This window comes from Meles meles, chromosome 2 (genome assembly GCF_922984935.1).
Source record: "Meles meles chromosome 2, mMelMel3.1 paternal haplotype, whole genome shotgun sequence".
In the NCBI taxonomy this organism is placed as follows: Eukaryota; Metazoa; Chordata; class Mammalia; order Carnivora; family Mustelidae; genus Meles; species Meles meles.
In genome coordinates, this window is record NC_060067.1 from 36445211 (window position 1) to 36553533 (window position 108323).

Below are 108323 nucleotides of genomic sequence, written 5' to 3' on the forward strand. Positions count from 1 at the left end.
TAACATTTATGGGATGCTTTTGGGTAGTAGGCATTGGAAAAGAGCTTCCAACCAAAATTTCCTCTGTCATTGTTTCTCACTCTTAGACTAGAATTACATTCTAAAGAGATATTCTGTCAGACTTTTAAAAATCTGTTTACTTGCAGATTACATTTAGAAAATAATCTCTTTGGGATGAATATAAATGCAGAGTTTTAATCCTAGCAATATAGAGAGAATGTCTATTGTTATGACATTTAAATGACAATTTGTAATGTACCTACTTTTTATTGTTGTAAAATATACATAAAATTTGTCATAAGTGACATTTAGTACCTTCACCCTGTTGTGTAACCTCCACTAATTAGTTCCAGAACATTTTTATCACCCTGAAAGGAAACTCCTTACTCATTAAGCAGTCATTCCCCACTCCCTCTTCCTCTCAGACTCTGGTTGCCTCCACGAAATTGCCTATCTTGTATATTTCATATAAATGGAATCATATAATACGTGGTCTTTGTGTCTGGCTTATGAAAACATAATGTTTTCAAGGTTCATCCATGTTGCAGTATGTATCTGTACTTCATTTCCTTTTAAGACTGAAAAGTATTCTATTGTATTATGTACCAAAATGTATCGGTTCATTGGCTGATGGACATTTGGGTTGTTTTTACCTTTTGGCTACTATGAATGTTGCTATGAATATTTATGTGCAAATTTTTGTTTAAACACCTGTTCTCAGGGTTTCTTATTTTGGTTGGGGGTGGATATATACCCAGGAGCAGAACTGCTTGGTCACATGGTAATTCTACGTTTAAGTTATTGAGGAACCACCAAACTCTTTTCCACTATATCTATACCATTTAACCATCCCACCAGCAATGTAAGAAGGTTCCAATTTCCCCACATCCTCTCCATGTCGCGGCCGGCGCGACAAATCGACCAGGAAACGTGAGGGTAAGAGGATGGTGAAAAGAAGTTAAAGAGACAAAGAGATGGGGGCAGGAGGAGCACTGAGGAGGATGTCCAACAGTGCCGACTTTATTCAGGGCAGTGAGGCATTCTATAGCCAACAGTAACTATCTTCAGCTGGTTACAAAAGACTTTGCTACGTGCACAAAAACCCTCCAGACCAGGCCTGTTTTGCCCACTTCAGATCAACACCTGTTGACAGGCAATGGCTGATGTTAGTACAATTGTCTCATAAGAAGTAAAACCTGAGAGTGATTTAGGAGCTGTGCTGGAAGAGCAAGGACCAGTTAAGAGCTTATGACCCCAACCAATTGGCTCTCATCTAACTAGCAAACATGTGGGGGGTGCCTGGGTGGCTCAGTGGGTTAAAGCCTCTGCCTTCAGCTCAGGTCATGATCCCAGGGCCCTGGGATCAAGCCCCGAATCGGGCTCTCTGCTCAGCAGGGATCCTGCTTCCCTTCCTCTCTCTTGCCGGCCTCTCTGCCTACTCGTGATCTCTGTCTGCCAAAAAAATAAGTAAAATTAAAAAAAAAAAAAAACTATTAAACATGTGGGAAGTCACGTTGGCGAGTGCACAACACATAGCACAGACCCTTTCTCAGTGCTACTCAAATTTTCCATCCTAAATCTTTGGTTAGGCTATTCGGACTTTAAAGGAGACACAAGTCAGGGTCTGCTTTGGTCCTCATCTCAAGCCTTATCGCAGCCTCCCACATCTCCAATACTTATTTTCTGTTTTTAAAATTATAGTCAACCTAGTGGATTTGAAATGGTATCTAATTATGGTTTTTATTACCCTTCCCCAATGACTAATGATGTTGAGCATCTCTTCATGTGATTCAGACCTACATTGGAGAAATGTCTATTCAAGTCCTTTGCCCATTTTTAAATAGGTTGTCTATCTTTTTGTTGTTGAGTGTAGGAGTTCCTTATGTATCCCGGATAGAACCTTATATGATTTGCTAACATTTTCTCACATTCTGTGGGCTGTCTTTTCACTTTCTTCCTAGTGTCCTGTGATGCACAGAAGCTTTTAATTCTGAAGAAATCCAATTTATCTTTTGTTGCCTTGTGCTTTTGATGTCATATATATATGAAACCATTGCCAAATCCAAGGTCATGAAGATTTGTGCCTATGTTTTCTTCTTAGAGTTTTATGGTTTTAGCCTTCTATTTAAGGTCTTCGACTTATGTTAATATTTATTGTGTCCCATTTCATTCTTTTCCACATGAATATTGTTTCAGCACCATTTGTGAAGAGACTAGTCTTTCTCTATTGAATGAGAAGTGGCACCCTTGTTGAAAATCAGTTGACCATAGTTTATTTCTGGACTTTCTATTTCATGATAGATTTTGAAATTGGGAAATGTGAGTCCTTTAGCTTTGTTCTTTTTAAAGATTGTTTTGACTTACAATCCCATATGAATTTTAGGATCAGCTTTTCCATTTCTGCAATAAAGGGCCATTGGGGGTTTGATAGGGATTACATTGAATCTGCAGACTAATTTGGAGACTATTGCCATTTTAACAGTACCTCTTTTAATCCATGAATGTGGGATGTCTTTCCATTTATTTAGAGCTTTATTTCATCAGTGTTTTGTATTTTTCAGTGTGCAAGCCATGCACTTCCTTGGTTAAGTTTATTGCCAAGTATTTAATTCTCTGTGATACTACTATAAATAGAACTGTTTTTAAAATTTCCTTCTTGGATTTTTTTTTTTTGCCAATGTATAGAAATCACCTGACATTTGTGTATTGATCTTGTATCCTGCAACACTTCTGAATTTATTTGCTCTCAAGTTTTAGGGTGTGTGTGTGTGTGTGTGTGTGTGTATTTGTTAGAATTTTTAAGATACAGGAACATGTCAGCTGCAAATATTGTCATCTTACTTCTTCCTTTGTAATTGGGATTCCTTTTTTATCTTTTTCGTGCCTAATTGTTCTTGCTAGAACTTCTGGTGCCATGTTAAGAAGAATTGCTGTTAATGTCTCTTTAAATGTTTGGTAGAATTCACTGGTGAACCCATTTGCTGCAGTACTTTCTTTGTTGGGGGTTCTTCACCATTGATTCAATCTCTTTACTTGATATAGGTCTGTTCAGATTTTTTTGTCTTCTTGAGTCCATTTTGGTAATTTGTATGTTTCTAGGAATCTTTCCATTTCATCTATACCATCTAATATTTTTTGGCAATAAAGCCTTTTTGACCAATAAATCTGTTTATGGTTCAGTCATCCAAAATACCATGTAATTTATCTATTGTTTATAAAATGTGAAGTATACATTGTGTTTTCTTGCATGTACTTTTCTAAATAAAGCACATTTATATGTAAAATTCTGTAAGAGATTTAAACAAAATTTCCCTAATGAGACTAAAGAACAAAAATTTTCTGAGAGGGGTATGACTGGTATAAATTGTGATTCTAAAAATCATAAACCTTCTTCATTTTCTTCTTATTAAAATAAATGATTCCTCATTTATTAAAATGAAACCTCTCTTTTTCTACCTAGAGAAAGAAATAAGAGTATGGACTCTCAAGTGCAAAGTATGTGCATTCAAATTTCTTGTCCTACCACTTACTTGCTATAGATGATCTTGGGCTTAACTTCTCTGTGCCCCCATCTCCTCACTGTAAAAATGAGAATAACGGAACCTACCTCATGAAGTTGTTGTGAGGATTAAATGTGTTAATGCATGCAAAAAACCTGATTCTTAATTCATAATAAGCATTCAATAATTACTAACAAATATTTTTGCAAGGCATCACTAATTGAGGTTAAAATAAAGAGCATGTAGACATCATCATCAATGAACCAGCAAATAAAAGTCAAGGCAGCTACTGTTGGATGATGGATACTAAGAGTCATATTTTCCTCCAGAGTCAGAATACCCCAGAGGAGCAGAGGAATGAGTGTTTCGGTGAGCATTCTGTCACTAGAAAGAATTGGTTCTCTTTATTCCTATTCAGGAAAGCTGGTCCTCTGGACCACAGCTGACCTTTGAACAACACGGGTTTGAACAGTACAAGTCCGCTTATATGAGGATTTTTTTTGGTATCGTACAATACTGTACAGATATTTTCTTTCTTGTGATTTTTAAAATAACAGATATTTTCTTTCTTGTGATTTTTTAAATAACATTTTCTTTCCTGTAGCTTACTTTTTTGTAGGAATACAGTACTTAATACATACAATATACAAAATATGCGTTAATCAACTGTTTACATTACTGGTGAGGCTTCTGGTCAACAGGAGGCTATCAGGGGTTGAGTTCTGAGGGGGTTAAAAGTTATACGCAGGTTTTTTGCTGTGCAGAGGGTTGGCATCCCGAACCCCTGTGTTGTTCAAACACCAACTGTACTCAACTGCATAAAAAAGGGCCTCTCTCAGGGTAGGAAAATCAAAGGCACGGTTCATGAATCCCATGAAGAAAAGGAAGGTCCTCAGAGAGGAGAATCAGGTCTTTTACGCTGACACGAGTCTGGCCTCCACTGTGGGCCACAGGAAGTCAGAGAGTGGGTGGTGAGTGTTCAAAGGAATAATCGCAAGTATAAATCCTTGTGCTTGTACAAGCATAGATGCCTTTCAAATCGCAGCCTAAGCCTCCCCGAGAAGGTGATGATGTGCTCACACGTTTCTGCTTTTGATTTTTGTTTTGTTTTTTAAAACTTTCCTCTTCTTTTCCGCTCTCTTCCCCTAAATACATAAATATACTCTAAGGCTGATCCCTCCTTGTCATGAAAAGAATTGAATTTATATCCATAATATAATGAATATAGAAAACTTTAATGTATTTTTCATAATTACCAGTATTTTCTTTGTGGCCGCACTGATACGATGACCACAAGACTTGCTTTGGGAATGGAAGCATTCAGTTTCTTGGTTTCCAAAGAAACCTTTCAAGAGCATTCAAAATTGGCTCCCTCCCACCCCACCCTGCCCCCACTCCCAGTAAAAAAAAAAAAAAGAGCGTGGTTTAATTTTTTAAAGAAAGCAATTAGAATGAAGTCTACCTTGATATAAAATGTAAAAGCACATTAACCACGGCATTGTATTTTAAAAGATGGGAATTTCATTTATACTCATTTTTATATTAAGACATAAGTTAATGACTTTTATATCTTAAAGGATTTATCATAAAATGTTGCTGCCCAGTGCATTTTTGCAGACAATAAACAATTCGCTGAGAGTATTAACATTCACATGTGTAATTGGAGTTTACAAATGTACAAAACTTCGGGTAATAAACACTTTAAACTTATTTTTCAGACATTCAATAAGCCCATTCCCCTCAAACTGTTTGATTACAAAGAAACACAAAGGGTTACTAACTGCAGCAAAATGTGAGAAACAAAGCAAAGGAGGCAAATCCAGACTTGAGGACGTAAGAATATCCGAACAGTTTTGTCAATATCAAAAGACAAAAATCAAAACAGCTTTCATAATATAAAAGAAAACAAATCCATATAATTAAGTCTTACTTAGGTGAAAGAACATGTTAGGGTATGTGACATTTCTTTCCTCGACATAAATGTGCCTCTCTTCAATTTACTGCAAAACACCATCTTTCAGTTCCAATTTGAGGATATCATACCCCGTATTGTTAGTGAATCTAACAATAGGAAGACTATTTTAAAAGAACCCAAAGATCATTTCGTTTGCATTTGGTCATTATTGTTTTGACTCTCGTTTTTCTTTATTCATGAGACTAAGCCAATTGAGAAGTAAAAGTCCACAAGTCAAAGCCTATATAATGCAGCTATTTCTGAAAAAACCTGAAGATTAGCATAGTGTGTAATATGTCATGAAAGCAGCAGTTGTGGTTAAACAAACGGATAAAAATTACTGCAACCAACGTATGATAAAGTTACAAAGCAAACGTTCAAAGTGTTCTCTGGTATATGTGCACTGTAGTAAAAGGAATCTGGGTAATGTTAGTAAAATGTGATTGATTATTAATAAATGACATCCCCAGCCAGCATTGGCTTCTGTTTGAGAGCGGTGAATTTGTCCTCACACGTGGTGTCAGTCCCTCGGCTGTAGTTTTGATTGACTGAGAAATGACTTATGGAGAAATGCAGGATTTAATCCCGTGTCTTCCCCTCGTGGCTACCTTATTTGACTGTCTTCACTTTGAGACTGGGCACTCTGTGCCCAGGAATGCGGCATTGCAAATTGGCTAAAAATGTATCCCTTGGTTGGAGAATAATTTTAGTAAATTTGTGAGGAAGACGATATCTTCATTTAGAAAACACAGCACTGTGTTATAGTTTGACAGTTACGACGCAAGCCCCAGCTCTTCCTAGGCATAGTGGAGCAACCTAAAAACAAAAACAAAAACAATGACAAACACAAACACAAACACAAAAAGACATATTTGTTGGGTGTGTAGGTACAACTGTTGATAAAACCACATAGTTGGTAAAATACTGAAACCGAATGTACTCATCAAAGAGCGGCTCCCAAACTCTGCCGCCCCAGCCTTTCTGCAGGGCCAGCCCGTCCTCCAAGCCCCTTGTGGAAGTCCAAGTGTCACAGACTCAACTGCTTAGGTCACGTCACAGTACTAAGCAGTATGTCCTTCTTTTTAAAGGTACCTCCAAAAAAAGAAAAGATCATTTGGGACTCAGCAGGGAGCCTGCTTCCCCCTCTCTGCCTGACTTTCTGCCTACTTGTGATCTCTCTCTCTGTCAAATAAATAAATAAAATCTTTAAAAAAATAAAAATTAAAATAAAAAAAAAGAAACAAGATCAAGGTCACATACTAAGTCCCTTTTTATAGTCTATCCTCTTCATTTAAAAATTCCCTGCCCCTTTCATATTCTCATCTTCTTTCCCAGCCTTGGAAGAGATCTTTCCTCCAGTCTGCAGAAGACCAGTCTTTGCTTTCAATTCTGTATCTTGCCCTTCTTTCTTGCCCTTCAATGTTGCTCTTTCTAGCATCTGGAATCTCTACTCTTTTACTTTTACCTTTATTGTGAAAAAGACCATTGGCTCAAATTCTAACTCTACCACTGATTTACTGTGTGGCTTGGGTCAACTATTTAAACTCTGTGTCTCAGATTCCTCATCCAATAGAGCCTGGTACATAAAATGTGTTCAATAAATGTTAACTTTCTATTATCATCGTTTGAAAACTGTATGCTCCTCTAGCTCCTGCATTTACTTATTTTTCTCTTTACTTTTTACACTGTGAGTGTCTTTTGCTTCTATCACATTCTCAAAGGTTCTTACAACTTCACAAATAATAAATTATCTTCATTCATCCTTATCTTGTTGAAAGCCTGTCTCCTCTCTCTAATGCTCTACCTTATTGTCTTATCTAAGACACCCTCTGGTCATTCATTTGCTATTTTCTTCAGAACTTGAATCTTTAATTCAACCCTGCAAGTGTAGAAAGAAAGAACAGATAGGACTTGGTAATATCTCTTGAATCCATTTCTAGAGTTGACACCTCAAGCCTTAAAGTGAAGCAACCTTCTACATGTTTTATTTTTATCCAGCCTTTGCTTCTCTTGCCCCTAGCCCCTGTCCCCAACCACCACATGAAATTTCTGTTACTGTATCACTCTCCTGGTTAAGTCTCCACCGGCTTCCCACTACCAAACTCTTGAAGCATGGCCTTTGCCAACTTCTATCCTGACCCCAACCTTGCTCTCCAATCAGAATGTCCACAACAGCCAAACTACAGAAAGAGCCTAGATGTCCATCAACAGATGAATGGATAGAGGAGATGTATATGTATACAATGGAATATTATAGAGCCGTCAAAAACGAAATCTTGCCATTTGCAACAACGTGGATGGAACTAGAGGGTATTAAGCTAAGTGAAATAAGTCAATCAGAGAAAGGCAATGATCACATCTCCATATCACTCATATCACCACAGATATGTGGAATTTAAGAAACAAGGCAGAGGATCATAGGGGACAAGAGGAAAAAAATGAAACAAGATGAAACCAGAGAGGGAGACAAACCATGAGAGACTCTTAATCACAGGAAACAAACTGAGGGTTGCTGGAGTGGAGAGGGGTGGAGGGATGGGGTAACTGGGTGATGGACACTGGGGAGGGTATGTGTTGTAATGAGCACTGGGTATTATATAAGAGTGATGAGTAACAGACTTGTGCCTCCAAAACAAATAATACATTATATGTTAATTAATTGAAATTAAATTAAAAAGGTGGAGGGAAAGACATCCTACTCTTACTAAACACGGATCCTTAGAACCAGCCATGCTTTCTCAGTATATCTTGCGTATTTCTTCTTCATTGACATTTCTTTCATGTTTTCTCATATAATTTCCCATTTCTTTCTACTTTTTTGCATTGGATCAATTGAAAGCTTAGCTTAAGTCCAACTTCTTCTCACTAAAGCATTCTCAAAAACCAATTTATTTTTTCTCTTTGATTTCCTACACCACTCAATGCCTACACAATGAGACACTTGCTACCAACTGTTCTACACTGCGGGTTCTCCCCTCACACCCCCAGATTATACCTACTTAAGTCGTTCAGTTCTATGGCAGTGGGGATTCTTTTAAGTTTTGTTTTCTTGACAGTACTTACCATTGCTCCTTGTATGTAAAAAAAAACCTTGGGTCAATTAAATATCTGAGGGTCTTTCAGGTACCAGATTCTGAACTGGGACACAAAATTCCTAATTCTGTTCTCGGTAATGATGGAAACAAAGATCTCAAAAGATCATTCTTAGATGTACTAGCCCCTCCAGAAATAGACATGGCTGGAATTCCTTTTGTTAATAAACTTGCCAGGTCAAGTTTCTTACTTGTTAATGTAATTTAAGGTTGCCATCTTTATTAGGTGATGACCAGACATTTCATCTGCTCTCAGATATCAGTGGCTTAAGTATTTAAAAATTATTTCTTATGTCTGCCTAAGTGGTTCACATTTTTCTGATTTCTCTTTGTTTCTTATTTTCCACCATCTCCCCTCCCTCTGCTGCAGCTCTCTTGTGGTCCTACCTGGCCTATCAAGACTAGAACATCTCATCAGTTCCCAGTAAGCAAATGGTGGCAGATCAAAACTATTAATAATTTCTCTGAGTATTAATTTATTCTTTAAAAATAATTTTGGATTTTAATTATATCATAAAATTAAACATTCCTTCTTGTCTTCATATATTTAATCAAAGAGAAGACTTTATCATGCTTATGCTATATATTTTGGTAATGGACAAATGGAGATCATTTTTATTTAATGAATTATTTTAATAAAAAGAGAGAAGTGTAATAATGAAAAATGAAATGCCATACCTGGGTCCATTCATTTGTCTGGGGATCATAAGCCTCCACTGTATTAAGATAAGTCTGTCCGTCATACCCTCCAACAGCATATAATTTATCACCAAGTAAACAGACCCCCACTGCGTCTCTGCTGATGCTCATAGATGCCACTGCAGTCCACATATCCGTCTTGGGATCATATCTGAAAGAAAAGTGTAGATCTGGAGCTGACATTGTTCTCACAATATTTTTTTAAAAGGTTTTATTTATTTGATAGAGACACAGCGAGAGGGGGAAAACAAGCAGAGGGAGTGGGAGAGGGAGAAGCTCAGCAGGGCACCCGATGCCGGGCTCGATCCCAGAACCCTAGGATCATGACCTGAGCGGAAGGCAGACGCCCAATGACTAAGCGACCCAGGCGCCCCGTTCTCACAATATTTTTATGTAAAAACAGTTTATGGATGAAAGACTAGGATGTTGGACCTGATACCATAGACGTTCTAGAAGAAAACATAGGGGGTAAGCTCCTTGACATAGGTCTTGGCAATGATTTTTTTGGATCTGACACCAAAAAGCAAAGGCAACCAAGGTAAAAATAAACAAATGGGACCACACCAAACTAAAAACCTCCGCATAGTAAAGGAAACCATCAACAAAATGAAAAGGCAACCTATGGAATGGGAAAAATATTTCCAAATCATATATCTGATAAGGGGTTAATATCTAGGAGATATAAAGAATTATAGAATTCAATGTAAAAAAACAAAAACAAAAACAAAACAACAACCCAACAAATAAACCACTTAAATGGGCAGAGGGTCTCAGTTGACATTTTCTAAAGAAGACATATAGATGGCTAATAGGTACACAAAAAGGTGCTTAACATCACTAATCATCAGGGAAATGTAAATCAAAACCACAATGCCTGTTGGAAAGATAATAACAAGTGTTGGTGAGGATATGGAGAAAAGGGAACCCTTGTGTACTGTGGGTGGGAATGTGAATTAGAGCCACTGCTACAGAAAACTCTATGGAGATTCCCCCCAAAATTAATAAGGGAACTACCATATGATCTAGTAATTCTACTTCTGGGTATTTATCCAAAGGAAATGAGAACGCTAATTTGAAAAGACACATGTACCCCCCATGTCCACTGCAGCATCATGTACAGTAGCCAAGGCACGGAAACAACCTAAGTGTTCATCAATGGCTGAATGGATAAAGAAAATGTGGTACACGCAGACTACACACATATGCATGCACACACGGAACATTATTTGGCCAGAAAAAAGAATGAAATCTTGCCATTTTGACAACATGGATGGACCTTGCGGGCATGATCCCAAGTGAAATAAGCCAGAGAAAACAAATACCTATGGTCTCACTTATAAGTGGATTCTAAAACAGAACAAAAACTAAGTTCATAGATTGGTGGTTGCCAGAGGTGGGGCATGGAGGGGGTGGGTAAAATGGAGGAAGAGGGTCAAAAGGGACAAATTTCTAGTTATAAAATACATGAGTTTTGAGGATGTCACGTACAGCATGGCGATGTAGTTAATGATACTGTACTGTATATGTGGAAGTTGCTAAGAGAGTAGATCTTCAAGGTTCTCATCTCATCACAAGAAAAGAATTGTAACTATATATGGTGATAGATGTTAACTAGACTTACTGTGATCATTTCTCAATATATACAAATGTCAAATCATTACGTTATATACCTGAGACTAGTAAAATGTTGTATGTCAATTACACCTTAATAAATGAATATCTACACATCCAGAAACACCTGGGAGAGTTGTATAGCAAAGTGGTTAGAGAATGGGCTTTGGATTTGGGCTGAAGAATCTCGAGTCCTTATCCTTCCAATCACTGGTTCTGTGGTATCGTAAAGTTACTTAAAATCTTTACATCTTGGTCTGTTTATTGGTGAAAATACTGCTCACCAGGTAGCATTGAGGGTTAAATGAAAATGCACAGTAAGCATTTGATAAATGTCATCTTAAAGATGAGTTGGTTCATTTGTTACAATTTTTTCCTATTAGCAAAGAATACATTCTTATAACAAAAATTCAAAGATTACAAAAATATATAAAGAACACAATAATTAGCTTCATTTCCTTCCAATTTTAATTACAGTGTCAAGTGGTAACCCCTATTAACAGTTTGGTTTGTATTTGATCTTCTAAATATTTCACTTTTTATTCTTAGGGCTTGAGATGCCAATTTCAGAACATGCTTTTTATTCAATTTACTTTTTCTTTCCATGTAAAACGCTAACATTTTTTTTCTTTCAAGAAAATAGAAATGGTTTAGTTCTTTATGCCTACCTTTATCTTATCACTGCTATTTAAAGTACATTTGAACATATTTTAGAAAAAAATCAATATTTTCCTGAAAACTTTTAATTTACAACATTACAGATTCATTTGGTAAATCCATAACACTTACCGATCCAAAAGTGCTAAAGTAAATACTGAAAACTGCTGTAAGATTTGCGATCGTCTACTGAAAATCTGAGGAAATCAATACATGAAGGGCTAGGTGAGACGGCTTACAGATGCAATCATGAAAGCTGTCCGCTTTTGGAAACTTCTTGTTCTATTCATGAAATATATTAATTAGAACAGCCCAGAGTTGTCTAAGAGCAGATACATCATGCTAAAATGCTAATACCTCTTGCACAATGAACAATTTTTCACTGGGTGCAGTACTGCGGTGAGCTTATAACTTATGGGGTAAAGTATACAAAGACTTCCATATTCCTTTTCTCTAGTGTTACACACAGGAAGCATAGTCTGAATCACTTTCTCCCTAACACAGGGCAAATGCAAGTATAACTCTCCTGCTTTCTCAAAAGACAACAAACCAATCCTCCTCATTATTTCACAGAAAGCACTCATTGTCATCAAACCCGCATTTCACTTTTTAACTTTCTTCCAATCATGTATGATTAAGTAACACACACACACACACACACACACACTTATCAACTTCCCATTGCTCTTTAAAATCCAGAATCCTGAAGATTCTATGTGATCTGCCCCCGTCTCCACCCTAGTCTGCCTCCTTTCCTGCCACTGTCTCCCTCCCTCTCTTTTCCCCCAGACACAGAGTAGCCTCCTTTCAGTTTTCTGAATGAACCATATCCCCTTCTGCTTTGGAGTGTTCATACATGCTCCATGGACTCTCCGTCCTAAATCCACTCAATCCTCTCCATTCCTTGAACCAGACTAAAAATAACAGATGGAAGCCTGAACTGTTGTCCAAATTGTCCACTGATGTGATTAGGTTCTTTACCTGGCCCCATACGTGAGTTTCATGAGGCCAATTTGGATGACCTGTGTAACTTTTAAGCCGTATTAGTTTTTTTTTAATTTTACTATTTCATAGTATTTCCTTATATCAAAATGTGTTAGAAATGCTCCTCTCCTTTTCACTTCTTCCTTAGCCTCCAGTCCCTACTACTTCTCTCTGAAATTCATCAAGCTCTTTTCCTTTTCTTGTCAGGCATAGTATCCAATATGAAGTACGTACACAATAAATGTCATATGACTGAATTAATAAATTACATAATCAACTCTAAGGTAAATCTTCAGTAGGCAGTAATATAGTGAGAGAAAAATCTGAGAAAAGCTGTTACGAAAGAGACCAGGAGACAGCCAGAGCAGACGACCCAGTGTTCACAAAGCTGGGAAGAAACCGCCTTGCATGTGCTAGATGTTCAATAAGGAGTCAATGATTTGTCTGGAAGCGTCAGACAAAGTTTTCCTTCACAAGAAATTACCTCTCCACACAGTCTGAGAGTCTGGAAGTCAAGTTGGACGCAGGGGCATCATGTCCTCCAATCGCATACAGCAATCCATTCCAGGTAGTTACTCCCACTCCCCCTCTCCTTTTTGACATTTGGGCACAGAGTGTCCATTTATTAGTGTGAGGATCGAAACATTCTACTGATTTGAGGCAGGAACTTCCATCACGACCACCAACTGCATAAAGTCTATAAGAACAAATAGAGTAATAAATAAAAAAGAGTGCCATCATTATGATGAAGGCAAAGAGATTATTCTTATGGTATTTCATTGAAATTAAGATGCCATAGATGATAAGACACACTCTCAGTTTATGTGCCATCAAGAAAGAAGATATGCTACCAATTATGACATATGTATACATCATATGTAACTACGTATATGTATATATCGTACGTATATGTGTGTATGTATATATACCAGCTATTACTCTCTCTATATATATAAAAAGAACAAACTCAACTGAAAGCAATGACAACTATTTCTGATAAGTCACCATGGATTATAAGACATATCACAATTTTAGAGGCATAAAATGTGTCTTACAATAGATAAAATGCGGTGTATAAATATACCATGACTTCTTTCTTAAATAGCTAAGACAGGACTAGGTTATAAAGGAAAGAAATGAACCTTCTCTGCACCCACCACAGGCTAGATATTTTACCTGTATTAACTTAATCATCTCAGTAATGCTACGGGAAACCATTTATATTCCTGTTTCATGGGTGAAGAAACAGGCTCATGGAGATTAAGAGGCTTATACACGGTCAGAAGCAGAACCAGGACACAGTTAGAGTAATGAGCAGCTGTACTGCGAGCAGTCACCTGGGATGTTCTTGCAGTAGTGAAATAGGAGAATAAAAGGATTGCCTGAAACAGTGGTATATAAATTAATATTTATTACATATGAACTGTGATCTTCCATTAATTTAAATTACTGCAGAGAAGGATACTGTAAGTTATCTAAAATGAATACGGTATGCTAATGTCCTAAATGTTGCATAGTAGATAAATTTTAATTCATTACCCATCAATATACTGCATTAATTTAAAAGTCTTTTACTCTGACCTTAAATATATATAAAATATATTTTTATAATAGTTTTTTCAAGAGTAATAAATTCAGATCATTGCTTATATAAAAATTCTCACATTTTGAATTTACAGATGCTTTAGTTAATATTTAACTAATTTTTTAGCTCAGGAAATAATATTTGAGCTATGCCAAATATCTGCCAATTAAAACTCTAAGTATTTATATTTGGGTAAATATATATATTTTAAAGACATTTATTCATTTTAATTCATAATATCAAGTTCACTAAACCACTAAAACTGGTTCTTTAGTGAGATGACCATACCTTAGACAGTAATATATGGGTGTAGCAATATGTTTTAAACTTAAAATTTAAACTGAAATTCATTTGAAACTTTGTTAGAAGTTTTTATCTGTCAAAAACTACTTTGTGTTATTGTTCTTAAACTGTTCTCATTTTTAACTAATACTTGGTAGAATGATTGTGTGAATATGGATCACAGACTACCAGAAGACATCAAGAATTAGAAAACATGGGGCACCTGGGTGGCTCAGTGGGTTAAAGCCTCTGCCTTCGGCCCAGGTCATGGTCCCAGGGTCCTGGGATCGAGCCCCGCGTCGGGCTCTCTGCTCAGCAGGGAGCCTGCTTCCCCTCCTCTCTCCCTCTGGCTGCCTCTCTGCCTACCTATGATCTCTGTCTGTCAAATAAATAAATAAAATCTTAAAAAAAAAAAAAGGAATTAGAAAACATCCATAATTTAAAAAACGTGGACACACATGCGTGCATTATGTATGTATGCATGCGTGCGCACACACAAATTCAAGGCACCGTCCCCTCTTCATGGGGTGAACTCATGGGTCTTGACTGTGAAAAGTGGTGCAGTACAGGGATTAAGAGGTGAACTCTGGAGCTGGGCTCTGGATTTGAACTGTGGTTCTCACACTTACGAGCTCAGACTGTGGACAAGTTACTTCACCTCCACCTGCCTGAATATCATCATCCAAAACATCTCTAAGCCCTGCCTCGTAGGATTATTGATGACCAAATTTAAAATACTTTGAACAGTGCCTTACACAGGGCAAATATGGTCTAAGTGTTTCGGGGGAAAATGAATTCTGTCTCTATTTATATTCTTCTAGAAAATGGCATTTTTAGGTCTTACGTGTACAAGCAACATTTACACTGAGCTAATGTTAAGGGCTAAAGTGTACAATAACACTTTCTAAAGAAACATTATCTCAAGCAATGGTTTTCAAATTGTTTTCTAAGAATAGGATTCTGTGGAGTACTTGCGGAGGTCCCCAAAGTGGTGCATTTGAAATTCAAGTTTTGTTTTGTTTTTAGAGAGAGAGAGTATGCACGTGCGTGTGCTCTCCTGTGCAAATGGGGTGGTGGAGTTGGGGGGCAGGCAGAGGGGGAGAGAGAGAATCTCAAGTAGGCTCTACGCTCAGTGTGAGTCCCACGCAGGGCCCCAACCCACCATCCTGAGTCCACAACTCAAACAGAAATCAAGAGTCCAAAACCCAACTGACTGAGCCACTCAAGGTGACCCTGAAATCCAAGTTTTAATAATTTTCAAAATATCATCTGGCTCGATTAAATGCCATACAAGATTCAGAACTCATCTCTTTCCCACAAAACAGTATCTATTACAAGTAAAAAGAGAAGCATGTCAAATTGTGAAATTGTGTCAAATTGCATTGTACTACAGACTTTAAAATAAGACTTCATCATGCCTGACATTTAAAATTATGATTAAGAATGCAAGGGGTTGGTGGATATTGAGATTTAACTTAGGAAAAAAAATTTCTACTACTCTCAAACTACATCAACAATTTAACTGAAAAGTTTCCTAAGAGTCCAGTTAAATTGCTCTAGTAGTTAAAATAACTATTATCATTCTCAACTACTTATCTGTGAATCAGATTTTTCTTTATATTGAACAACAAAAAACAAAACATAGAAATAATCCGGGTGTTCTCCAAAATAGACTTGTTCTTCTATATTGATTTTTTATAGTAAATACATGCTATAAACTTGAACTTAAAATAAATTTAAGGTAAGTTTATAATAATCTTGAGTTTCCATTTGTCTTAAGTATTGGGGTTTTTATAAGGTTGCATTTGATAGAGAGAGTCTACTGCCAAAAATATTTGCCAGCCAGGGGCTTAAAAGTAGCCCAAGCAACTGGAATTCTAAATAAAGTTTCTATCAAACATGGTAGAAAGAAAAATTTTAACACTTTGAAATTTTCAAGATACAAGATGTAACTCATAAAACATTCAAACAGTTCTTCTCTAAAGAAACAATTACATTTTGCATTAGGAAGCATTATAAAATAATATAACAAAAACTGTAGTTAATCTAGGCCTTTCATTTTATAGGTTAAAAAACTGAGGCACAGGGAAATGATTTATTCTAAGTCATAAGGAGTAGTAGAGAAAAGATGCAAAGTTATTTTTTTTTTCAATCAACTGTATACTTAAAAAAAAAACCAGTAACATGATTTCTATTTTTTCAGATTCTGGATATGCACACCTCAAAATGGAAACAAACAAAATATTTTAAAATACTGCTACTTTGTTTTAAAGCACGCTTAGAGGGGCGCCTGGGTGGCTCAGTTAAGCATCTGCCTTTGACTCAGGTCATGATCCTGGTGTCCTGGGATCAAGTCCTGTGTTTAGGCTCCTTGCTCCACAGGGAGCCTACTTCTGCCTCTGCCTGCTGCTCCCCCTGCTTGTGCTCCCTCCTTCTCTCTCTCACTGACAAATAAATAAATCTTAAAAAAAACCAAAAACAAAGCAAGCTTAGAAAAGTGCTAGTTGATAGGTTAACACATCCTCTTCTTGGGGTTGATTACAAGCACCACTGCATCTAATGGTACTGGAACATTCTTCAATAAGATTGTACACGTCAGGTTATGTTACTTGTAAGAAGGAAAAGATCAGTTCGTTCAAGACCATGATCTACATGGACCAGTAAATAGCAACAACAATAGAGTGGTTCCTGTTTTAACACGATCATATACAAATTATGCACAGTGAAAATGTTGAGGGTGGAAGAGACAGTTCGTATAGGAGGTGATGATGAGATGGGAGTGGAAATGGGAAAGTGTTCCAGAGACGACTTCTGAGTAAATTTCAAGGATGCTGAATTTTCCAGGCACAAAAGTGGGGAAACAACACTCAAAGACAGAGGTAATGAGTTAAAAGATAATGGGAGTGTGAAACAAAATGTATTTTCCACGAATAGGCTAGGTTTTTTAAATAAAAGATTTTATTCGTTTATTTGAGAGAGAGAGCACATGAGCAGGGGGAGAGGGAGAAGGAAAAGCAGACTCCCCACTGAGCAGGGAGTCCAATGTGGGGCTCAATCCCAGGGCCCCGGGATCATGACCTGTGGTGAAAGCAGATGCTTAACCGACTGAGCCACCCAGGTGCCCCGCAAATAGGTTAGTTCTGCTGGACTGTAATATGCACAGGGGAGTGGAGGGAAGGTGAGAAGGAGTGGAGAGATGTGGACAGAGGTGAGACCATAAAGGAGGCTTAGTCCTGTAAGCTCCTGAAATTTCAAAATCAATGTCTTAATAGTTAGTAGATGAGAGATCTTCAGCTTCTGCTCTGATTCTTTGATGGTCTCAGTGTCAATATCGAATAAATTGTACCTTAGATGAACTAAAGACTGAAATATTTATTTCTCGTAAGAGAGCAAGAGAAGGTGAGAAAGTAAGATTATTTCCACTCCTCGAAGTTAAAGCTGCTGTAGTTCTAGCAATTAGATTTTACAGAAGGCAGCTATCCTTTTTGTGCTCTTCGAAACATTTATTTCTAGGCTAGGAAATATGCCGGTGAACAAGAATTAGATCAATGAACTACTCCCAGAAATTTTAACTGAAGGGTTAAAACGGAAAAGATACTGTTTGTTTTCTCTCTTTTTTCTCATTTACTAGATTCTTTGGTGGCTGACTCTGCTACCAAAGAATGAAGAAGGATAGGTAGTGATAAATTTGAAGTTCTTTCTTCATTTAAAACACATGAAGGGGGGCACCTGGGTGGCTCAGTGGGTTAAAGCCTCTGCCTTCCGCTCAGGTCATGATCCCAGGGTCCTGGGATAGAGCTCCACATCGAGCTCTCTGCTCCGTGGGGAGCCTGCTTCCTCCTCTCTCTCTGCCTGCCTCTCTGCCTAGTTGTGATTTCTCTCTGTCAGATAAATAAAATATTAAAAAAAAAAAAAAAACACATGAAGGGAGGGGTGTGGAGATCAGGTACATTTAAAAAGTAGGTTTCTATTTCTCTATCTTATCACTTGTAATACTGCTAAAAACTAAGAAAATGTAGGACATAACTAATAGGTCCTGAGGAACCAAGACCTTAGGTCATAAAGTAAAAAAATTTTACTAATATTTTCTCATTTTTCTTTCAGTAATCAATCAATACAATTCTACAAATAATTTTTAGTCTCTTTTAACTTTGGTTCCTTCCCCTTTCTGTAAATGATGATAAAGCCTTTTAAGTGAGTAAACATTTAAGTGAGTAAACAACATTTATTTAATAACCACATAAGGCTTCATTTTATGGAAGAAAGGCCTTTGATATGTATTTAAACTCTGAGTGACCAAGAATTACTGGTGATGGTTTTGTCCAAATCCGTTAACTCCAGTTAGAGAAGACAAAAGCCAAGAGAGCACCTTTCTAAGTGCATTTTAGTTTTCAGCAGTTTACCAAGATAAGAAAGAAGTAAAAGTAAAGATAAGTCAGTAGACGAGATGGAAGGAATTATTTAGGGAAACACTTAGAGGGCATATATTACATTTAAAATACTATATACTTTTAAAGCTTTATAAACCGCCAGACTTGTACTCTATTGCATATTTATATAAAACTTCTCCATACAAAATAACTTGAAATTTATAATATATTATTATTATAACATATAGAATTATATATATATACACACATATATAATCAGTATATTATATATATATAAAATCAGTATATTAGAATGAAAACCTAACATGGTGAGTTCTTTATATTTACAACTACAATAAAAAGAGACTATGTGTATTTTTTAATGTATATTTTTAACTTAGATGATATACCTCAATAAATTTAGCTTATTGTGTTTTAAATGGAATTTTAAATACTTCCTTACTTTCCACTTAGTACTGCCACACCTACTGTGCTCCTGGGGGTGGACATAGTGGCCACAAAGTTCCACTGGCGAGCCTGAGGGTCCCATCTTTCCACTGTGTTCAGATAACTCCAGCCATCATGTCCACCTACGGCATACATGGGACCTTCCAAAACAGCCACACCTGTAAGGAGACAGGAAAGAAACAATGACTTCAGGGGCACTTGGGTGGCTCAGTTGTTAGGCGTCTGCCTTTGGCTCAGGTCATGATCGCAGGGTCCTGGGATCAGCCCTACATCGGGCTTCCTGCTAGCAGGAAGCCTGCTTCTCCCTCTCCCACTCCCTCTGCTTGTGTTCCCTCTCTCGCTGTCAAATAAATAAATAAAATCTTTAAAAAAAAAAAAGAAGCAACAACTTCAGATTTGCTGCTACGTCTTAAAGATCACATTTTAATTGAAATCTCAATACACAGTTTACCACCTATGTTTTTATCTATGGTTTTATGGTTCCAGGTCTTATGTTCAATACTTTAACCCATTTTGAGTTTATTTTTGTGTCTGCTGTAGGATAAAAGTCTACTTTCATTCTTTTGCCTGTGACTGTGCAGTTTTCCCAGCACCGTTTATTGAAGACAGTCCTTTCCCCATTGTATGTTCCTGGCTCCTCTGTGAATTAGTTGACCACATATGCATGGGTTTATTTCTGGACTCTCTATTTTGTTCCATCTATCTATGTGTCTGTTTTTAAGCCAAATACCATAATGTGTTGCGTAGTATAGTTTGAAATCAAGAAGTATGATGCCTCCAGCCTTTCTCAAGTTTGCTTTGCTATTTTTGTTTTGTTTTTATTAATTCATTTTTTTGTGGCCTTATTCAAATTTTAGGATTATTTGTTCTTTTTCTTTGAAAAATGTCACTGGAATTTTGACTGGGAATGTACTGAATCGGTAGATTGCTTTGGGTAGTACAATGAATCTTTTTTTTTTTTTTTAAATGAGAGGATCAGCAATTTTTTTTTTTTTTAATTTGTTTATTTGACAGACAGAGATCACAGATAGGCAGAGAGGCAGCCAGAGAGAGAGGAAGGGAAGCAGGGTCCCTGCTGAGCAGAGAGCCTGATGCGGGGCTTGATCCCAGGACCTTGGGATCATGACCTGAGCCGAAGGCAGAGGCTTTAACCCACTGAGCCACCCAGGCGCCCCAATGAATCTTAAACATCCAAATTTAATTAAGGAAACATTTATGGTAAAGATACCTGGTTTCTCTCTAGCTCTTCTTGCTGGTAGGTGGGGGGATAAGGGGGCTAAGTAGCTCTACAGCTCTGGTCTAATAAGTTTTAAAGGCCGATTCTTGAGGTCCAACAGTGGTAAGTTATTTAAAACCATACAATATGTACACATTGCCATAATAAAAGTTTTTCAGTAATTCAGATTTAAGATATATTTGAGAAATCATTTTTATTCCTTTCACTGTAGTTAGACCACAATCTATTGGTATGATTCATCACCAGGGAACCAAGCCAGATTCATTTATTTCCTTATTCAACAAACATCTATTTAGTGTTTATTAAGTGCCAAATGTTTAATACAAGGTAACAAATAAGGGCTCTACCATCATGGGCCTAATATTTTAGTCAGCAAACAGGCAAAATATATTTCAGGTATTGATAAATGCTGATAAGAAAAATGGAACTGAGTAGAAGGGTAGGGAGGGTCACAGGAGACCTCTTGGACAAAGTGACATTTGGACAAAGTGACATTTGAACAAAAATGTGGATGAAATCAGACATGGAGATATCTAAGAGAAGAGAAGGTAAGGTAAAGGGAATAATATGTACAAACCACACGTATACACCCATGTATATAGTTCCAAATACATAAAAATATATCCAATTATCTGTGTATATGTGCATGTAATTAATTAAAGAGCTGGAAGAAAAATTAATGGGTGCATCTAGTTCAACTCCTTAAACAATATCTTCAAAAATAAATTTTAGCAGTAGAACCACTTCTTCAAAATGAAATCTCTTTTTAATTATGAAATCTTTAATGATTTAGAATTTATTTAATTCTCACATTTTTAAAAGAGATAAAAGGAGTGTTTCCTATGTAAGAGTTTCTTTTTTAACTTCAGTTGGGTTTTTATGTTCAAATTTATAACATTGACTTATTATCCGGTAAATAAGTACGAACAAGAATGACAGAACAATCTGGAAAAAAGAATTACGTGATTATTCTCCTTTGAACTTGCTTCAATAAAGCATTTTGTATGGTAACTAGAAGTAATGACAGTATTCTATGAACAATCTGATCTGCACAAAACATAGCTGGAGTATGGGCATTCTTATTCTACATACCATAAGAATTTACCTTAAGTTAAAATTAAATTTCTTTTCTCCACGATGGGAGAAAGTATGCAGGTGAATCACACTGCTGACCCTGGATTTTATGATCAACCTGTTTTTAAATCTCATTCATGCTGCTTTTAAGATATATTCCCATTCTGTGCCTAAGTAATAAATTTATTTTACGGACTCAAGATTATTATCTTGTAGTTTTGTTAGCTCTCACATAGTTAATTTTAAGCTCTCTTTCTCAGTACTTTACCCCTAACCTTCTGGTTTTACTTCCTTACCAAGTTTGAAACTTAAGATCACCTTGAACTGAAACCTAATTGCAAATAGTAGAATCACTTGTTTCTCTGATTTTTTTACCATACCCACTATCAGCCCAATCTTCATGCCTAGATAATTTTCATTACTGGCTATTGACTTTTTCTTGGCAGCCTCTACTCTGGTGCTCAGCATTAATAAATCGAATGTAGTACAAAGAAATGCTATCAAAACTGAACTATGACTTCATTGCTACTCATCCATCTTTTAATTCATCTTTTAAGATGACCTATCAAATTCTTTATTGCTACTAATTTAAACCTTTTCCAAATGGTGATACATTGACAATATGGCCACAAATTATTCTCGCTGAATGCTTGCCTACTTTCAATGTGAATCTGTAGCTCCTTCCACCAAGAAGAGTTGTCCATCAATAGATGAATGGATAAGAAAGAAGTGGTATCTTTCTTTCTCTCTCTCTCACACACACACACACACAGAGGAATATTGCATGATAAAAATGATGAGATCATGCCATTTGAGACAACATGAATGGACCTAGAGGGTATCATGCTAAGTAAAATAAGGCAAACCGAGAAAGCCAAATGCCATATGATTCCGTTCATAGATGGCGTCTAAAAAATGAATAAACACGGGTGCCTTGGTGGCTCAGTCGGTTAAGCATCTGCCTTTAGCTCAGGTCATGACCCCAGGGTGCTGGGATCAAGCTCTGTGTTGGGCTCCCTGCTTGGTGGGGAGCCTGCTTCTTCCCCTGCCCCCTGCTTGTGCTCTCTCGCTCTCTATCTCAAATAAATAGAAAGGAAATCTTTTAAAATATAAAATAAAAAAATGAAAAAACAAATAAAGGACAGAATCAGAACTACAGATACAGAGAATAAACAGATGGTTGCCAGAGGATGGGAGGGAGATGGAAGGCTGGGCAAAATGAGTGGAGAGGGAGATACAGGCTTCCAGCTAATGAGTAGGCCACGGGAAGAAGAGGCAGAGCCTTGAATATAGTCAAGATGATGAAATAGGGATGTACAATGGGACAGATGGTAACTATACTTGTGGTAAATATAGCATACTGTATAAACTTGTCAAATCACTAGGACGTACACCTGAAACCAATGTAACATTGTGCATCAACTAGACTCAAATATACACATGAATATAAACATAAATAAATATATAGAGAGAGATAAGAAGAATACTCTTTTTCTCTCCTCTTTGAACCTGGGCTTGCCCATGGGACTTATTGTGACCAGTGCAACATGAGCAAACATGATGCAAGCAGAAGCTTGAAAAGTCTGTGCCCTGTGGCTTGCCCTGTGGCTTGCCTTCTCTTGCTGCTTTTGAAACCCTGTGACGGCCCCCATGTGAAGAAGCCCGCCTAGCCGGCTGAATGGTTAGAGGCATGTAGCCCAACTGTCCCTGTTGCCCAGGACAACAACCTGCACACCACTACACATGTGAATGAGGCCATACGCGATCACCTAGCTGACCTGCCGGCCCACTGGAGATCCATGAGAAAACCCAGCAGAAATCACTCAAGGCAGCCTGGACCAGAAGAATGTTTCAGCTGACCCCACAGATCCTTGAGCCAAATAAATGGTGGTTCTTGTAAATGTCTGACTTTCTGACTTGTTATGCAGCAAAAGCTAGGGTGAAACAGATACATGTCAAGCCGCATCTCATTCTATTTCCAGCTGCTTCCTTCTCATCGAAGAATTCTTTCTACTTCACCTATTCTTTCTCCTATCAAAAAAGATGGGTCCTGTGACACAAGACCCTAAATTATCTTCTGTCCTCTCAGAGTGAGACATCAGTTCCTTCAGAGTAAAGACGGTGTCTTCCTCGTCTTGGAGACCCACGGAGCAAAGAGCACGGCACACAGTATACGTTAATCAATGTCAGTTCAGTGAATTATTGAATGAAAGAATGAAAAAACTCTATCATTATATTCTCTGTGCCACCTCAGGATTTCTCTGGGTTTTTACCCTCTGCTTAAAAACCAGGGGCTATCGATGAAAAACAATAAAGCTAAAGATTTTTAAATAAGCATTTCATTTAGGTTAGATTAACACTGATTGCCAACCCAGAACACATATTTAAAAAGGTGGCTTATCACTCCCTCATGCTACGCTAAAATCCTGAAATATCCACGTTTTTACTTGTGCTGGTTGCTGTTACATTTATGTATACGCTTGTTTGTCCTGATGCTGCTTCCGGGTTAAGGAGCGTGCGAAGGAATGCTTGGTGACTGATTGCTGCTGACTCAGCCGCTGTCACAGTGGTCTTCTGCCTGGTACAGAATGTAAAAATGCTGTGGAAACTTAATGTACGGTATCATGAACAAACCTGCATAGTTATACTCACCAAGGCCATGCCTGTGGGTGGACATAGGGGGCATCACACTCCAAGTTTTTGTTTTGGGATTGTAGCATTCTACAGTGTTCAAAGTCTTCAGTCCATCTCTTCCTCCAACCACATACAGTTTGTCATCTAACACAGCGACACCAAACTGTAGCCTTCTCCCATTCATATTTGCTACAGGAGTCCACATATTTGTACGAAGATCATACTTCTCAATGCTTGTTGCTCCTTAACAGTAATACATAGAAGTTACGTAAATAAAAACTTTACTGTGTTTGAGTATTTTATGAATTTATACATATAAAAGTATAATTTTATTAGCATTGACAATAATCCTTTCATTATATTTCAATGAGCTCCTGCATGGCCAGGCCCCTGCTTCTATCCCTGACATCATCTCCTAGTATTCTCTAGGGCATACATAAGGCTCTATATTAAAAGGTCAAGTGAGAAAGGATTTTTTATAACAGCCAGAAATGGGAGGAAAAGCAAGGTAGATTAGTGTCTTGGAAGCCAAAGTAAAAAAAAAAAATTAGCAGGTAGCTTTAAAGGAAGATGGTGGCAGAGTCCCACGAATACAGCTAGATAACAATCAAATCCTACATCCCCCAGGAATGAATCTGAAGACTGGGAGAACAAACTCCACAACTAAAGGTAAGGAAGAGGCCACACTGAAGATGTAGGAAGTCTGGAGACACCGCTTGGGAGAGAAACAGATCATGGCCAATGTGGTGAGGAGGGAGCCATGGTCTCAGAGAAGGGCAAGAGACAAATTAGCACACAGGAGAATGCATGGGGAAAATGAATCTCCTTAGCAATTGGCTTAGCAAGTGAGAGGGCCTGCATTTCATGAGTTCTTGCAACCAGTGGGACTTAAAGCCTGGGGTGTTAAAAGTCAGCATGCAGTCAGCATGTTTTGCTCTTAGAGAGCTTGGAGGACACTGCAGCTGCTCCTGAAGATGACTGTGGACACACAGTATGGAAGCAGTAACCTGAAGAGCATCTGGGCACACAGTGAGGAAGTTAGTTGCTATCAGAGTGTATCCCAGGGAGGCAGCATTCATAGAAACCCCTCCGGGAACTCAGGGTTTCCTCCTGCTCCTCAGCATAAGCACAGGACCAGCTGTAGGAACCAGTGCAGTGCTAACACTCACCACCTACCTTGCTTACACCAAGCCCTGTTCCCCCAAACTCCAGTGGAACTGTCCTTTCCAGTCACACTTGCCTTAGTCCCAGGACAGCAGGCCCCTTCTCAGAAGACCAGCCCAAACCCCTGCCAAATGAGTTTTGTGAGGTCTCACTTCCAGTGGTGGTGGTGGCAGGTCTCATTTCACAAGGAGACCAGAGTATACCTAGTTAAAAATGCACCACATTCAGGCCAGGAACCAAACACTGACCACAACAAGCAAAGAGAGCCCCTGCAGGCAACTGTTCTGAAGGATAAAGTGGTCAGGTCACAATAGCAGAGCACACACAGCATACACTGGAGACACTCCTGGAAGCACCAGGCCTGAGGGAATAGGGGACACTACACTGCAGGGCACCATAAGACTTCTTCTCCATAGAGTCATTACCCTCAAGTCGTGACAGGAGACATAGCTGGTTTTCCTAACATAGAAAAACAGGGAGACTTAGACAAAACATGGAGACTTAAACAAAATGAGAAGACAGAGGAATATGACCCAAAAGAAAGAACAGGACAAGGCCACAGCTGGAGAATCTAAGCAAAGCAGATATAAGTAACATGCCTAATGGAGAATTTAAAGCAATGATCATAAGGATACTCACTGGAAAGGATACTCTTGAGAAAGGTGTGGAGGACATCAGTGAGACTGAGAATAAACTTAAGGGAACACAGTAATTCCATCAAACATAATTAACATTTGTATTATAGAAGGCCCAGAAGAAGGGACAGAAAGCTGGCAGATAACTTATTTGAAGAAACAATAGCTGAAAACCTCCCTAATCTGGCAAAGAAACAGATATCCAGATCCAGAAACACAGAGACCCCCCCCCACCAACAAAAGCAATAAAAGCAGATCCACACTAAAACATACTGTAATTAAAATGGCAGAATAGGGGCACCTGGGTGGCTTAGTAGGTTGGGGATCTGCTTTCAGCTCAGGTCATGACCCCAGGGTCCTGGGATTGAGCCCCACATTGGACTCCCTGCTCTCCAGGGAGCTTGTTTCTCCCTCTTCTTCTGCCTTCTGCTCCCCCTGTTTGTGCTCTCTGTCAAATACATAAATGCAATCTTAAGAAAATGGCAAAACATAGTGATAAAGAAAAGATATTAAAAGCAGAAAGACAAAAGATGGTTACATACAAAGAAACACCATAAGGATAGCAGCAGATTTTTCAGTAGAAACTTACACCACCAGAAAGGAGTGCCGAATGGGAAAAATCTGCAACCAACAATACTCTATACAGCAAGGCTATCATACAGAATAGAAGGAGAGATAAAGAGTTTCCTAGACAAACAAAAACTAAAGGAGTTCATGACCACTAAACCCAGCCCTGTGAGAAGTCTTTAAAGGGGAGTATTTGGTAGAAAAGAATGACCAAAAGACAATATGAAGGTAGGAAACACAAAAGCAGGAAAAAGAATATTTCCGTAAAAAGTCAGTCAAGGAACTCACAAAATAAAAGGATGTAAAATAGGACACCATATACCTAAAATGTGGGGAGGAGAGAAGAAAAGAATGGGTTCAAACTTAAATGACCATCAGCTTAATACAGATTGCTGTATCCAGAAGAGGTTATATACAAACCTAATGGTAACCAAAACAAAACAAAACAAAACAAAAAACACGAATAAATATGCAAAAAATAAAGAGAAAGAAATCCAAATATATCACTAAAGAAAACCAGTAAATCATGAAAGAAAGACAAGAAGGGTTCATAGAAAATCTTTAGAAATGATCACAAAACAAGTATTAAAATGGCAGTAAATACATATCTATCAATTATTACTTTGAATGTAAATGGACTAAATCAAAAGACAATCAAAAGACATAGTGTGACAGAATGGATTAACAAAAACCACTTGTGATCTCTCTCTGTCAAATAAATAAATAAAATCTTTAAAAAAAAATTAAAAAAAAAAACAAAAACAAAAACCAAGACCTTTTTGGTAGGGTCTTTGCCTGGTTTGGGGATCAGGGTAATGCTGGCTTCATAAAAAGAGTCTGGAAGTTTTCCTTCTGCTTCAATTTTTTGGAACAGCTTCAGGAGAATTGGTGTTATTTCTTCTTTGAAAGTTTGGTAGAATTCCCCAGGGAATCCGTCAGGTCCCGGGCTTTTGTTTTTTGGGAGGTTTTTGATCACTGCTTCAATCTCGTTACTAGATATCCGTCTATTCAGGTTGTCAATTTCTTCCTGGTTCAATTTTGGGAGTTTGTAGCTTTCCAGGAATGCATTCATTTCATCTAGGTTGCTTAGCTTATTGGCATATAACTGTTGGTAATAATTTCTGATGATTGTTTCTATTTCCTTGGTGTTAGTTGTGATCTCTCCCTTTTCATTCATAATTTTATTAATTTGGGCTTTCTCTCTTTTCTTTTGGATTAGTGTGGCCAATGGTTTATCGATCTTATTGATTCTTTCAAAAAACCAGCTTCTAGTTTCATTGATATGTTCTACTGTATCTCTCGTTTCTACCTCATTGATCTCTGCTCTAATCTTGATTATTTCCCTTCTTGCGTGTGGAGTTGGTTTGATTTGTTGTTGATTCTCCAGTTCTTTAAGGTGTAGAGACAGCTGGTGTATTCTGGATTTTTCAATGTTTTTGAGGGAGGCTTGGATGGCTATGTATTTCCCCCTTAGAACCGCCTTTGCTGTATCCCATAGGTTTTGGACCGAAGTGTCTTCATTCTCATTGGTTTCCATGAATTGTTTAAGTTCATCTTTGATCTCCTGGTTGATCCAAGCATTCTTAAGCAAGGTGGTCTTTAGCTTCCAGGTGTTTGAGTTCCTTCTGAACTTTTCCTTGTGATTGAGTTCCAGTTTCAAAGCATTGTGATCGGAGAATATGCAGGGAATAATGTCAGTCTTTTGGTATCGGTTGAGTCCTGCTTTGTGACCCAGTATGTGGTCTATTCTGGAGAAGGTTCCATGTGCACTTGAGAAGAATGAATATTCTGTTGTTTTAGGGTGGAATGTTCTGTATATGTCTATGAGGTCCATCTGGTCCAATGTTTCATTCAATGCTCTTATTTCTTTATTAATTTTCTGCTTCAATGATCTATTTCTGAGAGAGGCGTATTAAGATCTCCTACTATTATTGTATTCATATCAATATGAGTCTTTATCTTGATTAATAGTTTTCTTATGTAATTGGGTGCTCCCATATTGGGGGCATAGATATTCACAATTGTTAGATCGTCTTGGCGGATAGTCCCTTTAAGAATTATGTAGTGTCCTTCTGTATCTCTGACTACAGTCTTTAGTTTAAAATCTAATTTATCTGATATGAGAATTGCTACCCCGGTCTTCTTTTGAGGCCCATTGGCATGAAAGATGTTTCTCCATCCCTTCACTTTCAGTCTGGGTGTATCCTTAGGTTCAAAATGGGTCTCTTGTAGACAACATATGGATGGGTCCTGTCGTTTTATCCAATCTGCAACCCTGTGTCGTTTTATGGGCGCATTTAGGCCATTCACATTGAGAGTGATTATTGAGAGATAGGTTTTTATTGACATCGTGTTGCCTTTGAAGTCTTTCTGTCTGTAGATTGTTTCTATATTTCTGTTCAATGATATTCTTAGGATTTTTTCTCTTTTATAGGATCCCCCTTAATATTTCCTGCAGTGTCGGCTTGGTGGTTGCATAGTCTTTTAAGCCTTGCCGGTCTTGGAAACTCTTTATCTCCCCATCCATTTTAAATGTCAGTCTTGCTGGATAGAGTATTCTTGGTTGCATGTTCTTCTCATTTAGTACTCTGAATATATTTTGCCAGCCCTTCCTGGCTTGCCAGGTCTCTGTGGATAGGTCTGACGTTATTCTAATGGGTTTTCCTCTGTATGTAAGGAGCCTCTTTGTCCTAGCTGCTTTTAAGAGGGTCTCTCTTGAAACATAATTCCTCATTCTAACTATAAGGTGTCGTGAGGACTTTGAGAATCTAAAATCTTGGGAGGAGATCTTTCTGCCTCTAGTACATGAACGTTGTTTCCATTCGTGAGACTGGGAAAATTTTCATAGACAACTTCTTCCACTATATCTTCTAGACTTCTTTCTTTTTCCTCCCCTTCAGGGATTCCAATAATTCTGACGTTGGAACGTTTCATGGCATCGTTTATTTCCCTGATTCTGTTTTCGTGGCTTCTGAGCTGTTTGTTCCAGGCTTCCTTCTGATACTTTCTATCTGTTTGTCCTCCAGATCACTAATTCTATCTTCTGTCTCAGTTACCCTAGCTTTTAGAGAATTTAGATTAGATTGGAACTCATTGAGAGCATTTTGAACATCATCCCTGGTGGCTTTCAGTTCTGCCCTAACATTGTGAACACCATCCCTGGTGGCTTTCAGTTCTGCCCTAATCAATTCTGTTTGGTCTTCCATGGCTTTCTCCAACCTAGCTATTCAGGGATAGAGGGAACATTCCTGAACTTCATAAAATCTATCTATGAAAGACCCACAGCAAATATCATCCTCAATGGGAAAAAGCTTGCAGCCTTCCCGTTGAGATCAGGAACACGACAAGGATGCCCACTCTCACCACTCTTGTTCAACATAGTATTAGAAGTTCTAGCAACGGCAATCAGACAACAAAGAGGAATAAAAGGTATCCAAATTGGCAAGGAAGAAGTCAAACTCTCTCTCTTCGCAGATGACATGATTCTTTATATGGAAAACCCCAAAGACTCCACCCCCAAACTACTAGAACTCATACAGCAATTCAGTAACGTGGCAGGATACAAAGTCAATGTACAGAAATCAGTGGCTTTCTTATACACTAACAATGAAAATACAGAAAGGGAAATTAGAGAATCGATTCTATTTACTATAGCACCAAGAACCATAAGATACCTGGGAATAAACCTAACCAAAGAGGTAAAGGACCTGTACTCGAGGAACTACAGAACACTCATGAAAGAAATTGAAGAAGACACAAAAAGATGGAAGACTGTTCCATGCTCTTGGATTGGAAGAATAAACATTGTTAAAATGTCTATATTGCCTAGAGCAATCTATACTTTTAATGCCATTCCGATCAAAATTCCAATGATATTTTTCAAAGAGCTGGAGCAAATAATCCTAAAATTTGTATGGAATCAGAAGAGACCCCGAATTGCTAAGGAAATGTTGAAAAACAAAAACAAAACTCGTGGCATCACGTTACCCGATTTCAAGCTTTACTACAAAGCTGTGATCACCAAGACAGCGTGGTACTGGCATAAAAACAGACACATAGACCAGTGGAACAGAGTGGAGAGCCCAGATATGGACCCTCAACTCTAGGGTGAAATAATCTTCGACAAAACAGGAAAAAATATTCAATGGAAAAAAGACAGTCTCTTCAATAAATGGTGCTGGGAAAACTGGACAGCGATATGTAGAAGAATGAAACTCGACCATTCTCTTACACCGTACACAAAGATAAACTCGAAATGGATAACAGACTTCAACGTGAGACAGGAATCTATCAGAATCCTAGAGAACATAGGCAGTAACCTCTTCGATATCAGCCACAGCAACTTCTTTCAAGATATGTCTCCAAAGGCCAAGGAAACAAAAGCAAAAATGAACTTTTGGGACTTCATCAAGATCAAAAGCTTCTGCACAGCAAAGGAAACAGTCAACAAAACAAAGAGGCAACCCACGGAATGGGAGAAGATATTTGCAAATGACAGTACAGACAAAAGGTTGATATCCAGGATCTATAAAGAACTTCTCAAACTCAACACACACAAAACAGATAATCATATCAAAAAATGGGCAGAAGATATGAACGGACACTTCTCCAATGAAGACATACAAATGGCTATCAGACACATGAAAAAATGCTCATCATCACTAGCCATCAGGGAGATTCAAATTAAAACCACATTGAGATACCACCTGATACCAGTTAGAATGGCCAAAATTAGCAAGACAGGAAACAACGTGTGTTGGAGAGGATGTGGAGAAAGGGGAACCCTCTTACACTGTTGGTGGGAATGCAAGTTAGTGCAGCCACTTTGGAGAACAGTGTGGAGATTCCTGAAGAAATTAAGAATAGAGCTTCCCTATGACCCTGCAATTGCACTGCTGGGTATTTACCCCAAAGATACAGATGTAGTGAAAAGAAGGGCCATCTGTACCCCAATGTTTATTGCAGCAATGGCTACGGTCGCCAAACTGTGGAAAGAACCAAGATGCCCTTCAACGGATGAATGGATAAGGAAGATGTGGTCCATATACACTATGGAGTATTATGCCTCCATCAGAAAGGACGAATACCCAACTTTTGTAGCAACATGGACGGGACTGGAAGAGATTATGCTGAGCGAAATAAGTCAAGCAGAGAGAGTCAAGTATCATATGGTCTCACTTATTTGTGGAGCATAACAAATAACATGGAGGACATGGGGAGATGGAGAGGAGAGGGAGTTGAGGGAAACTGGAAGGGGAGATGAACCTGAGAGACTATGGACTCTGAAAAACAACCAGAGGGTTTTGAAGGGGCGGGGGGGTGGGAGGTTGAGGAACTAGGTGGTGGGTAATAGGGAGGGCACGTACTGCATGGAGCACTGGGTGTGATGCCAAAACAATGAACACTGTTATGCTGTAAATAAACAAATAAAAAAACAAAAAAAACCCCAAAAACCAAGACCCATCTGTATGCTGCCTACAAGAGACTCACTTTTGACCTAAAGACACCTGCAGATTAAAAGTGAGGGGATGGGGAAACATTTATCATGCAAATGGGTGTCAAATCAAGCTGGAGCAGCAATACTTATATCAGAAAAAACAGACTTTAAAACAAAGATTATAAGAAGAGATAAAGAACGACATTATATAATAACAAAGGGGACAATCCAACAAAAAATGTAACAATTGTAAATATTTATGCACACAACTTGGGAGTACCTAAATACATCAAACAATTAATAACAAACATAAAAGACCTAATTGATAATAATACAATAATAGAGGGTACTTTAATACCCAACTTACATCAATGGACAGATCATCTGAACAGAAAATGAACAAGGAAACAATGGCTTTGGATGACATACTGGACTAGATGGATTTAACAGTGATACTCGGAACATTTCATCCTAAAACAATAGAATATATATTCTTTTCAAGTGCACATGGAACATTCTCCAGAACAGATCACATGTTAGGCCATAAAACAAGTCTCAAAAATTTAAAAAGACTGAAGTCATGCCATGAATCTTTTCTGACCACAATGCTTTGAAACTAGAAGTCAATCACAAGAGAAAAAAATCTGGAAAGACCACAAATACATGGAAGTTAAATAACATGCTAACTAAACAATGAATGGGTCAACCAGGAAATAAAGGAAGAAACTTAAAAATACATGGAAACAAATGAAAATGAAAACAGAATGTTTTAAAATTCTGGGACACAGCAAAAGTGATTCTAAGAGGGTAGTGCAGAGCAATGTAAGCCTATAAGGAAAATCTCAAATAAACACCTAACCTTACACTGAAAGAAGCTAGAAAAAGAACAACAAAGAAAACCTAAAATCAGCAGAAGGAAGGAAATAATAAAGATTAGCGCAGAAATAAATGATATAGAAGCTAAAAAAAAAAAAAGAATAGATCAATAAAACCAGGAGCTTGTTCTTCGGAGAAAAAAAACAATAAAATTGACAACTCTCTAGCTAGACTTACCAAATAGAAAAGAGAGAGGACCCAAATAAGTAAAATCACAAATAAGAATGTAGAAATAGCAACCAACACCACAGAAACACAAGCAATTATAAGAGAATATTATGAAAAACTATATAGGAAAAAAATTGGACAACCTAGAAGAAATGGATAAATTCCTAGAAACATATAAACCACCAAAACTGTAACAGGAAGGAATAGAAAATTTGAATAGACTGATAACCAGCAAAGAAACTGAATCAGCAAAGAACTAACAAACGAAAGTCCTGGACCAGATGGCTTCATGGGAGAATTCTACCAAACATTTTCTCAAACTATTCAAAGAAATAGAAAAAACAAGGAAAACCTCCAAATTTATTCTATGAGGCTAGCATTCTCCTGATACCAAAACCAGATAAAGCCACCACCACCACACATACACAAAAAAATATCCCAATATCCCCGATGAAGATAGATGCAAAAATTCTCAACAAAATACTAGCAAATTGGGGGCACCTGGGTGGCTCAGTGGTTTAAGCCTCTGCCTTCGGCGCGGGTCATGATCTCGGGATCCTGGGATAGAGGATAGAGGATCTCTGCTCAGTGGGGAGCCTGCTTCCCCCTCTCTCTCTGCCTGCCTCTCTACTTGTGATCTCCGTCTGTCAAATAAATAAATAAATAAGTAAAATCTTAAAAAAAAATACTAGCAAATTGAATCCAACAATACATTAAAAAAAAATCATTCACCATGATCAAGTGGGATCTATTCCTGGGTTGTAAGAGCAGTTCAATAGTCTCAGATCAACCAACATGATACACTGCACCAGTAAGAGAAAGGATAAGAACCATATGCTCTTTTCTTTTCTTTCTTTCTCTCTCTCTCTCTCTCTTTCTTTCTCTTTTTTAAGAGAGAGAGACATATCATGTGCATGAGTGAGTAGGGGACGAGGGAGAGAATCTCATGTAGGCTCCATGTACAGAGTGCAGCCTGATGTACAGCTCAATGAGACCATGACCTGAGCCAAAGTCAAGAGTCAGACACTTAATTGACAGACACTTAACTGACTGAGCCACCCAGATGGCCCATGATCATTTCAATTGACATAGAGAATCGATTCCATTTAATATAGCATCAAGAACCATAAGATACCTGGGAATAAACCTAAGCAAAGAAGTAAAGGATCTGTACACAAAGAACTACAGAACTCATAAAAGAAACTGAAGAAGACTCAACTGACAGAGAAAAAGCATTTGACAAAGTACAACATTCATTCATGATAAAAACACTCAACAGAGTAGATTTAGAGGGAACATACTTCAACATAATAAAGGCCAAGGCTATCATCATCCTTCATGGAGAAAAACTGAGAGCCTTTGTCCAAAGGTCAGGGAAAATACAAGGATGTCCACTCTCACCACTTTTTTTTTTTTTTAAAGATTTATTTATTTATTTGACATAGAGAGATCACAAGTAGATAGAGAGGCAGGCAGAGATAGAGAGAGGGATGCAGGCTCTCTGCTGAGCAGAGAGCCGATGCGGGACTCGATCCCAGGACCCTGAGATCATGACCTGAGCCGAAGGCAGTGGCTTAACCCACTGAGCCACCCAGGCGCCCCACTCTTACCACTTTTATTCAACATAAAGCTGCAAGTCCTAGCCGCAGCTATCAGACAACAAAAAGAAATAAAAGGGATACAAATTGGTAAAGGAGAAGCAAATGTTCCACTATTTGCAAATGACATGGTACTATATATAGAAAACCCAAAAGATTGAACCAAAAAAAAACTGTTAGAAGTGATAAACATATTTAGTAACAGGATATAAAATCAATGTACAGAAATCTATTGCATTTCTAGACACAATAATGAAGTACAGAAAAAGAAATTAAGAAAACAATCCTATTACAATTACACCAAAAATATTGAGATACCTAGGAATAATCCTAACCAAAGAGGTGAAAGACCTGTACTCTGAAAACTGAAACACTGCTCAGAGAAACTGAAGATGACACAAAGAAATGGAGACATTCCATGCTTATAGATTGGAAGACCAAATATTGTAAAATCTCCACACTACCTGAAGCAAGCTACACATCTATCTATCTATCTATCTATCTAATCCATCTGTTTTTTATTTTTTAAGTAGGCTTCACACCCAGTGTGGAGCCCAACGTGGGGCTTGAATTCATGACCCTGAAATCAAGACTTTGAGCTCAGAGCAAGAGTTGGACACTTCACTGACTGAGCTATGGCGGTGCCCCTCTAGCTAGCTATTTTAAAGTAAGTTCTATGTCCAATGTAGGGCTTGAACTTACAACCCCAAGATCAAGAGTAATATGCTCTACTTTCTGAGCCAGCCAGGCACCCCAGCAATGTATACACTTACTGCAATTCCTCTCAAAATACCAACAGCATTTTTCACAGAAGTGGAACAAACAATCCTAAAATTTGTATGGAACCACCGGAGACTCCAAAGAGCCAAAGCAACCTTGAAAAAGAAAAGCAAAGCTGGAGGCATCACAATTGCAGACTTCAAGTTGTATTACAAAACAAGTTATAGGAATCAAAACAATATGGTACTGGCAGGAAAACAGACACATAGATCCATGGAACAGAATAGAAAACCCAGAAAGAACCTCACAGTTACATGGCAAATTAATCTTGACAAAGCAGACAAGAATATCCAATGGGAAATAAGCAGTGTCTTCAACAAACGGTGTGGGGAAAGCTGGACAGCAAAATTGAAGAGAGTAAAACTGGGCCACTTTCTTATACCATACACAAAAATAAATTCAAAATGGATGAAAGGCCTCAATGTGAGACCTGAAACCATAAAAATCCTAGAAGAGAACACAGGTGGTAATTTCTCTGGCATTGGCCATAGCAACTTTTTTTCTAGATAGGTTCCCTGAAGCAAGGGAAACAAAAACAGAAATAAACTACTGGGGCTACATCAAAATAAAAAGCTTCTGCCCAGCAAAGGAAACAATAACAAAACTAAAAGGCAGCCTATGGAGTGGAAATAGATATTTGTAAAGATATATCCGACAAAGAGTGAGTATCCAAAATATAAATAATTTATGTAACTCAACACCACAAAACCAAATAGTCCAATTAAAAAACGGACAGAAAACATGAACAGACATTTCTCCAAAGAAGACATAGAGATGGACAATTGACATATGAAAAGATGCTCATCATCACTTATCATCAGGGAAATGCAAATCCAAACTACGAGGTATCACCTCACACCTGTCAGAATGGCTGAAATCAACAAAAGAAGAAATTAACATGCGTTGGCGAGGATGTGGAGAAAGGAGAACCCTGTGGCACTCTTGGTGGGAATGCAAACAGGTGCGGCCACTCTGGAAAACAGTATGAAGGTTCCTCAGAAGGTTAAAAATAGAACTACCTTATGATCCAACAATCGCAGTATTGGGTATTTACCCAAAGAACACAAAAGCACTAATTCAGGGGTGCCTGAGTGGCTCAGTTAGTTAAGCGACTGACTCCTGATCTTAGCTCAGGGTTTGATCTCGAGGTCACGAGTTCAAGCCCCATATTGGGCTCCATGCTGAGCATGAAGCTTACCTTTTTTTTTTTTTTTTAAATTATTTATTTATTTATTTATTTATTAATAAACATATAATGTATTTTTATCCTCAGGGGTACAGGTCTGTGAATTGCCAGGTTTACACACTTCACAGCACTCACCATAGCTCATACCCTCCTCAATGTACATAACCCCACCCCCCAACCCCCCCATGAAGCCTACTTTAAAAAAAAAGGAACTAAGTCAAAGGGATACATGCACACCTATGTTTTTAGCAGCATTATTTATGATAGCCAAGATATGGAAGCAACTCAAATGCCCATGGATTGATGAATGGATAAAGAAGCTGTGGTGTATATATACACAATGAAATACTGTTCAGCCATGAAAAAGAATGAAATCTTGCCATTGCAATGACATGGACAGAGCTAGAGAGTATAATGCTAAGTGAAATAAGTCAGAGAAAGACAAATACCATATGATTTCACTCATATGCGGAATTTAATAAAAACAAAACAAATGAACATAATGAGGGAAAAGAGGAGAGGAGAACCAAGAATCAGACTCTTAACTAGAGAGAACAAATGGATGGGTACCAGAGGGGAGGTGGGTGGGGGATGGGTGAAATAGGTGATGGGGATTAAGGAGTGCACTTGCCATGATGAGCACTGGGCGATTAAAATAAAAACTTAACTCAGGTCATGATCCTGGGGTCCTGGGAAAAGCCCACATCAGCAGGGAGCCTGCTCCTCTCTGCTCCCTGTTCCCTCCACCTTGCTTGTGCTCTCTCTCGCTCTCTCTTTCTGTCTTCCAAATAAATAAATTAGATCTTTAAGAAAATTAACTGAATAGAGGGGAAAAATTTTTTTAAATAAAAACTTGAAGAAAATTTTGTAGCAAGTAAAACTACTAACACTATCAAATGCTACCAAGAGGACCAAGTAAGATGAAGACCACAAAATATTACTAGATTCATCATCACGGAGGTCATTAATAACTTTGTGGAGAGTCCCTTGTCTGAGTGGTTAAGACATGAGGAAGAGGTGAGGAGATAAGAGACAATGAGCAAAGATGATTCTATGAAAGTCGGCTCTAAGGGAGGAGAGAGATAGCAGATACTAAGTGGCTGAGAGAGGTTTTGCTCTTTTTGCTTTAAAACTGGATAAAGGGGCGCCTGGGTGGCTCAGTTGTTAAGTGTCTGCCTTCAACTCAGGTCATGATCCCAGGGTCCTGGGATAGAGCCCCGCATCGGGCTCTCTGCTCAGTGGGGAGTCTGCTTCCCCCCCACCCCCCCCCCGCCCGCCATTCTGCCTACTTGTGATCTCTGTCAAATAAATAAATAAAATCTTAAAAAAAAAAACAAAAAACTGGATAAACTTGAGTTTGCTCACATGCTAATGGGGAGGATCTAGTTGTGAGGAAAGAAGCTGAAGGGGTTCTACTTAACAGCGAGGTTCCTGAGAAGGGAGGAGACAGCTGTGTCAGAACACAGGTGTGGGGCTAGCTTTCCTAGGAGGAGGGAGGGGATACACATTCTATTGCAACCTGGAAGGACAAGAGTGTAAGTGCAGATCATGAACTTTGGAAATTATGAGTGTGGAAAGTTTGGGAGTAATAGTCTGGTCCATGTCTACATTTTTAAAAAAATTTTTTATGAACATATAATGTATTTTTAACCCCAGGGGTACAGGTCTGTGAATAGCCAGGTTTACACACTTCACAGCACTCACCATAGCACACTCCCCCCACAAAGTCCATAACCCCCCCACCCTCTTCCTACCCCCCTCCCTTGTCTACATTTTTTTAAGAATTAGGAGATTCCAGGGGCAGGCGGGTGGCTCAGTCAGTCAAACGCCCAACTCTTGGTTTCAGGTCAGGTCATGATCTCACAGTCGGATCCAGCTCCACATTGCGCTCTGCACTCAGTATGGAGTCTACTTCAGATTCTCTCTCCTTCTCCCTCCCACTCTCTCTTTCAAATAAATAAAGAAAATTAAAAAAAAAAAAAGAATTAAAGGATTCCAGGAACTCTGTTTTATGAAATGAAAAAGAAGTGTAAAACTCCCACCCCTCTAAAAGAACCCAACCTCCATTTATGAAGTGTTCAATTAGAATCTATTTTATGTCTCTCATTCTATGTTTCTAATACAACGTGTAATCAGAGCTATCTTCATAGAATTAAAATCAGGACAAATATTTATTCTAAAGTATTTGTTATAATTAGTTCATCAGAGCACTAATACTATTAATAATCTCCTAAAATTCAGAAAGTTTTGTGATATATATATGTATGTACATATATATATATTTTTTTTCTCATATGTTACAGTTTTTATTTTTTTAATTTACCCTACAAAATTCTTAGGTTATTTGGGATAGATTGCAAGTCTTTTTCCATCTCTGTGTTCTTTTTTTTTAAGATTTTATTTTTAAGTCATCTCTACACCCATCATGGGGCTTGAACTCGCAGCCCTGACATCAATAGCCAGACTCTCCAAGGACCAAGTCAGCCAGGCACCCCACCATCTCTGTATTCTTCACAGCCACAAATAGAGTTCCTTGTATGAAGTAGCTGTTCAAAAGTATTTTTTGAGCTTGAATAATCTTTTTTCATAATTTTTAGGTATAATGAAATTTTATTCATAAACTCAGATTATTTTATGTAATAGTATACTTTACTCATCAATCTAAATTTGATCTTTAAAAATTTCTTCATTCTGTTAAATAAAAAGCCAATGGTAATCAACTTTCCTCACTAATGAGTTTAAGGAATATATTTTTTTCATTCAAAGTTATTTTATTTCCAGTTCACTGAGCAGTATCATAGTTCTATGAATTGGTGAGTAAAATTTCCTTTGCTAACACCAAATATAATTTTACTTTTTAACAATCACTTTTCACATTTTATTCATAACCATTGAATATCTGCATGAGAATGCAAATACATTACTAGAAAGATGATTTAGACAATAGACATGGTATAAATAACTATAACACAATGATATTACTGAACAAATGTCAAAGCATAATCTCTTGTGACATTTTTGCAAAAAACCTGATATTTTTATGGAGTACTTTATATAGTGTTTAATTTAATTTTAATTTGTAAAAAGATTTATTTATTTATTTTGAGGGAGGCAGAGGGAGAGGGAGAGAGAGAATAATACCAAGCAGACTCCCAGTTGAGCCCCACTCAGGGCTTGATCTCACAACCCTGAGATCATGACCTGAGCCAAAATCAAAAGTCAGACACTTAACCGAATGAGCTACCCAGGCATCCCTATAATATTTAACTTTAAAGGAGGTAATATTGTTATCAAGGCTATTGAATAATGCCTCCCACAAATCCATGTTTACTCAGAACCTCAGAATATAAACTATTTTGAAAATGGGGTTTTGTAGATGTAATTAGTTTGGGAGTTAGTTAAGATGGAAACAAGTTATAGAAAAGTATGTTGGTGTGACCAAACATAATTCTTTTTTTTTTTTAAGGATGTTATGTATTTATTTGTCAGAAAGAGTTGGGGGAGAGTGTACAAGCAGGGGGAATGGCAGGCAGAGGGAGAAGGAGGGTGTCCGCTGAGCAAGGAGCCCAATGCAGGACTTGATCCCAGGACCCTGGCATCATGACCTGAGTGGAAGAGAGATGCTTAACTGCCTGAGCCACTCAGGCATCCCATCAAACATAATTCTTAAAAAATATATATATCTCCGGAGAGGGGCGCCTGGCTCAGAGGGTTAAAGCCTCTGCCTTTGGCTCAGGTCAAGATCCCAGGGTCCTAGAATTGAACACTGTGTCTGGCTCTCTGCTCAGCGGGGAGCCTGCTTCCTCCTCTCTCTGCCTGCCTCTCTGCCTACTTGTGATCTCTCTCTCTCTCTGTAAAAGTAGGCAGAAATATATTCTTTTCCTTCATGGCTATTAAGAAACATCTGCAGCTTATTTTTGCGCCCTCTACTAAGACATATGCAGGGACCAAGAACCCAATGATCAGACTGCCATCCGATGAATGCAAATTGCTCTTCATGACAAAGACTTTGGGTACAAAGTAAGTTAAGGCCAGGCAAGATAGCTTGAATCGGACAGGCGAGAGAAACCGACATCTAGGAAAGGCTCAGAAATAAAAGTTGGTCAAGTGACAATGGCCAGATCACAGAAAGTCTTGGGAACTAGGAAAAGGAACTGGCATCTTAGGTGGTAAGAAATGAAGAACGCTATCCTTTTTGAGCAGAGTAGTGCATGTTAAAGAAGAGGTAATGAAGCAGAGGGTGTAGTCTCCTGAGTGAATGCCTGCTTTGAATCCTGATTCCATCACTAATTAGCTGTGTACTCCTGGGGAAGACAGTGAACTTTTCTAAGCACAGGTATCCTAGGGCAATAACAACATTCAGCTCTTAGAGATATTATGAACATGAGATTAAAAATGATAGGGGAAGCACTTAACATCATGCCTGGACCAGAGTAGCAACACAAGGAATGCTATTTGTACTCAATGGACGTGATTGAAAGATGTAGGCTGATAGGAGGCTACAAGGAACTGGAAAGTAGCAATGGAAATTTAGAAGAATAAGACCCATTTGAGGGGCGCCTGGGTGGCTCAGTGGGTTAAGCCTCTGCTTTTGGCTCAGACCATGATCCCAGGGTCCTGGGATAGAGCCCCACATACAGCTCTCTGCTCAGCAGGAAGCCTGCACCCCCTCCCCATCTCTCTGCCTGCCTCTCTGCCTACTTGTGATCTCTCTCTGTCAAATAAATAAATAAAATCTTTAAAAAACAAAACCAAAGAGACCCATTTGAAAGAAGACTGGGTGATTGTCAGAAGATAAAATTTGAAAGAAAATGTATTATTTACTTCAGGTACCCCTTCTCATGCATGGGGAATTTCCCATGGAACCAAAGAGCTTTGTTGAGAGTCAGGAACCCCATCTCCCATAAAGCTGAAGACAGATACTCATCCTCACTCTCCTTGGAAGTTTAGGGCCTAGGATCGGCCTGCAACTAGTAAAATAGATACTTGAATCTAGAATTTAAAATCCAAGGCAGGCTTTCAAAGAAGGTGCAGTGGACATAGTTCCTGCCCATTTCTCCATGGCCTTCCTTCTCGGCCTAAATGAGCTGGGGTTGGTGTCCACTGATGCCACTGAAAAATGATGAATTTCAGTTCCAAGCCCCCAAGTCTGGGAGACACGGTCAGAGAAGACCTGAACACACAGAGTTTGAGATGAAAGCTGAACAACGACTAGATCTTTCATGCAAGCTGAAAATGTGAGAATAAAAGCAACACGAGAGTACAAGCAATACAAAAATAACAATTACAGCCTTAAAAAAGAAAGGGAAAGATGGAGAGGAAGAAATGCTGGTAAGGACTACCAAGCTGAACTCCAGTTCGAGGCAAATAGGAAGTACTTAGTATTTGCAGATTGATTACCTGGACTGTGGGGCTCTCCAGACATTTGAAATATTTATACTATAACTCTCACCAGCTATTTAACTTTACATATTTCTCTACCATTCAGTGATCAAGCCTATATTTAGAACTTAAGTTACTAAAAATATATAGTACCATATTATGTTATACGGGATAATAGTTACAACTATACCTTTGTTACCATGAGGCTAAAAGTTAAATTACAATAACTCTATTGATGAGAGCACCTATTTTTGTGTTCTTTAAGGATAACACACGGAAAAGAAATCTTCAGATGTGAATAATGCATCGAGGGTTTCAGTCCTACAAACAATTCAAGAGATGGCAAAGGACAGCCTCCATTCATATGGCAAATATTTATTGATGCCGTCTATGTCCATGGCAGTGTTCTAGGCTCTGTGGTGTACTGTTGAAAAAAACAAGTTTCTTGCTTTCCAGAGCTTACCTGGGAGGGAGGGAAGAAGTAGACAGATCAGGTGCTATGAAGAAACATAAGCAGAGGAATGAGATACAAAGAGGTATGCACAAGATTAGAAAGTGATGGACAGCTCATGATTGGCCAACGGAAGCCTTTTTTGTCAGACTGATGTTTGGAGATCCGAGTGAATAAGTTCTGCTAGGCATTCCAACATTAGGGCACAGAGCATTCCAGCGAGAAGGGACAGCTAATGTAATTTCCCCAATGGGAGATAATGTTTGGCTTGTTACATGAACAAGGAGGCCAGTGGGGCTAGAACAGAAAGGGTGAGGGGAGAAGTAGAATGAGTTGAGCTCAGAGATGTAGTCCCAACTCAGAGAGGTGCTGTCAGGGGCTGGAAGGCTGTTAGTACTAGGAATTCAGAGGGAAGGGAGATCAATGTACACTAGGAGATAACGCACAGAAAGCTTCTAGCACCCTATCTGGCACTGAGTAGGAACTATATACGGTGTTTATTACTCTTATTGTTGCCATTAGTAACAGCTGTTCCAAGAACAGTACAAAGAATTTCCAGGGACCCATGGCCAAGATTTTCCAAATGTGGGTGTTTTACATTTGCTTTCAATGTATATGGTATGTATACTTCCCTGAACCCACCACCATGCCCTTTGTACCCTAAATACTTCAGCATATCGTTCCCAAAACAAGAAACCACACTACAGTCATCAAAATCTGGAAACTAACATTTATACAGTGCTGTTATCTAATCTACAGACTTTATTTTGGATCTTATCGTTTGTTCCAATTATGTCCCTTACAGCAGAAGAAATTCAAGATGATGCATTGCCCTGTCTTTATTTGTATCAGTATGGACTCATGAATACTTACTGATTTAAGAAATGATCATCTTTTATCATCACTATCTATTTTGGTGTTGAAATTATCCCAGATTTGGACATTAGGGGCCTCTATAAATGGCCTCCTCTGTCCCTTGAACGGTCTCCATTATTCTTTGAGCGCTCCCTTTCTTTCTGGCACTACAAAATGTTCTGGATCTACCTTGTATTTTTCCAGTCCTGGAACCAGCCATTTCTCTAACGAGCTTTCTGGCCATGTGTGTTACTAATTAAAATTCCTCCCACCAACCCCCACGTTCCCTCCCAAAAAAGATTATTTAATACCTTTCGTTGAATCCATTCCTCCAACTGCAAATAATGTTCCAACTGTTGACTTTCTAGGTTTTGTCCGAGGGCTTTGTAACATGGGTCGTCTCTCTGGTAATAAATGGTACTTCATCGCTTCCATAATAAGTTTCTGACATTCTATATCATCCCGAAAAAGTGCATTATTTTCCATGTCTGCCAGGAACTAGAAAAGAATAATGAGTATGTATGCTGAATGAGCAAGAAAATAGTAATTAAAAGAATATAGAGTTCACAAATGGAAAGGCTCTCCTTTAGGAAAAAAAAATCCAAGACTGAACACCTATTTTTAACTAAAATATGCAATATTTACAATGTACAAGATTTACATTTTAAATTTCATTGAAAAATATAAACTGGTGGTATGCTCTGAAACCTGAGTAGTGTTTATCTCTGGATAGTGGAGAAATGGTGCTTCTTAAATAATCTTTTTACTGCTTTTCTATATTGTCTAGGTTTTCTAAAATAAGTCATTTTAACCTTATAAACTAGAAATTATTTTAACTGAAGAAGAGTAATTGTAAGTAGAAGTTGAGTAATTAGACTGCGTTTACCCCACCTCTCTAAATGGGGCTCAAAGAACAATAGCAGGGTCACCTGGGTGACCCCGTGGTTAAGCATCCAACTCTTAATTTTGGCTCAGGTCATGATCTCAGAGTCATGAGATGGAGCCCTGAGATGGGCTCTGCGCTTGGTAGGGAGTCTGCTTGAGGTTCTCTCTCTCCCTCTCCCCTGGCCCTTCCCACATCTTAAAAAAAAAACAAAAAAACCCCCAAAACCAGCAAAAACAACTTACCAGTTTCTCAAGGGGCAAAGAACTCTAAATAGTGATTATCCTATGAGAATTTATATACCTTGTGCTTCACTGAATCCCATTTTTAAAATTTATATAATTTTATGCAAATGAATAGATACGGTTCCACCCTGCGTTTTAAAAGATGATTTTCTTGTCTTATCAGATAAAGGGCTGGTATCCGAAATCTATAGAGAACTTCACAAACTCAGCATCCAAAGAACAAATAATCTAATCAAGAAATGGGCAAAAAAGGAATCTGATAAGAAGTTGGCTGAAAAAAAAAAAAGGAGAGAATGTGATCAGGCTGGAGACTAGAACAAAGCCATACACTAGATTTAGGGTATATTTTGGTCTGTTAGAAGAAACTGTATCCCAAAATTTTAAAGAAAGAAAAACTTATATGTATACAAAAAATAAGAAATGGGCAGAAGACATGAACAGACATTTCTCCAAAGAAGACATACAAACAGGCAACAGACACATGAAAAAATGCTCAACATCACTCGTATCAGGGAAATATAAAGCAAAACCACAGTAAGATACCACTTCACACACTGGTTAACATGGCTAAAATTAACAAGTCAGGAAACGACAGATGTTGGTGAGGATGCTGAGAAAGGGGAACCCTCCTATGCAGCTGGTGGGAATGCAAGTTGGTGCAGTCACTCAGGAAAACAGTATGGAGGTTCCTCAAAATTTGAAAATAGAGCTACCCTCTGACCCAGCAATTACACTACTAGATATTTACCTCTACAAATGTGGTGATCTGAAGGGGAACCTGCACTCCAATGTTTATAGCAACAGTGTCCACAATAGCCAAACACTGGAAAGAGCCCAGATGTCCATCAACAAATGAATGCATAAAGAAGAGGTGAGATACACACACACACACACACACACACAATGGAATACTACTCAGCCATCAAAAAATGAAGTCTTATCTTCTGCAATGATGCGGATGGAATTAGAGAGTGTTATGCTAAGAGAAATAAGTCAATCAGAGAAAGACTATTATTATATGATCTCCTTCATATGAGCAATTTAAGAAACAAAACAGAGAATCATAGGAGAAGAGAGGGAAAAATAAAACAAGACAAAATCAGAGAGGGAGACAAACCATAAGCAACTCTTAATGATAGGAAACAAACCTAGGGTTCCTGGAGGGGAAAGGGGTGGGGGGGGTGGGGTAACTGGGTAATGGACATTAAGGAGGGCATATGATGTAATAAACACTGGGTATTAAATAAGACTGATGAATCACTGAACTCTAGCTCTGAAACTAATAATACATTATGTTAATTAACTGACTTTAAATTAAAAATAGCAAAAAAATTAAAAAATGAATTTCTTTTCCTTTTGTGCTTGTTTCTCTATCCCCCTCCCTACCTCTTTTTGCTATATTTCTTTTATGCAGCCTATTGATCTATGTGAAATTAATTTTTAAATAGAGTATGAGCTGAGGAATATTTTATTTTTTTAAAGATTTTATTTATTTACTAGAGAGTGAGCAAGAGAGAGAGAGAGCACAAACAGGGGAGAGAGAGAAGCAGGCTTCCTGCTCAGCAGGGAGCCCTATGAAGGGCTCAGTCCCAGGATCGGGAGATCATGACCTGAGCCCAAGGCAGATACTCAACCAACTGAGCCACCCAGGCACCTGAGCTGAGGAATATTTTAATTTCCTTCAAGGCAGATGGCCAATTCTGTACCAGCACCGTTTATTAAACAATCTCCTCCATTTCCAAGTGAATCAAACCTTGGTTATATTATTCTCATAAATACACCTCAGGATATATGAGATCTGTTTTCTGACTCTTCTTTTCTATCAACTTTTTGTCTATTCTTATTCTAATACCACATTTTTTTAGTGTCTTGATAGCATATTCTGGTTTTAAAAAAGATTTGTCAGAGAGAGTGAGAGAACGAGCACAAGCAGGGAGAGCAGCAGGCAGAGCGAGAAGCAGACTCCCCGTTGAGCAAGGAGCCCAGTGTAAGACTCGATCCCAGAATCTTGGTACCATGACGTGACCTGAAGGCAGATGCTTAACCAATTGAGCCACCCAGGCATCCCAGAATATTCTGATTTTTTAATAGAAATCTACCCTTACTGTTCATTTTCATAGATTTCTTGGCTATTTTTGAATCTTTAGTTCGCATACAAAATAAAGATAAATTTATCTAATTCCCCTTCACCAACTTGATCCTATTGGAATGTTAATATGAACTGCATTATTGGAAGAATTTACATTTTATGATATTAAGTTTTTTCAGGAAGTCTTTCTATTTATTGTATACCTTTTTCATATAGGTGATATGCCTCTTTTTAAATTAAATATACACATTTAATACAGATATTATACATTTATTATTTTGTTGCTGTTGGAAATGGATCTTTATTTTCCTTTTGCATATATTTTACTGGAGAGAAAAATCTTTTGATTATTGTGTACTTATAATCTACTATTTTACTATACTCCCTTATAAAACTATAGTTATTAGGCACACAATCTTAATCACAACCAAACAGGGACAGTAGACAACTCTTTCTAATGTTTATGTCAATTGCTTCATTTTTATTTTATTATTACAATTGCTGTAACATTCAAAGCAATGGTAAATAATTAGGATGATACAGAGTACCTGTTTCTGGTTTGAACTGATATGGTTTTAGTGTCCAACTAGGATGAAAGCTGCTATAGCATTTAATAACCCATCTTTATTATATTTGGGCTCTTTTCTTTTCTCCCTATTTTACTTCAGAGTTTTAAAACTAAGAATGGTGAAAAAAACATTTTTCCCAAATGCCTTTTATACACCTCGTGATATGATCACATGGCTTTTTTTCCTTTAAGTTACTGATATAATAATTATCTCGACAGATTTCTTGATAATCATTCTTCCTGGAAAAAAAAAGTTCCTGGTCATAGTGAACCATTCTTTTTTTTTATTTATTTTTTTATTTTTTAAAGATTTTATTTATTTGACAGAGAGAGATCACAAGTAGATAGAGAGGCAGGCAGAGAGAGAGAGAGAGGGAAGCAGGCTCCCTGCTGAGCAGAGAGCCCGACATGGGACTCGATCCCAGGACCCCGGGATCATGACCTGAGCCGAAGGCAGCGGCTTAAGCCACTGAGCCACCCAGGTGCCCTGAACCATTCTTTTGATACATTGAAGGATCCTATTTGATAATATAAGGTATATTTTACATATCATCCAATTCGCCATTTGAAGTATACAATTCATTTGTTTTTAGCAAATTCGCCAAGTTGTGCAACCATTACCATAAAAAGCTTTGGGACACTTTCATCAGCCCACCTAGATCTCACGTGCAGTTTGCTGTCTGATCTCTGTTCCCATCTCCTGTCCCATGGGCTTATCTGTCTCTACAGATTCATTAGCCTTTTTTTTTTTGATGTTTCCTATAAAGTCATACAACATGTGGTCTTTTGTGTCTTGCTTTTTTCCTTTAGTGTGTTTTATGAGGTTCATCCATGTGTACATGTATCAGTACTTCAGTACCTACAGTACCCAGGACCCATTTCTCTTATAAAATGTTTTTTTGTTGTAGTTGGCACACAGGTTCCATTAGTTTCAGGTGTACGAGATAGTGATTCGACAATTACAGGTTATGCTATGCTTGCCACGAGTGGACACACACCATCTGTCACTGTACAACACTATTACAACAACACTGACTATATTCCCTACGCCGTCACGTATGCTTCTTCACTCACGATTTATTTATCCCATTCCGCAAGCCTGTCTCTCCCACTCCCCTTCATCCATTTTGCCCATCCCTCACCCCACTGCTCTGGCAACCACCAGTCTGTTCTCTGTGCTTATGGCTGTTTCTTTTTGTTTTGTTTTTAGACTCAATATGTAAGTTAAATCAACGGTATTTGTCTTTTTCTGTCTGACTTCTTTCACTTAGCATAATACCTTTTAGGACTATCCATGTTGGCACAAATGGCAAGATCTCATCCATTTTTATGGCTGAATAATATTCCTGTGTGTGTGTGTGTATGTGTGTGTGTGTACACCACATATTCTTTATCCACTCATTACTGATGGAGACACGGGTTGCATCCTTATCTTAGTTATTGTAAGCAATGCTGCAAGAAAAACAGGTGTATGTATCTTTTTGAATCAGTGTTGGTTTTCTTTGGGTAAATACCCAGTAGTGGAATTATTGGATCATATGGTACTTCTATTTTTAATGTTTTGAAGAACCTCCATACTATTTCCCACAGCGGCTATGCCAAGTTATATTCCCACAATGCACAAGGGTTCCTTACAAATTCATTTCTTTTTATTGCTAAATAATATTCCTTTTATGGATACACCACATTTGGTCTATCTGTTCACAGTTGATGGACACAGATTATTTCCAGGTTTTGGCTGTTACGAATAAAGCTGCTAAGAACATTTGCATGCAAGTCTTTATGTCGATAAATGTTTTCACTTCTCTTGGGTAGATACCTAGAAATAGAATTGCTGGGTCATATGGTAAATACATGTTAACTTTTTAAGCAACTGCCAAACTGTTTCCCAAGTAGCTGCATCGTTTAATGTTCCCACCGGCAACATATGAGGGTTCCTGTTCCCCCACATTCTCAAGAACAATTGTTATGATCTCCTTCTATTTTAGCCATTTGAATGAGTGGGGAATGCAGTTTTATTTGGCAAATGCAAATGAGTAATAATTTTGAGAATATGTTCACATTTTGACAATGGAAGAGTCTCTAAACAAAAGTCACTGTAAAAAAAGGGTTTGTGGGGGCGCCTGGGTGGCTCAGTGGGTTAAAGCCTCTGCCTTCGGCTCAGGTCATGATCCCAGGGTCCTGGGATCGAGCCCCGCATCGGGCTCTCTGCTCAGCAGGGAGCCTACTTCCTCCTCTCTGCCTGCCTCTCTGCCTAGTTGTGATTTCTCTCTGTCAAATAAATATTTAAAAAAGAAAGAAAGAAAGAAAGAAAGGGTTTGTGGCATTTGGAAACTAAGAGCACTATGCTAACAGCAAAAAGGCCAAATTAAGACATAAGTCTCAGGACCTATGCCAGAGTATAAATTATGATATTAATTATTCCATATTTTTTCTGTGCACACAAAGTATAGTTATACTTGTTACAGAAACCGTAACTGAATAATGCACTGAGTTGGCTCATTACAATTGATCTTAATGTTTATATTACTTCCATTATATATAATTACTTTAGTCCTTTCTAAATAAAAATAAATGTGAAAAATTATAGAAACTAAAGTCTTGGGAGACTTAATAGTTATTGCAATTTGAAGTAAAATAGATTCTTTTTTTAAAAAAATTTTATTTATTTGAGAGAGAGAGAGAGATTAAGAGAATGAGTGGGAGGAGGAGCAGAAGGAGAAACAGACTCCCCGGTGAGCAGGAGCCTGATGGAGGACTCGATCCCAGGAGCCCGGGATCCTGACCTGAGCCAAAGGCTCAGCCTTTGATTAACTGACTGAGCCACCCAGGCACCCTGAAGTAAAGGATATTCTTAAACATGTTAACAGTCTCTATATATTATGAATAAATGAGATTAATCATAATTAAGTAGAGAGATGATAGTAATAGAAGGGAATATAAAGCCATTAATCCATATCAGATTAATCAAATAGAAAGTACCAGAAATAATTCAGAAAATCATTCAGAAGGCAATGAAAGAGAACTAAAAATTATAGACTCTTGAATACTCTGCCTTTTAGGTGAACACTGTATGTCTTCTCTGCCATTAGATAATGACAAATTACTTAAATGAAGGCATTTAGAAAAAAGAAGAAACATTTTCAATGTGTACATTTTTACCTTCACTCACATACGTAATCTCCATATGACTATTTCTCTAAAACTGCCCCCTCCAATACTACTTAAAGTAAAAGAATGTGGGGGCACCTGGGTGGCTCAGTGGGTTAAGCCGCTGCCTTCGGCTCAGGTCATGATCTCAGGGTCCTGGGATCGAGTCCCGCATCGGGTTCTCTGCTCAGCAGAGAGCCTGCTTCCCTCTCTCTCTCTCTCTCTCTGCCTGCCTCTCTGTCTACTTGTGATCTCTCTCTGTCAAATAAAAAAAAAAAAAATCTTTAAAAAGTAAAAGAATGTGAATAATTTCTGAATTCTATAGGCTTTAAAAACATTTTGGTATCAAAAACATGCACATTAAAAGAACAGTAAAGGTAAATCCTGGCTCATTTTATATTTTTGACTTTCCGTAGAAAACAGTAATGGGAATTGAGCACAAAATAGTGAAGACCAAGATACGTAAAATACAAGCTAACCACTGGGACCTTTAAGAATTTAGGTGGCAGGGTGCCTGGGTGACTCAGTGGCTTAAAGCCTCTGCTTTTGGCTCAGGTCCTGATCTCAGGGTCCTGGGACTCAGCCCCGAGTCGGGCTCTCTGCTCAGCAGGGATCCTGCTTCCCTCTCTTTCTGCCTGCGTCTCTGCCTACTTGTGATCTGTCTGTCAAATAAATAAAATCTTTATTTAAAAAAAAAAAAGAATTTAGGTGGCAAAATATTTTAAGTAATGTACATCTGTCCTATCCACATTTAACATTCGATCGAATAGTAAAGCCTGTAATGCATTCAAAGGTAAAACAAAAACCACAAACACGTATCTTCTGGATTATTCAGAGTAAAAAAAAAAAAAGCCACCACAACCAACCACACTAAATGATCAGTTAGTAGAGGATGATAATTACATATATTATTTCTCAGGCCTTTCAAGGATCTACTGTGGGAGACACTATAATAAATTTATTATATATTTAAGTTGCATCCTTTATAGCTTGACTGCATGGTGTTTCATATTAATAGAGAAGAGTAAAAGTTCACTGAGGAAGGAACTATTTCACAAAAGTGTATTCTTTTTACAATTTTTATTTATTATTTTTAAGAATTTTAACATTCAGTGTTATGTTAGTTTCAGGTGTACAATACAGTGATTTGACAATTCTGTACAGTACTCAGTGCTCATCATGACAATAAGTGTATTCCTAATCCCCTTCACCTACTTACAAATGTAAGTTCTTTAGGTAACCGGACCTGATGGCCAGTTCATATTAGTCACTTATTATTATTTTATACCCACTGGACAATTTAAATAATTGTCACATCTTCCTACCTTTTATAATAAAAATGTCCAGAATACAATCCAATGTTTTCTTGATGATTTGGATCTACTTCAACACTTCATCACTTGATAACTATCATTTTGCAAACTTGCCTTTCACTTTTAGCAAGGAAAGAAAAAAAAAACACTCCTACTAGTATCTCTAAGTGTCACAGTAGTGCAACATGGTATTATCTTTGCAGAAAAGAAAAACATGGCTCAGAGAGGTTAATTAACTTATTTGAATCATATAGGGAATGTGACATCGGTCACGTGACATCAGTTCCCACTACTCAAACTTGGGTGTGCTTCAAATCCACTTACAGGCACATTATTTTTTTTAAATTTCAGTTTATTTTTTCAGTGTTCAAGTTCACTGCACTTGCAGGCATATTAAACTTTTTTTTTAAAGATTTATTTATTTATTTGACAGAGAGAGATCACAAGTAGGCAGAGAGGCAGGCAGAAAGAGTGAGAGGGAAGCAGGCTCCCCGCCAAGCAGAGAGCCTGATGCGGGACTCGATCCCAGGACCCTGGGATCATGACCTGAGCCGAAGGTAGCAGCTTAAACCACTGAGCCACCCAGGTGCCCCACTTGCAGGCATATTAAAGCCCAATCTGCTAGGCCCCACCACCAGAGGCTCGGATCCTACAGCTGTAGAATCTGTATTTTAAATAACTTTCCAGGTGGTGCAAATCCTATAGTTGGGGACCACACTTCTAATCCAGGGGATCTTCTGTCCTTAACTGTCTTCTCTGTCATATCTGCTGCTGTTAGAATTTCCTCCTCCTTGAACGTGCAATCTTTTTTTTAAGAGCACCCGAGTTATTTAGGCAGGGTTAACTACCACTCATTACTACTACCCGTGGTGCCCTTGTGCTCTCTTTGGGCCATGTCATTCTCTTCCTTTTGGCTGTGACAACCTAAACAAGAAATTTTCAAAACTTCTTCCTAGGCTCAGAGAGGATTTAAGATACCAAGAAGCTCTGGACACATGATTCTTCCATTTTCTTCCCCTCTTGAAACCGAGCTCTTCCTCCTGTATTCTTTGCCTTATTTGACAGCACAAATCAGAATCATTCAGGATCCCTCTTTTTTGGGTACCCCACACCTTCCAATTGGTCATGACGGTGCATCACTTCTACGTCCTAAATAGCTCTTGAGCCTGGCAATTTCTCACTGCCCAAGAGTGCCTAATTCACTTGTCTGAATCCAACAGTCTTCCAAATGGATTTCTACTTGGACCGCGCCAATCCAATCTCCACAACGCAGAGAATCTTCCTAAATAAAAGGATAATTATGCTTAAAATCCCTGCTTAAAATCCTTTAGTGTTTCCTCACTGCTTTTGGGATAAAATGCAAACTCCTGGTGTCACTAGAGATTCTTTGTCTCTCCACACTGCCCATGTTTGCTACACTTGACCCAGGCAAGCTCTCTTCGAATTCCAGAGTATGACGTATTTGCTCAAGACTCTATAACCAGATAAAATCTCCTTTCTCTCCTGGGCTCTCATGGCCCCTCTGCTGGGTAGCTACTCAGGATGCAGACCAAGGGATACTTGAGAAAGTTCTCCCAGCTTCCCCACCATGAGCCCGGGCAGGCTACTCCAGTTACTTTCATGTCATGTTCTTATACCTATCACAGCCTTCCTCTCATTATATTGCCATCACAAATTTATTTTTTAATTTATTTCTTCCTGCACTTGATATACCTCCCCTGACCCAGCAATTTTACACAGAGTATGTTCAGGAGGCTGACTGGTTCAGTGAAAAAGGCAAAGAACTGAACTTGGGTTCAAGTTCTCCCTCTGTCTCTTATTAGCTCTCTGAGGTTAGCCAAGAAACAAAGGTAAATAAAACTGCAGTGCAGAAGGGGAGAAATTTAGACAATCACTTTTGGATCTTGAGTATATGGTTTTACTTTTCTGGTCTGTTACTTCCTTTGTACAACAGGGGTTAGGCTAAATGATCGCCTTTCAACTCTAAGATCTTATGGTTGTGATCATCAGCTGTCTCCTGGATAACAGAAATGCTGAGCATCTCTCGGAACCATGCAAATACAGTATCATAAATATTTGAAACTGCAGGACTGAAGTCAGTCATCACGTTACTTAATCGCACAGATTCTTTTCAGAGTCTACGAGGATTTTTCAGATTTTATTTGCTTTAACCTAGAAAAGGACAAGAAAGAAACTTCTGCCAAGTACCCGTAAAACGTGACCTTCTTCTTTAAATCTGATTTCAAGGGAAACATTTTACAGCATTATTCTTCCTGAATTGTCATCGGTTCACGCAGTTTCACTTCTATGAACTCACATAACATTCTACCTCTGAAGAGGACGTCTTTCTTCTAAAGCTCAGCACTACTCTTTGTCTCTGTAAGGTAGAGAATGCACAGTAGCTTCTGCTAACAACCACTGGAAATAATACATAATCCTCAAGATAAATACAAAGCAGATAAAATTTATGGCACTTGAACAATGAACATCTTCCCTGAGCAGTCACAGCTCATTCTTTCTTCACTTTCAAGGCCTCTTGCTCTATTCGAGGCTTCGAGCTAAGCAGCAGAGTTAATTATCCATCAGCAGTCTCCCTGAACCACTGGGATATGTTTCCCGACCCTCCATGGATGCCTGAAACCATAAATAGCACTGAACCCTATATAGACCATGTTTTTGTTCCCTCTACATACGTCCCTATGATCAAGTTTAAGTTAAAAGTCAGGCACAGTAAGAGAACAGCAGATAATAACAGGATAGTGAAGCTAATGGAAGTTACGAGAATGCAGTCTCTCTAAATATCTAATGGTACGGTATGCGCTTTCCTTCCTCTTGGGATGACCTGAGACGGTAAAAGGCCTACGGGATGAGATAAAGTGAGGCAAGTGACATAGGCCTGTGATGTATGCAAGGATCCTACTGACCTCCTGAAAAGAGGTCGGGAGGACCATCGGCTTCCTGACCTTGGCCGACCATGGGATAACGGACACCATGGAATAATGGACACCATGGAAGGCAAAACTGCAGAGAAGGGAGGACTGCTGTACAGCCCAGTTAGAACTGTACAAAGGGGAAATTATGCATGCAAATGTGTTCAGACTGACTGCTTGAATACACTAACCAGGCAGCTTTCAATTCTAAAACAATGCTGATAATCCTACCATGATTATTTGTAGCACGTTTGATGGTACAGAGCACTTTTCTCATCGTCGTAATAATCCTGTGAGATGGTCAAAGAGGGTATTATCTCCACCTGACAGATGAAGAGCCTGGGGTTTATGAATATGTCAAGACACAGAGTTTTAAGATGTCAGAGCTGGAACACTTACCATGCCTCAGTTTATAAATCACCAGAATCTAGCATTCAGTGGGTACTTAATAAACATGTAGCAAATGAATTAATCTAAATTAATTTAAATTTTCTGTCCACTGCTACTTTCACCCAAGGCTTTACTAATTCTTCAATTGCTAGGATAGGTTTGTAAACTGAATCAAATAAAATTACGAACACCTAAGCGATCACATTATAATGCAATTTAGGCAGCCAGAACTTCTGGGTCAAAAACACAAGCAGAAATATTTTCTAGTTAAGTATCTTTTCACTTACACACTTCATAGGATATGTAAAAGAACCTTATTTGGTAGAAGAGTCAAAGGGAAAAAAAGGAAAAAAACCTATAGACATGTAATATTAACATGGTTAGTATAAAATCAATACCCAAACGTTGTTTAAATTAAGATACTGATTTTAAATAATCAAAAACAGTTTACCTGCGGTGCAAGAAGAGGTAGCCTAATATAAGCCAGCAGTTTACTGAGATCTTTCCGTCTCTGTTCCAAATCATGACGGACCCAAGTAAGAAGAGCATTCAGTATTGTCTCCTCGTTAGGAATGTTCATGTCATCACTCGCCAAGAGCTTTGCGATTTCACTGGCTGGTAATAATACAAATTCCTGGTTTCGAATTACTTCCATGAAATGTTCCTAGAGGGGAAAAAATTGCACATTTCAACAATATTGCTCCTTCTGTCCATCAGTTTGTTTAAGAGAAAATAAACATTTTTGGATTAGATGCCAAAACAGTTTATAATTGAAAGCTTCCCTACAATAGCATTACCAGGAAAGAAGCACAGTATAAAATAACATTTAAGCTGCTATCATGTTGTTACACTGGAAGTCTCCATATCGGTAGAATTAAATTTTACCATTTGGTACATTTTATTTTTTTAAAAAGGTTTATTTATTTATTTGAGAGAGAGCGAGAGGGAGAACACGCGAGTAGGGGTAGGGGAAGTGGCAGAGGGAGAGGGAGTGAATCCTTAAGCAGACTCCGGGCTGAGCATAGAGCCTGATGTGGGGCTCGATCCCAGGACCCTGAGATCGTGACCTGAGCCAATATTGAGAACCGGTTGCTTAACTGACTGAGCCACGCAGGGGACTCTACCCTTTGCTACACTTTAAACATGGACCTGGGATTCTTAGGCTTTGCTTAACTCGAGATAGGGAATAGTTCTGGTAAGTCTTTCGAGAGGTAGAGGGTAGAAAAAATGCATGAGCCTCTGAGATGCAGGATAGTCTAACATCCAAGTTAGGTTACATTTGTGGTTGTAGAGGAATTTGGCTACATCCAGCCAGTTCCCTGGATGAGCTGGGAAGTTCTTTCTCTTATCCAGAAATGGCTGCCAGGTGGCTAGGTTTCCCAAGACCATCCTGGCTCACAGAAGCCTTCTCAGACTGCCCAGAGCAGACTACATATCCTTAGGGCTATTCTGCTCTGATTGGCCTTCAAGAGTGTTTTAATGTGGGGCGCCTGGGTGGCTCAGTGGATTAAGCCACTGCCTTCGGCTCAGGTCATGATCTCAGGGTTCTGAGATCGAACCCCACATTGGGCTCTCTGCTTAGCGGGGAGCCTGCTTCCTCCTCTCTCTCTGCCTGCCTCTCTGCCTACTTGTGATCTCTCTCTCTGTCAAATAAATAAATAAAAATCTTAAAAATAAAAATGAACAAGAAACATTCCTGAGAAGTGACGATACTGCAGGGGGGAGTATGAATCGTAAATGTCGCCCTTTGTTATGAGTGCTTTTGCTCACTCCCATCAATCCCTGTTGTGTTGAACAGAGTAAATCCATGCAGTGATGGTGACGATGTTAAGGAGATCATTTATTGATTGGATACGCTATGGGTCAATCACTATTTTAAGTGCTACACTCCCATGAACTCATTTAATCCTCGCAGTGAGCTTATGAAGTAGGTAGAATTATTCTTCCCAATAGTCATAAACCTCTGTCCTTGTAATTGTTCCAAAATTTCTATTTCGGTAGTGAAAGATTCCTAAAGTTTTTGTCAATCCCTTCATAGACAAACCAACTCCATGGAAGGATGGAGAAAGTAGACAAAACATCTTCTTCAGGTTGATAAAAATCAGTAATATGGTAACTAGTGTGTGTGAACGTTCATATTCTTTCTTCTCTTAGAATGTGTACTGGCCTAATTGCAGGAGACAAAGCAATAGTTCTTAGTCTTGGCCCAGATATGAAGGCTTAACAACACAGTGGGACAAGACGGTCATTCCTTAAAAATCCAAATATCCGGGGCGCCTGGGTAGCTCAGTGGGTTAAGCTGCTGCCTTCAGCTCAGGTCATGATCTCAGGGTCCTGGGATCGAGTCCCACATCGGGCTCTCTGCTCAGCAGAGAGCCTGCTTCCCTTCCTCTCTCTCTGCCTGCCTCTCTTGTGATTTCTCTCTGTCAAATAAATAAATAAAATCTTAAAAAAAAAAAAATCCAAATATCCTCCCTTCCCCAAATCCCTGTACTATGAAGACTGTGGGGCCTGGTCCTAACAATATGCCCTCAACATGTCCTTCCTTTCTTGCTGTCCTAGATCAGTCTGTATCCATTATCCTCCAGTGTCTGAACGAGAGCCTCCTCTGTAATTTATTTTGAGCACACGATTTGCTACAATTCATACCCACATTTTTCTACACAGCTAAAAATGCTTCTTACATATAATCAGATCTACCTTTAATAAAAAGCCATCTGTGCCATCATCTGTACTGCACCAATTACCCCCCACCCCATCGCAGTCACCAATTTCCATCTGTGAGTATGTGGGCAATTCTAAAATTCATCCAACTGCTACAGAGGAAAATATCGGGGAAATACTGCTTTAAAGAGCAGCAGATCTGAAAATCTTGATTAGAACAGTCCTAGGCCACTGCTCTGTTTCTTAGCAACTGTAATAACTTCAGGCTTGACTCACAGATCCAGGAGAAATAGGACCTGGTGTTTCCCCTTGTAACTGAACGACAATATCATGGAGTAGACCGTGAACCTGAACCTCAGGACCTGTGGCAGAGCCAGGGGAAAACAGCACCATGTAGGTAAGTCTGCAACAAGAAGCGATGAGGTAAAGAGCACATGCCTTTCTGCGTCTCAGGAAGTACATACCATGGTGTAATTGTGAGCCACTTTATGCAAATCTGTACAACCCTGGGCATCGGCAAAAGAACGGATTCCAAGACAGTTGGATGGGTGAAGCTGCTTCATTAAAAACTTACAGCAAGCTTCCACAACTTGTGAAAGCTGAAGGAGGCAAGCTGTAGACAGCAGGCACTCAATATTATCTTCTTTTAATTCAAGGCGGCCTGAATGATGAAGAGAAATTCCATTAACCACAGAACTGTATTAACTTTAATTTATAAAACAATCAGTGTTAACAGTAATAATTCTAAACAAGAGCTCCGTATATGAATTCTAGATGGTTTTAGATAGTCCAAAGAGAAAAAAGAAAAGTACTAACTATGAAAAAACCCTTTAGCTCTTTGTGACTTCTATTAAAATAAAAAATAAATGGCTTCTTTTCAGAATTTTTAAATGATACTTTAAGTAGCATACCTATTAAATATAATGCTCAAATTTTAAATGCAATAACTTAAAAACATTATATTATTCATCTAATTATTGTGCTTTTTTTGTAAAAAAAAAAGTAATTTTTTTTTTGTTAACATACAATGTATTATTTGCCCCACGGGTACAGGTCTGTGAGTCATCAGGCTTACACATTTCACAGCACTCACCATCATTACACATATACTAACAATTAAAAATACCAATCACAGGCTTCATTATGAACACCATTTTAAAGATTCTAATATAGAGATTTTAACCTTTTATAAAGGTATCATCAGCAGTGGTGATTCCAACAGCAGGATTCACTGTTAGCTGTGGCAGGCTTTCCTAAAAGCAGAAATCTGAAATCTCACAGTGCAACATAATTTTAAGATTATTATAATTTTAGATTTACATTTTCAGTTTTATTACCTGTATATGCATACTGAATCAAGGACCATAGTGAATTCGGTTCAACACCTTCCATTTTTATTTCTTCTTGTCTTGCTTCCCTGACATCATTAGTAAACATGGCAGCAAAATAATCTGAGACAGAGGAGAGCACCAATCTGAGAACATACCAGAAGAAAAAAAAAAAATCAGTGACCACATTAAAGTTGATGGTCATTAATAAATGCTGCTGCTTTCTCTCTCTCTTTCTTTCTTTTTTTTTTTTAATTTGTTACCCACAGAAAAGTGCGCAGTACCGGGAAATGCCTTTTAAATTTGACAAATTGCTTTATGCTCTAGCTCTTTCCTTAGAATAATAAATTACCATTATTGAACACTTTCTGCTGAGGTAAATGATTTACCCATTCATTACTCAAATATCACTTCATAACATTCAGACAAAAAGCTAAAGGCCACAGCATGAAACTGACTATATTAAAAAAAAAAGGAAAAAATATATAAAGGTTACTTTCTGTTTATCACTTTTGGAAATAACCTAAGTGCTTTTCTTTTTAAATTTAATTGTAGAAGTAGCAGATATATGGGAGAATTTGAGAATGGTTTCAGCACGTTGTTTTTATAACTTTAGTGATTTATTATTATTATTGTAATGCTCACATTTTATTATCAAATGATAAGATTTTGTTATAACACTACAAACTATTTTTGTAATAGTACATTATTGTATATTAGGTTCATCTCTGACCAGATTTTTGATAGCCAGATATGAACAAAAATAGGTTATAAATATGTATTTTGAAATGTGCATTTTTTTTATTTGACATCTTGGAGATCTACCGATGTCAGCACATTTATATTGATTTCACCTTATTTCTTTTTTTAAGAAATAGAAACAGATCATCACTGAAGGTTCCTCAGGGTTCTCCTCTGCTTTCATTCTCCTCTCCCCACCAGGAGTGCACAGCACTGTCCTAGGTTTGCCAGACAGCTCTCCCAAGTGCTGTGCCAAGTTAGACCCCCACAGAGAGAACATTTTCCCACAACAGCATCAGATGTTAAAGTTTCTGGCCATCGGCAAGGTGTTAAATGGGATCTCATTGTTGTTTTAATTTTCATTCCCCTGATTGCTAGTGAGACTGAAGATCTTTTCAAACGGTTATTAGCCATTCAGGTTTCTTCTTCTGAGAATTGCCCATTTATTCACTTACTAAAGACATTTACACCTAATAAGGACCGGGCACTTGAGTCATTGGTATAAATAAGAGATGAAAGATCCCTTCTCTCAGGGAGTCTTATATTCTGGAGGGAAGGGAGATAAACAATTAACAGCAGAAGTAAATTCTAGAGTACATTAAAGAGTGGGGACTGCTAAGAGAAAAAAGAAGGATAAGGGCAAATGGGGAGTAGGCAAGGAATTTAAATAAGTGGTCTGACTGGAAAGTGGCATTTGGGCAAAGAATTAGTCATACAGGTATGTGGGAACAGCATTTTGGCAGAAGGAACAGCCAGTGCAAAAACCCAAAGGCGGGAGCAGCAGGCCTGGCACATACGAGGATCATGGGGGCTGTGCAGCTCAAGTAAAGTACACAAGGACAGAACGTCAGAAGGCAATGGCCACCACATGGCCCACTGGGCTTTCACAGTGATATGAGGAGTCACTGAAAAGTTAGATCACAGGAGTGACTGGATCGGAGTTCCATTTTAAAGGATCCCTCAGGTAGCTGTGCTGCAAACAGAATGTAGTGGGAAAGAGTGAAAGCAGGGAGACCAGTTGGCAGTTTCTGGCACTGACTGAGATGGTGAGAATTTACACATGCATGGAAGGGAAGCTAATGAGCTCTGTTTTGGAAAAATGGAATTTTAGCTATCTCTGTGGTGCACAGGTTGAAGTATCTTTTCTAGTAAACCCATGCTCATAATACAGACTTTTTGTTACAGTATCTAGTAGCATCTCAATAAACATATGCCCATTGAATCACTGGAAACTAAAACCAAGCCCATTTTTCCTAACGATTTCACTTCCACTTTGGAAGGCTTAAGAAAACCTTTGAGACAGAGTCTTAATTAGCTTTTAAAAGCATGAAGGAAAGTCATAACAGTGATTAACATGGAACAACTGAACATGGGATTATCAAAGGAAACATAATGAATTGTTCTTTATTAAACATCTCTCTTATTTCAAAAACAGAACTTCATTTGTGTCAAAGATTTTTGTTCCCTAACATCACTGCTTTTCATATTTCTTGGAGGTCAGCAAATAGAAGTTGGGATAGATGCTGCTATTTTAAGACTCCTCTGTTTTTGCTATTTCATTCCACTGGCTTTTTTGCTTCTAAATATTCAGAGCTTTAATTTCCGTTGAGTTTACTTATTTAATAGGTAGAATTTAGGAGAAAAGCTGCTCATAGGAGCTGAAATCTTTGTCAAACAATACTGACCGATCTAAGGCTAGTGTGTTTTGTTTCTGTTTCTGCAGAAGCAAAGTGACCCTTGGGGGTTACTTAATGGGTTACTCAGTGGGTTAAAGCCTCGTCTTTGGCTCAGGTCATGATCCCAGCGTCCTGGGATGGAGCCCCGCATGGCATCGGGCTCTCTGCTCAGCAGGAAGCCTGCTTCTCTTCCTCTCTCCCTGCCTGCCTCTCTGCCTACTTGGGATCTCTGTCAGATGAATAAATAAAATCTTTAAAAAATAATAATAATTTCACATGCACTGTTTTCTTTGCAGAAATCCCATGAAAGATGCCCCTTCCCAAAAGTTAGTTGGAACAAATGATCTCAACATGCATAACTAAACTAGTAAGGAAATATTTCACACCTACAGATTTAGAAAACAATTACCTATGAGCTGGAATTCTGCGATCACCAGCAATTAGGATTACATCACACAACTGTTTATGTCTCAAATAGTTTTCCATCTTTTTAAATGTTTGCTCAGCATGATTAAGGGCTTGGAAAAATTCATCTGATGAACATGGCTCCATAGTATGGCAGGATGATAACGTCTGACTACTGTTGGAAGTCCTGAAAAGAAAGAGAACACACCTTTTGAAATGTTACTATGACACTGAAGAGATCTTCTCTGTCAAGTTCTTTAAAAACCTTTAAGTGTAATAGAAGTCACCAATGCTACCACTCAATAGTAATAGTAATATAGTATTGTGTATAGTATTGTCAATAGTAATGTGTAATCGTCATCAATTTCTGTCTTTTAAATTCAACGATGGCTCAAATCATACGCGTGTCACTCACACTGTGAGTGAATGTGACAACTGGTAGTTAATAACCATACATACTCTTTGAGGTGTCTGTTTTTGAGATCTTTTTGTTGGTCAACATATCTTCCCTGTTGAAAAAGAGCCAAGCTATATTCATAACGATAGCATATCTTCTAACATTATATTTAAGGGTATAAGAGATCATTCTTTGAAACTGTTTTAGTGACATAAATCCAAGCCATCCTTTACTTAAAAATGAGTGACAGTCCATAGTTCATGAACAGGGTAATGGTTTAGGATATTAAACACAGTTGACCTATGACCAACATGGGCTTGAATTATGGGGGTCCACTTATACATGGATTTTTTCTTCCTCATATTAGTCTTTACAACATTTTCCTTATTCTAGCTTACTTTAAGAATGTAGTATAGAGTACATAAAATACACAAAATGTGTTCATTGACTGTACATGTTATTTGTAAGCTTTCCAGTCAAGGGCAGGCTATTACTAGTTAAGTTTGCAGGGAGTCAAAAATAATATGTGGGTTTTGGACTGTGTGGGGTCTGGTATCCCTAATTCCTGCATTGTTCAAGGGTCAATTGTACACCGACATAAAAACAATGGTATAAATAATTCATTTGATTCTCTAGTCAGTCTTGAAAAGCCCAGTTAACCTATAACTTATGTTATAGGTAAAATAAATGTGATGCCCTAACCTAGGTATCTAGAAATTATTTGAAATTTCCAAATCAGAATTTGACAGCTATGAGTTCTATATTTTCATACAATTTACTGATGGAAATGGTGAAAAAGTAAAAAGGTTACAACTAGGAACTAAGTCCTAGGTTCCACCAAGATCACTCGAACAGCGTAATCAACATCCATTGGGTATGCAATAAACTACCGACAAGGTCATAACTTGGTTCTCAATTCTGGTCACAATTACTTTTAGGAATATTCTCATTCTGGCAAAGGCTTTGTTGATTCAATCCTCACTGCATCTTAAGAGAATATTTTTAATATAAACATCTAATAAACTTCCCCCAAAAAGAAAAAGTCACTGAATCTTCTAGAGTCAAGAGAACTGAAGCGAAGGAAAGGAGGTGCCTGTCGAGAGTCCTACAGCTTGTGCCTGACAGAGACAGGTCTGTCACAGAGACCACTTTTAAGACCCTTTCTCTTTTTCTTCAAAGAATATAGCTAGGCTGCATTTCCCAGACTCTCTCAAAGACAGGCGTGGTCCTATGATGGAAATGAACTACGTCACCTCTAGGCTAACGTGGCTAAGAGCAGGTGTTCCTGTCTCGTTTTTTTTCTCTTTACAGGAGCTGAATGGAGAGGACCAAGGGTTTAGAGGAAGGAACAGGTAAAATACACACGTAGGGGGCGCCTGGGTGGCTCAGTTGGTTGCGCAACTGCCTTCCGCTCAGGTCATGATTCCGGAGTCTCGGGATCAAGTCCCACATTGGGCTCCCAGCTCCATGGAGAGTCTGCTTCTCCCTCTGACCTTCTCCCCACTCATGCTCTCTCTCACTCTCTCCCTCTCTCAAATAAATAAATAAAATCTTTAAAAAAAAAATGTATGTGGCAATGAATGACTGAAAGAAAGCATTTACCTGAGCTCAAGTTATACTATCTTTAAAATAAATAAATAAAATAAAATAAAACACACACATTGAAGGTCACTCAGGTAAGAACATTCATAGGCTACACTCACAAGAATTCTCACATTGTATGGAGGTTTATCAGTTTTAGAAGGTAGCAGTGTCCCTACCTAAACTCTCCCAGCCCGACCCATTTTTAACACATACAAATAGGGGCCCTAAAAAATGTTCTTGGAGGATAAATGTAATAGAACCAATAACAATAATAAAAGAACCAAAATACACAGTATCTAGAATGCATGTGTCATACACTATGAACATTACTGGTGTAATGACTTGGAAAACCCAGGATAATAAACTCAAATTTACATTTAAGGTAATTATCATAAAAATATATTGAGTAATGTAAATTATATTTTGCTTATGCAAATGAATGAGAATTTAAAACTATTTTAAAATCTAGAAGAAAACATAACATGAGCAATAATGCATGACGGTAACTTTGGTGGATAACAATTTGAAGATTTAAAACATTTTTCAGTAAAATGAAGTTTTATATTGTCAAAATACTGACAAATGATTATGAGTTTTACTGATCTAAGAAGGAAAGAAAATTAGAACATTTAACTTTCATGAACCACAAATTCTTTTAAGAACAAGATTAAGTAAGGAAATTAAGTACTTCTTAGGGTTCCGAGATGTTGTATCACATTTCTTTCTTTCTTTCTTTTTTTTTTTTTCAAGATTTTATTTATTTATTTGAGAGACAGAAAGAGAGAGAGAACATAAGTAGCGGGGAGAGGGAGAAGCAGGATCTCTGCTGAGCAAGGAGCCTGATACGGGACTGCATCCCAGCACCCTGGGATCCTGACCTGAGACGATGGCAAACCTTTAACAGACTGAGCCACCCAGGAGCTCCTGTATCACATTCCTTATATTAAATTCTTAGTAAGGGCAGGAGAGTGAGGTAGTTGAATGTTTCTGAGTGACAATCAACATTAACTTTTGAAAAAACAAAAGCAATTTATAATATGATTATAAGGCTAGTTTTTTTTTTTTAAAAGATTTTATTTATTTATTTGACAGAGATCACAAGTAGGCAGAGAGGCAGGCAGAGAGAGAGGAGGAAGCAGGCTCCCTGCGGAGCAGAGAGCCCGATGCGGGGCTCGATCCCAGGACCCTGAGATCATGACCTGAGCCAAAGGCAGCGGCTTAATCCACTGAGCCACCCAGGTGCCCCATATAAGGCTAGTTTTGATGTTGGTAAAGGCCATCTCTTTTCTTGTCAAGAATTTTCAGAATGGTTCTTTAACTTCTGGAATGCATAAGAATAGCCTGGGGAGCCTTTCAGCATCTGCATTCAGAGCCTCATTCCCTAAGACTGATTGACTAGGTCTGAGGTAGGACTTGAACTTCACATTTTTTTCGAAAGGTGTTTCGAACACACATCACAGGCTGAAGAGCAGTGTGGTGTGCACTTCAGGGAGAGACAGAGACATGATACAAATCAGCATGTGATGAACGTACAGGTTCAAAACATAGTTTTACACAATAGAGACTTCAAATATGTGTAAACTGAATTTCTTTGCCTAAAATATTTTAAATGAACTAGCTGAACTTAATAGAATATTTGTTATTTTTTAAATGAGCACAAAGGTAAATCATGAGAATCATATATGCATATACATATTAACAAACAATAACATATTTCTAAATTAACATTTCAAACTTTGTTATTTGCTTTCAAGGCTTCCACTGCCATCACATGTTAAATAAACATATTATTTCAATGGGACAATCAATTTACTGAGATTGCTGGGTATAGAAATCACTTCCACCCATGGCTACAAATGAGGGATCTTAAGGAATGCAGGTTTCTGATTGGTAGCCAATGGAAAAGTGAAGTCACCCGTTCACAAAAGGAGCATGAAAGAGGAGAAAACAGAGCTATTCAAAAGACTTGAAGAGCTGCACAGCCTTCTAGAGTTTATTGTTTTGTTTTTAAGAAATCTGGGGGTTTACATACATAATTTTAATAATACAAGAATTTACTAAAAAAATTACTGTATCTCCATACAGTTAGAGGATCTTGACCATCAGAAGAATTATATATGGAATTTTTACATCTAGGAGGAACCTATGTATTTAATTGAATTCCTTTTTTTTTTTTTTTTGTTATTTGACAGAGAGAGATCACAAGTAGAGAGGCAGACAGAGAGAAAGAGAGAGGGAAGCAGGCTCCCTGCTGAGTAGAGAGCCCAATGCGGGACTCAATCCCAGGACCCTGAGATCATGACCTGAGCCAAAGGCAGCGGCTTAACCCACTGAGCCACCCAGGCGCCCCAAATTCAATTCCCTTATTTTGATATGAGAAAATCCGAGGCCCAAGCAGAGTAATCAGAGACAACAGCCAGCCAGTTACAAAGCCAGGATCAGGAAGCATCCAGAGTGTTCGCCAAACCACTCACAGAGAGAAATGGGAATTCTTGCATCCCCTTACCCTCAGGTAAGGGTATGAAAGGAGAAGGACTAAGGGTATGAAAGGACTACAGTGAACAAGGACTCAAGGACTCAGGGTATGAGGACTCAAGGACTAAGGGTACGAAAGGAGAAGGATGCTAGAATATGAATGAGGGTAATTTCACAGAAAGAAAATATCATAGAATTAAGAATTGTAGGGGCACCTGGGTGGCTCAGTGGGTTAAAGCCTCTGCCTTCGGCTCAGGTCATGATCCCAGGGTTCTGGGATCGAGCCCCACATCAGGCTCTCTGCTCAGTGGGGAGCCTGCTTCCCTTCCCCTCTTTCTCTCTCTCTGCCTGCCTCTCCACCTACTTGTGATCTCTGTCAAATAAATAAATAAAATCTTTAAAAAAAGAAATTCTAGACAAATGTCTCCTGCTGTGTGGCTGCCCCTTTGCTGGGTATAAGAGAGCAAGAATCTTTTCAGTTTCCATGGGACAGAGATCACATCTCTATCCCTGGCTAATCGGAATGCTTTTAATACTATGACTCCTTTACAATGCTACTATTTTCTAATTCTTTCTTTTCCTATCATGTACTTTGGTTTGGAGAGTTGAATTGGAGAGGTACAGTGTTGTGATCAAGACTATTTCAGGAAAATTCTAGAGCTGTGCTGTCCAGTACAATAGCCACTAGCCTCATGGTGCTATTTTAGGTTAATTATGATTAAATGAAAAATTCAGTTCTTTAGTTAGAATGGTCATATTTCAAAAAGTCAATAACTTCAGGGGGATAATCGCTGCCAAAATGAATGGTGCATGGGCACCTGGGTGGCTTAGTCATTAAGCATCTGCCTTCAGTTCAGATCACGATCCCAGGGTCCTGGGACAGAGCCCCACATCGCGCTCCCTGCTTGGCGGGAAGCCCTCTCCCACTCCCCCTGCTTGTGTTCCTACTTTCACTGTATCTCTCTCTGTCAAATAAATAAATAAAATCTTAAAATAAAAAAACTTAAAAAAAAAAAAGAATGGTGTAGATATAGGACATTATCGTCAATGCAGAAAGTTCTATTAACTTTTTCAATAGCAAAACAGGAATAAGTAATACACAGTATTTTCTTTAAAGGATCCCTCATGGGAGACCATTAAATGAAATGATGAATGGATAGTCCTAGCACAGAAGAAGTACAGAATCAAGGTAAGCTACTGTTCATAGAACCTCTGGTTTAAGTGGCAAATGGAAAGGCCGGTCTCTTGTCTTTATATAATGTTGTTTGGCTGGCTGGTGGGCTGTCTTTTAAAAAAAAACAATTCCCAGCATTATCAATTTTATAACTAAATCTCTTATTTCCTAATTAAAATAGTCTTTAGTAAACTTGGTAGCCTCTAAACCCATAATAGAGATATTTGGGAATAGGCCATTTACAGAGCATTTAATATATTATTTCCCAGAGATCCTACTCGATCTTTTACATGATAACAGAGGAACTACAACATCTCTGCTTCATTTTATTTATATGAGGTAACTAGGATGGCAAATCATTAAAACCATTCATAACAGATGTTCACTGTAGAGAACTATGCATGGCTGGCTATTTCTGGGCTACAAAGAAACATTTAATTTTTAGCCCACTGTTCCTCGGCAGTAGGCAATGAACTTGTAAGTCAGAAAAATGCCTAAACATAGAAAAGACACAAGTATCAAACAGAATCAAGTCATCAACTATTTACAGAATAACTCCTAACATGTAGTATTGCCCCAGTTGTTAGAAACCGGGGGACACAAAGAAAGAGAGGATCCTTCAGGGAAGGAATGTAAAGAGTCAAGTTTCATGAACTGGAAAAAAATAATTAAATAGCAACACTGCCCCGCCCCCGCAATTCCTCAGACTTCACACATGTGCACACTAGCGAATGCACATACAAAATATGTCCCAGGACCACTGGTACCACTAAGTGGTCAAAACCACTTAGAGTCTTCCCTTTTGTCATCAGAATTTGCATTAGGCTTTCTTCATGGAGTGATTTTTCAAAATAAGTTCTAAAAATCACTTCCTAAGAATTACACTATATGTAGATTTGCGACAAAAACAAAGCTGCATTGAAAGGCTAACTGGTCTGTGTGGCTGGCTCCCTCCGTAAGTGATTTATTCCCAGCTACCTGCCTCAGAGCTTCTGGCCTTCAGAATTCATGCTTTTGCAAAAGTGCAAGTTACTGGATCATGAATCTTTTGGCATCCTCTACATATATTCAAAACCACAAATGTAAAAAAAGAATGCAAATTGCTCGGTATAATACGGCTAGCAGTCTCAATCTTTTTTATGCATATCCTTTCCGGTATCTTTTTAAGCACGTGCCCAAATGCATGGATATTTACTAATTTATAGAGGATATACAGACACCATCGCACAGTTATTATTTATATTCTAAAACACAGAAAAAAACAGAGCTTGAAACGATAAGATAAAGGAATATAGTCAATAATATGGTAACAACTTTGTTCGGTGACAGATGGTAGCGAAATTTATCATGGTGATTACTTCATAATGTATGTAAATGATCGCAGTTGTATACCTGAAACTAACATGGCGTGCGAACTACCTCGCAATAAAAAAGCATAAGACAAAATGTAAATAGGAACTCTATTTTTACCATCTCTCCAGCTGATCACTGTGTACATCCCCAACTGGAGAGTAATTGCTAATGGAATACAGAGAAGGCGAAGATCAATATCAACTATTGTTTGGAAAGGCGACAAGTAGCACGTGAGATCTGAAATGTGCCTTGGAATTAAGTGGTTGAGGAAGAATTCGGGGTGTCTCCTTTAAAGGAGGGACAAGTCAGGTATATAAGGAGAAATGACAAGAAGAAAGGAAAAAGAATACCTTCACCTCCTCCCTTTCAAGACATAGATTTTTTGATTTCAGAATTTAAAGGCTTTTTCCTGGCACCTTGATCAGAATATCTACAGTGAAGACAATTAAATGTTTATAAGAGTCAAATTTTATTAAATAATAACCAGTATGAATGGGAAGGGCCAGCGGACACTTTCATACAGTGGTGCTGAGAATTAAAATAATAGTAATGTTCCTAAAGTGACTTTGAGAATACAAATCAAACACCCTAAAAATGCACACACCCTTGGGACTTTATCCAAAGGGAACAATCATCTGTGATATATAGGCCTTACCACATGAGGGTTTATTGCAGATTGTTTCTAACAGGAAAATATTGGAAATAATCTAAATTCCAAAAGGAAAAAGAATATTGGTTAAACAGAAGGTTTTTCTGTGCATGGGTCGGGGGCGGTGGGGGCGAAGGTTGGATGATGCAGCCGTCTAAAAAGACAGAACAGTTTTAGTGGACACTGTTTTTGCCTATCCAGACCCATTTCTACACTTTGGGAAACCACACATTCCCCAGCTCAGTCCACATGGTGTGGGCAGAGATGAATCTCCCCCAGGCAAAAATGAAGAAGCTCGACTGGTTTGAGTGAACCCATGATGCAAACAAGGCCGGTCAGAGTCAATTTCAAGACGGCGGTGGGCACTCCTAAGTCACTCTCTTTCCACTGGGGTTGCTAAGCTGCTAAAAAGTAAATCTAAGTGGATTTTGCAACCACACTGAGAACCTGCCCGAGAAAATGCCATCACAAAGGAAAACAGAATCTAGATAGGGAGAATGATCAATTTCTGGTGTTGTTTGAGTATCTGGTTTCAGCCATGAATAAAGCTAAGTTCTCTCCTTGGGTGCTTTATTTATTTATACAAACCAAAAAAATTCTAGTTTTTGCTTAAGTCTGTTTGAGTTGGGCTCCTGTCTTTTGTGACAAAATGAGTCCTAATTTTAGTATTTATATTAGGGCAAAAAAGTGATGCCAGGGTGGCTCAATCATTACGTGTCTGCCTTCAGCTCGGGTCATGATCCCAGGGTCCTTGGATGGAGGCCCACATCGGGCTCCTCAGCAGGAAGCCTGCTTCTCCTCCCTTTCCCCTGGCTTGAGTTCCCTCTCTCGCTGTCTCTCTCTCTGTCAAAGAAATAAATAAAATCTTTAAAAAAAAAAAAAGGTGGTTTACAAAATAGTATCTACAGGAAGGTTCATATTTTCACTCTCAAAATACATATTTTTTTACATATGTATAGAAAATATACATATTTTCTATACTTCTCCAAATTGTTATTGGCTGTTATTTTGGGGTAGGAGCATAATTAGTGATTTTTTTAATATTTCTCTTTTTACTTATCTCTATTTTCCAATGTTTCTATGGTAAAAATATTACATAATGTGGGAAAAAGCTAATTAAAAAATTCGATATGAAGAATTCTGTTCAGCCATCTTCACCTTTGCACCTGTTGATTCTAACTCCTAAATCATTCTTTCCATCTACTGCAATAAGGAGTTTTGCTGGACACATGGCTACACCCAGAGAAAGATAACAGTTCGGAGCCTCCCTTCCAACTAGTTGTGGCCATCTGTCTCGGTCTGCAACAACAGAATGGTGTTATCAGCAGAAATGATACATGCAACTTGTGTTGTTGGCTTAACGTCCTCCCTTTTCTTTTGCAAGTCCCTCCCGGGGGCTAGAATGCAGGGGGGGGAGATGAGTAAGCTGGCTTTGAACATAAAAAAAAGTGATAATACCCTACAGGATGGAGAAATGGTATGGAAGAAATCTGGGTCACTGAGTGAACTTGAGAAGTGGCGCTACCTATCTGCTCTGAGCCACCTTCCATCTGTTAGGAGACAGAGAAATAAACTTCTATTTTATTTGAGCCACTGTATTTCGGAATCTCTTACTCTATCATCTTAGCCTATTCCTTAGGGATCAGCTCCCTAAAGTAAAATGACCAAATCCTATGGCTATGTGCACATGGGGGTGTGTGTGTTGATTGTTTTCATGCCTAATATATCTAATATTAAAAATATAAAGCCTCACATTCTAGTTCCAAATGGATGAAAATGAAATAGAAGCAGTAAATGGCATAAAGGCAGGTTCATCTGCCTTGCAAATCTGGAGTTGCAAAGGCCAGTTGTGCAACTGAAGTGCCTATCCTTTGTCCTAGGCTGATCCTGCAGCTTTCCTGGCAGTTCTGAGAACTAACAGGATTCCCAGGCATGCCTATTCTGTTTCAATCAGCCAGTCAATTTCAGTTGCTTAAAGCCCAGAAGGCAGAACGGTACAGCAGACAGAGGGTTCATGAGCTCCTTGAACTCTGTACAGAAAAACGTAACACTCACACGTGCACACACATTCATGCACACACCTGCACATGCGTGCACAAAGTGTCTTGTGAGAAGAAGTTCTATAGCTTATGTCAAAGGAATTCATGCTCTGACTTGGGCATACATGTGTCAGGGAGGACCTGAAATAGACCCTCCCCAGATGCAAGTATGGTACAGTTGAACTTCTCTGCCATCTCTGCAAACAGAATTTGTGGAAATGTTGAGGATTTAATTTCAGACTGCACCAGAATTAATACACTGGTTCAAACTAGGAGAGGTAGAGACAACGTAACGAGGGGCAAGAGAAAGGAGGTAGGACTTGAGAAAAGGGGAAGATAACTCCTCGTTTGGAGAAGAGGAGGACCTCAGTGCCTTCAAGAGGAGTCAAGGAATAGTGTCTACATCTGCAAGTGAAACAGAGGAACAAGGAACTGATTAACACGGGTCAGATAGATGACTGTGGGTGAAGCGTTGTGACCCTGTTAAGAGGCTATACCTGTAAACCGGCCAGGGTTGGCATTTTCAAGAGCCAGGCTAAGAAAATCAGCTGAGGAGAGAAGGTGAAAGTGGTTAGAATGAATCATTAACTATTAGGTTAACCCAAGTTGAACCTAGAGATGAAAGAGTCACGGACAGCTGAAATAGTCACACGCAGACTGGCCTGTGAACACGAAATCTACATCTTAATTGTTTGGGCTCAAAATGCGGCTACTTCCAAGTGACCAAGGTTAATATCAACAGCGATCATTCAGGTTGATAGTACAGAGCCTTGATACAATGTGATGAAAATGCACTTTACCTTTGCGGTCTTAACCCCAGCCTAATCATGAGAAAAACATCAGATGAATCTCAGCTGAGTAAGACATTCTACAAAACATCTGACCCTACTCCCCCAACTGCCAAGGTCATCACAAACAAGGAAAGTCTGAGAAACTGTCACAACCCAGACGAGCCGGAGGAGACATGATAACTAAATGTAACATGGGATCCTACAACAGAGAAAAGGCATTTATGGGTGCCTGGGTGGCTCAGTCCTTAAGTGCCTGCCTTCAGCTCAGGTCATGATCCCAGGGTCCTGGGATTGAGTCCGCATTAGGCTCCCTATTGGGTGGGAAGCCTGCTTCTCCCTCTCTCAATCCCCCAACTTCTGTTCTCTCTCTTGCTGTGTCTCTGTCAATTAATAAAATCTTTTAAAAAATTAAGAAAGAAAAAAAAGGACATTAGGCAGAAATTCAGAAAATCTGAATAAAGTATGGACTTTAGTTAATAATAATGTATCAATATTTTTATTAATAGTAACACATATGTCATACTAATATATTAAAAATAGGAGAAACTGGGTTTGGGGTATAAAGGAATTCACTATACTATTTTTCAATTTTCTTATCAATCTAAACAGTTGTAAAAATACAAAGTTTATTTTTCAAAATGCAGTGTTATTTCACTTATTAACCCTGAGTAAATTACTTAGCCTTTCTGTGCCACATTGGCTCATCTATAAAATTAGAATAACAACAGTGGCTATCTCAGAAATTTGTTGTGTAGACTAAATGAATTCATACTAAAATGCTTAAAACAGATACTAAGCACCCAGCTAATATTAGCTGTTACCATTTTTGAATATTTATAAAGTACAGTAATATTTACACATATTGACTAAAATGTGACATACAAATCTGACATATAAAATATTAAACTCTAAATTTGTGAACAAAACTTGAAATAATGAAATTTCCCTCAATAGGTCAAGAATGGGAGCCTGGGTGGCTCAGTGGGTTCAAGCCTTTGCCTTCGGCTCAGGTCATGATCTCAGGGTCCTGGGATCGAGCCCTACATCGGGCTCTCTGCTCAGCGGGGAGTCTGCTTCCCCCTCTCTCTCTGCCTGCCTCTCTGCCTATCTGTGATCTCTGTCAAATAAAGAAACAAAATCTTAAAAAAAAAAAAAAGAATTACATAATTTCAAATTTCAAAGCTGGCAAGTCTAGTGAAATGTAAACTGTGTTCATACCATCTATGGTCACATGGTGGGTCATAATGGAAACTCCGCTGGCCTTCATAAGAATTCATCCTGAATGGGGCACCTGGGTGGCTCATTCATCAAGTGTCTGCCTTCTGCTGCTTGGGTCATGATCCCAGAGTCCTGAGATCAAGCCCCACATCGGGCTCTCTGCTCAGTGGGAAGCCTGCTTCTCACTCTCCGACTCCCCCTGCTTGTGTTCCCTCTCTTGCTGTGTCTCTGTCAAATAAATAAATAAAATCTTAAAAAAAAAAAAGAATTCATCCTGAATTATGGTCTTAGTAACTACTGCACACTGACAACCCTGACTTAGGGCCTAAAATTCCTCACAGTGTGAAAAATAAGGGTTGTATTTCAACATCAAGGTAATGACTTAGATGATTCCCATCGAGAAAATGTTGGCTAGGGTACAGACCTAAGATCAAAGTTAAAATAGGAAAACTTTTATTAAAGATTTTATTTATTTAGAGAGAGCATAAGCATGGTGGGGCAGAGAGAGGGGAGAGAGAATCCCAAGCAGACTTCATGCTCATTATAGAACCCAATGTGGGGTTCGATCTCCCAACCCTGAGATCATGACCTGAGCCGAAATCAAGAGCTGGATGCTCAACTGACTGAGCCACCCAAGTGCCCCCAAATAATGAACACTTTTATTTATTTTTTTAAAGATTTTATTTATTTTTTTGACAGAGAGATAACAAGGAGGCAGAGAGACAGGCAGAGACAGAGGAGGAAGCAGGCTCCCTGCTGAGCAGAGGGCCTGATGTGGGGCTCCATCCCAGGACCCTGAGATCATGACCTGAGCCAAAGGCAGAGGCTTTAACCCACCAAGCCACCCAGGTGCCCCATGATGAACACTTAAATCACTTAGATGTGTGGCAAGAGAAATTAGCAGAAGTCCACGGGCTGAGGCTGACATGTCTTCTAGTTAGAGTGCAATTAATCAAACATATAAGCAACATACGATGCCCTTTAAGTTCTGTCTGAAATTGTGCAGACCCACTGTGGGTGCTAGGATTTTATGCAGGTAAAACCACTCCACTGTTTTCCCTTTTTTCTAATAATTCAAAATTTCAGTCTAAGTTCTGAGATCTACCTAGATTAACTATTATGAGTGCTTACATAAGAAATTCTCCATATATCAGTATATTTCTGTTGTCTTAAATATTTTAAGATACCAATTTTTAACATACTCAAATGTTTACTATATTTTATCTTTTGTAAATATTATGTAAGAAAAAGAAAAAAACTTATTCCCAAGACTTATACAAAAATTTGATGAATATCAGTGTGGCTTCTTTTGACATTAACAGTGACAGCTTCTGATTTGCTTACAGTAGAAGGGCCACCATCTAAGGAGACTGCTCACTTAATCAAAAAGCTAGGGGCAGGGGCACCTGGGTGGCTCAGTAGGTTGCGTCTCTGTCTTCGGCTGTGGTCATGATCCTGGAGTCCTGGGATAGAGCCCCGCATAGGGCTCTCTGCTCAGCAGGGAGCCTGCTTCCCCCTCTCTCTCTGCCTGCTTCTCTGCCTACTTGTGATTTCTGTCTGTCAGATAAATAAATAAAGTCTTAAAAAAAAAAAAAAGCTAGGGGCAAATAAATGTATCCTTATGACAAAGATCAAATACTCAGCTGAAGGAAGATGTGAGAATCAGATATATTTAATCTAGAAAAAACCAGAGGAGTAGTAGGGTACACACAAATGACATTTCTAAATCTAGAATGGTTGTTTTCGCTTTTTTGCAATGAGATGTTAGGATAGAAATTTCAAACCTTTGCAAATAGTAAGTTGCCTTGACACATTTTCAAAGACTTTTTAAAAGTCCATTTCATTTTTGAAATATTATTTTAGGAATAGTTTGGTCATTGCAGATGTAAACTATTTACTCCCATCTTATTATTTACTTTCTCAAGCTTTTTGATTAGCATTTTTAAAACAACATTTAGATTTTTTAAAAAGATCATTGTCTTACTTTTATATCTCCTATAAGAACGTCAATTTTATGTTCTTAAAGTACACATACAGCAATCTCTCGCTTAAAAAAGAAAAGGACAGTTTTTTCTTTCATAATAAATATCCCACTAAGATGATATTTTCATATGTATACTAAAGAATACATTAACTTGATTTCAAAATCATTAGCTATGCATATTACCTTTGCCATAGGAAGTAAATAATAGCAACCAATGTGTCATAACCTTTCCAACTTTATACATTGTATATAGATTTTATACTCACATATGTCTGATCTCTCCAGGTAGTAGATACATGTTAAGATTTTTATAACTTATGGGGGTGCCTGGGTGGCTCAGTGGGTTAAAGCCTCTGCCTTTCGCTCAGGTCATGATCCCAGGGTCCTGGGATCGAGCCCCGCATCGAGCTCTCTGCTTGGCAGGGAGCCTGCTTCCTCCTCTCTCTCTCTCTGCCTGCCTCTCTCCCTACTTGTGATCTCTATCTGTCAAATAAATAAATAAAATCTTTAAAAAAATAAATAAATAAGATTTTTATAACTTATGATGATAAATGAATGTTTTTTTTCTGATTTTGTTATAATAGTCTTGATATATTGCATTGATTTTCAAATGGGAAGATGATTACTTTTTGGATTTTCATAAAAATGATAAACCCTGACCCTTTTACTGTATACATCAGCATTCTCTTTATGGCAACAAGTCTCCAAAGAAAATACTAAGTAATGAAACCATACTTACTCAACTGATCTCCATATTAAAATTATTTGTGGTTCTTATTCACTTAATGCTAAATCACAAACTAATTTAAAATATTTAAAATTAAATACACTAGTTAGTTACCTATGTAAAGATATGCCCCTCTCTCCGTTATACAAATGATTATAGACGACTGGTCTATATTTATTATTATTCCAACACCATAGTTCAGAATTCCATGTTCTGAAGGTTAGAAAAGGAGAAGGCAATAAATATCCCCAAGTAAGAGATACTTGAATCTATGAACTCATTTTGTCTTCATCTCTTATGATGCCTATAATTAAGAACCAACATACAAATTACAAGTGTTATCAAAACCTGCCAAGAAATTTAAAAAAAAAAGAAACCAGTAATCAAATTGGACAAACAATAGCCTTTAAATATTGAGAAATATCTTTGTATGAAGATGAACCAGAAAGATGATTTTCATGCTGTGACTTGTTACATAATATGCTATAGTAGTTTAAACTGATTGAGAAGAAAATTCATTTCAAAGATAAAGCCGGGTTCCAAGGGGGAAGACAGATAAAGTCATTGAGAAATCAACCAATTTTTTCTTTATGTTCTCTCCTCAAACTCACTCTCGCTTCTTCTCTTCCTGCTTTCAGTAGCTGACTACATCTAGCTCCTCTGTGTTCCCTGATATTCTCCTAAAGGAATGTCCTTCACTTCCCTAAATAGCACAATTTTCAGTGAAGTGAAGGTAACAGGAATTAGTAGCTGTCATCTCAGAAAGAGACACGCTACTGTATTTCCTGTGTTAGTCTGGAGGGCTGCAACATACAGGACAAAGAGAGATAACCGTAAGAAAAAATACTATTTTAACTACAGTGGTGTAAAAAAAAAATGATTGACAACTACAACGTGCATCTCCTTGCAAAACCTATCATTTTCATTAAAATTAAAAAATGACTCCGTAATCTGTGGCAAAGTAAAATGTGATCTCTTCTATAGTTCTGCTCTGACTCCAGAAGGTAAATGAATGAAGCAAACTGCACAATGATGCATAAAATTGCTACTATATATTATTTTCGAGGCAGAGCCACATCTATATATGGAACACAAGATATTTCAGAATGATTGCAACTTGCTGTCTTCATAATTTTACAGAATTAAAATTAATATTAGACCATTTTAGTAAAACCCTAGCAAAAGTACCATATATGCATACCCAGATGTTATATGTGGGTATGCATGTAGAGGTCTACATATATATATACACACACACACATATATACTGAATTATTAACACTATAGAGCATAAGCCCCCACACCCCATTTCTATCAGTAAGAAAATAATCAACCTGCACGAACTGGAATCAGATTCATTTTCTTCTTCACTAGTGCCATCATCCACTTCTGGTCTATCCAGCCAATGGGCACCGCCACAATCTTCCGCTGTAAACTCAAGCGCAGGGACTTCAGAGGTGGATGCCATTGGCCAAGAAGGTGAATTCTGAAAATCCAGTTGGCTGGACCTTCGGTAACCAATTGAAGCCAAAGGCAACTGGAGGCTACATGGATCTAAAAACTTTCTCCCACCGTTTGCGCCAGTCTGTCCTCGATTCCAAAATTCTCCCTGCTGGCTGTCAACTGTAGAATGAGATGATGCTTGATGGCTAAACCACCTCCATCTGATTTTCAAAATCTGCTTCACATCAAACTCTTTACGAGAACCAGACATCCTCAGAGAAACCAAGTGATCGTCTAGGCAACGGGCAGAAAGCACTGCACCCAGATTTTGTGCATCCGACCAAGACAAGAGAAGTCTATGCCCTCCTGTACACAACAAACAGATTGAAAGGCAATAAATCACGTTCACATATATATCTGCATTAACTTTTATACCAAGAGAGCAGATGATAAAGAACAAAGGAGAATGAATAGCGATGCAACACAGTGGAACATTCCGTTCAATCAGAGCAAACTCTCATCCACCTATCCTGAAGCAGCTCGACCACTTTCCCCCCCTCTCTTTTCCCATACTGACCATTAGCTCTCACAAACACTGACAGCATTCATTAAAGTCCTTTCAAATGCAGAACACCACCCTCTTTTCTTAAACCACAAATGACAGAAACAGAAAGCACTATCCCGTGGCAATATCTCAGTCTGGGGCTGCTTAGTGGATTAACTCTTCCATTGCTGAAACCAGGAATTTATTCCAGAACATTTTCCTTTGTACATAAAAATCACTGGGAAACGAAAATGTTTCTGGTTTCAGACTAAATTCCCAGAGGAGATATCACAAAATCATCATTTTTTTTTTAAAAAAAGCATGTTTTCATCAGATGAGTTACAGTGACTTCCAAGCTGTGCTCAGTAGATGGCAGGAGGAGGGGGAGGGAGACAAAGGTGGGGCTCCTGTTCCTTGCTCTCCGCTTCTATCTTCTTCCTTCAGGAAAGGAATGTATTTAATTAATAGAGTAAGATCTGGGGTAAGATTTCATTTGGGCAAAGATTAGAAAGAGGGAGAAAGAAAAAGTCTGAAAACTACAAAGGATCAAAATATGACAGTACTTACTATTTTCTCAAAGAAATAACTGGAAGCCAGTATTGCTCTATAGTTAGGATTGGGCTGCTTTGATTTAGTGTAATTTCTGATTTTGTATGACACGGTTTAGAAAGAGGAAAGTGTGGCTCAAGAAAGCTACCAAGGACTGGGACGGGATTATTTCTTGGGTGTACAAGTATTTTAATGGTGCCCTCTATTGTTAGCAAAACAAAACAAAGGTCTGAACATAGTTACAATTAAGGCAAATTGATAAAGCAAATTTTAAAAAATCAATCAAAATTTAAAATACTGAGTAGTCACTGTGAGCCAGACACCCAGGCAGGCCTTGAGGGGGACACGGTCATATAACCTGTTGGTTCCTACTTTCAAAAAGAATTAAATCGAATTACTGAAACAAAAAGCACTTGGTAATTTAAATAGAAGACACATTATAAAGCTGCAATATTAGTATACTGTGATCTACAAATACTGAATTGAAGTTTTCAGGGTGTTCAATGTCTAATGCTGTTTCGCTTGAAAGACAATGTCTATTCATCAACGGACCCAAAAAAGGCTATTTTGGGCTTATAAAAATATTGGGAGGCATAGATCTTAGCCTCACACAGCTCTTCAGAAGAACAAAAATTACTCAGAGAAAAAAGAACAAGAGGCATGAAAAACCATCTACAATTTTGTGGCCAATATCGTAGAACAAACCATAAATACTGTAAGAAAGAGGAAACAGATATAGAGATGGTGTGGGGTGGTATGTGCCAGTTTCATTAGAAAGAAGGTCTCTGGGAATAGTAAGCTGTATAGAAAGAACGAGGATATTTTATAAAGGAAGAAAGATATTAATAAAAAAGCAAGAAGTGAGCATATTGACAAAGAAAGCAGGGCGGGGGGGGGTGCGGCTAACAGTTTGATCAGCCAGCCAGACATACCTAATTAATTTTAAGGAGTAATAAGACATAAACTGGAATGAATATGATAAGATAAAATGCCTTGGGCATAAAGCAAAGGTGTAAAGACTCACAGGCAATATTAAGTGGACCATTGAACAGGGCAATGTTTTAGAAAATTAATTTGGCAGCATTCTGCAGGAGCCATTCAAGAGGAAAATGGCATTCTCCCTGTCTGCTCACCTGTCACACTCCTTCCTATCAACAATTCCAACTCCACTCTATCCAACTTTATTTCTGTTTTCCAACAAGGACCCGCCGCTTCATCAGTTGGGATAGAGTCTACATTTTGTTACTCCCGCTTTTATATGCTATTTGTGTCCCAAGGTCTCTGGGTTTAAGATCTTTCTGATCCTTCAAGTTCAGCACAGGTACCTCTGCCCGCAGAGAGGCTCCTCCCATTCCTCTAGCCTTGTGATTCTCAACAGGGGTAGAGCCTCTGCTCCTGCCCCCCAGAATGGCTTCTGGAAGTCATGAGTGGGTGGGGGGAGGAAAGAACTTGTAGTTGCTGGATGACCAGAGAGTGCCATGGGCATTGAGTGGGCGGAGCCCAGAAATGACAAATGTGCAGTGCATGGTATGGACCCACGTCATGGAGAGATGTCCCTGTGGTAAATCTTCAGCATCTTGTCATCGTCGTCATTCAATTTTACATAAAGAATTTTCATCTCACCGGTGTTTGGAAATTCATCTGTGTTGTTGTCTGTAGACGCTGATATTTGGTTTTTATGGCTATATGGTATTCCACTATATAAATATACAACCATCAAAATATGTTCTATTGCCCACTTTAGTTGTTTCTTGTTTTAGACTTTTGCAAGTAATGCTTCTGCGAACGCTCTTGTCTGTATTATCGGATGCACATGTATATGCATTCCTATTGTGTGTGTATGTATATATGTGTACATATGTGTGTGTGTATATACATACACACACACACACACACAGAAACAAAACTGCTAGATTATAAGGTATGCATATGTTCAACTTCGGCTGTTCTTACTGATTTATACTCCTATAACCGTATGAGAATTCCAGTTACTCCACATGCAGCCAACACCGATACTATCAGTCTTTAATTTTAGTCTCGTTGATATAGGTGCACAGTGGAATCCCATTTGATTTTTACTTTACATTTCTCTGGCTATTAATATTGTTGGGCAACTTTTCATGTTTACTGGGCATCTGGATATCCTCTTGGTGAAAGGGTCTTTGCTTAGTTTTCTTCATTTTTTTCATATTAAGTTATCTATATCTTTTTGATTTGTTGGAGCCCTTTTTATTTCTAATAGGAGTCATCTATTAATACAATTTTAATGTAAACTACCGTTTTCCCACTGAATTGAGGTATTGCTTTTGGTATTAAGTAGCATCTCATATATTCAGAGATCAATTTGGGGGTACTAATTCTATTTGTCTACTGTTCTACTATTTGTCTTTTTAAGCCAATAGTACAGTGTTTTAATTACAATCTATCATAAGATGTTTAATATTTGTTTAACCAGTTCCCATCTCCATATATATCCTTTTTTAAACATCTGGGACACCCTGGGGCTCAGTCGTTAAGATCTGACTTGATTTCAGCTTAGGTCATGATCTCAGGGTTCTGGGAATGAGCCCCCTGTCAGCTCTGTGCTCAGCAGGGAGTCTGCTTGGGATTTTCTCTTTCCCTCTCCCTCTGCCCCTCCGCACCTAAAATAAATAAGTAAATCTTTTAAAAAAATACTTTTTAAAGTTAATTTTAGATATTAACCCTTGTATACACTTTAAAGTAGTATTACCCAATCCTCTCCTCAACAAAAGACCCGGCCCTATTGAGATTCTAATTGGAATTGCCTTAAATCTACATATGAATTGAAATGATTGGCATTTTATGATATTAAGGCTTGCATCTAGGCATATTTGTTGTTTAGTTCGTTCAGCTCTCATGCTCACCAATAAAATTTTAAAATCTTTTGACTATAGGTTCTGTGCTTTTCTTACTAAATTTTTGTTATCAAGTTCTTTTCCTTTCTTTTTTTTTTGTCACTGTAGTAAATAAAGTAATTTTTTTCTAGTTTCATTTCCCCATGGTTATTTCTATTATAATGAAAGCATTGAGTACATTTCTTATATCCAGTCATTTTATCACACTTCCTCATTAGTTACAGTTTTTGCATTGGTGCTCATTTCTCATTATGTTAAGTTACAGGTACCTTTGAGACTCCTAAGTGGAGGTGTCAGATAGCTGGGATAAATGTTCCTGGAACTCAGATCCAAGCTCCAAAAAACTCTAACAGAAGTCTAATGGTGGAGAAGCCGCCAAAGGAGACTGGAAAGGAATAACCCATGCAGTAGAGTAAAATCCTCAAGGTCTGGTGTCAGGCAAGTCAAAGGATAAAGGTGTTTCATGGCCAAAGGCATGGCCACAATGTCAAATAAGAGGGTGACTGCCACCTACAAAGAAAAATGTCCATGGGAATTGTCAACATAAAGATTTTGCCAAATGAGATAGGAGCTGTTTCAGTAAAGGGGTGGGGACAAACCCAGCCTGAGGTGGGTTTAAGAGTTAATGGGGTAGGAGAAGAGTAAGAAAGGACATGTTCAGAACTTGTTCAGAAAATCTGAACAGAGTCTATGGCCATACCACCCTGAACGCGCCCGATCTCATCTGATCTCGGAAGCTAAGCAGGGTCGGGCCTGGTTAGTACTTGGATGGGAGAAAATCTGAACAGAGAGGCTGCAGAATGGGATTATAGCTAGAAGAGGGGAGGGATCAAGGCAATAGATTTGCTTACTTGCTTATTTGTTGATTTTTTTAAAAATATGGAACACACCAGAATGATGAGAATGATCCAGCTGGAAGATGAGATTGATGACTGCAGGGAGAAGGGAGAAGCATTGAAGCAGAAAACAGTGAAGACTTTGATAAAAGGGAAGGAATGGCACCTGAGTGCAGTGGATGGCTTCGATAGTTATAGGGGGAGGGATGCTTCTTCTGTTGTAAGATTTTGTAACTTTCTAAATGCATTGATTATTTAAAAGGAAAGGCATACATTAAGCAATCTACTCAAGATGAAAATCAAATCAGCCCTCTAAAAGGAGTCATGAAATAATAAAGATCAGAGGAGAAACTAAAGAACTAAGAAATAAAATGACAGAATTAATAAAGATCCAGCTCTTAAAAAAATTTGCCAGTGTATTCTCTTACCCTCTAGTAAATACAATCAAAGAAAAAACAAATTAGAACTTAGAGGATAAAATAACAGTTATAATAAAATAGAATAAATAAAAGAGTTAAAAAATAAAAGACTAATAAGGCTACAAAAAATTTTAATGTCAAATTGAATAAGGGAAAATGCTGACAAATGAAGAGAATTTAGGCAAGTGAAGTTGGAAAACAGTCTTCAAAGACAGAATTTTCTCAAAATCGTTTACAGGAGACCTCTATTTAATGGTTTTGCCTAAGGTTAAGCTTGTCTAAGCATGGATACTTTGGGGAAAAATCTTCATTCTGACCAGAAAGTTCAAAAATTATCTATTGATACAGTAGCTTGTTATAGCCCCCATGTTAGAAAGAGCTTTACAAAAATTATTTCCCAGCTTTAACTCAATTCTTGGGCCATCCTTTCTTTGTGAAAAATACGTAGTAAGCTTAAGAATTAATGCTTTCATGTCACGAAATTCAGCATTTTTAAAAAGATTTTATTTATTTATGAGGGGTAGAGAGAGTGTGCATGGGGAGGAGCAGAGGGATAAGGACAAGCAGACCCACACCGAGCACAGAGCCCATCGCATGGCTTGATCCCAGGACCCTGAGATCATGACCTGAGCAGAAATCAAGAGTCGGTTGCTTAACTGACTGAGCTACTGAGGTGCCCCTCAGCATATATTTAAGTAACATTTTTTCTTGTCTCATCTACCTTTGCCAAACAATATAAAATTGTTTTGCTCAAAAATTAAGCCAGTTCTGATGAGAACACCTTACAGTAATTATTTTTACAAGATCAATACATATTAAAAATCATTACACTGTTAAATTATTAAAATGATATGCACAGACTATTCCATATAAATTAGATCCCTCCCTGTTCCCTATCCCCCCAACTCTTGAAATTCTTTCATAGCACTTACCATTGCCTAGCATACTCGATGTTTATTCCCTTATTTACAGTCTTTATCCTTACTACAAAGTAAGCTTCGACAGAGCTTTTGTTAATCACTGTTGCCTTAGTACTTAGCATGGTACCTGGCAGACAGTAGGTGATCAATAAATATTTCTCTAATGAATGAATATATCCAACAATTATAAGAGCAATAATAAAAAACAGACACTGTGAAATTGTAATATAATCTAATTTTTAAAATATTAGGAAACATGTACTTCTGATAACAAACCCTTTTCAGTATTTTTTCAACTTAAGAGAAAAACCACAATATGTTACTCTAAGAATTTTCTTTTTCTTTTTCTTTTTTTTTTTTAAGATTTTATTTATTTATTAGAGAGATGGAGAGAGAGCACAAGTAGGCAGAGCAGCAGACAGAGTGAGAGGGAGAAGCAGGCTCCCCACTGATCGGGGAGCCCTATGAAGGGCTCAATCCCAGGACCCCGGGACCAAGACCCGAGCCGAAGGCAGACGCCTAATTGATTGAGCCACCCAGGTGCCCCAGAATTTCCTTTTCCTATTTCATTCTTCAGGCATGAAATTTTTGTCACTTTGAGATCTAATGACTAAACAGCAGATATCTTTTCAGACTGACCAACATTTTCTTTAAACTGATTATCCAATTATATTCCATACCTCTCTTCTATTTTAATAAGTGGGGTTTACTTAAACCTGAGATACAGCTCAAAAACTATTTAAAATAGGAAAGCTCCAATTCTGAATACATTTTTCAAAATGTACTTAAGGAGTTCACACACAATTTCTGCTGCAAATCTGCTCAAATATTCATTTGTAAATTTACAAGATGACTCTGCTCATTATTGTAACAGCAACAGTGAAATGTCATGAAGACAGACTGCAGACAAGCTCACTTCAACAATGTGATTCTGGAAGGCACAGCTTCACTCAACAATAAAAATCAAGGCTACAGAGGAACGGGGTTATATGGGTAATCATTATTTTACAAACCTCTCTTCACATAGCGTTTTTAAGACAACAGTATTTGTTTTATGGAGTAATCATTCCTAATGAATCTATTCCTGTACTTTCAAGTGTGTAATACAGATCACGTAAAACACTTCAAGAATTAATTCTTCCCTTGACTATGAGAAGGAGTTACGACACATGATTTCAAAGAATCCTTTAAAGTGTGATGTTCCGGGATACTCTCAAAACTTAGTCAAGACAGGTGTTTTACCAGAATTTGGCTTAAACACTAGGAAACTAATATAATTCCACTAACACTTAAATTCCAGTAACATTTAAAAATGATGGCAGAAAATAGTTATTCACACGGATTAGAAAAGATGGAAAATTTAAACTTTCACTTCAGAAATATTATCGGATAGCCTATACCTCTTCTCCAACTCCATAAAAAGCACATGTTATAAACGTAAAACAAAAAATCCTGTTTATGTAAATTTAACACATCTTTGTGCTATATGCAGAAAGAACTTAAAGGTGAGAAAACAGACAATAAAATTGATTAGGGCAGGGACCACTATATCCCTAAGAATTCGTATCAAGCACGGCATTCAAATATTTACCACATTTAAATCAAAGAATAAATGAATAAATGAACAACACGGATCTTGATTTGAAAGATCTTAAAATGTAACAGAGGGGTTTTGAATGAATCCCTTGATGAATTATCAAGGAGGAAGTGGGTCCTTTATCTGGGAGAGGATGAGGTTCTTGCGTCAGTTTAGAGGTATATTTCCAAAAAATTTGGCATTTACTCCTGACAAATAAAATATATAGCTACATATTTTTTAAAAAATTGGCAACAGTGAAGAATGGATTTGTGAAAGAAGAGACCATCAGTAGGGAAGCCAGTTAGAAAGCTCTGCAAGGTGAACACCTGGGTGGCTCAGTCGGTTAAGCAACTGCCTTTCGCTCAGGTCATGATCTCAGGGTCCTGGGATTGAGTCCCATATGGGGCTCACTGCTCAGCAGGGAGCCTGCTTCCCCCTCTCCCTCTGCCTCTCCCCACACACACTTGTGCTCTCTCTCTGTCTAATAAATAAATAAAATCTTTAAAAAAAACGCTTCAAGGTAAGAGGTATAGTTTAACCTTAGTTAGAGGCAACAAGATCTGAAAGGGAGATGAGCATTAAAGATACTATAGAGACAGAACTTACAGAATGTTTGTGGCAAATGGACATGAAGCAGTCAAAGATGACAGCATTTTCAAACCTGGGTGATTGGAAGAATGGTAACATCAACATAAAGAAGGAAGTAAGAAGGTTACAGTTTCACAAGGGTTGAGTGTAGCTCTAAATAAATTTCATTTTAATTACATAATCTAACAACCAAATAGAGGAATAAGAGGCTGGTGTCTTACCTACCTTATAGTTAAATATCAATCTATTTAAGAAATCAGAAATTTAGATGGACCCTGGACTCTTAACACTCATTATCTTTCCATTCTTTCCACTGGTTACAACACATGGCATCAACATTTCTTTTGTAATAATAATAATAATAATATACCTTAGAATAGAATCTGAAATACAAAATAAGGATTCTAGCCCAATGCTACATCTTTCACTTTGTTAAAAATAATTGGGAAACACCTCTGATTCAATCCATAAATGAAAATTAAAAATAAATATTGAATTTAAATTCAGTTGTAACATACTATTTAGCTTTGTAAACTACATGATGGATTAAAAGCTCAGTTGAGAACTCTGACATACACTGAAAATTGAAGTTGTTTCAGGGTAAAAGCTATCTTTCTTTGTGTACCCCCAAAAGCACTGTGACATATACTTATATAAGATCAAGGTGAAAAAAAATGAGTGAGGTAAATTTTAACCTCTAAACTCAATCACCTCTCCTTACCACATGATCAGACAGCATCCCAAACTACTTCCTCAGATTTACTCAATAATCTCATTGAAATTATTTATTAATGTCTGCCTTCTTTCCTAGACTGGAAAGTCTATGAAGGTGATAGAAAGAACCATGGCTTTTGAGATTCTTAAAATACAGGAACTGACATTCAATTTAAAAATTGCAATACAGCATGGTAAAGATATACAGAATATAGAGCTTTATATTCTATCTACCTCTATATACAGAGGATGGAGGTCAAAGCATATATTTCCAGTCTAGCCGGACCTCTGTAAAAGCTCCTTGACAGATGAAACCTCATAGTTGGTCCATTAAATGGAAAAGTCAGTAATTGTAAAAATTATAGTCACATATCCTTAAAGATTTTAACTGAAACACGTACATATACATTCATTCACAAACCTTTTCATACAGGGCTAATGCCATACATTTTACGTGGGCCCCCTACTGAGTTGGGGTCCTCTTTCTTGTAGAAGCCCGGCCCACCACAACCCAACATCCATGATTTCCATTTATAGTTTCTATTAATGGAGAGAGAACTTAAAAGGACTTCAAACATAATATGACTACGGAAGGTATTAGATCACTGGTCTGTCCACCATGACATAAAAAGCTTGTGCCAGAATGTAAATTAATGCACTTCTTTCAAGGACAAAGTGTTACCATGAAAAAAAAAAAGTCCCCTGAACAAAACAGTGTGCTTCTGCGATGTGGCTAATTTACATTTCAGTGTGAGCTCACTTCCTCGAGAACGACTAATAGCTGGCCCAGGAACTTGCACTGCTTTGGACTTTGATGATCTCCAACGCACACCCACCCCTAACCCTGCCCCCATCCCGGCCTTCACAGTTACCCAGCCTTCCTCAAACTGGAGAGCGAATTTATTGAGATGTCCTGGAGCATTCGACTTAATTTTCAAAGAATGATTTTTTGTTATATTCATTAATTAACATGTTTATGAATGTTTCATAATTTTTAGAAGCACAACTGTTAAAAACAGGTTTGTAGGGGTGCCTGGGTGACTCAGTGGGTTAAAACCTCTGCCTTCGGCTCAGGTCATGATCTCAGGGTCCTGGGATCAAGCCCCCGCATTGGGTTCTCTGCTCAGCAGGGAGCCTGCTTCCCCATCTCTCTCTCTGCCTGCCTCTCTGCCTACTTGTGATCTCGGTCTGTGAAATAAATAAATAAACTCTTAAAAAAAAAAACTATTAAAAAAATGGGTTTGTAAATAAACACAACCAATTTTCGGTGAGAACCCAAATCATTAGGTGAATAGAGTTGTGCCCCAGCACTGGGCACCCTACTTAGCTGTGAGCACTTAGTTGGCCCTGGGGATCAGTAAGGACAATTTACAGAGAGAAGAGAGAGCATGAGGTTACAGCTATGAATCAGTTCAGAGGAAGCCAGTTGAGGGTGCTTCTGCTGTTATTTTCCCACATTATTACTTATTAATGGCCTAAGTGATAGAGCAGAAAGTTGGAGTCAGTACTAAGCCACTCACCAGCTAGCTGTATAATTTGGGCAAATCACCTCTTGGGTTTTCAGTTTTCTTTTCGGTTAAATGGGATTAAGCAAATAGCACAGGCAACTATTAAGGATTTGGATTTCTAATAGCAGCTATTATTTCCTAAGTGCATAAATGTGCATGAGAATACATCAAGTCTCTATACTGAATGGGTCCTTTGTCGTCTCACACACTCTGGCAAACAGGGGTCATTCCTCTCTCCCCTCCCATATGAGGCACTGAAGTCAAGTGAGGTTGCAGATATCTGCTGAGGAGCAGGGCTCAGTGTGAAGCTGGGATTAACTCTAAAGGCCACACACTTTCAAGGATAACACATGGCTTCATGCTTATAAAATATTCTCATTTGGAACTCATAACTACAGTGTGAGAAGGTAGAGTACGCACTTATCCCCACTGTTCGAAATGGGAAGCAGATTCCCAATATGGCTGACTTGTACGAGGTTACATCAAGGAGTAGTAGGGCAGACTTAAATTCTTTACCAAAAACATCTGACCAAAATAAAAGCAAATAAGGCACTAAGAGAGAGAGAAAAAACAGTCCTTAAAGAACACATCACTCCTAATTTAGCAAAATACTAAGTTCGTCATAATTGCCATTAAATGCCAAAGTGGTCTTTATTTCTGAAGTACAAGAGCCTCCCGGATTTCTCCCCACTTGACTCCTTCCCAATTTGTCACTAATTCTTATAGGGCAAAGTGCGGATCCACAGTAATATCTATCGAAAGTATCTTTTCATCCCTCAACTTCTTATTGGTACTAATATCTGGCAGTAGAGCAAGCAATATTTAAAAAATAAGTTAAGGGGCACCTGGGTGGCTCAGCGGGTTGAAGCCTCTGCCTTCAGCTCAGGTCATGATCCCGGGGTCCTGGGATCGGGCCCCACATCGGGCTCTCTGCTCAGCGGGAAGCCTGCTTCCCCCCTCTCTCTCTCTGCCTGCCTCTCTGCCTATTTGTGATCTCTCTCTGTCAAATAAATAAATTTTTTTTTAAAATAAAATAAAATAAAAAATAAAAATAAAAAATAAGTTAAACTAATATTATATGGCCTTTTAAATCCCTGAACTCATCTGTAACAATTATCACAGTTGATGCTATGAAGACAACAGAATAATTATAACAAAAGGTTTACTTTTTAAAAAGCCCTTTCACTTGGTGATAGGTTAAAAAAAAAAAAAAGAAAGAAAGATTTTCTTGCCATCCACTCTTAGATTTTGTGAATTTTGGGATATATTTGCTGTGGCACAAGGATGAAGACTGTCATGCCATCGAGATAATGGCAAACCACACAGTCCTACTGATCCTTTACGGCTGGCATGTGCTGTGACACCCAACTGTCTTATGTGCCATAAAAAGTAATAATCTGGATAACCATCAGTTTGTCTTTTACTGACCTGAACCAAACCCAGTATTTCGATCTTCTGTGTAGCTTTATGGTGATGGAGGGAAATACAGGAATCAGTCAGTACTCTCGAGACACAAATATAATCAAGGCAAATTAGCTGGGTTCTCTGTACACATAATGAGCCAATCACAGATCAAGTTGAGTCTGCTGCAGAACCAATCAGATTTTATATGTGGTCTATTATCTGGAAGAGCAAAATTTGGGTAAGGGTAGTAAAGGGCAATGTAAGCAATAGAGAAAAATGTGAAGCACTGTTTCTCAGCTGCCTGTAATTAGAAACAGTTCATCAATACAAATGTTACACCAGTTAACCATGATAAAGAAATTCCCTGGCTTGCCCTACAGCTAGACATTTAAAAAAAAAAAAAAGCCACCAATTCATTCTATAATTTGACTCCAGCAAAAAGCAAAATGAGTTATGTCAGTGAGTCAAACGGCCATCAGTGGACCAGTGGAGGCTAAATTTATTTCTCAGTGTTAATTCAGTGTTGTTATGAGGCAGATCAGAGCAGGCCTCCCAAACCCCCCATCCCTGGGGGGGAGGGGAATGTGACAAATTTAGGACGAATGGGTCAGGCCCCTCCAAAGCACCATGCTGAATTTGTCCGGCAATTCTAAACTCCTGTGGAGCAGGAGCATTGGGTATTCCTTCTTTCTGCTTATCACAGAAATATCTCCCCAAAGAGAGGCAAATATTAAGTAAAAGTGAACCAACCAGGGACACCTGGGTGGCTCAGTTGGTTAAGCCACTGCCTTCGGCTCAGATCGTGATCCCAGGGTCCTGGGATCGAGTCCCACATCGGGCTCCTTGATCAGCGGGGAGCCTGCTTCTCTCTCTGCCTCTGCCTGCCGCTTTGCCTGCTTGTGCTCTTTCTCTCTGACAAATAAATAAATAAGTAAAATCTTTAAAGAAAAAAAAAGTGAACCAACCAGCCTCAGTCTAAATCTCTTCTCCACTCTGCACACTATAGCCAAAGGAAAGTCCCGAAGTCCAATTCATGACCGTATTACTTTTACTTAAAGCTTTTGTTTTCAATCACCGACAAGCTCAATAAAAGCCAAGATCTGTGGGATGGAAATCAGTGTTTCTAACCATCTAGGGTTCTTGCTACCTTTCCAGCCTTGCTTTCCTCTCAGCTTCTCTTCCGATGTCACGTGTTTCTTTCTCTCATAGAGTTAAAACACACCACATCAAAGGAAGCAAATGAATATTACTGAAGACTTCCCAAATGAAAAGGGCTATGGAAGATACTATGGATAATATGAGTGTGAGTGGAGTTAAATCTCATTCCCTTCTGCATTTAACCTTCAGTTAACTCTCTTATCCCTGCTCCCTGGTGATCTGATAGAAGTAAGTTAGGCCAACTACGTTACCAGGCAACATTGCTTATAGTCAAAATGATTAGTAAATTTGCACCTGGACTCAGAGGAACTATCAATAAACTATAAATACCTCATAGGAAGCCACAGCTTTGTCTTCCCTGAGTGTGACAGCTCTCATGATTGTCATATCCCTTATGGGGCCCCTGGAAGTTAAGTCGATGGGAGCTGTATGGTATATAGTCTCCTGGGAGACATGAGATTTTTTTTTTTAAACCAAGAGAGCTCCTGCATCTACCTTGTGTGAGGTTTCTCTCCTTCAGCCGAGCTTTCCCTCGGAGCAAGGACTCCCAGATAGCTTTAGGAACTGCTTCCCCGGACTGCTGTGAGAATCCTAACCACTGAGGAGGAACATCTGATGCTGCCTTCCTGGCAAGCTGTGGTTCCTGCCTGCTACCCTTCTAAGTAAATAAGCCTATGGTAGTTTTCCGTTGAGCTGAACCTGGAAAGACCCGTCCATTTGTGTAACAAGAAGAGTAAAAGAACGCCTTAAAACGGCGTTCCAGATGTTCTACAATCTGTACCCAAACTCCTCCCTGTCTGTCTGCTCTTTTAGATTTTGTATATCCCTGACAAATCAAATACACAGCCTTTACTCTCTCTGTTGTTATTCCTTTTCTGGGGAGCCTGTGTTTCGGGGCACATATACTACCTCCCTTTAGTCCATTCCTTCAGCCATTTGCTGAGATGAAGCTATGGGTATTCACAACCAGAGAGAAAGGAGATCCTGGGTAGGTAAAAAAAAAATGCAAGGGAACTTTGCTAAGAGAAGCTAAGTGTATACACTTACAGAAAAAGAATGGAAATTCACTGAGAATAAAAAATAGGTTGAAGTTGGTGGAGAGATATGGCAAGAGCATGCTGAATTGTAAAATGTCCAGAGAGAGTTATCAAGACCAATTGTAGAAAAGAGCAGAGCAAGGCAGCATATCGAATGCTCCCTTTTTTCCCACATTATTAGCCATGGGGAGAAACCAGGGAGCCCCGGATGGGCATCAAAAGCAGGTGACTTGTAAGAGTTAGATGACTCAGTAATCCTTGGAGAGGGAGAAGGGATGGAGGAAAGGATTACAAAGGAGATGGCGTTCAACAGAAGTTCAGGTGAGGCACAGTGCTGATACAAGTGCTCCAACTCCACCTTCTTAACCCCATTATCCTCATCAGCCTGCCCGGTAGAATTTGCAAGCTGATGTTAAATGTGTCATAGAACTTTCATTAGCATCACAGCTTTCTTTAATGCCAAACTATTAGAACCGCCTCCTTTATTACAAAGTTGCCGAATACCCTAACTTTTCATACGTTAGGGTCAACTCCATTATTTCCGAACTCTGCTTGTGGTTAACTTAAGATCTAATCAAGATGTGGCACTTCGACAAAAACATCAGTTCTTCTGGACTTGCTAAAGGCTCTAGTAGGTTTTGTTTGTTTTTTTTTAAGATTTTATTTATTTATTTGACAGACAGAAATCACAAGTAGGCAGAGAAGCGGGGGGGGGGGGGGGGGGGCGGTGGGGCTGGGCAGGGACGGGGAAAGCTGGCTCCCTGCTGAGCAGAGAACATGATTCGGGGCTCCATCCCAGGACCCTGAGATCATGACCTGAGCTGAAGGCAGAGGCTTAACCCACTGAGCCACCCAGGTGCCCCTCTAGTAGGTTTTCTTGAAGTGTGTGAATTCTTAGGTTAAAACACCCATTTGAAAGCAAAATAAAGAAAATCAGTCAACAGAAAAAAAGAGGAATGAAGTACACTCGCAGAGAGACATTAACAAGATATCATAGAAATATAGAGAAGGAAAGCAGCTCCAGCTTTTTTTTTTTTTTGAAGATTTTATTTATTTATTTGAGTGAGAGAGAAAGTGAGAAATAGCACAGGGGGAGGGGGGAGGAGGAGGTAGAGGGGAAGGGGCAGAGGGAGAAGCAGACTCCCCGCTGAGCAGGGCCCAATCTGGCTTGACCCCAGGACCCTGGGATCATGACCTGAGCTAAAAGCAGCCCCTTAACCAACTGAGCCACCGAGGCGCCCCTCCAGCTCCCAATTTTCTGTTATTGATGTCAGTTGGCGATGAGACTGAGCTGTATTCCCTGCTTTTGGACTCTGTGACATAAAGCTGTATTTTTCTTTTAACAAAACACTCTTTTGGTTAAGCTAGTTTAATTTGTCACCAAAAAGTCTCTAACCCAGAAACAGTGATTGGGGCAAAGTATATACATAATCAGGTTTTAACATATCGAAAGATTCTGTTAATGTTGTTTTAAAGAGAAAGAGAGAGAGAACTCAATTATAGCTATTTTATTTGGGGCTGTTAATTTCCTATTCATCTTTTTTTTCTCACAGGATCTAACACAGTGCCTTATACACACCACATTTAACACATTTAAATGTTTATAGAATGAAAAAATAAATGTTTATTGAAAAAACCTATAATTAGAAAAGAATGAAATCTACTTGGTCAAAATAGTTTGCCTAATTATGGAGTCTTCAAAAGCATTTCATCTCTAATTAATAAAAAATATTCTTTGCAATTCTCATTAGCATAATTCTATGATTAAACACACATACATACAGACCAAAAATGCTGTATTCTGTGCTCTAAATACTAAAAGCATAATTTGGATTTCATTTATTCAGATTTTGTTAACTCATGGGACTGTAAAGCCTGCTAAGGATATTGAGACTACCAGCAGGGGCGCCTGGGTGGCGCAGTGGGTTAAGCCTCTGCCTTCCGCTGAGAGCATGATCTCCAGGTCCTGGAATCGAGCCCCGCATAGGGTTCTCTGCTTAGCAGGGAGCCTGCTTACCCCTTCTGCTTGCCTCTCTGCCTACTTGTGATCTCTCTCTCTCTCTGTCAAACAAACAAACAAACAAATAAATAAATAAATAAATAAAAAGACTACCGGCAGACTCTTCCAGTTCTCCTCCTTCTGGGTACAGGATAGAACTGCATTTCTCAACCTCCTTGAAGTTGGATGTAGCCATGACTTCTTTGGCCATTAAAATGGCAGTGGAGAGCGCCTGCATGGTTCAGTGGGTTAAGCTGCGCTGCTGCCTTTGGCTCGGGTCAAGATCTCAGGGTCCTGGAATCGAGTCCCACATCAGCCTCTCTGCTCAGTGGGGAGCCTGCTTCTCTCTCTTTCTCTCTCTCTGCCTGCCTCTCTGCCTATTTGTGATCTCTGTCAAATAAATAAATAAAATCTTTTTAAAAATTAAAAATTAAAAAAAAAAATAGCAGTGGAAGTTACACATGTCCCTTCCAGGTAGAAGCCTTTAAGAGCCAATGTGCAATTCGTCACCTCCTGCCACCCCTCCGCCCTAAAAATTGTGGAAGCCTGTGTTGAGACCGAGCCTCTGCTAAACTGGGGCTCGAAATGACTACCTGGAACCGGGTTCTCATGTTGACACTAACTGCACACGTCCTGTAGCTAACAAACCTTTTTCTAAACCACTGAGATGTGTAGGTCTTTTGTTACAGTAGACTAATTCACCCTACCCGGCATATTCAGCAAACACTTCTCTCATACATGGAGTAAAAACAAGGACTAGCTCTGGCCTTTAATTTGCCTTCAGAATAGTAACATTCTGTATGGCACTGCAACATTTATAGAATGCTTTCTTAGAGCAGTGCACCTCATCTTCCAGACTCTCAAAATCCAAACACAGAAACTGACTGGAGTCAGACCCATTTTTGGAGCAATCCCTCCTTCTCTCAATTCCCACTACCTGCTATCGGAAACTCAGGGACCAAATATATTTGGAGGAGGTGCTATTCCTTGCCTTTCAAAACCCTTGTCATCTGAACTCAGGAGTGAAAAAAAAAATTAGACATTAAAGGATGCTTGATCATTATTTTATTGGTTCCCTTAAAGCTGTTTTGCTACTACAATACCTCTTAGACCCTCCATGTCTGTTGAATGAGCTGTGTGCTGTCATTCTAATTTTACAAACAGGAAAAAGGAAAAGATTCAGGGAGGTTCATAAACTTGCTGGGACCCTTACACATGAGCGGCACAATCCCAGATTTTCAGGCTTCAAATCCCTTGCTCTTTCCATTTCCACTATGTACCACGCTTTCTAAGGTCTCTCACAGCTACAGAATTCCAGGATTTGATACTAAATTAATAGTATCAATAGTGTTGTGATTTTTTAGAAAACCATGCTAATCACATATTTACACCCAAGAATAATTAAGGTCATTCTTTAAGCAATTCTTCTTGGCTGAACATAGTCTAATTCAGAATTCTGAGTGCTCTGAAGCACAGAACAGGAAGAAATCCTAGAGATCACTTGGTCCTAGAGGCAATTTGCAGAACAATGAAGAACTAGGAAAGAATTCAGGGGGAAGGTAGCCTTTTCTTTTGACATACAGTCTACTTAAAATTCTGACTTTTAGATTATCTTCACTTTGGTTCTTACCACATCAGCTAACCTAAAACTCTTTGCTCTCCCAATTTTTATCAAACCTCAGTTTAAGAAATACCTGTGAGGGATTGCCTGTCCATCCATTTCTATAGGTTCAGTGGTTCTCAACAGTCAAATAAATTTGGAAAAGGTCACCGAATATAGCCTCCTTTAAAAGAGTCATCTTTCACTTTAGTCAAGAAATTGAGTAAAAAACTACTGAAATTTGTCTAACCCAGCTCTTTCAAAGTTACATGAGTTCAGACTCTTATTTCAAGAAATAAACTATTGATTGTCACTTCTTAGAACAGTTTGAGAAATACTGTTCTAGTTAATTCTGAATGTTATGACTGGATCAAGTTAAGCCTTCAGGGAACTTATCTCTAGAGTATTATTCCTGCCCTACACTGATGAACACTGTCTAAAATTCATTATTTCCTGTAGGGATTTTTTTTTTTTTTAAGATTTTATTTATTTGACACAGAGAGCAAGAGTGCAAGAGCAAGCACAAGCAAGAGGAGTGGGAGAGGGAGAAGCAGGCTCCCAGCACAGCAGACAGCTGAAGTGGGGGCTAAATCCCAGGATCCTAGGATCATGATCTGAGGCAAAGGCAGATGCTTAGCCTACTGAACCACCCAGGCACCCCTGTAGGGATTTTTTAAAGATGTTGCCAACTGCATCATACAATCTAATCTCCCTTTTTATTAGGGCCCATTAGATAATACTCTTCTCAGGCCTCATCACCAGAAAATGCTCTCCTTAGGCAGAACTGGTTTGTTTTTATATTTTAAGCAAAAACACACTGAAACTTTCTTTATCCCCTTCCCCCCTTTTTCCTGCTGCTGTGAAGCCCAGAGCCAGAACTGTGACTCACTTTTAGTACAGGATCTTACAGTATGCACTTGGGGTTATCTTATCCCTTGACTCTGTTTCCTTTTCTTCCTGCTCTGCCTCAATTTTATCATTCAGTTTTGTTTGATCCCTTCGTACCATACGGACACTTCAAATCATTTTTGGAACTCTATGCTGTATGCATTACTCTTATCTTCTTACTAGTTTCATATTTATTTTTCCCTACCTGCCCCATTACCCAAAAATATCAGTGTATTCACCTTTGTGTAAAAGTATAATTATGATACCAATGGAACATACACATTCACAATATAATCAAATCCGCAGATGCTTAAAACCAGAAAATTAGACATTATTGTTCTTGTAATGGTCTAATAACCAAAACAACTTGTTAAATCTGTGTTCTGAACGGAAGGAGAATTACCATTTATTGTGTACCACTAACTGCCAGGCACCTAATATACAACAGTTCCACTTTTTGAAGGATAAGCAAGGGCATCTGCATATACACAATCTCTGAAAGGATGAACCTGAAACTGGTAATATTGGGGGAAAAAAAAAAGGAAGAAGAAGATGAAGAAACTGGTATTATTGGTCGGCTGGGGGAGCAGGGGTAGACCGGGGAAGACTCTGTACATATTTCCCTTTTCTAACTTTTGCATTTTGTTAATGTATCAACTATTCCAAAATATTTGTAAAAATCAAATGGGACGATAGTAAAGATGGCAGTTATGCTTTACTCTGCCACCATAAACTTTTTTCATCAGTTTTGGATCCCTGAATACGCACTGAAATGCCCAACGGAGTTTCAAGTAGGCACGTCAGTTTTTATGTAAATACAGTCCCTTTCTGATTCTCCACTCTTTTGGATGAGGCAATTACTTAAAATAAAAACTGAAGTTGTGATAGCCTGAGGATAACAATGAAAAAAAAAAAATCCGAAATGGTTTCCAGTTGGTTTTATTAGTGGAAGAGTGCGGGGAGGAAGCAACGCAGTGCACGCCTCGACCGGCCGGCCGCACCACCGCGTCCAGAACTTTGCCCAAGTCCGAGGCAAGTCCGAGCGCGGCCCACACGCCGCTCCGGACCCCCGGTGCGCGGCGGGGAGCCGGGCCGGGGTTCGAGCCCCGGGCGCGGCTGGGGTAGGTTCCCGCCCGGCCCACCCCTCCGCTCGGAGGCGTCCCGGAGGGCCCCGCGGGACCCCGGCCGTCGAGGCCCCGCGGGAGGGTCGCGTGGGGGCGGGGAGTGGGCCTCGTCGCGCGGCCGGCTCGCCTCGGCCCCCTCCCCGACGTCGAGCAGGAAGGCTCACTTACCGCGTCGGGCTCCGGAGGCGGCCGGGGGTCACGGCGGGGCGGGGCGGCCAAGCGTGAGGCGAGGGGCAGGCGGGGGGCGGGGGCCAGTGGGCCGGGGGCAGGGATGCTCGGCCCCTCGGGCGCCCCCAACCCCTCTCCGGCAGCCTCACCCCGCACGCCGGCCGGCCCGGAGCCGGCCACTCCCCCTCCGTCAGGCCGCACCAGGCCGAGGGGGCACGAACCCGTCGGGCAGCCCTGGAGGGGGCGGGCGAGCTGGCGGGGGTCGGGCCGGCTCGCCCGTCAGTCTCGGAGCGGCGCGAGCGGCTGCCTGCCCCGCCCACTCCCGTCAGGCCCCGCCCCCTCCGCCCGGGAGACCGCCGCCGCCGCCGCCGCTAACTGGGCGCTTTCTCTCCACCCCCGAAGCGCGGCGCGCGCGGTCCGCCTGGGCCGGGGAGGGAGTAGGTGGGGGGAGGCGGAGGGAGAGGGAGGGGCGAGGGGAGGGGAGGACAGGGGATGGGAAGGAAGGGCGAGGCGCGGGCTGCGGCCGGGGGAGCTCCTGGGGGAGGGGAGCTCTTTGGGAGAGGGGGGTGGTAGACGCCAGGCTGGGCGGGGCTCCGGGGCAGGGGGCGGGGCGCGGCGGACCTGCCAAAAATTCCGGTCGTTCCCGCCCCTCGCAGCGGGGATGAGGGGAATTCCTGGGGCTGAAAGTTTAGGAGGAGGCCCCTCTTCAGGACAGGAAGACACCGGGCCTGTGGATTTTGATTCCTTAGAGAACCGCGGCCTAGAGCTTTGAGGCTTTGAGGGAACTCACCAAGAGTTGCCTTTCTTCTCCAACCCCTACAACTCTTCCTCTTCAACAGGATGGTAATTATTGTGTGCCAGGTAGTGGGTTTGTGCCAAAGCAGTTATGATCCTCAACTCTGGGACCATAATCCTTGTTTTCCAGTGGTGGAATAATAGGGACGCAAGAGAAGTAGGTTCTCTGTTCATTCCAATCGCCAACGTATATTAAGCAACAACTGTGTGTGCTAGGTGCTGAGAATAATGAGAATTTACTCAGCGCCTGTATACCAAACACAAATTTAAAGGGCTTTACAAATAATCAGTCCTGGGCGAAACAGCTAAGGTCTCTGCCCCGTCATTCCGCCCCCCGCCCCCCCTCCCGCCACCGTGGAGCTCATGGTGGAAAAAGGAGGGAAGGAGTTTCCTTAGTTTGTCTCAGTGATGTGTAAAAGAAATGTCTACCTGCTTTAGGTTCTTAGAGTGATGCCTGTGTTCATTATTGGCAGATTCCGTGTTTGCTATTTTGAGCTAGCGGTATGCTGTCCTTGAGGATGGAATGTGGTCGTTCTCCCCCCACAAAATGGGGGAGAATTTGCTTAGATTTTCAGTATGTCTCCACAATAAAAGCCCAGCGTAAGCAAGTGGTCCAGAAACTGATGGATCAAATCATTAACAGAACAACTTAGGACAATTATGGTACCTGTCTGGGCTGGGTGGGAGATCTCTTTAGGGATCTATTTTGTAACCTCCGGCTTGAGGAAGTGGTTAACAAAAGGCAACATATAAAACAGTGAAGCATTGACATGGACTGCCAGCTTAAAGGGAAGCGGATGGGCCTACTTAGAACTGTTACAATCAGGAAAAGAAACATCACAGAACCTACCACCAAGGGCTCGGGTCAGGAAGCACAGGATATATTTTTTAGAGAACCTTGTGGTTGTAACTTCCACCCCACCCAACCCCATCCCCTTTGCAACCACACCTCCACGCACAAACAAAAATTACTTCAGTGCCATGGCTTTTAAATACAGAAGACAGTTGTGTAAACCCTTGCCCTGAATTTTGGAGATTTGGTTCCGGTTTTCTGCCCTTATTTGATTTTTTTCAGTGTTAGCGTTTGTGCCCAGTAACAGCAAATGACATTCTTCTCATAGTTATTTTGTCCCCCCTCTCATTTGTTATTCAGTTTTGGAATTTTAATTCAGCCTTTCTCTTTGGGCTTTATAGTGAGAAAGATTAGAAAAACATTGCATTCAGTTCAGATTACCTTTGCAGTAAAAAAAAAAAAAAAATTGAATCCTAATTTAAGACAGGAATTCCTATAAACCCTTTCTTTTTTTTTCACATCAAATAAATGGTTAGTTTGTCTTGAAATCTCTTCTCTTTGATTTACTCATCTGTATTTTCAGCTTATTTGCTCTACCACCCCTATAAAAGCAAATGGAATAAAACATTCCCCATGACTCGGCCCCCTGCTGCTGACCTCCGCACCCACCTTGCTTTCTCAGGCTTTACCGGCTGTTCCCTGTCCCCGCTGTTCCCCACACTGACTTCTGCCAACATTCCAAGTACTTACTAGTGAAGCTTTTGCTCTTCCTGGTCTGGAAGGCTCTCAGCTAATCACGTGACTGCCTCTCTTTTCCTTCCTGTCACCTTTCCTGACTGTCCTACGTAAACCTGCAAACTGTGCCTTCCCCCCACTCTCTGGCTACTCATTTCTCAGCAGGTAGCACCGCCTGACATGTGTATCTGTCTCTATTCCCTCTAGAATGTGAACTCCGTAGGAACAGAATCCTGTCTCCTTGGTTCAGTGGCACATCTCATGTCTATTACTTCTCTGTCTGTCACATAGTACATACTCACAAATATTTATGAATGAATGAACAGCTTCACATAGGAAAGATAGTCTGTGTTCCTTTTTGTAATGGCCAAAGGGCTTTCATGCAATTTACCTCATAACTGAGTCATAGGCCTTAGATGTATTAATAAGGTTGAAAATAAAGCCGTTTCACCCTACTTAAAATTAGTATTTAAAATAGCTGTTTTTTAAATCTCTTATTCTGGCATTATACCAAGGAACAGAATTTGAAAAAAACGTTCACAGTTAAGAATTCATGCTGACACTTAACAACTTGGCCCATAAATGGATCCATGGAATCAGAGAGTAATGATGGTTCAGTAAATCCTGTCAAAGGCTTAATGTTTTTCCCTGAGATGAAACAATATAGCAGGATCAGAAGTGGAATAATTGGACTTAAATTTGATTACTGATAACTTGATAGATGGTATTAATGTTCCCTGGTCAGTACTGTAATAATTTTAATTGATAATCGTGTTGTTGAAGTTAACAATGTTTTAATCTGGTTAAACAGCAGTTCTGATAGATAGCAAACAGAATTTAACCGTAATGTGTAGACACCTTTAATAAAGAAATGGAGTGTCATTATATATTCTGCCCTGATTACCAGTTAGTGTGGGTGTGGGAAGGGGATTAGAGGTTTAAGTATCATTAAATACAGTGTCTGTGTTCAAAATCTGGATCCCAGGGATGGGATGTCTTTTAGAGGATTTAGGATTTCTTTTTTTAATTTTTTTTATTAACATATAATGTATTATTAGCCCAGGGGTGCTGGTCTGTGAATCGTCAGGCTTACACACTTCACAGCACTCACCATAGCTCATACCCTCCCCAATGTCCATCACCCAACCACCCTCTCCCTACCCCCCACCCCCCACCGCAACCCTCAGTTTGTTTTGTGAGATTAAGAGTCTCTTTCGGTTTGTCTCCCTCCCAGTCCCTTTAAAAGTACCGCTGCTGTCCATGTTGTGGGGTGAAACAGCCTACTATGAAAATATGGAGCTTTAAAAGGCAGAGGCAGATCATACCCCCGGAAGAAGAATGTCTGTGTTGACAGGGATAAGTGGCCAAGTAAACCCAACTCAAACTTTGTCCCCTTAAAGTTCACCTCAGATTTTCACTCTGGTTTCTCTTGGTTCCCCAGGGTAATTCATTCCCCTTTTAGTGTAATTTAAACCACAAAAATGATGGGGAGGGTGGTGTGGAGTGGGATGGGGAGCGCAGAGAAAGGATGAAAGAAAGAAAAAGGGGAAAAAAAGAAAAGCCTCCTCAGCTTCCTTTACCAGAGTCAAGCCAATCTAGAATGTTTACCATGAACTTTCCTAGAATTTAAAGGAGAAGGAAAATGAAACTGTTAGGAAAGTGAAGCAACATACATAATTCCATTCAATTGTTAAGTGGCTCTTTGCCAGTTTCCATTCTTCTAGGAACAAATATCTGTCCTCAAAGGGCAGGTATAAGTTTGCAGGCATTCTCCCTAGTTTCATCCCCTCTTGGCTCCCTTTATTTCTCCACACGTTAGGTCACTTTTCTATCTTTCCGGTGGGGGCCATCAAGCCTGTCTCAGAGTCAAGGTAAAAGCCTAATTTGTACTGTTCAATTCCTACCTGTGGTTCCCAGGGATACAGCATGGTCCCAGTCCATTCACAAGACTTGGGGGCTGACACTAATATATCAGCTCCTTCCTCAGGTGGCAAAGGTCATACCAGCCTACTGTCAGGCCACGCCCATCATTCCCCAGAATGGCTCTGGTGCTGGGCACAAGGGGAAGGAATGTGCATTCTTTCATGCACATATTTCCATCCACCCATACGTAAGTAGCCCTCCTACAATTAATCAGGCCACATTCTCTGACTGGAGAAAAGGTTTTTGTAAAACAGCTTTAAGCACTTCCTGCCAGTCCCCTCAATCTTTGTAAAAATCACAAACCTCGTTCTGTTCATTCACCAGGACCCTGATTAACACACTTTGGTGACTCTTCATTGTCTTCAAGGTAAAGGTCAAACATCTTAGCATGGTTGTAAGATCCCTCATAATCTAACTCTTCTCTGTCTCCTCAGGCCTGTGCCCATGGCCATGTCTGGTATGTGTTGTTTCTTTCACAATTATTATTTTTAAGTATGTTTCTTCCATCTGGACTGCCCTACCTTTCCAATCCCTGCTTGTTTAGGTCCTTCCAGATTCAGCTTAAGGGTCACCTCCTCTGCCAATCTTTATCCTCATCTCACCAGGTTGAGGGTGTTCCTCCACTGTACTCACATAATACTGTAGGGGAGGAAAATAATTTCCCCTCTACCCTTCTAAGGTTCTTGGCTGAGACACTCCCTTTAATAAAAGATTAATAGGAGAAAAACAAACTAATATGTATACCTCCTGTATACATGGGAAATGCCCAGGAAAACTGAGTAATTCACCCACATCACCCAAGCCACTACCTTAAAGACCATCTCCAGCCAAAGACAAGAGATGTTAATGCCGAGTTGGTGGGTTGGGTAGCAGTTTCTTGATGGGCTGTGAACACTGGCTAACTTGTTTTTCTTCCTTATTACTGAAGAGGTCTATGACCACAGATGCTCATAAAGATTTGTTGAATGGATAAATGGATGGATGGATGGATGGATGAATGAATGAAAAAATACCCCTTGCCTATGAAGCCTTGAAAAGAAAAATTTATTAGAGATGGCCATTTTTCCCTCTGATCACTATAACATACACAAGCAGGAACTTTCCTCTAATTTATAGCATTAGACTACCAGATTCATGAAAATTTAGAAGGTCCTTAATTTAGGATTCCATATGAAATGGAATTTCCCTTTCAAATGAAAGGGAATGAACACAAAGAACTTATATTTATTTTTTTGCATTAAAAAATTATTTCAGCATTTCAATGTACTTCACTTTTAGAAAATAACAGTTTTATTGCTTTTACTTTTAAAAAAATAACAGTTGCAAGGCTACAAATGGATGTCGATTTATGAGTTAAAAACCCGTTCCAGGGTGTATCTTCATATTTGATATATGACTTCCTGATTCACCAACAGACAGGAACCACTCAATCTGGCTTCCATTGTAATGTTCTTGGAGCACAAGTTCATAACCACTAGACAAGGTTTGTCACTGTGCTGATAGCATACTTATGGAACATTTATTCAGCAACACTCACCAGCTGCGAAGGAGAGGCCCACAGCATAGGAGACGCTGTGTTGCTTGTTACGGGGGCGAGAACAAACCAAGATGAATCAGACAGATAAGTAAACCGAAAAGTCCTTATCAGTCATTATGCTTCCCCTTCCTCCTCCATTTTGTTCATCTTTTTAAAAGCACACATGCCTCTGTGTTCACACTTACATTCTATATTCAGTGACTATACTTAGCACAGAATTCTCGGGGAGAGATCCTGGCTGAGTAACAAGCAGCTGACCTGAGACTGGAAAGAGTGGGTGAAAAGATGGTAGGATGCACTACGCATATCAGAAGACACTCCGCGTCAGCGGTCCAAACAACACAAAGAGGGGAGAAAAGCATTTCACTCTCCTCTCCTAAGAAAATCAAGAAATAGCATTACATACCGAGTCCCCGTTAAAAAAGAGAACACAATCGAGATATTCTTCATGATGCTACAATAAAACAACCTTGACTCTTCACAAAACAGAGTCATAGTAATTGCTCTATTAGTATTAGGTCTAATAGGTCCAGCCTGAGATAAAAACAACTGGCTGTAACAAGAAGGCCCTTCTGAATCTAAGTAATACTATTTCTTGATTTTCTTGGTGAATGGAGGGGAAGAAAATGACATGCATTCATAATTTGACATTGAAATGCCTTCTTGTTATAGTCAGCTCTTTTTCCCTCTGACTGGACCTATTGGACCTGATACTTTCAGACTCTGAACAATTGATTTTACTCTATTTCCTGGAGAATCAAGGATTGTTGTATTCTAGTGTCGTGAAGAATGTTTCGATTTGTGCTTTTCTGTCTCTTTATACATTAATTAACAAGGAGTGCATTCAATGTCAAACGACTTGCCAGAAACTTTGTTCCCAAAGACTGAAATACTGCAGCAGTTCTAGGGATCAATTCCAGGCTGACTTCATCCTCATTTTCTTTTCCTCACTCCCTGCCCCTCTCCTCTACCTCCCCTCCTCTCCCTCAACTCTCCCCTGTCTCCTCTCCCTCCTCTTCCTACTCAGTTCTAGGAATCCATTCCAGGCTGGTTTCATTCTCATTTCCTCCTCCTCCTCCTCCTCCTCCTTCTTTTTTTCTTTTTAGATTTATTTATTTAATTGAAAGGGAAAGAGTATATGTGTGGGGGGTGCAGAGGGAGAGGAAGAGAGCCTCAATCAGAGCCTGCCATGGGGGCTCCATCTCAGGACCTGAGATCAGGACCCTGAGATCATGACCTGACCCAAAACCTAGAGTCAGCTGTTTGAGTGACTGAGCCACCCAGATGCCCCTGGTTTTCCCTTCTTGCTTCCCCTTTCTGAATATACTACCTGGGCACACAAGCCTGCTTCATATTCCTTTGAAGGAAAGTGGCCCCACCAGATTCTGTCCCACACAGACTGATATCTACGTGTGGTGGGTTTTGTTAGTGAACACAGACTCTGTTTTCCTGGCCACGGGTGACTGGCGGTGGGGACAGTGGAAGCAAAGCAACCATGAATGGGCCGGGTGCAGAAGGCCAGACATCTCTGAGGAGGCCTGCGTGTGGAGGCCTCAGGTAGGTTCTGAACCCAGTGGCGGTAGCTCAAACCAGATGCTCCGCAGAGGGGAGGAGAACAAAGAGAAGGCAGCACCATGAACCGCAGCCCGTACGTAGTCCGAGCAATGCTGAACCCCTTTTCTGCTTCTCTGACGTTCTGGCTGCACTTCCTAGGGTGGCCTGGCCGACCTGGCCGCTGAAGGGGTGACCTCCTGGGTACCCTCATGCCCTGGGGTTCTTCGCAACAGCCTCACTGCACCCGCTGAAAGCAAGCAGGGACGGGCCTGGGGTGTCCTCCAGCCTGAACCGGGGTTTTGTCTGAATTTCCAGCTCTGGCCCTGACTCCCAGCCCCGGCCCTGACTCCCAGCCCCTTTCTCAATGACCTCCGATTCTAAAACAGGAAAAAAAAAACCTGTGTCGACTGAGGGGAGGAAAACGATTCCTTTCCTCCCTTCTGGATCTTTGGCTGGCCTAATATTTAAATTGACACAAGACAGATGAATGGGAGACAAACAAATTAAATTTTATATATATTGGAGCTCATAGAAGTATGAGGCTCAAAGAAGAAACCAAAGCCGGCAGCTTTGATATCTTTTAGACAAAGAAACAATTATTTGTGAAGATTGGACAAGGAGTTTGGGTGTGGGGTAGCAAATCAATCAATAAATAGCAAGGTTTGTTTATACAGCCTTCTTGGCCCTGTGTTCCCCATATCCGGCAATAACGATGCCTTCTACCACTCTAGGTGCGAAGATTGTATCCTTCATGTGGTGAATTTATTTCGTGCCTTCAACAGGGCAAAGGAGGGTCAGAGTGTCCTTCTAGCCCTTAAGTAATTTTAATTGAAAATAACCAATATAACAAAGTGGTATATTTTGGGGCAGTCTGTCTTTATCCCCATCAGGAGAGAAAGACAGAGAAAATATTTATTGGGTTATAATTTACGTATAGCAAAATCCACACCTGGGACTGTATAGTTCTAGAGCTTTGACTAAGGCATACATCGTCAAGCTCTAATCCATATATAGAACATTTCCATCACCTAGAAATTCCCTCAGGCACCTTCCTTGTCAAACTTCCTCCACCTGCAGCCTCTTGTGGCAACCACTGGTGTATTTTCTGTCCCTGTGGTTTGGCCTTTTCCCTAGTGTCATATAAATGGATCGTACAAGACCTTCTTTCAAATTCTGATTTAAAGCAGTCTATGCCCTACCGGACTCTGTCAGCACATTATATTTTATCTCCCCCCCCACCCCAGAACAGTTAACACTATCTGAAAATAAACTGTTGTCATTATTTGATTATTGTCTGTCACTGGGATGGACACTCCCACCAGAATGTGAGTGTAAAGACCTTGTCTTCATTTGCTACTTCATCTCCAAGGCTCAGGACGCTGCCTGACAGCGTGGAGACGTTCGGTAAATATTTGTAGAATGAACCGCAAAATGCATGAGGACGTTAGAACTTCCCAAACCCTCTCCAGACGGAGGCCGACTTCGTTAGTAAGAGATTCTCTCCTCCCACAAAATGTGTTAATCCCAGCGTCCCTGTGTTGCCAAAGTAGTTTATCCGCAAGCAACACAACCAGAAGTCATTTGGCTGATCCCGATTATGAATTGTCTTTTAAATGCACTTTCTGGGTGATGAGATTACCTGGAATAGAGCTCATCTGAAGTGAGTAAAACGGAAATAATGATTTCATAGGGTTTTCAGGGGGATGAAATGACTTGATGGAAGTGAGGCGTTAGGCGCAATGGTTCTCAGGGGGAAGCTAATTGGTCCCCACGGAAACAGCTGGTAAGGTCTGGAGATATTTTGTTGTTGTTGTTGTCAAAACCGTGCTAGGGAGTAGGCATCTGCTGGTAAGTGTCCAACAAAGAACAGGACAGCCCCCTTACAAACAGACTTATCCAGCCCGGAATGTCGGTAGTGCTCCCCGTGAGAAATCCGGGCACATGGTAAGGGCTGTGTTTGTTTTTATTATTATCATTATTGTTTTATAAGTGACACTTCCTGACAAGTGTTCTAACACAGTCTGAGGGTGGGGGGATGCACAGGGGTTGAAAGCATGAATTCTGCAGGGGGACTCTCTGGGTTTGAAGGCAGAGCTTTACTTTATGTTAACAATGTGATTTCGAGAACTTTCTTGACTTTTCTTTTTCTTCTCTTTTTAATAAGCAGGGAGCCCGATGTGGGACTCGATCCAAAGACTCCAGGATCATGACCCCAGCCAAAAGCAGACGCTTAACCGACTGAACCACCCAGGCGTCCACTTTCTTGATTTTTCAATACCTAACAGTCTTTGCTTGTAAAATCAGAATGACAGTAGTAACTCCCTCAGAGATGTGCTGGGGGAGTGCGTAAAAGAATCCATATACGACATTCAGTACTGTGCAGGAACATATGATAAATGTCCAATAAACGTCATTGATCATGGCTATTGTTTTTGTTGACTCCAAAAGATCTCTCTACACAATATTGTGAAAGGATTAAGGGTAATTTCAATGAAAAAAGAAATAAAAAATGTATTGCTCACATAAAGTATGTACAAGTATGTACATAATAATAGATGACTACATAGAAGTTAATCTGAATCATCCTTTTTAAGGCTGTTATTTTTTTTTTAAGTATATTGTTCATGGGGTGCCTGTGTGGCTCAGTTGGTTAAGCGACTGTCTTCAGCTCGGGTCATGATCCTGGATTCCTGGGATCGAGTCCCACATCGGTCTCCCTGCTTGGGAGGGAGTCTTGCTTCTCCCGCTGACCTCTCCCCTCTCATGCTCTCTCTCTCAAATAAATAAATAAAATATTAAAAAAAAAAAAAGTATGTTGTTCTTGCTTCCTTGGGTAGAGAAGCTCCTGGAAATAAAGAATTCTGTCATTTAAAAAATTTGGGTATAGGGGTGCCCTGATGGCACAGTTGGTTAAGCGTCTGACTCTTGGTTTCTGCTCAGGTCGTGATCTCAGGATTGTGAGATTCGGTTCCTCCCTCCCTTGCTCGCTCTCTCTCAAATAAATAAATAAATTGTTAAATAATTGTATCTAGCACACAGGGTACAATTATTATCAGAATTTTAGCCTTCATTAGAGGTATGATCACATTAAAGTACTTTGAGAACCTGAGTCTATGATATGAAGTATAAGACTTAGGGAAGTTAAACACTAATGTAATAATATCCTTTTGTGTTTTAGATGTATTAATTTTTTACTTCTTCATTGAGGTAGGAGAGAGAAGCCCACAATGCCTGGGTAATAGCAGATTTGTGCTCATGTTCTTAGATTTTCCATTTATAATCTAATACCTATGAAGGAGCTTTGGAAATTATAAAACAAAACTATGGAACTGTGGTCCTTTATCATTATTATTAACTCTCTAACAATTTATTAGAAGGTCAGATGTTTCCACTGTTAAAAAGATGACCAGCCTTCTTAGTTTGTTATTATGCATTCCAGGCAGCCAAAATTAGGCTGCAAGTAAATTTTGTATTTAAGAGTAAACTGCTTGGGGGCACCTGGGTGGTTTCTGTTAAGTGTCTGCCTTCGGCTCAGGCTATGATCCCAGGGATTGAGCCCTGCATCTGCCTGCCTGCTCAGCAGGAAGCCTGATTCTCCCTCTCCCACTCCCCC

At 39.2% G+C, this 108323-nt stretch overlaps 1 protein-coding gene across 5 annotated transcripts; it reads right to left on the minus strand.

Annotated features, from left to right (window-relative positions):
• Window positions 1-4896: 4896 nt before the first annotated feature.
• On the minus strand, window positions 4897-97728 carry KLHL5 (kelch like family member 5). 5 transcript variants are annotated; one of them, XM_045998075.1, is made up of 13 exons: window positions 97374-97433; window positions 77354-77828; window positions 76134-76232; window positions 61633-61815; window positions 58816-58952; window positions 57943-58139; window positions 55266-55478; window positions 43558-43744; window positions 24166-24390; window positions 19198-19360; window positions 12982-13194; window positions 9225-9396; window positions 4897-6270 (listed from the first exon to the last, which is right to left on the minus strand). In XM_045998075.1, the coding sequence occupies exons 2-13, from the start codon at window positions 77731-77733 to the stop codon at window positions 6214-6216; spliced, it is 2226 nt and encodes a 741-aa protein (XP_045854031.1). In that variant the 5' UTR covers window positions 77734-77828; window positions 97374-97433; the 3' UTR covers window positions 4897-6213. The 5 variants fall into 5 exon arrangements, with proteins under 5 accessions (XP_045854031.1, XP_045854032.1, XP_045854034.1 ...); XM_045998076.1 differs by lacking the exons at window positions 76134-76232; window positions 77354-77828 and adding an exon at window positions 89424-89618 and having other exon boundaries at window positions 97374-97429; XM_045998078.1 differs by lacking the exons at window positions 76134-76232; window positions 77354-77828 and having other exon boundaries at window positions 97374-97728.
• Window positions 97729-108323: the final 10595 nt, after the last annotated feature.

What these genes read in the sequence shown, in the direction of transcription:
- KLHL5 (XM_045998075.1), bottom strand. Translation starts at nt 77,733, where the DNA reads ATGTCTGGTTCTCGTAAAGAGTTTGATGTGAAGCAGATTTTGAAAATC. An exon ending in TGGCTCACAATTACACCATG is followed by an intron (nt 55,479 to 57,942) that starts GTATGTACTTCC and finishes TTTCCCCTCTAG; the next exon opens with GAACATTTCATGGAAGTAAT. An exon ending in AGACAAATGAATGGACCCAG is followed by an intron (nt 6,271 to 9,224) that starts GTATGGCATTTC and finishes TTTTGTTTTTAG; the next exon opens with GTTGCTCCACTATGCCTAGG.